Source organism: Nuphar pumila, chromosome 2 (genome assembly GCF_984573655.1).
Source record: "Nuphar pumila chromosome 2, dmNupPumi1.hap1.1, whole genome shotgun sequence".
Lineage (NCBI taxonomy): Eukaryota > Viridiplantae > Streptophyta > Magnoliopsida > Nymphaeales > Nymphaeaceae > Nuphar > Nuphar pumila.
In genome coordinates this window covers 109,427,994-109,572,172 of record NC_143250.1, presented here as the reverse complement: position 1 = coordinate 109,572,172, position 144,179 = coordinate 109,427,994, and the positions used below count along the sequence as shown (strand labels likewise).

At 38.4% G+C, this 144,179-nt stretch overlaps 6 protein-coding genes across 12 annotated transcripts; 4 read left to right on the top strand and 2 right to left on the bottom strand.

Moving 5' to 3' along the window:
* Positions 1-24,754: 24,754 nt before the first annotated feature.
* LOC149846682 (uncharacterized) lies at positions 24,755-30,831 on the top strand. Its single transcript, XM_089996497.1, has 4 exons — positions 24,755-25,858; positions 28,857-28,998; positions 29,101-30,222; positions 30,345-30,831. Exons 1-4 carry the CDS (start codon positions 24,993-24,995, stop codon positions 30,699-30,701), a joined length of 2,487 nt encoding a protein of 828 aa, XP_089852623.1. The 5' UTR covers positions 24,755-24,992; the 3' UTR covers positions 30,702-30,831.
* Positions 30,832-43,467: 12,636 nt separating this feature from the next.
* Positions 43,468-49,769, top strand: APRL4 (APR-like 4). 2 transcript variants are annotated; one of them, XM_089996495.1, is made up of 4 exons: positions 43,468-44,004; positions 47,842-48,029; positions 48,104-48,228; positions 48,893-49,769. In XM_089996495.1, the coding sequence occupies exons 1-4, from the start codon at positions 43,774-43,776 to the stop codon at positions 49,345-49,347; spliced, it is 999 nt and encodes a 332-aa protein (XP_089852621.1). In that variant the 5' UTR covers positions 43,468-43,773; the 3' UTR covers positions 49,348-49,769. The 2 variants fall into 2 exon arrangements, with proteins under 2 accessions (XP_089852621.1, XP_089852622.1); XM_089996496.1 differs by having other exon boundaries at positions 43,485-44,004; positions 48,116-48,228.
* Positions 49,770-51,252: 1,483 nt separating this feature from the next.
* Positions 51,253-54,170, bottom strand: LOC149846680 (uncharacterized). The gene is made up of 7 exons (XM_089992129.1): positions 54,123-54,170; positions 53,788-54,034; positions 53,546-53,698; positions 53,344-53,449; positions 53,130-53,244; positions 51,648-51,718; positions 51,253-51,555 (listed from the first exon to the last, which is right to left on the bottom strand). Exons 1-6 carry the CDS (start codon positions 54,168-54,170, stop codon positions 51,689-51,691), a joined length of 699 nt encoding a protein of 232 aa, XP_089848255.1. The 3' UTR covers positions 51,253-51,555; positions 51,648-51,688.
* Positions 54,171-55,919: 1,749 nt separating this feature from the next.
* LOC149846679 (metacaspase-1-like) lies at positions 55,920-62,478 on the top strand. Its single transcript, XM_089998119.1, has 5 exons — positions 55,920-56,406; positions 59,120-59,450; positions 60,263-60,377; positions 61,728-61,922; positions 62,109-62,478. The coding sequence occupies exons 1-5, from the start codon at positions 55,953-55,955 to the stop codon at positions 62,169-62,171; spliced, it is 1,158 nt and encodes a 385-aa protein (XP_089854245.1). The 5' UTR covers positions 55,920-55,952; the 3' UTR covers positions 62,172-62,478.
* A 16,355-nt stretch (positions 62,479-78,833) lies between these two features.
* Positions 78,834-103,570, top strand: LOC149846678 (LRR receptor kinase SERK2-like). 4 transcript variants are annotated; one of them, XM_089998118.1, is made up of 12 exons: positions 78,834-78,945; positions 80,125-80,263; positions 91,748-91,880; positions 92,089-92,160; positions 98,938-99,081; positions 99,182-99,253; positions 99,416-99,481; positions 99,681-99,751; positions 99,889-99,963; positions 100,667-101,008; positions 101,728-102,122; positions 103,086-103,570. In XM_089998118.1, the coding sequence occupies exons 2-12, from the start codon at positions 80,197-80,199 to the stop codon at positions 103,398-103,400; spliced, it is 1,752 nt and encodes a 583-aa protein (XP_089854244.1). In that variant the 5' UTR covers positions 78,834-78,945; positions 80,125-80,196; the 3' UTR covers positions 103,401-103,570. The 4 variants fall into 4 exon arrangements, with proteins under 4 accessions (XP_089854244.1, XP_089854243.1, XP_089854240.1 ...); XM_089998117.1 differs by having other exon boundaries at positions 99,889-100,032; positions 103,092-103,570; XM_089998114.1 differs by having other exon boundaries at positions 99,889-100,032.
* An 18,862-nt stretch (positions 103,571-122,432) lies between these two features.
* On the bottom strand, positions 122,433-137,042 carry LOC149846677 (putative protein phosphatase 2C 10). Of its 3 annotated transcripts, XM_089996491.1 has the most exons (6): positions 136,776-137,039; positions 135,914-136,159; positions 135,547-135,823; positions 122,988-123,142; positions 122,767-122,908; positions 122,433-122,655 (listed from the first exon to the last, which is right to left on the bottom strand). In XM_089996491.1, the coding sequence occupies exons 1-5, from the start codon at positions 136,818-136,820 to the stop codon at positions 122,768-122,770; spliced, it is 864 nt and encodes a 287-aa protein (XP_089852617.1). In that variant the 5' UTR covers positions 136,821-137,039; the 3' UTR covers positions 122,433-122,655; position 122,767. The 3 variants fall into 3 exon arrangements, with proteins under 3 accessions (XP_089852617.1, XP_089852620.1, XP_089852618.1); XM_089996494.1 differs by lacking the exon at positions 122,433-122,655 and having other exon boundaries at positions 122,807-122,908; positions 123,029-123,142; positions 136,776-137,042; XM_089996492.1 differs by lacking the exon at positions 122,433-122,655 and having other exon boundaries at positions 122,807-122,908; positions 122,999-123,142; positions 136,776-137,041.
* Between the last annotated feature and the right edge of the window lie 7,137 nt (positions 137,043-144,179).

The following is a 144,179-nucleotide window of genomic DNA, read 5'->3' as shown; positions in this document are numbered from 1 at the left end:
AAAAAGCCAAATGTGGATTGGAGTGTTAATTTGATATTGTTTTTTTAACTGAATTCAGCTAAGTTGGAGATCTGAGTCAAACACAAATTGTTGATGTGCCAACTTATGACCATGTCGGTAAGGGTTTACCAACGTGCTGAGTATGGATCTAACTATGGAAGAAAAAATATCCAGATGTTGATCCAATGATGAAAGTTGGATCCGGTTCTAAGTTTGGGTCCAAGATGAATTAAAAAAAAAATCATGCTGTGCAATCCTGTAGACATCCAAATATTTGTTCAACGTAGATTTTGGTGGTTCGGCAACGAGGAATTATAGGGTGTTTCAATTTTAAGCGTCAATTTTGTCTCCAAAACTTTCGATTAGATTTTTTACAAAAATGCATGCCACCGAGTTGAGTTGACGGGACGTCACCAGTGGCGGAGCCAGGGGTGGGCATGGGTGGGCGGTCGCCCACCCTAACATTTGAAACCGAGTCGACCCGTGACTCAGAAAACTGAGTTGACTCGGGACTCGAGAAATCGAGTCGACTAGAGACCCGGGTTCTCGATAAGTCCAGAGCCTGCGTTTTAAAGACGCAGGCTGAAAGGGCGAGGGGTAAAACCCTCGCCACTTTTCCTCTCCTGAGTCTCCTCTGTGCTCTGCCCCTGTGCTCCGCCACTGCTCCTCCCCTGTGCTCTGCAGGCTGCAGCCACCGGCGACTGTGCCGCCGGCCTCCCTTCGGTGAACCCACGGTGCCGGTGCCCCCTCCGAGCTTCTCCCTCTCTGCTGCAAGCTCAGGCAACGCGAGCCACCGGTGTCGCAGGCTCGCAGCCGAACCTTCCTCCTCCGTGACTCCGTCATATTCCTTTCGCGCCGGCGACCATCGCTAGCCGTCGGCCGTCGCACTGCCGCAGGTAACCTCCCTACCCCCATCGCTAGCTGTCGGCTTCGCTCCCCCTGCCTGTGTAGTCATACACTTCAATTTCTAGTTTCATTTCTTCCAGTTACGTTACCTAATTGGTTACTTCAGTCAATTTGTGGTTCAAACTGCCGCTCAAAGATGGGGCATTTCCTATTTGATATAGGAACTTCTGTGGGCGTACCCACAGAACATGGTTTTGAGCTCGATGAAATCCACATATTTGTGATTGCGTGGATGGAGTTTTGTCTAATCTGCCTCTGATCATTAGCAGCATTGAAGCTTGTTTGATGCAGATCTAATTGGTTTGTGAAATTGGCTAACTTTGTAAATAACCGGTGAAATGAGAAATTGGTTCTCAATGTGGTGCATGTGCCTTCAAAGGGATCATCTTGAACGATCTGTTTATGCAAAGAATCTTTTATTTTATATGTTTTTCGAGATCCTATATTTTGCAATTTCTGATTCCTTGACAAGTTGTATTGTGTCAAAGCTGAAATGATTTTAACTTGTTCAGAAGAATCAGAAGTTACCATTTCTCAATGACCAAGATTTTTTTTGTCTTTGATTTTATACAATTGAGAGGTTTCTGTATTGACCCAAGAAGTTGCAATTTCTGAACCCAAAAGCGCGACCATGTCACCATGATGGGTTGAATCTGTTTGAGGAGATGAAGCATAGGTTTCTAACCTTCAAAAACCAGCAATTTCTGTAAGTGGTAGTGAGAAAAAGTTTAGGAGAGTTTCAAGAGATCTTTGGTTTATCAGTCAACTTCCACCCAAATGTGCATATTTGGACAGGAAAAACTTGGACCATTTTGGAAACCTTGCCGAAGCCCAAGCTCCGAAGGTGATGATACATTCTAATTTTAAGCACTGGCCATGTTTTCCATCGCACTAATAATCAATCATTCTTGATGGGTGTTTTTATTCATTTTATCACCTGAACAATGTTGGGGATTTGTTTTGAGATGACAAGGTTGGATGCAGTTTATGGTAATTGCATGTGCGGACTCCAGAGTCTGTCCTTCCAAGATCTTAGGAATTTAGCCTGGTGAAGCATTTACCATCCGAAATGTTGCCAATTTGGTCCCCCCATTTGAGGTACTCTGTTTGCTTGGTGGTTATAGGATTCTGACAGATATTTATTCTTTTCTTCTAAATTGCAATACCTTATACCTAAGGCATCAGTTTATGAATAGATATTCTCATATATTGAATTTTTATTGAATATTCTGGTTTTCTGCAGAGCGGGCCATCTGAAACTAACGCAGCCCTTGAATTTGCTGTGAATACTCTCGAGGTAAGGACCTTTTGTTCTTCTCCCGCTATTAATTGCTTCTTCTTTTCATCATAGTGACTGCCCTTTTCTTCATGTTTGATGATTTCATTCTAAGTAGAGGTTGGAAACATATTTGTAATTGGTCATAGCCGATGTGGAGGAATTAGGGCCCTCAGCCTAATTCCTTTTAATTAAGTAAACAAGTATTGGCTAGCAAGCTTATGTACCTAATATTTCATTATTTTGTTTCTCTAGTTTTAGGCTCAACCTTATTTACTTTTATGAAAAAAAGTTATTAAAAGTTAAGATGTGTTATGAGTTGGCTAAATGAATTATCATTCATCAAGAACTTGATTTTTTGGACTGACACTCGACTTTGCTTCCACTGCCTCCTCTGATTGCCAACAGGGGGCTTTGCCCCCTGCCTTGTTCTTGTTGTCATTTCATTTTACTCGATCCTTTTTTGCAATGAGATTTGGCTTATATAACATTGTCATATTTTTTTTTCGTTGCGTAGGAATGGATAAGTTTATAACGAAAAGGTCAATCTTAGATAAATCTTCTGTAACTCGAGAAGGAGAACCAAGTCAGAAAATATGCAAAACAGAAAATGATGAATCAGAGTTACCTGCAGACCCTGCACTTCGTCCTTCTATTTCTAGTTATCATCCTAATATCCAAGATAATGTTCGTAGAGCATATATGATTCGAGGTCCTTGTCAACCTCGAGATTGTATGTTTCAACTAAACCACCAAAAACGAAGGTTCATTCCAGCTTGGTATGATGAGTATAAGGATTGGTTGGAGTATAGTACAAGTAAGCATAAAGCATATTGTTTGCAGTGTTATCTTTTCAGGCCAAAAAGCACAGAGAAGATTAGTGTAGAGGCATTCGTATCTGAAGGATTTGATAACTGGAAAGACAAGAAGAGGTTTGATAAACATGTTGGAAGCTCTGGCAGTTTTCACAATTCAGCACGAATGAAGTGTCAAAATTTGATGCAACAAAAACAACATATTGATTCTATACTTTATCAACAAAGTGTTCGACAGAAAGATGAATATAGACTTCGCCTTTGGGCAACTGTTAATGCAATCAGATACTTGTTAAGTCAAGGATTGGCATTTCGAGGGCATGATGAAGCTGAAGAATCTCTTAATAGAGGAAATTTTATTGAGTTGTTGAAGATATTTGCAAAGATCAATGATGACATAAATAAAGTTGTATTGAAAAGTGCTCCAGAAAATAACAAATTGATATCTCCTGATATACAAAAGGATATTGTCAAGGCTGCTTCTATACAAACCACAAATGCTATTATCATGGAACTTGGAGATACCTTTTTTTCTATTTTACTTGATGATTCTCGTGATGTATCAACTAAAGAACAAATGGCTATTGTTTTACGGTTTGTTAATGAAAAAGGTCGAGTGGTTGAGCGATTTCTTACTCTTGTGCATGTTCTTGAAACAAGTTCTCTGTCACTCAAACAAGCAGTTGAAGAAGCATTCTGTAAGAATAAATTAAGCATATCAAGTTTGCGTGGACAGGGTTATGATGGAGCAAGTAATATGAGAGGGGAGTTTAATGGATTGAAAAGTCTTATATTACATGAAAATGCATCTGCATATTATATTCATTGTTTTGCACATCAACTTCAATTGGCATTAGTTGGTGTTGCTAAAAAAAAATCATTGCTTGATGTATTTTTCAATATATTAGGCAGGTTGTCAACTTTTTTCTCCACTTCATGCAAGAGATCTGAGCTTATTCGAGAAGCAGAATTTATGCGAATTGCCGAAGCACTTGCATTGGGTGAACTTGAAACAGGACGAGGATTAAATCAAGAAATAAGTTCCAAACGACCTGGTTATACTCGGTGGGGTTCTCATTACGATGCTTTGGTTAATTTACTCAGTATGTATTCTTCTGTTATTCAAGTGTTAGATTTCATTGCAGAAGATACATATTCAGGAAAAAGTTCAGATGCAATTATTTTATATCATCAGTTGCAAGATTTTGAATTTGTGTTTTGCTTACATTTGATGTGTAAAGTTTTGGGAATAACTGATGATCTTTCACAAGCACTTCAGCGAAAAGATCAAGACATTGTGAATGCTATGAGTTTAGTCACTATATCAAAACAGTGCCTTCAAGGTCTGAGAGACAATGGATGGGACTCTCTCATAAACAAAGTGTTCATATTTTGTAAGAGATTTGATATTCTGATTCCTGATCTAGGGGACTCATATACACCTCAAGGACGACCAAGACGTAAGGTTGAAAAGATCACCACATTGCATCATTATCGTATTGATGTGTTTTATGTTATTATTGATTTGCAACTTCAAGAGTTGAATGATCGTTTCACTGAAGCAAATACAGAGCTCCTCCTTTCAATGGCATGCTTGAGTCCAAAGAATTCTTTTTCTGCTTTTGATAAAGATAAGTTGATTCGTCTTGCTGAGCTTTACCCTAAGGACTTTTCTAAAGTAAACATAATTAGACTGGAAAATCAATTGGATATATATATTGCAGACATGCGAAACAATGATCAGTTTTCAAGTTTAAAATCTTTAGCATAGCTTGCAGAGATGATGGTAGCAACTCAAAAGCACATTGTATTTTCTCATGTGTATCTATTGATTAAGTTGGCATTAACTTTGCCAGTTGCAACAGCAAGTGTTGAAAGAGCATTTTCAGCTATGAACAATATCAAAAGTCATCTACGTAATAGAATGGGAGATGAATGAATCAATGATGCTTTGGTTACTTACATAGAGAAGGAGACATTTGATACCATCAGTGATGATGCAATTATGAATTGTTTTCAAAATATGAAAAATAGAAGATGCCAATTGTAAAATTTTCATGAATTTAGTTGTTTGTATTTCTTAAGTGAACAATTTTTATTTTAGTTTAAAAGTACAATTTAAGGTTTTATCTTATTATGTTTAAATTTAGTTGTTTGTGTTTGTAACAATTGTTATTTTAATTCAAAGGCTTATTTAAGTTTTATCTCTCCACGAATGATTGTTCCTCTAGCGAATTTTTTTTGGCTCCGCCACTGGTCCGAATAAATGGATCGTCCTTCAAGACCGTAGCATTGTCCTCGAGACCCGAAGTCTGCCCACCCAAGGAAAAACTTTTGGCTCCGCCACTGGACGTCACAACTTCGAAACTCAAGGGTGGCATCCCTTGCCGCAAGGTCAAAGCTAGGTGTACTCGCGGTCAAAGGTGTAGCTAGGGGGGGACAGGACTGGGCCTCCCGAAACAGTTAAATTTTTTTTTTTTTAAAGCCCAGTCCTAGCCCAGACCTGACTGCAGCAAATAGTTTGATTCGTCCATATGAAATAGATTTTTATTAATAATTATAGCCATTTTTTATTTTATCTCAAAAAAAAATCGGGGGTGCTGCCCCAGAACCCCCGACTATCACACAAAAAGTTTTTTTTTTGCTACACCCCTGTTCCCCCCCCCCCCTCCCCCCTCACATGAATCCTAGCTACGCCACTGCTCCTGGTGAGCAGGGAGACCTTGAGTGTTTTACCAACAGAAGGCCAGACAAGGTGTGATTAGGGATGGCAGTGGACTGGGGGAAAGCGGGGGCCCACCCCGCCTCACCCCGTTTGGACCGGGGATGAAGGGTATGAAACGGTGATGAAGGCAGGGGCGAAGGTTAAAATCCATCCCCGTTCCGAGATGGACGTACATTTTTCCCCGCCTCATCCTTGCTCCGTCCCATCCCCGCCTCATCCCCATTTGAACCGGGGATGAAGGACATGAAACGGGGATGAAGGCGGGGGTGGAGGTTAAAATCCATCCCCGTGCGGGAATGGAGATTCTAATCTTGAGATGGGGGCGGGGGTGGAGACCTTGTCCCCCACCCCGCCCCACTGCCATCCCTAGGTGTGATCGGCCTTGAATTATCCAAAAAAAAAACAAAATTTTATTCAATGGCACCAAATCTATGACATACACAGCCTAGTCTAATCAACTGTTGTTTCAAAAAAAAAAAAGTTAATCTTTTTATTCTTTTTTGGCTAGCCAAGGTTAAAACCCCATCACCACCTCCAGTTGGCAAAATCTTAGAGGTCGCCCTTAATCACTGAGTAAACGCAGCTTCAATCGAGTATGACAAATCTTGCGAGATTTATGAAAATATTGTGAGAAATTACCTGAGTTAAAAACAACAAATTCTTGCAGTTTTTTGTGGGAAACATAAATATCATGTTTCAAATGTGATATTTATGTTTTTATCGGATATTTATTATAAAAAATGTTTGTATTTTATTTTTAAATATTTTTATTTATATTTCTTTTTAAAATTTACTTTTTTTATATTTTATTTATTTTTTATTGCCAATATTTTGCAAAAACTGTGAGATTTAAAAAAACTATTTTCACGAGTTTTTGGCTGCCGATACTTTGCTGTTTTTAGCTTTTGTTACTATGCTTCAGTCTTGCATCAAGGATGCTAACTTGGCATCAAATATCACTTAAAACTGACATTAGGAAGGCTATGGCGTGGCCTTGAGAATATCATCTCAATTCTTTTCTTGTCAAGAATACAGTCAAATGATCCAATGACAAACTAGAACATATAGTAAGCTAGTGTTGTTTGGTACCCTTTTTTCATGAAGGACGGGCCGGGAAACCACCCTCAGGATCAGAGAACTAGCCGTGCTGGCTAAGTCCGCTGTACTTATGGTCGCTTTTCCGACAGTGAAAACCCATAGCGCACCCAGGGAATGGCCCAGCTTCGACCATGTGGTTTCGAACTTGTGACATTCCACCATCTTGGTGACATTCACAAGTCGTTCCAACCAGATGAGCAAAGCGCTTGTGAGATGGGACGACCCCTAGTGGGCAAGGACTTGAAATTTCTTACACCAATTAGCTTTCAGTGAGGGAAAAGAAATCCAAAATCTCTTGGGTTTTTATACCAATGATCTCATGAGTGAGGTGGTTTTCCCGGGTTATCAAAAAAAAAATCCAGAATCTTAATATATGACTTAAGCTTTACTTGAATTATCCATCTCTAAATTCATGCTTGTAAGGTTGTGTGTCCTTGTAAACACAATTCATGCTTATAAGACATGATGTCCCTACAAACCCTAGACCTATTAAAAGCCTGTATGGTTGAGATAGGAGCCAAGGTCAAGTTAATATATGGGCAAAAATGAAACGAGCCTGATGTGGTTTGGATCAGATGGGATCAAAGGCCAACAGGATCCAATAGATCATGTACAAATCCAAGCCAAATATTCAAATGGCCCTCTCTTTTTTTTTCAAATGTACAGCTTGGTTTTGCTATCAAGCTTTTGACCTAATTTCACATGGATTCAAGTCCAAGTCTGAATCCAGAAAAGTCCAATCATATACGTCAGAACCAGATCCAATTTAACATATCCTATTTTAGAATCCATATTAAAAAATGATCTATTAGCTTTGGGTCAGAGGTCAAACCCAATCCATTTGAACCCCCAACTTTCACCCATAATGTGCTATATCACAGGATCCATATTTAAGGCCATCTGTAACAAGAATAGACAATCTTGTGCCATCCATTTTGAGATGGATGGCCAAGGCAACACGGCCAATTTTCCCCATTGAACGTTTATCTTGTTTCTTCTTTGGAGCAATCGCCGGTTAGTATATTACCAAATCAAAGAATATGTGTTCATGAAATGCATTTAGAATGTTGGAGGAAGATGGCTCATAATTTTGATCAATTTGTAGTTTTTGAAGTCTCTCTCTCTCTCTCTCTCTCTCTCTCTCTCTCTCTCTCTCTCTCTCTCATGCAAATCCATTTGACATGGGTGTTCATTCATCCAATTCATTTAATGGCTTTTTGGGCACCAATTAGGCCACAATTTTTTATGAACAACTTCAACAACTAGAGCCCATAATGGCTTCGCTTATCTGGTAGGGGCTACTTGTGAATGTCACCAAATTGATGGGATGTCATGGATTTGAAACCCCATCTAAAGTGGGTCTGATCCCCAGTGGACAGGACCTCAAGGGTTTTACCAACCCAAGGGTCTGCCATGTGCCAAAAAAAAAACTTCAACAAATAAAGGTAAGTCCAAGTTTCATCCATCCCATCATGATATTAGTGAGAAGGTGATGACAATTTCAACCAATTTTCAATACTTAATAAACCTCTCTTGACCTATGTCATGACAAGTCTGGGACACGAGGACGCATGATTCAGATTTAACTCGAAAGTTCAAAAAATGGGACACGAGGACACAAAAGTTTTAAAATTTTTAATCAATAATAAACTATTTTTCTGAATATTTTAAGATTAAAAATATCTTTTTATTGAAACACACTCAAAATATAATAAACTATTATTTTTAAAATAATAAAATAATGTCATGCTTTTACGTGTCCATGTGACATAGCTCTTGACAATAAGCATGTCTCATTGGCACTTCAACAAAACTTTGGCCACTTTCCCATAATGATTTGGACTGGTGTATGGAAGGCGCTATAATTGGGATTCATTCATCACGACTGACTCCATACCCTTCTTAATGACATTTGATGGAAGATTGATATTCAGATCACAGGCTGAAATGGGAGAAAGCCCGACAAGAACTGCAGTGTTGTTCTTCTCAGCATGGGCTCACATGCATGGATCAATGCAACTTCCAAGTTAGTCTTTATGCAATCCGAAGATGAATCAGAGAAAGATCAAATAAGTACGCACGCTGTAAAAAAACCATCTGAAGTTATCAGGAGCAGGAAGTGAAAAAGATAAATGATTACACATTCTAAAATTAATGTAAAGAAATCAGGACCGTGCAGACAGCACCACATAATCCAAAATGAGCAATCTTTTCATGTACCATAAAGATATTTCTGAAAATAACAAAAAGGTATAGGACACTTTTGTGGTTATTGTTGTTGTATGAATACAGATGCCATGTGGTTGGGGATTGAATTTTGAATTTTAAACATGAAGGAATATTATCTGCAAATCATGCAGATATGAAAAACCTTAGTAAGCTTGTTAGCTTTCTTTGTTTGGAGATGTGCACAGTGTGAGAGGAGAACTAGAGAGATAGAGAAGAGAGAAGAAGGAACTACAATAGATTTTCTGAGAGTGATATTTTGAGCATATCTGCTTAGATAAATAACCTCCTTTGGTGTAGCCATTTTCATTCCCAACCTTGAATGTAATTTAACTCATGCGTTTTGGGTATTCAGTGAGTTAAAACAAAATAAAATTTGTTTCTAAAACATTGTGAAAATATATATGTTAAGAAACATTCAGATATGCCCACGATACCGGCAATCCATGTGTTATTGAGAGAGGGACCTTCTCTCTCTTTAACGCATAAACCCAAGGCGACATGGCTACCTCTATTTTCATTTAAGACCAACATTTTCTTCTTGGCCATGAGAGTTGAATCATGATAAAGTGATTTTTCTTCAACCATTAGGGTCCTGCACTTGCATCAATAAATTTAACAATGATGTATTTTCTCTTTTGTATTCAAGATTTACCCATCAAGCTAGATATCTCAATTAAACATATCTTAAACTCATATAAGATGTATGTTTTAAAAATAATTCTTCAATTTTTTTTTTGTTAAAAGATCCACAATCATATCAATAGTAGACAAGTAACTTATTATAATCTCATTCTTCTTAATCATGTCATGAACATAATGATATTTTACCATGTTTGATTTTAGAATTATTTGTTTTACTTTTTATAAGAATGATAGTTGTATAATTATCACAGTAAATTTGCATTGGCCTATTGGTTATATCTAGCTTTAAATCTTTGATGAAACAACTTATTCAAACGACAAAGGTGGCAGCAACATTGCATATAACATACTTAGCTTCTTGGGTATGATGAGCTTCATAACCTTGTTTCTTGCATGACAAATAAATTGCATATCCTTCAAAGAAAAAAATATATTCAAAAATAGATTTACTATCATCTCTGCTGTTAGCAAAATCAACATCAGAATATCCAGTCAGTTCTAAGACATTTTCTTGAAAACACAATTGTAAATTTTTTATCTCTTTCAAATGCCTAAATATTTTCTTAAATGCTTTCCAATGAGGCCAACTAGAATACTCTGGTAGTGGTTACCGAGACCAACAACAAAGCTAATATTGAGCCTCGTACATTACATACATTAATCTTCCAACAACTTACGCATAAAGGACATTCAATTTATCTTGTCCTTCATTTGAACAATCATTTTTACTTACTTTGACATTTTTTGCTATGGGAGTACTAACTGACTTGTAGTTACTCATTCTAAAGTTCTTGAGTACATAATCGATATATCTTTCTTAACTCAAGCTCAAAAGTTTAGATTTTTTGTCTCGTATAATTTTTATTCAAAAAACATATGATGCATCTCTTATGTCTTTCATTTTGAATTGAGAATTTAACCATGACTTGATTTGACAATTATCTTATTGTCGTTTTTAATCAAAAGAATATCATCTACATATAAAGAAATATTAAAACATAAATGTAGTGGTCAATTCTATTTGCCACAAATCCAAGTATAGTAATTGCCTTATGAAACTTCAAATACCATTGGCGTGGAGATTATTTAAGTCCATATAAATATTTTTTTTAACCTATACAATTTATCCTTTTGGCCTTTAACAATATAGCCTTCAAGTTGTTCCATAAAAAATTGTTTCTTTTATATCATCATTTAAGAATGCGATTTTGACATCCATCAGATATAAATCTAAATCATAATATGATACAATAGCCAAGATTACTTTTATTGAGGCAAACATGTATCCAATGAATTTTGATTCATTAAAGCACATCATATTTATGCTTTTACACATTAAATCATATTATAATCACATAAATATAATTCATAACATGGATCTACATCCTAAATCACACACAATCCCATATAAAATATATTTTTCTCAAAAATAATTTTCTAAAAAAAAAAATAGTTTATCAAAAAACTCCATCCTCAAAATTTTATTAGTTCCTAGGTGAATCTAGGCTGATATGTATGTTGATACACATTTGAGAATCATCCACAACATGTTCATGTATCTAGCCCCATACACACACGCAAGGTTACAATATACTTACCTCAAAATCAAACAAATCAACCAAAAAATGTCTACACTAAATGACTTTCTCCTTCATATGCACCACCTTCAATAGAGCAGCCACACTAGCTCCAACACCAGTACCTCCTTCTTTTAAAGAGAGGGGCGTGAGAGAAAAGGGTGGTTTTGGCCTCCCTTTATAGTCTCTCTTTGAGTTTCCAATTACCATATGGAAACTCCCTCTATGCCTTAGCCATAGAAATTTTCATTTATATTTTTTTGTATTTCATCTAAATTAAATGTAGATTTAGGGATCCTATGCTAATTAGGACCCTATATATTATGAAAACTATTTATAAGTTGGTTAATTAGGTCCCTTAATGAAATTAGGAAAGTAGCTAATTAGTTTGACTTTAGCTTTTGTAGGAAAATTGAGAGAGTACCCTATGGGTCTAATTTTCTTAATTTAATAATTGAAATCCTAAATCCAATTCAATTCTAAATTAATTTCTTAAATTAAATTTAAATTAAAATTCAATCCAAATTAAATTCAAATTGAAATCCAACCTAAATTGAAACTCAAATTCAAATTGTAATTAAATCTCAAATTGAAATTCAACTCCAAATTAAAATTAAAATTAAATCTCAAAATAAAACTCAAATCAAATTGAGATTCAAGTTAACTTGTGATTCAAACTCAAATTAAATTATAATTCAAACCAATTTGGAGACATAAAATTTATATTTATTTATTTAATAACTATAAGAAATTTGGAAGTATTATATTTAACAATCAGCAGTGGACACTTTAGATGTCTTTCTTGTGCCAGACTCTATGAGGGATGATGAGGTTTTTCCTTTTTTCCAAATGGAGAGGATATATGTTATTTTGTCCAACTGCGGGAACATGAGTTATGCCAACCTAATGGTTGGATCATCGATAAAGATGATGATGATCTAATCTTTTCAAGAGATTTTCATGCACTGATGATATGTGGACAAGACTACCTTCAAGTCATGGATCCATGGTCATCCCAAGAGCAGTTGTAGGACGCACGTAATGTCAGTACATGGAATATCGTATGATGGGATATCAGATCGGTCTCCACATCCAATATTATTGTCCCTATGGTTTTAGTGGCATTCTCATCATAACTACTGATTTGAATGCAGTGGCCTTCAAAATTCTGAATGGGTAATATTGAGTTTTTGGGTAATTATATAGGGACAAATGTTCAAACCTCCACCACTATCTACCAAACAATTCAGAATGGAGAATCCCTTCATCTGGATGGTGATGTGCAATGCCTTGGTATGGGGGGTACAGGTTTTGATAAATCATCTTCTGAGCAGGAAATGGGCACTTGGGTCATGACTTGAGACACCAATGTTGCTAAACTCTTTGGTTTTGTAGCTAAAGGAACCTTAAGTTTATTTAGGATGTCTTCTAGTGATTTTCTATGTTTTGCTGACACCCTGATTAGTTTTAGTATGGTGATAGGCGTGATGATCTTGGTGAGATGTTCTTTGATGTCGTACTATCATTTTTTTAGAGGATCTACCTTGGTAGAAATAGTCTTGACTTCAGTTTTAGGTATTTATCATGTACGGGAACCCATTTGATAGGGAAGGAGACGAGCTCCCTTTCATGGGTGCTTTGGTTGGTATATCCATTTGGTTCAATGAGGTGGTTGACTTCTTTTGCTAAGACTTGAACCGAGAAGATAGTGAGAGAGGGTAATGTCCATGACTCCTTTTGCTAGGCACCACTTTGTGTGGTTGGTTCACAAATCTCCCATGTGCACTGATCCAAGTATACGATATTGACTTTCTTTTGTCTTTCTTATTCTTCTTGTGCGATCTGTCCTACTTTGACAACTTGAACGGTGATCTACCTTGAAAATGGCTAATATTGATTCTTATCATCTTCACTGGCAAAAAACCTAAGGGAGCACCATAATGTGTGATTGCCTATAATATGAGGATTGTTGTAACTATTCTCCTTGATTGGTAATCTCAACTACCTCGAGACTATTTGTCTGCTCATGGTTAAGGAATGGGCTAGTGTAAATTCTTAGGTCTATAATTCTTGTGACTTGTTCCTCTATTTTTTGAGTTTGAGGTCTCCTTTATCTAGGAGGTCCTAGATGATATGCTTTAAAGTGGCGCACTTCTATGTATCGTACTTAACAATCCAATGAAATTTCCCGAACTTGGTGGGATCTTTCCCCTTAACTTGTGGAGGGTTAAGAACTTCTGTCAACTTGATGATTCGAGCTTTTAGCAAGGATTTCATGACTTTTGTGAGAGATTGCTTAAATCAAATAAATTTACGATCCTTGGTCCAATTGAGATTTTAGTTAGAGATTGAGAGACCTTGTTTCTTTTTCCCATGTGGTTTGTATTGTCCTTGGGACTTTTGTTGGTTTTGGTTATGAGATGACCCAAATTACTCCTTGCTTTTACCCAGGTCGATAATGTTGACTTAGTTTTTGGGTTCTGACTTCTTAGTCCCAAAATATTTGTTATTTCTAGTCTTGATTAGTAGACCATCATACATCTCTCTTTTGTGATTTGATTTTATCCAATAGGCTGCAACTACAAGTTCTATGAAAATATCATATTTTTTGTGGTCAGAAGTCCCTTCAATGAATGGTTAAAGTTATTCATGATGAGAGTGATGGCATGAGACTCTATGATAGGGCCCTTCATGTGATGGTATACGGATCTCCATCAATTGATAAAATCCTGAGCATCCTCATATTTTTTCTGCCTAAGATTGTAGAGATGATTGATCATTGACATGGCATTTACTTTGAAGCTAAATCACTAAATAAATAAGTTCATAAAGGTCTGGAATTGATGAATCTAGTAGACATCAAAAATCAAAAACTAGGACAAAGCCCCTCCTTCAAGACTTCTTGATAACCATTTAATCAATGCCCAATCGTTATTCAGATAAACAGAATAGGCATCCAACAATAATGTAATATGAGTTTAGAGATTTTATGTCTCATTGAATTTTATGAACTTTCGGGATATGAGACCCAAGGGATCGATGTACTGGCTTAGAACAAAGTCTTGGATTTCATAGGGTCTTATTTCTCTTTTGGTTCATTTTATCTTACGGGTTATATTCCTTAATTCTTCTTATAGATTTTAGACTCGTTCTTTATATTCACTAGGACAAGACACTAGAATTCTGACTACTGAAACTGTTATCTCTAAAATTCTGATAAACTGGACCTTCATGATTGGTACATTCTAAACTTTTTGCTTGTATGCTTGTAACTTCTTAGTTTTGCCTTATTTTCTAAGAATTTCTTGTATCAAAGTTTTTTAAAGCATCATTTGAATTCTTGACTTCTTCCAAAATGGATCCCTTTGGGAACTCTGAAGTTATCCCCTTGCCTTTATTTGTTTTCATATATTGGACATTCTCCTCTTCTTCTTCTTCTTCTTCTTCTTCTTCTTCTTCTTCTTCTTCTTCTTCTTCTTCTTCTTCTTCTCATACTTGACCCAAATTCTCCATAAGGGGGCAATCGAAAGAGACCCCTCTAGATGGAAGGGTCATCCCCATTCTTTGAAATGAGTTTTCAGCCAATGGGGCTCACAAATCTCGAGTGTCTCTGGCTAATCTCCTAGTAGTTCTACCAGAATTTTAGGTCATAAACTCATGTTGCATAGGCAGGTTAGGGTTTTCAAAACCTTATCCTTGCTCAGACATTGATGGGTTCCCTTAAGGATTCATAGCATCTCTTGGTTGAACAATGGTATGTGATCTATTAACAAGCAAGAGTCCACACAAATCACATAGCACACAAATCAAAATTTTAAAAAATAAGTTTTCTATCTCCTCAAGCGCTCGACTGATATGTGAGGTTACTTCAAATAGGATCTAATAGAAAGGGGTTTTCTCCTTACAGAACTTTTCACTATATACATGAACTATGGTTTCTTGTATGTGCGAGTAGGTTACTAGTCTCCTTAGTCTACCACCGATATACTCAAACTGATGTCTTTTGGTACTAGTGGGGGATTCCGAATATCTAAAATATAAGACGAGATATGGGTTTTGAAAAATCAAGCAGGAAAACAATGGTTCTATAATCAAAATCCTAAGAAAATAGGATAAAAATGAAAAAAAATTGTGAAACAGACAATGTTTCATATAAAATAACAATCCTAACTTATTTGAGGTTGATAATTTTTCTAGAAAAACTAAGTGACATGCAATTTCTTCAACAAGGATTTTTAGGTTATTTTTTCTAAAACTAAAACAAATAAGTAAACAAGTCTACTAATGTTTTTTACCTATAAAGCAGGGAAATAAATATGCAAAAATGCTAAGTTTTTTTTAATAGAAAATTATTTTCTTGTAGAAAATTAGACTCTAAAATGAATCAGACATTGAATCCAAAGTGAGACATTTATCTAAAAGGCCTACCTAGATTCAAACACATCACACAAGCACTAAATAACAGAAAATAAACAGTGGGTAATGGGATCATGGATCCTGGGACCAAAAAACAAAGATCTGATCCAAACAAGGGTTTTTACTATATTTTCCTGAAATCTAAGATCTATGATAGAGTTTTCTACAGATTTTAGACCCCAAAAATGAATAATTACAGAAAAATACATAAAAGAACAGGTAAAAAAAACTTTCCAACGACATCTTATATGTTGAGAAACGATAAGCAAACACTAAGATACCTATGCAATTATACCTATTGTGGTGATTCTATGCTATTTTTTTACCATTTACGCAAAAAAATTGGATAAACGAAGAAACATATACATATTGGGATGTTAGCTTTCCAACACTACAAAGATCACCTTGATTTGACGACCGGTTAGGGAGAAACATTCTCTATAAGATAGATTATTCAGTTGTTACAGTCTGTAGAGTAATTTTCTGACCTAGTTTTGGAACTCAAAAATGGGAACCCTAGAGGGGGTTTCAGTTTTAACCTAAAACATAAAAGTTCTATATGTATGTCTCAACTTTTTAACAACTATAAAAACTCAAGTTTTCATTGTTGGATTATTGAGATACAAGCTTGAGAATAAGGACTGCTTTGTAGAAAACAGTCAGAAAACTGATTGTTTTCTCTATTCATGTGTGTTTTCAGAGACCTTGGATTTAGAATCCAAAATTGAGGTAAAGATGAGAATGAAATCGCTGAATGTCTATTTTTTAACATGTCCTATACTGTTGAAAATTGACCTATGAATAGGGATATGACTTTTTCCATTGGATAGTGTTAGCCAAGACAACTCATAAAACAAGATTGTGGATTCGAGGTGGATGCAATATCCAAAAAAAAAAGGAAACTACTAATCTCACAGATCTTATTTTCCAGGGTCCCACCATGATCACCATTTTGTGAATCCCCAAGTTTTTTAAAAAAAAAAGGTTTTCACAAAAAAAAGTTTTATAAATGTGTCTAAAAAAATAGATTCGAATTTTAGAAGTTGTGGGGTCTGTAATGCAAGGTTGCACATCTTTCTCTTCTGTTGAGCAGGGATCAGCTGAACCAAGAACCCTCGATCTTTATTTTTGAGGTGTTGACTTGTGAATAGACGTACCTCGTACACGAATTCTAAAAAAAAAGTGAGTTCGGTGGTGAGAGCCACCAAAACTAAAAAAAATGAAACAGACAAAATATACCAATGTTAGGGCTTTCAATACTTATAAAAAATAAAATAAAATGAATGAAATAATAAAAAGAAGAGAAACTAAATATCACATCGAGCTTAGATAACACTTTCTACGTCAATAAGCGTGGGAAAGCACAGTCGATACTTCGGCTAGTCTCGGGCTCCAAAAAGGGTGTGAGATAGGAGATCTGGGTCCTAGACTAGACTAGATAACGATGGACTAGGCTAAGCCATGTAGGGATTTCGGCATAGTAAGGCTAGATCCAAGAGTAAGAAGACCAGATACTCAAATAGGGAGTGGGCCCCTATTTATAGATTTTTTGGTGGATTCTAATTAGTTTTCTACATATTCGAGATCCACCACTTCGAACCTAGTCCAGATTATAATGGACAACTACTACTGGGTAGTTTTTGAATGAAGGGTTAAGATTCATCCAAAGCATGTTGACTAAGAAAAATGGTTTTATTTTTTGTAAAAGGGTTTTGGGCTTGGAATATTTCATTTCTAGTTTGGAAGGTTGGGTAGATAAGGGTGATGATGCGCTTTCTAAAATCGGCGAGAGTTGTTGACGATAATTGTTAGTGACAACAATTTCATTTGTTATCACCGACACATGCTGACAATAATTTATGGGGGTTAGCTCATTCCTAACGACAAATAAATGTGCCATTAGGGGATGCTGATGTGAACCCCCAAAAAAGGATTAGTTCTTGATGACAATTCAAGGATACTTATGATAATTAAAAGAAATGATCACACAATGTGTCGTTAGCAATAGGAGACTTATTTTTATTATAACTTTTGATCCTAATGTTGGACTAACATGATTTTTAGCTAGTTGGAAAGCTTAAAATCTCATCTTTAATTTTCCTTTTGGTAAAAAAAAAAACTTAAAAAGCTATTTTGAAGGTCAAAAATCATATTAAAGTTATCATTATGTTGAAAAGTGAAGATTTTGGTATGAAAATATCTCAGTAAAAAATGAGTTGTCCACACTAATTGAAAAAATCAAAGAAAACCCTAAAATCCTAATAGAAATTAAATGCAAAATTATGATTATTGCTAATTGAAATGCCAATTAACAAAATAAAAGAAATAATTAATCCTAATTCAATATTCATGTCATTTGAGACCATGCCAATCAAAAACTTAAATCCTAACAAAAATCATATCATCTATGCTAATGGATAAAAAAATAAACCCTTAATATTCTAACCAAAATCAATCACTCATTATTCATAGATTCATGCTTAATGCCAATTGAAAAATAAAAGCACATACAACTCCTAAAACCACAATTAAAATTTTATTTCATTAAAAAAAACAAATCAAAACCCTATTTCCTACAAACATCATAAATTATGCATTTATGCTAATCAATAAAAAAATCATAATATTTTAACCAAGATCAAATAACGTAATATTCATGGATTCTTGCTTGATGGTAATTAGGAAAATCCTAAAATCATAACTAAACATTTATGTCATTATAAGAGAACCAAAGAAAAACCTTAAATCCTAACAAATATCATTCATAGATATGATAATTGAAAAAAAAAACTACAAAACTGCTAATTAATTATTTATATCATTTGAAAAACCAAAATAAAAAATTTAAATATTAAAAAAATCAAAGATTTAGGGGTTTGATAACCAAAATCAAGCACCCATTAATGGAATTATACTTAATGATAATTGAAAAGAAAATTAGCACAAAAAAATCTTAAATCCCTAATTATGCATTCATGTCATTTGAAAAAATCCAAATCAATACCCTAAATCTAAAAGAAAATCATAGTTTTATTCTAATTAAAAAAACTTAATATTTAACCAAAATCAAATCACGCATTCACTATTCAAACTTCAAGCTAATTGAACCCTAAATCCTAATCAAGCACTCATGCTATTTCAATAAAAAAACTAAATCAAATACTTAACCCCTAACAAACATCGTACATATTATGCTAATTGAAGAAAAATGACCTAAAATTAAATCCCTATCAAGCATTCATTCATGATTCATGGAATATTGAAAAAGAAAATTGCAAAGAAGAAGAAGAAAAGGAAAGAAGAACCTACCACCATGTCTTGAACGGGAGAGCCCACCTGATGCCAGGTGGCTGGACACAGTCTGACGAGCAAAGAGAGAGAGAGACTCAACTAGGGGTATGCGGCGCTCAGTAAAGAAGCCACCCCTGGTGGCTGGATTGGCTATCGGAGTGCAGTAATGACCATCGAGTGAGTGAGAGAGAGTGAGGAGTTCGGGGTCAGAGGGGGAGGGGCAGGTGAGGGGTGGGAAGCCATCGGGCTTGGGTGGTGCCCACCCTGACCCGAGTTTCACTAGGTTAGGGTAGGCACTCCCACCCTTACCCAAATCCCCTTTTGGGGAAATTTTAAGGTCAAGGTGGGCACGTGCCAACCCTGGCCCTAATGTCGCTCCACCCTTGACAGACACTGCTAGTCCAGTGAGAGTTTCCCCCAAGTTTTAGCTAAAAAAACCCCTTGATCATTGACATCCCGTCATTGGTTTGCGTCTAATTGGTAAAACCCTTGAGGTGCCCCGGCCCATCGGGGGTGTTTGGTGATAAATAATAGATATGTTTTGCTTCCCATGTTTAGGGTTGAACATCATAGATTGAATATAGCTGATGAATCGGTTATATACAATATGATATGATCTACCCTTATTTAGGGTTTAATATGATAGCAAACAACATAAGTAATAAGTATCAAGGGTGGTTTAGAGGTGGTGGTTATTCACCACTTGGTGGTACATTTGGCAAGAAAGAAACTAGTTGATAAGTCAAAAAGAAGGGCACAAATATTAGATGGCTAACAAGAATACTTAAAAAAAAAAGGGCCTAACTAAGACACCAAGTGTTTTTTCACAGAGAAAGCTGGGGTTAGGCAGACCCCTATCAGTTCTACAACCATACAATTTGGGGTTCAAACTTGCAACTTCCCAACACAAGGTGACATGACTGTTCGTGCCACACAAGTAGAGGCCCCGTTGGTACCAAAGACACTAAGTTGATCAGACAATAAAATGCAAACAGCAACATTGCACCTGATCCTCTCGCTTTGTGAGAATCATTCTCTCATACAAATAAGAGAACGAGACTGATTCTTCATTACCCCCATTCTCTCACATCAAAACAAACATGTACGTGAGAGTGAGGAATTTTTGGTTCATAACCGGGCTGGGTCTGCTTTTATTGAAGGCCAGCCTGGTCTGGCTTGCTAGGTCAGATTTAAAGGGCCCAGCCCGACCCATAAAAACTTGAGTCTGGCTTAAACCCAACAAGAGTTGGGCCTGGGTCTGGGTTGGACATGTGGGCTCTGGGCCAGGCTGGCCCTAAATCCACTCCAACTCAAAAGTCTCATGTCATGGTGCATGAAGTTAATAACTTGGGATATTCTAAGCCACACATCTCAGTATTGGGATTTTCCTCTGAAGGGAAAGCCTTGCAACAAGCTAAAAATGTTGAAAACATTTTTTAGATTTATTAATTAAAATCTAAAAATGCATGAAAAGAAGAGAGAGACACTTAGAATCTCAATACATTGAGAAAGCAGGTGATGTTTTTAAGTATTTTTATCGTGATAAAACAGGATTTTGCAATAAAATAGAGACAAATTCTAAATCAAGGCAACAATTGTAACTGGTCTTTGTCTTGAATTAGGGGTGCAAGTGAGTCAGGTCCGGATCGGATATCCATCACAACCAAAGGTACAACAAAACAACAACAACAACTACGCCTTCATCCCAAAACAATTGGGGTCGGCGATATGAACCAACGAAGAAAATCATTCTGGGTCTTCCACATGAATCCTTCTCCTCCAATCATTTCTATCCAATGTCATGTCCTCGGTGAGGTTCAAAGCATTCATATCTTTTCCTATCATCTTCATCCAAGTCTTCCTAGGCCTACCCCGACCTCTTTTAACTAATATATTTTCCCATTTCTCCATCCTTCTAACTGGAGCACCATTAGGCCGTCGCCGAATATGTTCAAAACCACCGTAAACGATTCTCTTTCATCTTATTTTCAATAGGTGCAATGCCTACCTTCTTACGTATCTCCTTATTGTGAATCTTATCTTTTATTGTATTTCCACATATCCATCTAAGCATACGCATCTCAACTACACTCATTTTTTGAATATGATGTCTCTTGGCAGCCCAACATTCTGTACCATATAGTAAAGCGGGCCTAATAGTCGTCCTATAAAACTTTTCCTTCAACCGCAATGGCATTCTACGATCGCATAACACTCCAATTGCACTTTTCCATTTCATCCACCCAACCTTTATCCTATGATTTACATCTCCATCAATTTCTCCATACTTTTGAATGATAGATCCCAAATATTCGAAACAATCATCCACCGATATTTCTTACTCACCAAGCTTCACTACACTCCCATCACTATTTCGTTGCTTACTAAACCGACATTCCATATATTTTGTCTTACTCTTACTCAACTTAAAACCTCTTGCTTCCAATGTCTGTCTCCATAATTCTAACTTAGCATTAACCCCAGCTCTAGACTCATCAATCAAAACAATATCATCAGCAAACAACATACACCACGACACATTTTCTTGAATTGATCTCGTAAGCTCATCTATCACTATAGCAAATAGAAAAGGGCTTAAAGCAGATTCTTGATATAACCCAACCGTTATAGGAAAATTGGTTGTCACCCCTCCACAAGTGCGGACATTGGTTACTACTCCTTCATACATATCCTTAAATATATTAATGTACTTGAGAGAAACACCTTTCTTCAATATTGTCCACCAGAGAATGTCCCTATGTACTCTATCGTATGCCTTCTCCAAATCAATAAAAACCATATGCAAATCTTTGTTCCTTTCTCTATTTCTCTCAATAAGTTGTCTAAGAAGATGTATAACTTCCATAATTGATCTTTCAGGCATAAAACCAAATTGATTCTCCGATATCATGACAACCTTCCTCAACCTAGACTCAATCACCCTCTCCCAAAGTTTCATAGTATGACTCATGAGTTTTATACCACGATAGTTTGTGCAATCTTGTATATCACCCTTATTTTTATATAGAGGAACCAACATACTCTTCATCCACTCATTAGGCATCTTATTTGTCCGCTAAATCTTGTTAAAAAGATTTGTCAACCATTCTAAACCTTTCTCTCCCAAGCATTTCCAAGCCTCGATAGGTATACCATCTAGGCCAACGGCCCTTCGTGATTTCATTTTCTTCAAAGCCTCTGCAATTTCTTTCTTTTGAATCTTGCGCATGAAGTCATGATTCATCTCATGAAAAGGAATGGACAAGTCTCCAAGATCCTGAGCATGACTTCCATTAAATAGCTTATCAAAATAATCTTGTCATCTCTCTTTAATCTCCTTATCTTTGACTAAAACCCTTTGTGTTTCATCTTTGATACATCTAACCATACCCGGATCCTTCGATTTTCTATCTCTCATCTTTGTAAGTCTATAAATATCCTTCTCGCCCTCTTTGGTATCTAACTTGTCATAAACTTCCTTATATACCTTATCCCTCGCGTTTCGAACTACTTTTTTAGCTTCCTTCTTCGCTATCATGTACTTCTCCAAATTCTCATTATCATGACTCTTACTTAGATTTTTATAACACTCTCTTTTAACCTTAATAGCTAATTTTACACCCTCGTTCCACCATGATGTATCCTTACCTAGCGGTGCACCGCCTTTAGACTCACTCAATACCTCCTTAGCCACATTTCTCATGCCACCCGCTATCTTATTCCACATTGATTATGAATCCTCCTCGAGACACCAATCAACTTCCTTAACTACTTGCTCTATAAACATTTCTTGTTTAGCTCCTTTCAGTGCCCACCACTTAATTCTAGGATCTATCCTATGTCTATCCCTTTTGCGGCATTGTCTAATTCTAAGATCTAAAATTAAGACTCTATGTTGTGTAGCTACACTTTCTCTCGGTATAACCTTACAATCGATGCAACAACCCCTATCTCTCTTTCTAAGTAGGAAAAAATCTATCTGACTCGTATTAACCCCACTTTTAAATGTTACTAGGTGAGACTCCCTCTTCCTAAACCAAGTGTTTGCTAAGATCATATCATAGGACAAACCAAAATCTAAAATCCTTTCTCCACTTTCGTTTCTTTCTCCTATACCATAGCCTTCATGGATACTCTCAAATCCATCCTTACTAATGCCTACATGTCCATTAAGGTTACCGCCGATGAAAAGCTTTTCTCCATAAGATATCCCTTGTACTACTCCATCTAAATCTTTTCAAAATTGACGCTTAATGGAATCATCTAAACCTACTTGAGGTGCATAAACACTAATAATATTAATAATATCCGTACCTAATACTAATTTAATAAGTAAAATCCTATCACCCTTCCTACAGACCTCAAATACATTATCTATAAACTCACGACTCATAACAATTCTTATTCCATTCCTATTTATTCCTGTATACCAAATCTTATATCCCCAGGGTTCTATGACTTTTGCTTTCTCACCTACCCATTTGGTCTCCTGTAGACATAAAATATCAATCTTTCTCCTACACATAACATCTACTAACTCTACCAACTTACCAGTTAAAGACCCTATGTTCCAAGTGACTAACCTAATTTTATGGTCTTGGACTAACTTCTTTACCCCCACCCGTCCAACAAAGCGAGGGAACCCTTGCCTATTTGACACCACACTCGGGCGCCGGTGTGACGCGTCGCTTTCGGGCGACGACCTAGCAACCCTTGCCCGTTTATCACTACCTCCGGGCCTATAGAGTACAACGTGTCGCTTAGTGGGGAACGCCCCAACGAAATTCTCATATTGGTTGATATGACTAAGTTTTTATGTTGGCTGTCACTGGCCTACCACAACCCTCCTCCTTTATCTGGGCTTGGGATCGGCTAACAGTTATACACCGGCAGAGTTCATCGCGGGGAGATATGATCCATAAAACAATGCCCGATTTATAAACAAACATTAGGGTAACCCGAATATGTAAACCAACAAAATATGTAAACTAATATGCATCGAGAATTACATAAGTTTTTTTTTTAAATTTCTCGATATGAATGTGATTTAGATGCTTGTTTTTATAGAAACAAGCTCTTAGATCTTCCAATTGCAATATATAAGAAAATCTTTTAAGGCTTGAAAATCAACGGCTAAGAACTTTTGTAAATATTCAATCATACAAAATCAGATTTCTTGATTCAATAGTCAATTCCAAGCAGATGGACTACACCAAATGCATTTGCAGGTTAGATTTGCAAAAAACCTATGAAAATCTTGGTTCATAATATTGGGTTATGTCAGATATGTATTAGAATGGAATAATAAACAGGTTCAAAACTTATGTGAGAACCGAGTTTGACCCAATCCATTTTATCTATTTCACATGAAAGCCAATGTGCTTGTTCTATTTTCTGCAGACCCAGCTGGTCGGATTATATGTGGATCCAGAATTCTACCTTGTGCTCTGAGTCGGGTCCAGATCCGGAATCAGACAGACATTCTGATTGGAAATCGAATCCAGTATCAGGTAAACCCTGATCCGACCTGTTCGCGCAGCATCGACCTCCGCAAAAGGAATTGAGGGCAATTTTGCCATTTCACCGTACAAAAAAATTGAAATCTAACCGGAACGAACACTAGGCCTTCCCGTCTATAAAAATACAACGAAGAAAACAGCTTAATCAAAACATTGTCACTCTTGAGAAAAGCTCTGAGAGGATTTCGCAGCCACATCAGCACAATACGAAAGCAGAGACACGAGGTAAAAAAGAATACAATTGGGCTTGTTTTTTAGATAAATGATATCAACAAACTACCCCTACTCTAGAGGAAGAGAAAGACGCGCTCTCGCTCAACAGAAAAGTATGCGGACTGCCCGCACGCCCGGAGTTTGCACGTGCGGAAAGGAGAGCGAAGCCCTAGGGGTGCGAAAAACCGCCTCCCTCTGTATTTCTTCTTCTTCCTCCTCGAAGACAAACCCTAAAAACCAGAGAAGGAGACTTCACCGCTGCGTTCACCTTTTCGAGATTCATCAATGGCGTCCGGCGCCGAGTCGGAGGAGGCCATCCTCCGAGTCTCCGTAATTCCGGCCATTGACCTCCGATTCATGTCCCAAGACGACCTCAACTGCCTGGCCGCCCTCTCCGACGAGTTCCGACACCTCCGGCGAGACGACATCATCGTCCCGAAGATCGACCGGTCCGTCTTCAACGAGAGTGCCGGAAGCCGGAAGCAGACCTACTCCCGCCTCCGCCTCGCCCAGAGGAAGGAAGACGCCTCCGCCGTTGGCCGTCGCCGGACGGGACTCCTCGCCGTCTCCCGGCACCAGGGCAACTCCATCGACGACTCGGAGCAGAAGGACAACGATCGGATCGTCCGTCTCTTGAGGGAGTTGTTCGCGAAGGACGGATCGGCGGTTCTTTATCCGCCGGAGAATGGGTTCCCGGCCAGGGTTTCCGATGTTGCCGAAAGGTCGGAGGCGAGATCTGCTGCCGGCGTGGTGGGGAAGGTGGACGCTCCGCGTCCGAGGAAGAGGAGGAAGAAAGACGACGCGAGGAAGGCGCAGTTCTCGTCGTCTCAGGCTGTTCCCGGCGGACGATTGGAGAGTGGCGGGAGGTCGTATTCTGATGGTGCGCGGGATGGAGTCGTCGACATCTTCCCGTTGGCGAGCGAGGACGTTTTCGTCGCGGACTTGAGGAGGAGGACGGCGGGTTTGGCGAGCGAGGCGGACATGGTCGCGTTCCTGAGTGCTTTGTCCGGGCGGTGGGCGTCGACGAGGAAGAGGAGGAAGGTTGTGGACGCAAGCGATTTCGGACAAGGATTGCCGCTAGGATGGAAGATGTTGTTGGGCATTCGCCGGAAACACGGCCGGCGGTATATCGATTGCCGCAAGTACATAAGGTTTTGCTTCTCCGTTGCCTCTATCTCTATCTATCTATCTGGTTCCATTTTTAGATATCTGGTCCTATCTACCCTTTGCAATGATCAAGACGAAAGAAACTCATTTTCCTCTGAAACATAATGCAAATGCCTGGCCTTTCACCTTTCTATTTCTTCGTTATAAGACGTTTTCTCATGGTGGTTTCTAGTTGTATACGGCATTTGTTTGAGAATGCATATAAAAAGATTGGTGTACGGGTTTATGATCCGTTATGGGTTGAGAGCTTTCGCGGTGCCTTTATGATGTTTTTTGTTGGGTACATATTAAAATTTTCATTTGGTCGAAAACGTCTAGTAGAGTGGGAGAAGGCATGAGAACTCTTGTATTTTTATCGTCGGCTTAGATGAGTGCGTCAGCCTTTGATTAGATGATTACCCCTTTTCCTATGCGTGCTTGATCAAGATGTTTCTGAGGAAACCTTCGTGGTGCTCTTGTTTCCTTTGATGCCAAAAAATAGCTTATTTAGGAGCAAAAGAAATAGTAGTACTGTTCAAAGAATCTCTCTCTCTCATATACACGCACACACATACGCACAGGACTACTTTTGCTGTACAGGGGAGGAGGGGGTATATCGGGGATAATGGAGTAAGGGTATCAGTTGATTGGAAATTACATATGAAGGATATGGTGCTTATCTTTACGAATCTCCCTCAATTTTTTTTCCTCATGAAAATGGTGCTTGAAAGCCCAATTTTCTGTCAGACCAGCTCCTTTATTTGTTTTTTGATACTCAAAACAAAACCCTGGTGCCTTTAGTATAGCTAAGTGAAACTTTGTTTGGAAGACGATGTTCATTAATTTTTTGCAAGACAAATGTTCCAATAACAATCAGGTTTCTGGAAACCCAGTTTGCAACCATTTTTTTTCCTTGTCCTGAATGACTGGTGATCAAATTTGCATAATCAAAGAAGGGTTGTCAATTTCATGGCTAAAGCTACTGATGAAAAAAAACGACTGGAAAATGAGCAGCAATGTTGCTTCCTTTTTATTTTACTTTTATTGATTTCATCTCTCTAATACTACTATTTTTTTTTTCCTGAAGTAGGAAAGCACTATAAGTGAAAGCATGTTGGTAAGCAGCATGCGCAAGTTTTCTTGCTGTCTGTCTGACTCCTGCAAGAGACTGGTTCGATGTCTGTTCAAGCATTAAGCCTAGGAAACTGAGAAGACCTCACATGCTATGGGAAGATAAGACAATATGCAATTGCCTCATGAATATGCTCAAGATCATGGTGTAGGCCCATAAGGAACTGCAAACCATATTCGTGAGGCTTGGGGGAGAGGGAACATGATACTCTGGTGCATTGCAGTGACTGATCCCATGGGTTCGAAAGAGAAAATAGACTTACAGACTTAGTTGTCATAGGTGCTAGGCAGTGAGCCCCTAAAAAATTCTAGGCGGTACCCCAAATAAAAAAAAGTTAAAAAAATATAATAAGAAACATGTATACAATATAAAATCAATCAACAATAAGCAATAGACAAATAATATATCTTTGAACACTGTAAAGCAATTATATTACATAACCTTAACTTGCTCAAACAAATTAAGAATAAATTAACAATTTGAATAAACAAACCATACAACTAACAATGTGAATTAACAATACACAAAAAATAAAATCATTCATAAAAAAATTAACAACAACAATAGACATAATACAAGCAATAGACAAATTATGTCTTCTTCTTCTTCTTCTCAACAATAGACAAATAGTATGTCTTCTTCTTCTTCTTCTTCTTCTTCTTCTTCTCCTTGTCAATAGACATAATACAAGCAATAGACAAATAACACGTCTTCTCCTCTTTCTTATTCTCTTCCTCCTCGAAGAAGAAAACAAATGATGTCTTCAAAAAAAAGCCTAGGCGGCATTATAGGGCTCCACCGCCCAAACCTGGTCACCCAGGCAGTGGGGCTGTAACTTTGAAAGCTAAGCTTAGGGAATGTTTGGTTTGCTGGGCCACGAGTCACATGAATCAGAATCGCAAGAGGTCCTTTGCAATTTTGATTCTCACGTAAGAAAAATGACACTCATTGGAAAAGGAAAATACGAGTCAGTTTTTCACCACTCATTTTCTGATGTTTGCTTAGCTGTGCCACTGAGATTCATTATCTCATTTGCATGAGTCCGAATCCCATGAGATGTTACCGAACATGCCATTAGACATATATCCTTTTTTTAAGTGATTGAAAATGCTTTACAAATGATATGTCAATGTTATGTTGGTCTATGATATCCTCATATTCCTCCAGTTCTGTGCTTTTGTGCTAGTTTAAAAACCTAACATCTTATGAATTCACCATTCATTGCATCGTTTTCCAAATTTGATTCCTAAGTTTTGTGCCTTTTGAAAAATCCTATTCTGAAGGGTTCCTCATGTAGAGGACCAACACGTTTAATTAGATGGATACAGCTTTTTTTGTCTTAGGATATGCTGTGCTAAATACAGCTGCTAGGAATTTTAACAGCTTCTTCTTTCTTGCATATTTTTAAGTAAAAAGAGAAGCTTGGGAATAAGCCCTGCTAAATAAAGGCAAACTGGGAGTGGAGAAGATAAGGTCGACTTATGACAAGTAGGGTGGATAGAAGTGGATCTGGTTAGAGACAACATTGACAGATCGGCTGAAAATGGGTAAAGAAGAAGAAAAATAAATAAATATCGCTAAAATGTGTTTATAATGATCTGTTCATGTTCTTTTCTATCTTTCCCCATGCAATGTGACCAGTGAACCTTGATTATTTTTTCTTTCTGTTTAGCTGATTCTATTACACGTCCCAGACAGTTGAAATGAGCTTCAGCTCAACTTTTCTTTTCTATTCATTTTTTGTTGAGACTATTCTTCTACCACATTTTGTTATTCTATTATTTAAACTAGTGTCTATAGTTGTTGATGTTCTCCATGTATTCTTTTCATGGTAATTTGACATCTTGTTATTGATGTCTTAACTTTTGAAGCCCGAGCGGACAGCAGTTTATTAACTACAAGGAGGTCTTTTCGCATTTGATGCCTTCAGTTAGGTCCCATTATGCGAGCCAGAAAGCTTCAGTTAATTTGGACCCTAGCACTTCTGTAGTGAATAAATTAGCCATAGCAAAAGTAAGTGAAACCTTCCTAGATGGAGAAACTTTCTTCAGAGAAATTATCATAATTCTTTTAGATTTATCATTCTCATGACATCAATTGATTGCTGGTGTTAAGGATAAGGAGGACAAGAGGAGCAAAGACTACCATCAGCAAATGATGGTGGTGGCGCTGCCAGCCAATGCCTCTGGCTCTTCTGGTAAAGATAAACAGCTTAAGGTAATGAATCCAGTGAAAGATCAGTTCAAGAGTTTGCTTGAATGCCGTAAATGCAAGGCGAGTTTCTGCAAGAAGGATGAATTTCTGCAGCACTTGCTGACGTTCCATCAAAGGAATGCAAAGCAATGTCGACCTTGTAAAACAATTGGTAATGGTGTTATCATTAAAGATGGAAAATATGAGTGCCAGATATGCCATAAGGTTTTTGATGAAAGACATCGCTACAATGGACATGTTGGTGTTCATGCGAGACATTATGTTAGAAGTCTTGAAGCATTGCCAGATGAGGTAATTGCAGGGAAAAACTTTTCTCAGTCATCCTCTGCTGGCATCACTTTGATGGTCTGTGGAATGAATTCTTGTACTGACAATTGCAATAGTTCAATAGCTGAAAGTTCTGTCAAAGCAGATGATCAACAAATTCTTACCGGTGGAATCAATCTCAGCAACTCAGCAAGGGCTGTAGATTGTAAAATTGCTGATTCTATTCCAGGGAATGCTTCCAGCGAAATTGTTTCTGTAGTTACTGCAACTAACGGTGTAGACGAGCAGAATAACGGCTTTGCAGTTTCTGATTCCAAAACGGAAAAGGTTGACACCATTCATAATTCAAGTGAATTTAGTAATGAGAAAAATGGTATTGCATGTCCATGTGCTGCACCTTCTAGCGAAAATGGTATTTCCATGAACATGAATCCTAGTTTGCTCAATGAAAAGGATAGGGGCAGCAATAGGTTAGGAAGTGGTTTTGGTGGCTTCCATGAGGATAATGGAAAGAAGTTTGGAACAGATGCACGGGACTGTGTAGTCATTGATGAAACAAGCAAATGCAGCAATCCTTTGGAAAGTGGTTGTGATGGCTGTCATGGTAATATCGAAAAGGATCCCAAAGGAAGTCTGATAGAGTCAACAGTTGTTCATGATGAAGAAAACAAAATGAACCATGAGTTGGCTGATTCATCATCTGTTTTCATGCAGCCATCAATTTGTTTGACCTCACTTGAAATTAATGCAGAGAAGGTACCTTCTGCTTGTAACTGTGTTCCAGTTCTGTTTAGACTTTAGTGTTCTAAGCTCATGTTTGTTTTAGTGACTACCTATGGAAAAAAGAAAAACTTTTCTGACAAACATTGGTTTACCAGGGTGAGGACACGCTGTCTGGTGTTGGACAGACACTTGAGAGAATATCATGTTCTGAGGAGTCACCACTAAATGGCAGTAGACCACCCATATTTGTGTCACCAGACTTGGACTACGGTGCTGATCTGGTTGAAGGAATTGGAATTTCTGTTCAAACCGACTGGGACACGGTGTTGCCTAAGATGATTAACAACCATCAGCTTACAACTGTGTGTGTGTGGTGCAGAAAGGAATTCAACCATGAAGGAATCAACCCTGAGACCCAGTCAGACTCGGTTGGTTTCATGTGTCCAACATGCAAGGCTAAAATTTCAGGGCAACTTAATGTACTGGACAATGGCTTGGTGAAGAATTTCTAATTTGGGAACTAGGAAGCTTATTCTTGCTGAGAGGTTCAACCTCACAGACATGGGGTTATCTCTTCATTTCTGGGTAATTCTTTGTCCTAAATGCTAGTTCTAGTTCTATAGCAGGATTTCTTTTCTTTTCCTTGATTTTCCTTTTTCCAGCAGCAAAGGTCAAAATTTATTTGAAACCTAACAAAACCAGTGTAATTAGTCAAAAATTGAGCTAGATGAAAGGGGTTGCAGATATAGCAAATGACTGGCAAGAAAAACCATAGAGCATTATGAAGCCCCCCTTAATGCTGTCGGCCACAATGCTGGTTCACTCTTGAAAGTCAAGGTACTATATAACTTAAGGTGTTTGCCTTTAAAAATTTCCTGCTCCACCAGATGCCAATTCTACCTATTGAGAGATAGCGCTTGTTGGATCTGGGTCTTGGACCCGGATCCAATATGCAAACTGTTCAGGCACGATTGTTTTTGTTTCCTTGTTTTATTTTATTCTTTTCCATATTGCCCTTTGTATCTATTTTGCTGTATTGTGTTAGATTTGGGCAAATCTGTAAATCTGTAAATGTGTATGTGTTATTGTTTTGATATATATATAACAAGGTCTCTTCCACAATCTCCCTGTGGACACTTAAATCTAATATGGTACTAGAGCATGAGATCGATTGATCGGATCTATTGAGGTATGCTCTAAGAGATCTTGGGTATTTTCTTGTTTGCTTTTTCTCCAAGTTTCCTCTTCTTTTTTTTCTTCTTCCTTCTTCTTTAACCTTAGTTGTTAAAGGCAGCGCCTAGGCGACCTTGTCGCAGCCCCAGGTTTGGGTGGTGGGGCTCTATATTACTGCCTAGGAACCACCTAGGCTGGGACTGCTTAGGTTTTTTTTTTAAGACATCATTTGTTTTCTTCTTCTTCTTCTTCTTCGAGAAGAAGAAGAAGAAGAAGACATGTTATTTGTCTATTGCTTTTATTATGTTTATTGTTGAGAAGAAGAAAAAGAAGAATAAGACATATTAATTGTCTATTGCTTGTATTATGTTTATTGTTGAGAAGAAGAAGGAGACATTATTTGTCTATTGCTTGTATTATGTCTGTTGTTAATTTTTTTGTATACATGATTTTATTTTTTGTGTATTGTTTATTCACGTTGTTAGTTGTATGGTTTGTTTATTCAATTATTAATTTATTCTTAATTTGTTTGAGCAGGTTAAGGTTATGTAATATAATTGCTTTATAGTGTTCAACGACATATTATTTGTTTATTGCTTATTGTTGATTGAATTTATCTTGTATACATGTTTCTTATTATGTTTTTTTTATTTGGAGTACCGCCTAGGCCTTTTTAGGGCTCACTGCTTAGGGTCCGCCTAGCGCCTATGACAACTAAGTCTTTAACTCTTCTTATTAGTCTAAATCTAGTTATTCTCAATCGATCTTATTTATCTTATGTTGTTTTTATCTTTTTGGTTGCATAATCTTCTTCTATCTTAACGTTATTTTCAAACCTACCATATTTGGTTTGTTTCTTGGAAGTGTCATACCTTTTTTTATACGTCAATCTCTCCTAAATATGATATCCTCTTCTTTATTTTAGGAATTCAGATTTGCAACAGATCTAGTTTTATTGTTGCTTACTACACCATCACGTCATATCCTCTTTATTAATACATCAACATATTGTTTCAAATCAGCAACTCATAGTTTTCTGATCAGATTTTTTTAGTCTATGCTTGATTGCAGTGATATACCATTAAAAAAAGGTTGATCAAGCTTTGGGTTGTCTGGTTTTGATATTGACATGATTGGTCGAGTATTTTGTTTTATATTCTTTGTTATACTTTGTTCATCTTACTCTTCTTTTTTCATGGATTTCAATCCTCAACCGTCTTTGTCTCCTACCTTTTTGCCTCAATTGGTTTCTGAAAAATTGAACAACTCAATTTTTCTAACTTGAAAGAAGCAGATAACTCATATCATTATGAGTATCATCCCACTACCAAAGCATTTTATTAGAAAAAAAAGGATGACAAAGGGGGGGTTATGGTTTCATTTGTTCATGTCAGAAATCCAAAGTTCGTTTCATAGATGAAAAGAGATCAAGCTTTTGTTGCGTACATCATTTCCACCTTATTGCAGGAGGTCCTTATTGGAGTGCCTACAGTTCTACAACTTTGGACTAAATTAATTCAGACATATTCTCAAATTTTATAATCCAGGGTCATGTCTTTGAAAAAAGAAATTTTAAAATATGAAGAAAAGTTTCATGTTCATCATGAAATATCTCAATAAGATGAAAAATATCATATAAGGATATGGTCCACCAAGCTCTCAACACTCTTGGCTTTGATTATCAAGTTCTCTCTACTACCTTACAATATTCAGAGTTGTTTCTTACATTTGAGAATTTAAGGGTCATATTGTTACATTGTGAGATGACTTTTATTGTTGATAGTGATGCCTCTAATGATATTCAGAAAGTTTTAGTCACTAATGTGTCACGGGGTCGTGGATGATTTGAATATTTTAGAGGAGGCAAGGGACATGGTCGTTGAGGTAATCAGGGAGGTTGAGGTATACTTCCCACACCGAATATTCCTCCTAACATTGTTGCACAAGGACATCGCCATATCCCTACTTGTTTTATATGCAAGAAATCATAACATGTTAAAGCAAATTGTTGGTTAAGGACGATCCAATGTATAATCCGGGGCAACACAATGCAAGGGCCAATTTGGAGGTCAGACTAGTGGACAGAGTAGTGGTGAAGGACAACTGCCTATAGATAAACAATTATTATTTGTTGCCCTTGCAAGACACAATTTGAAGCAGAATGAGCAATGAGTATGTTATGTTGATTCTTGGGCGGTTAATCGCATCACGGGTAATGATGGTAAGTTTTTGACGTTGATTCCTTATCATGGTAAACATAGTATTATAACTGGAGATTTTACTCATCATCCCATCGCACACTGAAAATGTGTCAATTCCTTTGTTCAAGTCTAGTTCTCTGAATCTTTTTGATGTCTTCTTATTCCTAACATCAAGAAGAATCTTATTTTTGTTTCTAATTGTTTGTGTCAAGGATCTTCGTACGAAGATGATGTTTGATGAAGGCATAAGATCGGAAAATATGTACGTTTTCAAAAAAGACCCTGATTCCAAGTTTGTTGGTTATGTTTCGAAGCTTAGTATTAACTTTGGGTTTGAATAAAGCTGACATTTGGCTTAGTCATCTTGCTCATTGTAGTCGAGGTTTTATTGAAGGATTGGTTTTTTGTAAACTTATTCTTGAGTCCGGTTCAAAATGTGAGTTTGCTTGCATTATCTATCCAAGTTGTCAAATTCCAAAGAGTCATGTCCTTTCGTTCAATTCTTGGAATGAAAGAACTTCGAAACCTTTTGAAATTGTGCATTAAGATGAATGGAGTCCATTACTCCTCTTCTTCTGTTTGTCGTTACTACGTTATTTTTATTCATATTTTTGTTCTCTATACATGGATATATTTCATGAAGTGTTAATCACAAAGTTCCATATGTTGGTTAAAAAAATAAGTTCTCTATGTCTATGCTGAAATTTTAGTGTGATGGTGGATGCAAATACTCTTCGAAAGAATCTGTTACTTATGTTGAAAATAATGTGATCAATAGAAGAGTATCTTGCCCCTACACCTCTCAACAAAATGGGCTGGCTGAAAGAAAGCATCACCTTACATGCTGGTGGAGTTCATTTATATCTTTGGACAAAAGCTTTTCATTCGGTTGTTCACGTTATAAATATGTTGTCAAGGAAGATTTTAAATTATAAGCCTTCCTATTATGTTTTGTTTAAGCTTATATGTGCATTTGTTATGTTCACTTAGATAAGTCCTTGAGAAAAAAAATTGAACCTAGAACTCATGTTTGTAATTTTGTTGGTTTTGCTGATAATTATAAAGGATTTGGGTGCTGTGATGTTAACAATAAATGTATTCAAATTTTCATAAGTGTGGTGTTTCATGAGAATTCCTGAGAGCGATTTTAGTGCAAAGCATGTTTAGAAAGGAAAAGAGAATAACGTCGAATATTATGAGTCATGGTTAAGTGAAGAGTTGTTTTAGTGTCTAATAATGCTTCCACATCACAAGAAGAAGCTCCAGAAAATCATGGGCAGCAAAGGGGAGACCATTTTCGTTGAAGAATGTGCAGTTATAGATTGAAAATATAAATAAGGCCATGTCTATGCCAGAAGAATAAAAGGTCAACTAATATTAAAGTGAGACAACAATCCAAAAACACGAGTAGTGATAAAAATACAAGTCAATATGATAAAATCGTGACACAAGCGAATTTTCAAAGATCAAACATGGTTAAACATCTTATTGTAAGATGGGTAAGTTATGAAAATTTCAGCACAAATTATAAAGATTTTTTTATGCAGATAGATAAACAAAAAGGTACTAGTCCTGACTAGTTGCAAAAGGTTTTACTCAAGAGTATGATATAGATTATGATGAGACATTTAGCTCTATGATAAAGATGAAAACAATACAAATTATTTTGTCTCTAGCGGTGGATAATGATTGGGCCTTGAGTCAGCTTGATATCAAGAATGCATTTTTACACGGACATTTGAAAGAAGTTTACATGGAAAAAGCACAAGGATACAGTGTGAATGATCCAGTTGAATATTTTTGTAGGCTTAAGAGGGCAATATGTGGGCTAAAGAAAGCTTGTTGTTCGTGGTTCGAGAGTTGTTCCTTGAAAATGCAAAAACTGGTTTTTACAAATCTTCACTTGACTATTCCTTGTTATTCATAAAGGTAAGATGTACATAACTGTTTTACTTATTTACGTGGATGACATCATTGTTACATAAAACTCAAATAGACATAATGAAGAGATGAAGTGCTAAGTAGGTACTTTAAGATCAACGATTTGGGTCAGTTAAAGTACTTCTTGGGAGTTGAAGTTGATAAAAGGATGATTTGACTTTAACTCAGTAGTTTGTGTGATTTCGAGTCTTTATTGAATTTTGTTTCTATACATCAGTGGTTAAGTGTTGATGATAGAGAATTGTATAGTGATCCAATTGAGTACAGGAGTACTGTGAGAATGTTATAATTATCTTACCTTCACAAGACCAAATGTTGTCCCAATTTATGCACCAACCTAAAACTAGACATATGGAAACTCTGAAGCTAATTTTGAGATATTTAAAGGGCACCCTGGGTGATTGACTATTTTATAAGAAAAGAAGTCACAAGGAAGAATTTTTTACAGTTATGGCTTATTCAGATGCTCATTAGGTACAAGATCCAGATGAAAGAAGATCAATTTTATGGTATTGTATATTTATTTGAGGCAATCTAGTTTCTTGGTTAAGTCCAAAGCAAAAGGCCATAGCCCGATCAAGTACTGAATTTGAATATCAGGTTATGGCAATAACTTTTCGGAGTTGACATAGATAAGAAATTTATTTTATGAATTGGATGAGACTGCTCCTACATCAATTTTATTGTGTGACTATTAGAGTGCCATAAAATCCTGTGCATCATAAAATAACCAAGCATACAGAGATTGATCAACATTTCATTGTAAACAAAATTGAAGGCAGGAAACTTAAAGTAAGATTCATTGGTTCTGAAAATCAAATGCTAGATCTTTTTACAGAGGATTTGACAAAACAAAGGTTTTGGTATTTTATATCTAAGTTGTCCATGGTGATTACCATGTACAACTTGAGGGAGGCTATTGAGAGATAACGCTTATTGGATCTGGGTAAGTAACTGATCAGACATGATTGTTTTTGTTTCCTTGTTTTATTTTATTCTTGCCCATACTGCCCTTTGTATCTATTTTACCGTATTTTGTTAGATGTGGGCAAATCTGTAAATGTGTATGTGTTATTGTTTCAATATATATAACAAGGTCTCTCCCACGATCTCCCTATTGGGGGAAATAGTGGTTCAGCGGCAACCCAGCGTTGTCTTCCTCTTCTTGTTTGAGACTGCTCTGGACATCGGTAGACACCTAAATCTAATACTACCTTCCTAGGGGGGCCCTGATTCCTTCCTGGGGAAGAAAGCTCTTTCGTGGGAAGAGCCATTCCTCTGCTACATCTCCCTAGTGGGATACTTCTGGCTAGCAATTAAGGCATGGTCTTGGCCTTGAGACAATTGAAGTGGCTTAGATGAGGCTAAGGATAGAAGCAAGCTTCTTGTGGGTGAATGCTACATAGTCAAAAGCCTTAAGTTCCGCTAGGCGCTAAGCCCCAAAGGCCTAAAATCAAAAACAAAAAAAATAGAGGGCATTTCTTATGCAGCGCCGCTGATGACACTGACAGCCACCCATCTCAACTTTTCTCGAGATGGAGATCAAACCATCTCGAGAAATTCCAAGATGGGTGGCTGTGTGGGCGAATGCAGCGTTGCTCCATATTATGTGAACACAAGAGAGAGAGAGAGAGAGAGAGAGAGAGAGAGAGAGAGAGAGAGAGAGAGAGAGATGTCTGAGTAGGAGGTGAGCCCAGGGCGTGCGCTACACATATACTTTCAACAATTAAGAATGCAGGTAATTTTCTTTGGACCCATATTTATTAGTACACATTATACTCTTTCATAAAATACTTGGCGTCTTGAATTTTTCTTTTTTAAATCTTTCTGAGTGTGTAATAAAATAGTTCTCGTTGACTTAGGTATTAATGATACCATTTGTTCCTTATTGCTTCTTACGTCTGTGTTCATGTTTCAGTTTTCAAGTAATTTATCTTTATTTTAAAATTTATTATTCTATGTGATGTTCCTTAATAATTTGGAGTATTGATTTTAATTTGTATATTTGTACATTAACAATTTGACTTTTCCTTAATATGTTTCATGTAAATTTAATATTTAAAAATGCATTCTTGTGTCCTAAATTTTACAGGAAACTAACCATCCGTACTGTCTCCATGTCCACATCCTTGTCCTGCACTTAACCCATTAAGCCTTGAGCTCGTCAGGACCTAAAATAGGTTGGTCCACACCAGGCATGGTCCTGTATATTAAATGTGGCTAAACTCTTAGGCCTGGTCAAAACATGCTAGGTCTGCTTGGAACTCCAGGCTGGCAAGGTCCATTTGCAACCCTACTCCACCCCAGGATCCATTCTTCCTCGGGTGGGGAAAGACTTTTTTATATTTACACGGAGAAACCACCCCTAGGATAAGAGATCTAGTTGCGCTGGCTTTGCCTGTCATACTTAAGGTCGCTGTCCTAACAGTGTAAAACTCTGGGTGTAAACCCCTTGCCTCCAGTGAGTCGCCACGGTTCGGCTTGCACAAGGGGGGATGCCCTTGGGTTTTGAACCTAGACCACCTGCGTAGTGGACTTGGTCCCATCCCACTACTTCAAACCCCTTTGGGGCAAGTGGAGAAAGACTTTGAGAAGTGTCTTTGGATAAGGGTTTTTTACTAGAGAATTTAAGTGATAAATATGAGTTTTCTATTTTATTAGTATCTCTTGAAAATAAAAATAAGTGAACCCACTTGATATGTTGGCCCTGTAATTTTCTGTCAAACTCTAATTCACCACCTAGGAAGCTTCGAAGGAGAATTTCTTAACAAAATGCTAGTTTTGTATTTGGTTTTTTGGAAAAAAAGAAAAATAGAGTGTGTGACTTGATTTTTTCTAATTATAATTTCTTTTTACCCAAACCGCATAACTGGGGGCCCATTGAGAATTCTCATCTTGCATATCCAAAAATTTGAGCTGGCCTTTTCTTCTTTTTCTTCCTAGTAACATCTTCCTCTTATCATATTGAATGATGTCTCCATTGCTGTTGATGTTTTAAATGGTAGTACCCTAATGTGGTTCAGAGATGTTTTCTCGACCTGCTCACAGTCTGTAACTGAAGGACCGTGTGTCTGCTTCCTAGGGTGATGAATGGGCTGTAGTGGCGTACAGTATTTCAGTGGAGACTGCTCATTGGGTGCATCCCTGGTAGTTTCAATTCTCGTCTGCAAGTATGAGATATGGGAATTGGTGCAAAGATGAAGAAGAATGAGATTTGTGCATTTTCGGATTTGGGTATAAGGTGGAATTAGCTCTACAACGCTTGATATTTTTGTTTGCAGTCTAGAGAAATTGACAAGTCATTGGGTTGGTAGTCACACCACTTCGTTTTCATTTCACAAGAGTGTGATTGATGAAACTGTGTTAGATCTGACCTGTTTGATAGATCTACCAACCCCTTGCACTTGAAACCCAAGATCAACAAGGCCGACCATAATGGCAATACCAAGGTAGAATGCACGTGATGCACACCTTGGTAGATCTATCAAAGAGGTTAGATCTAACCCTGTTCGAACTTGGCTTGCTTCACAATGTCTGTCCAAGCTCGGAGCCAAGCTTGAACAGTATTGTCCAGGCTTGGCTTGGTTCCGCACCGAGCTTGGCCATTGTTCCAAAGTGTAATTTACGGGAGGTGGCATTCGATCTCCAGCCCCTCAAAAAACTGCACATATGACCCACCGATGAGCTAGAACATGTATTTAGTTTATTGTGACCAAGAAATAACTTACATGTAAAAATTTAGTAGATTATCGTACAGCAAAACAATAATGTGCGGGATTCGAACTGGCTTTAAGCAGTAGGGAAACAATTATGTTATTTATTTATTTAGCAAACATGCTATATATACAGAGTAACTAGAATATGAGAACTAGAAGTATGGGCATTTTCAACACTATTTTGGCAAAGCCAACCATGTCGCTGTGCTTGTCATGGTGAATTTGCTAGGAATCAACCATTGGATCATGTATTTTTGATGAAAAAATCTGATTTTTGAATGCTTGAATATTTATGAAGATTATGAGCCATTGATTTTAAAACATTAAAAAACACATTTATGCATCAAAACCGGCGGGTTCTTATAAAACCAAACATGTAGATCACATGGTATGGTTAGATTCTAAAGAAAAGAACAAAAAATCTATGAAAATAACAGTTCATACATTAGTTCTCATGTTTTCAGTTCTCATTTTCTAGTGATTCTCTCTCTCTCTCTCTCTCTCTCTCTCTCTCTATATATATATATATATATATATATATATATATATATATATATATATATATCATACGAGCTTATTCTGACCCAAATGCCCTTAAAAATTTATGAAAGCTTTGGACTGGTTTACCTAGTTAATGACCAGGTCCTGATTGGGTTCGTTCTGCTTGCTGACTTGGGCTGCACAGAGCTTGAGCATGGGCTTGGCAAGCTCGGCTCATTTAAAATGTGAAAACCCTGAGCTTGGTTTGAACGAGTCTCTCTCGGTGGATTCAGAGATGAGAATGCTGAGACCATGCTGGTTTCACCTTTTGTTTAACGACTCGTTGACCAATGGAAAGTACTACAGTTGACTTGAACGTGGGACCATGGTTTAAGACTTGGACTCGACCTAAGATAGAGAACTCATGAGCTGCTGGCATGATTCATATAGTTATCTCGAGGTGGGCAATGGGCCGGGCTTGCTTGCGACTCACCAATGTGTGTGTGTATATAATATAATATCCCTGGCTGGCCCGATTAAGCCCATGGACCTAACGGTCTGGCCGTGAGCCTAGCTTTGACCAGGCCAGCCCGGTCCATTAGTGGGCCGGCAATGCCCGTTGGTTAAGTTAACCATAAGATGCATACACTGCCGGAAAGGTGATCATAGGTGCGGCAGGCTAAGACCAGTATCTCGAGTGTGGTTTCTTCGTTTAATAAATTTTAAAGAAAAGTGCTTAAAAAAAATGATGATTGCTATAACGGCTACAGTTTATCCTATTATTTTAGTTTTTTAGAGGTAAGCTTGGTTAGTTACTATGGCACGTCACAAAGATACTGGGTACCCATCTCAGTTGCAACACGAATTCTGCATGTGAATTTAAGGCATGAGTTCATGGAATTTAAAAAAAAATATTAACTATTTTTTTAACATAAAAAAATGCATTTTTATAAATTGTTATTAACCATTTATTAGATAATATTATAATAATATCCATACATGTCCATCTCTTGGTCAATGTTCTTGTCTTACGGGCACTCAGACAAATTGTGGCGTGTCGCTGAGACTGGTCAGGATGTAAACAGTTTGGATTCAGGTCAAATATTCAATTGAATTTGAGTTTGTTTAGCCAAATTCGGTAAGCCAAACCGGATCCTAATCATAACATCCTTGCATCCAAATCAGAATCTGGCTTAAAATCCAGCAAGATCCAACCGATTATAGTATTATTTGGATCTATTAGGTACATCTAATGGGATCCAAGTTTGATATATGCATTTTTGCATCCGACAATTGATCTTACCCAGTCTGGCTCTTTTTATCCTAGCTTGGGTAGCTCCTTGATCTTACCCACTCTGCCTCGTCGACCCCCATAATTTCAAAAAAAAAAAACACTTATTCGGCTATGAATTTCTCATAGGATTTAAAAATCTTTTTGTTGAACTTTTATTAAAAAATCTTGGCAAATAATTAGAAAAAACTACAATAAAATAAATTATGATAAAACCATGTGTAGAAATTTGATAATAATTCGTACAAAGAAAAAACTAACAAAGGTGTCATATTTATATTTAAAAATAATACAGTTCTGTTGTGTTATGAAAATGATAATATTATGTAATATTGAATGTTTAAATGTTTCCTGATATAGTGATTCATTTTTATTGTTGTTTAAAAAATGACGCAATATTTGTCACTATGGTGGTTGCATGAGAAAGCCATATTCTATGCAATGCTTGACTATTTTAACCTATGTCACAAAGACACGGCTAAACGGACACTAAACTGACAAAAGCCACGCCATTATTCTTGACGTGTTTCTAGAGCTGTCAATGGGTCGGGTTTGTATCAGGTACCCAACTCGACCTGAACCCGAATTCCTGGATACGAGCATGAAAAGTGTAATATTCCTGTTGACTCTAAGTCAGGTTTGGGTCATGATTTTTGCCGGGTACCCGACCCAACCCGATTATTTTAAATGTATTTTAATAAGCATAAATTTTTGCAATTATGCAGCTTCGGGTTTGGGATTCCATTTTCATGACCCGATAAAATCCGAAGGGGTTCAATTTGTTATTTGGGCAGGTTTAGGTATACTCTAATGGGTCGGGGTACCCGACCTGTTGACAGCCCTACGTGTTTCCTTCTTTTTGAGACTGATTTCTCTCCTGAACCTGTTGTTCATGATCTTACTCTTAATATATTCCACTTCTTTTCAACAAAAAAAATATTAAAAATAGAATGCAATGGGATCTTAACAAGGTCAATTATTTGAGATAAACACAATTTAATGGTTTGTTCAGCATGGACCGAGCAGCAAGCTGACCTTTATATACACCATCTAGTTCAAACAACCACCGTAACCCGATCCAATTGTCCACCTCAGATTAGATCCAGATATTCTCACTCTTTCTTTTTTTTAAGGTTTCGAAATTGAAAATCTATACAAGTTGCCACTATTTCATCATACTGGTTCGCTCAAGGGCTAACAAAAATCCGACTAAATCGATCCAGACCCGTACCGTGCACATCCAAACCCATAACGTTCGTAGAAATTATTCGGAAAAAAGAAATAGGCGACCCACTTTTCTTGACAGTAAGATCATGATGAGATATTTTGACCTAGTTAAATGGTTTTGTTTGCAACAATGCATGATATTCTTTTAGCATGTCTAATATCAAGTCCTGCGGTAGGAGGTCTATGAGTGGCATTATTAATTAATTCAATTTATTCGACCTTTTCCTCGAAATTGATTCTTTCTGGCATATCTTTGTGGGAGTCGTGAATGTCTTAATCACATTGGTCATAAGATGTTATCTGATTATGAATGGTTAAAAACATTGCAATTATTCTCATTTTTGGATCGTAGAACCTGATTGCACTTGGTAGTTTGTGCAAATATTTTTTTTAACCAATTACTAGCATTTCAAACATGTTATTGGTATCCAAGATCAAAGCAATGATCAAACAAGACTTGACAAATAATATTCAATGGATTCATGTGTCAAGATGAAGGCCCAAGATCAAACCACGTTGCCGCATGAGGGCTGTCGTTGCTTTATCATGGCTGGGGCACATAAGGTTAGGTGATGTGTCTTCAACTCTCTAAGTTTTTTTCTTTTTTAAAGGCAAGCTTGGGTTAGGCGACCACACCAGTTTTTATGCAACGTACTATTGGGTTTTGAACCTGCAACGTCCTACCACAAGGTGAGGTGCACATGCAGCTCCTACCAACCACGCCAAGCCCCTCCTTGGTAACCCGAAGTTTTACCTTGCAGGGAGGTGAGCCTATTAAGTGACCTTGTTCTTGCTTCTTTGTCACACACAAAAAAAATTCAACAAGCTTTTATCTTTTATATGAAACTCTACCATCTTTTTAGTTTCTTTAGCGTGTGCAATTGCTATGGCACCAACAATAGATGCTTGGAAATAGAAATGATAAATAAAATAAAATAAAGCAAATAAGGTCTTGTTCAATCTGATGGTGCACTTGAAATTGAGAATGTTGTTCATGAGTTGGCTAAGTAGGGCAAAACGGTGGGTCCAAATCCGCTCACAACTCACCACGGATCTAGTCAACCGTGAGCCCAACGAGTTCGAACCACGACCCAGGTCCACTAAAGAAACCAAACCAAGCATCGCTTCCCGTAATTCTTCGATTCCGGTAGGGGTAATACAGTCATTCCCTGGTAAAAAGCTACCCGCCTCGTCCCCTGCCCCCGAGCCAAACGAAGAATGGTACGAATCACCGAAGCTTTTTTACTTTATGAAAATGCCCTCGACTCCCCCAAAACGACTGGTCCAGAGAATCTCTCTCTCTCTCTCTCTCTCTCTCTCTCTCTCTGTTCGCCATGAACGGGGTGAACGATGAACTCCCCTTCTCCAGAAAGACGCAGAGGAATCTGCTTTCCGGATCTTCCCTCTTCCCAAACACGAGCGTTCCAACGACCCTCTGACATCCATCATCTCCCCTCCTCCTCCTCTTCCAATAGAAGGAAACCCTAGGTGTGGGCTTGCCCTAAGAAGCTAGGGTTCTCTCTCTCTCTCTCTGGTGGGTACATTCTGGGGAGTAATGGTGAGGGAGAGGGCGTCGTGGGAGATCGGAGCTGTCTTTGGATTGATGCTGGGCTCCTTCGTCCTCGTGGGGGCTCTTGGGGTTTCGCCGACGCAGCCTGCTTCTCCTCCCGTGTGCCCGGCGGTCTCTGCCGTCGATTTGGTGGTGTTGGAGCTCTCGGAGTCGTGCTCGCCGTTGGATTTGGGGTCCCGGCAGGTGTTCGGTGGCGATCGTCTTGGCGTCTTGGAGGTATCTCGTTCCTTCCTCGCCTCCTCCTCCTCCTTTTATTTTTGGCTGTTTTTGATTGATGGTTTTTGGGTTTGGAATCGTGGCCGAGTTCTTGATTCTTGATTTTTCTCTTTTGGGGGATTTTGGGTTTTTCCTCCGGAGTCCCTATATGCGTGGGATGCATTTCGTTTGGTAATTTTTGAGATTTTGATGTAAATATGCATATATGAGCCGAAAAAGGAGTCACGATCTCACCACCACCCCCACCGCCGCCGCAGCCGTCAACCATAATTGTCCCATCAATTTGGCTTGCCTTTGCGCCACCACCACCAATAATCGTTGTCACATCCATTTGGTTCGCTTTGGCCACCACCATCACCAATAATGAGTCACATCTATTTGGCTTGCCTTTGCACCACCACCACCATCGTCCCATCTACTTGGGTTAGGCTTCGCGAGTCTCGTCGCTCTACTCGTTTCTGTCAACCAGTAAACTCTGCATTGCACCACGCTCTTTCATCTAGCATCTTATTTGCATTTGCGTCCGTCCAAGTCTTTATCAGTCTTGCCCTTCTCCTAGTTCAAGTGCTGGTCCTGAGTTTGGATTCAGCGAGAGGAGGGTTGCTGTCTGGTTGGTAGCTGTGAAGATGTGAAAGCCTTTTCTAACACATGAAGATGAGTCTTCCTAGAAGTTGAATCCTTGGAAAGTAATTACACGGCAGAGAGTTGTTTTCCATCATTTTTCGCTGTTGTTAGACACAAGGATGACATAATGCCAGGTTCTGGTCTTCCCAGTGGAGGTTGGGATATTGGTATGAGGAGGAATTCTATATGATCTGAATTGGAGGAATGGGAACTGTTGATGGGACTATTATTTCTCCAAATCATTTCTTCAGAGGAGGAGGAGGATGTATGCTAGACATATGAGAAGAAGGGTGTTTTATGGCCAAATCTTGTTATCTATAGTTGATCAAATCTAGGGTGGTCCCTTTCCCTAGTTATGTATTGGGGGAAAAGCCCCATAACAGTGAACTATTATCTTTTCCTGGTTCGTTTCTCTAGATAGAGCAGCCACAGGTTAATCTCAAAAAGCGGATTTTGATCTTGAAACTCAATGCCTGATGTGCTACAAGGGGAAGGCATACTCTTTCTGTCTTTTATGGCAAAATCTTGTATTCTATATTTGATCAAATCTAGGGTGGTCCCTTTCCCTAGGTATGTATTGGGGGTAAAGCCCCATAACAGTGAACTGTTATCTTTTCCTGGTTTGTTTCTCTAGATAGAGCAGCCACAAGTTAATCTCAAAAAGCGGATTTTGCTCTTGAAACTCAACACCTGATGTGCTATAAGGGGAGGGTGTACTCTTTCTGTCTTCTCTCTTCATTAGTTAGTTTAATAAGTTTCTTTGACAAGGAAGTACAGGGATGGGCATGAATTTTGAATTGCGAATTACGCATTGTGGAATTTGAAGCTTCCTGCTGTTTGTTCTGTTCCCACCATGTGAAGAGGTATGCGTGATATCATGGAAAAATCGTCTGACCCTAAGTATGATGAATAACTTGGTGATTAATATTGATGTCCTCTTTTCAGGAAGAAGACAATGAAGAAGATGAAGAGTATGCTTTCTTGATGTATGTATGGGTGAGCATGGAGCTATTCAAGGAGATGTCCTGCTCACTAGATAAAAGCTAAGATACCATAACACACCACTTTTGGGTGGCGTACCCGTGACGACACGGGTATGGGTACTGGACACACCATTTCGCATATTATATATTATATTTTCAATATGTAATATATATATATATATAGTATAGATATATAATATATATTTTACATATGTAATATATATTTTTCAGTATATATTTAGCCGTGTCCCCGTACCTGCACCCGCCCCCGCCCCTGTACCCAGGTGACATTGGATAAAAGCAACAAGACAAAGGAAAGGATTGAGAGGTTCATAGTTTATGTACAAAGTTGAAACATGTTAATAAGTTGATTATCATGGAAAAGGTGCAAGGTTTGAGCAAGTTCCAAACTGATGAACAACACAGTTTCACATTTTCAAACTTCTGGGAGAGAAACAAAAGAAAAATAAAATGGATTTCATCAACCAATATATGCAAGGACAAGTTTTTGAAACCAAGGTTTATCTAGCAAAATGGGTTGATGCATTAGAAATACAGCTGGAAGAAAAAAAATAACAAGGGATGACGTTGACATCGAGTCATTGCTTTATATGTGAGCCTTTTAAATCATGGGTGTTTGCTGGTGTTTCAAGATCCAACAAAATGGAGCAATTCCTTCTGGATTACTTTGAAGCTTCAGTATCCCATGTGCTTTATGGATTATCTGGTGATAATGTCTCTTGATTAAACTCTATCTTCTTTCTAGAGTAATATATGAGATTTGTCTTTCATAATTTCATTCTAATGGCTATATTCAATACCAAGATTACCAGTCTAGGGAGCAGAAGCAAAAAACTATACGGGAAGCAGAAGCGAGAAGTGATGCATTTTAAAATGTATAGGAGGCGGGAAGCGAGGAATAAAAAAACAATATAAGAATTGAATGGGAATCAAAATGGAACACAAATAAAAACTAAAATAAAAGTGATTATTCTTAAATTTTATGAATTTTTAGTTTAAGAATTAAATTTTTAACAAAATCTAAAAATGATGATTGCCAATTTAGAGAAAGCACATGTGAGTGAGAAGCGTGAGAGGAAACACATAAAAAAACATGAAAAGTAGAGAGAAAATATATAAGAAGAATAAATGAAGTGTGTGGAAATCATAGGAGAAGCATGGGAGAATTGAGATTCCCATAAAGTTTCGAAAGCGAAGAGTATCGTGCTTCTGAAGCGGTCTTCCCACCTATCTAAGAAGCTTCTGGTAGCTGTTCAATACTATACGGGTGAGATTTTGAGAACAGGGAAAACAAGTGAAAAGACACAAAGGGTTCTTACTGTTCATTACTGAAACTTTGAAGAACATTGGTAATCTTTTAGTTAAGTTTTGTCTTTTCTTATTAGTTCTTTTGTGTGCATCATCATGCCAAATTGATTTTCTTAGGACTTAGGTGATGATCTTTTTTATTGATGATTCTGTTCTACATAATTCGTTGGGAGATTGAGGTGCTCTTTTTCCAGGCATCCATTTTAAATGGGCCCAAGCTATGCCACATGGGTGCAGGTGCGGCACTTTCAAAAAACTTGGGTGCGGGGGTGTGGCACTTTCAAAAAACTTGGGTGCGGGGGTGCGGCAATATATATATATATATATATATATATATATATATATATATATATATATATATATATATATATATATATATATATATATATATATATATAGTCCAAAAGTTGGACATAAATGACCCTGGGTGCGGTCAACACACCCAGGGTCAGGTTGACCGCACCGGGTGCCTCACCCGCGTCGCGTCGACGCGGGTGCGGCACCCAGTTTGCCGAGTCCCTGTGACATAGGGCCCAAGACATTTCTTTAACTGCATGTGTAGAAAGTGAGGCAAACTTTGGGTTCAATTTCAAATTTCAAGCTAATATGTTAGCCATGTCTGTTTATCATCTTCAGTTTGGTGGCTGCTAAATTTATGTTGCTGTGATATTCTTATGAGGTATTTCTATTTCATTGGTTTTTGAGATCTGTTTTTCTCATGAGATCATTCGACTTTGCAGCATAAGGTTGATAGGTAGATCAGATTGCATTTTTGTGGATGTCCTTTTTGAAGTCCTTGTTCTGCTTTGATTGCTGTTGTTTGGTTTGTTCATAGTTCTTGTTGAGCAACTTAACTCTCCTGCAAAACTGATGTGTCCTATCTGCATCATGTCCTATGAAGGTGGATGAGGTTTTTCTGCAGAGGGCATTGAATCTAATTCATAGAGATAGTGACAGTTATGTTGCCTTGCTCTTTCATGCATCCTGGTGTCCTTTCTCCAAAATGTGCAGGCCTGTGTTTGTGCTTCTCTCTTCCTTGTTTCCCGCCATCCACCATATTGCAATCGAAGAATCTGCTGTTAGGCCAAGGTATATGCATCTATTTCAGCTATTGACATTTTATACTTTCTGTGCCTTTTGAATGACATGAAGTGTGACTACAGTGTGCTCTCAAGGTATGGGGTTCATGGTTTCCCAACTATTTTCCTACAAAATTCCACAACCCGGGTGCGGTATCATGGGTCAAGGACGCTCAGTTCTCTGGTATCTTTTTATATGGATGTTACAGGTATGGTCCAGTAAAAAATATACTTGTAGATTGTGTTTTAACTGTTTTGGCCTGGGTGTTCATGTGGTGTTTTGTGGGGCAGTACTTGGTATTCGTGACTTCCTGGTTGAGATGTGTGTATGTTTTGACCTGCATATCCCGAACAGAAATGGGTTTCAATATATGTTTTAAAACCTTTATAAGTGTCTGGAATGCTGGGGCAGCTTTGTTCGATTTAAAAGAGGCCCAGCTATTGGGTCAACCTGATTTGAATCCTGACATGGAAAATACCAAAGGATCTACTATTTTTCTAAATTCTTTGAACCATGCACAAGCAAACAAGAGCTGCATTTGTGGTTAGACCTGTTCTTGTTCTGGTTCACAGTTGAACAAGTTCAGTTGTCGGTTTGTTTTGGTTGGGGCTTGATGTTCTGAAAATTTATGACATTCAACTCTGCTCGTTGCTGATATGGGTCTTTAATTAGTCAAATATTAAATGACTGATGGTAGCTTGGATAGTGTAGTCGTCATGTCTGAAGTTAGTGTACAAATGAAAACTGAAAATCGATGGAACTAAGGTATAGAACATTCGGTCATGTGAAACAGGCAGGTTCATGGCTTGCTTATTTGTGCATCCTGGGATCAACTCCCTGGCTGACTTGTGGTGGATGCTGCTATTTTGCAGGCATCAAGCCATCATCTCCAGATCTATCACTGGAGAAGATGATGGACTTGCTCAACGTAACGAAGATGGTTAAAGATGCTGAAATTGAATACTGCCCATTTTCATGGGCAAAATCTCCTGAAAAGTTGCTTCAGCAGGAGACTTACCTAGCATTGGCTATTTCATTTCTGGTTCTGAGGCTCCTCTATTTTCTTTTCCCAAAGCTGCTTTCTGTGACAAAATGGTTTTTGAGGAGGCACGCACAAGGCATGGGAATAGTGATACTCTATGAACGTGTTCGGGTTTACTGTGAACAAGCAGTGTATATCTTTAGTCGTATGTGCTGCATGCTGAAGCTCTGCAAAGGGGGCAACTTGCAGGGAGGGGCGATGAATGCAAGGGCATGGGCTTCAAAGTCACTGGCTTCTGTATCCATAAGCGAAGGTACATCTAGTAGGACTTCCGTGGTGAATTAGATGTAGTGAGGAGCTTTTTACTAGCTTTCACCAAACAAGCCATGTACAGACTTTTTTTTACCCCCGAACATTGGGATCTAAGCAAAGACAGGTAAGTGGATTTTGCTCATGGCCTCTTTGTAGAAAGTTGGCAGCTGGGCTTTGCAGGAACAATGATCAGCCTGTTGTAATGTTTTGATCCAGCACTTGGTTTTTCAGATGTGACCGTTTGTTCTATCACAAATAACTGTTGCATTATTACTTGTAACATTGTTTAGTTTCACGTATATTTCTCTCATGTATAACTCTTACACAGTTTCTTAAGCACCGCAGTCCTTCGCTGCATTATTTCTCATGTTTCTTGCTAAAGAAATTCATGGTAAGATATTTTAATGCCAATTGCTTCAAGAATTGCTTTATTTGATTCCTAGATTTCTTTGCAACCATTTGCTTCATAATTTCCTCTCGGATTTGCGTCATCTATAAACTAGTAAGGAAGATGCTATATGTAGTTCTTTTTAGCAGCAGTATAATGAATCATTTATCTCGAGTATGCATGAACACAGGCATGAATGAATGAGCAGACCATCTTACACATGTAATTGTTCGCTGTATCTTTTGCCAAACGAGTGCATGACATTGTTTGCAGGAGCACGATCATTATGGTCTTTGGGGATATGCAGATATCTGTTCTAGTTTCGTTTGGTAGGTTCTACCAGACTCTGGTCATCTGATCAATCTGGCCTTCTATTTATTTATCTGCATAAATCTGCATCCACATCCAAGTGTATGCAACAAAGGCATGACCATCTATCCAATGTTAAAATATGACAAATGGTACTGATCCGGTTGAGACAGAACCATATGACAAGTGGCGCATCCACGTGACAAAACTCTCCAACTTATACACTCATAGGTTTGGTGTGAATTCTTAATCTGTGATACTTAAAAGTGTCGCTAACCATTTTACTTATTGGTTTATTAAAGATTTATTTTCATGTTTTAAAGAGGATTAATGGCAGTAAAACAAAATGGGAGAAGGAACTGAAGGAATATGGGAAGGAAAAAATGATCTTCACCGTGAACAAATGACATGCTGAGAATTGAGGAATGTAACTCGCTATGTCCTGACACGACACAGCGCTGACATGTGAACTTAATTCTCAATCAGGTGTTGAAAAGACGCATCTGCAAGGAGACTTGGGACCAAACCAAGCATGAGACTTTTGACTCTTGGCTGGTGCCTGGTGGACGAGGCACGGTTTAGGACCTGTTTGGGAGCAGTAGTTTTTTTTTTTTTTGGTATTTTACTCTGAGAAATACCCCAGGCACAGAAACCTAGTCACACTGGCTCAACCTGCCGTACATACGGTTGCTGTCCTGTCAGTGTAAAACTCCAAGGGCTTTTACCCCTCAATCACAGGGAGTTGCCATCGGCTTACGCAGGGAGTGACGTCCATGGGATTGGAACCTAGGCTGCCCGTCAAACAGTCTGGCCCCATCCCACTACGCCATCCTCCTTGGATAGAGCAGCAGTAGTTAGGGTAGGGAAGACATTGGCATGTTCGAGTTATAAGCTGGTTTTGAGCTTCTTTTGCAGGTCAGTAAAGACTCGACCTGACCAAATTGTGCTCAGCTAACCTTTCATCAGGTTATACATACGCACCTTAGCAGTGTTGGATGGAAGAAACACTGTTGTGTGTAGTGAAATTAAATGGTTTGATTTCACTGAATCTTCGTCTCATTAGCAGCGATTTTAGAATGATGGTGGAAAGGGGTAGTGAACTTTGTTCGTTGCAAATGAACGAACCAGAAACAAGCCCATTGTGAGGTAACTCACCAGAATAAAAAATTTGCCTTATCCTAAAACACAATATCAAGATCATAAATTGTAAGCGCTCTGATTGACCCATTTTGGCCCTCTAAAAACAGAGTCTGGATCATAATTCGTAACAAGGCAAGTATTATGTAGGCTAATAATCCAACCAAGGTGAAAATATACAGTCAGCAAAGAGTGAACAACAGCAGCTACGAGAAATTTTTACTTCTGAGAGAATGTCAAGAATGCCAATTCAGAAGATTCACAAGTGAATGAATATGAAGATGCTAGTCAAAATAGGACTGGTTCTACATCTCACGATCTGCACTTCAAAAACTAAGCAATGCTTCCAAGGATAATTGACTGTAAAAAAGGGCAGTTTACCCAAAGCCAAATGATGCAAAAAGTTGCTGTCAGGAAAAAGAAACAGACATCAATATATTTATTTTTTTGAGAGAAGTAATAGATTTATATCGTTGGAAAATTTTTGAACTAGCCTAACCTGTGGCAAAAGATCTTTCACTGCTGCAGAAAATGGTTGTATTAAGTGGAACTTGAATCCTTCTTCACAATCTGATGAAACGAAAGCAATCAGAACCAAGAATATGAGAAATGAAACAAGATCATCCTCGAAAAAAAGAAATATTGTCAATAAACAGCATCCAAGTAAAGGTTCATATCACATCTTTCGTCCAAAGAAATATTGTCCTAAAGGAATTTAAAGCAACAATTGAATGCATGTAACATGTCATTGACAATCAAGAATGCTTTTTAACATATATGCACTTTTCTCCAAGTATTGTTTTTCGTTTTTTGATAGTCAAACTGTGAAACAGGCCCAATGGCATTCAGACTTGAGACACCTCGTCCTGGATTGATTTTTATCAGCCAACCATCATATCCGATAATCAAACATATGCATGCTAAGAAAATACACTATATCTGCTGACAGCAGGTGTGCAAAACCTCCACATGATTTCTCTAGACTACTTGCAAATGTCTACTCCATCTTATGGATCTTGATGCAGGGAAGATACAAATATGGAACAGTGAGGTAAGCTGAGATACTTAAAACGCAAATGCTTCTATAATTAGTATCCATGCAGATAACCAAAAAAATAAAAGTACACTGGACTATATGAGGAGTGAATTATTGGAAAGAACAAGAGCAAAGAAAAAGCACCTCAACCATGCCAAGTAACATAGTCAGAAATAAAAATAAAAAATAAAATAAAATAAAATAAAATAAAAATTTTAAAATATTTTTTCTGACCTTTTATATAACAAAGCTTTTACTTTCACTTTTTCAATTTTCCTTTTTACTGACCCCTTTAACTTGCCAAGGTTTTTTGGGGAAAATTTAAAATTCCAATAAAATTAATCAAGCCACCAGTGATTTTTTTGGAAAACAGAAGATTGTTCAACAAATAGGCAAAAATAAATAAAAAACTGATTAAATATGACAGAACAAAGATTCAAAGATAATAAAAAAGAAGTACAAAAGTAATAAAAATGGAGAAAAGAAAGACAATATCAATTTTGAAAAAAAAAAATCTAATTCATCCAGTTTCAAAAAAATTTTTGCTAGTTACCGATCTTTTTTTTTTTTGAGGCTTTCCAAATCATACCTTACAAAATTTGAATTTTTTTCCTTTGACCTTTTCTCTTTCATTTCCTTCCACAAGCTTCTCACATGCATGGCATACTAAATGATTTGGGTCTCAAGCCAACACAATAAAATCTATCCAGACATTCTAACACAAAATTTAGCTTACCATACATCACAACAAATTATATTCCATCTCCCAGCATGCTTGTCAAAAAACAAAAACAAATTATATTCCTAAGCAATATGAACTGAATGTAAATTGCAATTACGATCATGATATGAACCATTGTGAAAACAAATTCAGCATATTTGATGGAAACAACAAAACAATTTTTAACAACAGAAAAATAATTATCATAGTAATAAGGAAAGGACCTGTCCAATGCAATCCTTCAGACCCTGTAAAATTGTTTCATCTAGTGCTCTCTCAGCAAGCTCATACATGAAGCCATTACCTTCTGGACCACTAATCTTGGTCTTCTGCAGATACCTATATGGTAATGAACAGGGTAAGAACTGCAACCAAATATTTCAATGGGATGTAGAAAGCCTAAAGTTTAAATGAAAATTTCATCAAATTCATTTTAACCTTTGTTGCAGAAGCATTTCCATTGCTTGTTTGATGCTTCCAAATAGTGGATTGTTTTCATCATTTTCATTTACTCCCAATCGCCTTAAGTGGTGCCATAGATTATCTGTAACACTTGCACCGCATCAGATTATCACATTAAGGAAGTATATTTGTCTTCAAGAGTAATTGATACAAGAAAAAGATGGAGTAGAAAACACACCTTCTGAGATTTTACCTCCAGCAAGATGAACAATGCTAATCACGACAAAAGAAAACCCAGTCATGTGTGAAGTTTCCTTATCCTCAACGTATCTGCTATAAATATCAGATGGTAACTTACTGCTAATGACATAAGACTTCATCTCTGCCCCACCTGGATGCATTGAGGGGAAAAATTGTGAGGCTGAGAAATCTCAGTACTAAATAACACCTTCAATTTTGAACTGTCAATAACCCACTTACTTGGTTGAGAAGAGCGCACATTGCTATCAGAGGAAGGACGAGAGCGCTGAAGCTCTCTCAGTTCATATCCAAAGATACTGGAGAGTTTATCCCGTGCCTCGTTGATAACAAGTGAAGGAAGGGAACGCTGGTGATAGTTTTTAGTTACTAAACATGTAAGCTCCTCCCTCTTAATAGGAGCCCCGAAATTCTGGTGGTTCTTGAAAAGAATATACCGGATTACTTCTGAAACAAGCTTATCTTTCTCCTGCAAAGAGAATATTTAACTACTTATTGCACAAATATCTTGATGATAGGATGAGTTGGTTAATTTCATGAGAGAGTGAAAGATAGACCTCAGACGAGATATCACATTCCACGTTCTTGCCATAAAATTGTGCCATCCTGTAGCAAGAACCGCACATTAGTCATTGAAATTCAATGATAATATATTTCAAGGTAGATCATTGAGCAAAATGTAATCATCATAGTAAGTTTTGATTTCATGACAGACAAAATTGGATAGAGAAACGAAAACATTGGATTTGACACAATCTCTTTCAGGAATTTTATCAAACAATCGATCTCCAACTTCACACTCCCCAAAAGACCCATAAAAAATAATCACAACCGTCAAAGAAAAAACTATTCACAACAACTACTTGGCTCAAATAAAAAGTGCATATAGTATCCAATTTTGATAGAGAAACGAAAACATGGGATTTTGTGGACACAATCTCTATCAGGTATTTCAACAAACAGTTGAGCTGCAACTTCTCACTCCCCAAAAAACCCATAAAGAGCAATTACAAGGGTCAAAGCAAAAACTGTCATCTGCTAAAGTTTAGCCTATCCATCAACAACGGAAGCGGATAACAAAAAACTACGTTGAATCACTTTGCCAAGTGCTCTGGATGGCAGAGTGGCGCTTGATTGGAGATCCAAATGGGCCTGCTGCTTAGAGGAGCGAAGAGAAGAAGGAGGTTTGAGGCAGAAAACAGAGAGAGAGAGAGAGAGAGAGAGAGAGAGAGATGGTATTTGGTGGGAATGGAATTTGAAAGGAAAGGGAACCGCGGGAAAAATGCTACCAATAGGGGCTCTTCGTCTCTCGGGAATTGGGGATATCTTCGTCATTTCTGGAAATGTGCCACATCATCTCTTTCCTGTTGAGGGTTATGGGTTGGATCCACGCGACCCGAAATCCATATTCTTGGACATAAGCTGATCATATTCAAAAGTTGACCTGCGGATGCATACGGATCTGAAAATTCGGATCCAACTCGGGTCGGAACAGCCAAAAATCAGAATTTTGTATACCTGGATCCGGGCCGAGTGCCAACTGACCCATGTCACCATGTGCCTTATGAGCGGGTTATGGACTGCAAAATTTTTTGCCTGTATTGGTCTTTTGCCCAATCTGGCCAGGGGTGTCAACGAGTAGAGTATGCCCTAATCCTAACTCATACTGAATCCAATAAGATATAGGTTTAGTACTAAAGGTGGAGGCCCGATTAAGAATTGGCATCGGACTCATAGGATCCGATTAGTACATGGAGCTAATCATGGTTTACGAAAATTCATATGAGACCCAAATCTTACTTGACTTCGGATTAAGATCCCTAATTTTTAAAATGTGACAAGCATAAAATATTTAATTTTTTACAAGGTATGGACCCGGTATTAATTGTTTATATAAACTTTATAGGACATAGAGATGGCTTTTCCTATCCTAGCTCCATTTTGGCCCCAGTCCAGATCTGGTTTAGCGAGTTTAGCTCGGACCCATTTCAATATATATACATTAAAGTTTGCTACAATCATTTGTAAGTGAAAACAAATGACTCTTGAATGTCCTAAACCAATCTGTACAGGTTTTTTCACCCTTGTAAAAATGCATGGATTTTTTTGCTGACTCAAAAATGTACTTTATTGGTATCCCATGAACGTGTGGTATATGGACTCAACATCAAAGCACCATGTTACTAACTTCACCATGCACCATGCATCCACAGAAATGAGAATCGGATTCACCTTTGTAGCTAAGTAAGAATAAAGGGTACTGCCTTCTTTTATTATTCCTTCTTCTTCTTCTTCTTCTTCTTCTTCTTCTTCTTCTTCTTCATGCTCTACGTTGTATCTCTCTCAAGCCTTCTTTGGGCACTTAAAAATTCCCCTCGTTTTCATCCATGGGAGAAGAGAAAATGCATGCAGGCAAGGTTACGGCAACATGTTCTAACTGTGATGATTCACAACTACTTATTCGAGCTGGTGATGATCATAGAAGTCCACGTTGCAAATCATGTGGTGCTACCTGCAGTTTCCAAATCTGCCACCGAGCCGGGCGAGCCATAATTACTTGGCTCAAAGGAACTGTGAACTCCAGGCCGGCGAGTCCTGGCAGCAATACAAATGTGGGTGCTACTCCACAGCCAACCTTCCAAAGCTCGATTGGTTCGTATCACATAAGGGGTCCGATTCCTTACCCTCCTGCTCACGGGAACAAGAGAGCTGTCCTCTGCGGAGTCAGTTACAGGAAGAAGAGTTATGAGCTGCAGGGCCCCATCAACGACGTTACGAGCATGAAGCTCTTGCTGTGCCACAAGTTTGGTTTTGATGAGAGTTGCATCCTCATGCTCACTGGTGAACATCTCTCCTTCTCTTTGTCCTTTCACTCTGAGTTCTTGGCAGCCATGTCACAAAGATTCGCTGACACGTGATGGGAGCTCGAGTTTGAAAAATTTTCAGAAAATAGGACACAGATTTTTTTAATTTTTTTTAATATATAATAATATTTTTTGACAATTTAATAGTAAAAACGTGCATTTTTATTCAAAAATGTTAAAGTATTATTAAAAATGTATCAAAATAATGTCATACGTATCAGTGTCCATGCCAGCATGTCCGAACACTCCCCCAAAATGGCGTACCTCTGTGACATAGCTTGGCAAGAATTTCAATGCGTGAGGTCCACGCATGAGTGAAAGCCAGTGTCAGGCAATTGGTTGGTTGGTTGGTGGTCAAAATTAACCCATCAATCTCTTACAGCTTGGCATTTTGGGATCAATCACACTTTATATGGAGAGCAAATCGGGTGATCTGTCAAATCAATTTAAGAAAGTAATTGGACATCTTCACCGTCCAATTCATCTCACAAGGACCTCATGGTCTTTGTGCAGATTGTAGACGGTGAGGATGCCAAATCACTTTCAGATGAGCACCTGATCTGCTCACCGTTATATTAGTGCTGTCAACGGTTCGGGTTTGGTTCAGACCAAGGTAAAATCAGACTCTGACCAGATTTTTGGGTATGATATCGGGTTTGGACAAGTGTCTAATTGGGTAGATAAACTATACTTGGACCTGATAAAACCTACATTAACCAGATCCGGATCATACCCCATAAAATAATATTTTTATCATATTTACATTAAAAAATTATGGGTTTTAATGGGAACTCAGATCGGGCCCGGGTCTGGTATAAAATTTCACAAACTATACCTGGGTCCAAGTATTAATCAGACCTTTGGGTCTAACCTGGGTATTCTTATTTGTCATCATACCCGAACCCTATAGAGTTTGGTCCATGTAAATCTGACCCGTTGACAAACCCCCCCCTACTTTATATGTGTACACATGTCTCATCAAGTCTGTTTGTCAGAGTATAAGGGGGCCATTTTGTTGGTTTTATTTGAATGGTAATTTCCTTTTTTTCTCAGGGTATAAGGAGCCATTTTGTTAGTAAACCTTTTGTACTGTTGCTACCTTTACCCTTGTCATAAAATATGTATAATTGAATGAATCTCATCAAGAATGTGGGCAAAGATACGATCAGAGGCTGCTCATCTACATTATTTATGTTCATGGAGGGCTCAAACTCGATTGGTCTTGTTCGGAATCCGGGCCATTATCTAATTTAGATGAACGATGTGTTCCACAATGAGAGCGCGTTTGGCTTCAAGGAATTCAGTAGAATCGGAATCCTGTTCCACCAAATTCCTCTTGGTGGCGGGAAATTGACAAAAGGATTTAGTGGAATTTGAATTCGAAATTCACTAAATCCTCTGAATCCCAACACAACTTTAACTAAGGTGCTGATTCTATATAGCTTATAGAACAGCAACAAACTTCTGAGTTTCGTGTAGTATTTTTCGTTAAGGTGTCGTGAGATTCATTCATCTTCGTTTCGGTGTCTTGCTGGAAAGAAATTGTGATTCTGGTATATCTGCTGTCCAATGCGTAGAGATCTTTTTCATGGAAGATTTTACATGGTTGCTAATAAACATTTGACTGAAGCATAAGTTGGTTGAATTCCCAATTCCAGGTGAGTGTGCTTTGACAAAATACAAGCACAAACATATGCATGGAGCAGGACAAACAGAACAACCATAGAATATTTCTTCAACAATTTGTGATGAAACACACTGCGCCAGCTTGTTTTTAATTGAAATAACAAGTGTTGAAAAAAGTAAAAAGAAAAGGCAGCTACCCAAGTGCTGGATCTTATGATGCTTATAAGCATGGAGAATGTAGCTTCCCAATTGTTTGAAAAGGAACAACCACACTGCTATAAAGCACTCTAATTTTTGCTTTTTGTTTTCATGCTATTGCAAGTTCGGATTATGTCAAGGACACAAACTAAAACTGGTTCATAAGAATTGATTACTTTTCATTACATACATGTGAACTATTCCAAATATAGCAGATTACTAATTGCACATATAAGTATGAGTGATGCATTCTAGGTGCATTATATGCAAGATTATATGCTGCACATAGGTATAAGTAATGCATTCATCCCGTGCAAATATGCAAGATTATATGCAGAACATTCAAGACATAGTACAACACTTCGACTAGATTATGGAAAGACAAACCCTCACATTGGCTTCCTGATGTAACATACTTGAAATCCGAATTTTGAAGTGTTTACACTCACAGGTGTCTGCCTAGCTTCAGCTTAACTACATCCATAACACTGAAATTGCGTGACTTTGCCATAAGATATATCTTATCTGGGCAACCAGCAGGAGCTTGAATGCTTCTGAGAAATGTTCCAAATGTCATAATTATAAGGAAATGTAAGAAAGCTGTAAAGAACATCGGATATACAAGTATAGATGTCATTGGTATTCTTGTCAGTATTTCAATAGTGTGATAGTATTGTCACTATTCACAAACAAAAGAGATACATTAACTTCCCATGGTGCTAATTGAAACTTAGCCCTTCTTGCATGCCATTATCTATTACCAACTTAGACAAATATTGTTAGATCTTAATTGCTCATGTTAACGTGATAATAAATGGCTGCTCAGTCGATCTGATAGTCTATATTCTCTTATATCCTTTTTGCAGAAGATGAAACAGATCCATATTTGCAGCCGACCAAACAAAACATGCGAATGGCGATGCGATGGCTTGTGCATGAATGTCAACCAGGAGACTCGTTGGTTTTTCATTTCTCTGGTCATGGATCACAGCAACCAGACTATACTGGAGATGAAGTTGATGCCTATGATGAAACACTTTGTCCAATGGACTATGAAACTCTAGGATGCATTGTTGACGATGAGATCAATGAAACCATTGTCAGACCTCTGCCATCTGGAGTAAAACTCCATGCAGTTATAGATGCTTGTCACAGTGGCACTTCTTTGGATCTACCATATGTGTGGAGATTGACTCGGTTACTTAACATATCTTGCTTCGTGCGATTATTTTAGTTTCAGTATATGAATTCAGTTGGTACTGTGGAGCATTTTTATTCTTGACTCTACTCAGGACTTTGTTTTGGAAAACTTATCCGTCTTCTGGTTCTTAAAGTCCATAGCCTTCTCTTTTAGGGCTTACCTTTCTCAGCAGATAGGCTCGTCTTAGACTTGAAATCTTTTTCTTCTAAGCCTATTCAGTTGTGTGTTTTGAGTCTATCCCAACTCTGATTCTGTTTCATGGATGTACTATGGCAGACTGGGCCTGGATTCAGTTAGGTTCTCTGAGTGCTGAATCGATCTTTGAACTCTGAGGATTGTGTCTAGTCCACACAATGCATTACTGGTTTCCAGTATCATGATATTTGACAAAGAATACAAGTAAATCGTTTTTTAATAAAATGTGAACTGATCTATGTAAGTCATTTCTCTTCCAAAATTTTTGTGTTTGTAGATCTATACAACTAGTTAGGTTTTTTCACCAGGATTGGTCCAAGAGAAACATTACAAAACAGTTTTCTGTTTCAATTTATAACAAGTTGTCATTATCAGTTATTCTATATTGCAGCATGTATATGAGCATATGTGTTGTTTCTTGTGGGATTTTTTTCCTTCTTTTCATATCTGTATTCATATCAATCACACACTCTCTTCCACGTCCAAATTTACTGCTGAAAGCTTGGCGTGAGCTCGACCTACCCCATTGGAGGCCTTGCAGAGTCAAGTGAAGTCCATGGTCCTTGAAACTTTTCTTGTATCAGTGGTCTAATTTCTGTCTTAATGTAATCAGGAGTGGAGTGTACAAGTTGCAGAGCAATCCACCAAGAAAATATAAAGGTACAAGTGGTGGAGAGGTCCTATCAATTAGCAGTTGTGAGGACAACCAAATTTCAGCAGATACCGAAGTAAGGAGCACCATCCATGCATTTCTTTTCCTCCCATGTATAGAGGAATTCTTTCATATGCCATCAATATGGATAAATATCTCCGTGTTGTTACAACTGTTTTCGTGGGATTCAATTTGGTATGCAGTGTCAGGTTTCTGATTCCAGGATGGGGGATTCAATATAATGTTGCAGTAGTTTATTTTAAGTGCAGTTTTATATTACATGTCTGCAACCCAACTTTTTCACCCCATCCCAAACAAATAAATAAATGATTAAATAAAGTGATGAATAAGACAGGATACTTTGTGAGACCATATAGATGACGTACCAGTGATTGTAAATCAAGTCCTATAAATAGTTTGAACAGAAGAATGGGATTGAATAAAATTTAAAAGTGCTTCTATGCTAAAGTTTTACAGCACAAACAGGAGTCATCATTCGAATTGAAGTCGATACCGGGGAACAATAAGAATAAAATTTTATCCAAAATACCCTTGGTAGGGGTGAGTTGTGAATGTCACCAAGTTAACAGGATGTCACAATTTCGAAGCCCACAGGGAAGCATCCCTTGCCACAAGGTCGAAGCTGGGTGTACCGGTGTTGTATGCATCATATGATACACTACAATTAGTATTGTATCTATGGGGTGTCCTGATACGATACACACCCGTATTTCGATAAGGGTGTGTTTCTTACGATATGCACCTCTATCTTACCATACAGTCTGATACGCAATGTCACACAGATACTCCATTTTGACTCCCATTCCATATCTCTTTGTATATTAATTACATTGAAAACTTGATAAAAATGGCTGTATATCCTCGTATATTCAGCCGTTTTCATGTGACATAGCTGATAAGGGGCATATCTTATGATACGTTGTTTGCACTCATTTCAATTTTTTTTAAACACATATAAAGCCCCTTTGTGCCCTAGTTCATATTCATCCTTAAAGAGCTTAAGAGTGATTTAGGGAGATTTTTGCAAAAAAAAGAAGAAGATGATGATGATATTCACGATTGACGTTACCTAATTCATTTTTGTTTGAATTGATATATATATATATATATATATATATATATATATATATATATATATATATATATATATATATATTACAACGATTTAGTAGTTATATTAACTCCTTGGACAAGGTTCAGCTAACGTTCCCTCTTTCTGTTTTTCTATTTATATTTGTTAATGAAGCAGCTCCTCTCTAGTGTTTGCCTGCGCTTTGTGTATTGTTTTGCTAAAAAAACTAGTCATAAACATCACAAGCGCTCTCAAGCTGCTTTTAGTTACTAACTTCTAGTGTGAAAAGTGGGTAAAAATGACTGAAGGCTAGATATATTGTCATGGGTGTAGGCTCTGTCCGGAGGTAAGATGGGAGGTGCCCTGACCTCATCCTTCATCCTAGCTATTGAAAGCGGAAAGGCAGCAACATATGGGGAAATAATGCATGCCATTCACTCAGCTATCCAGAACGCCAATATGGAAATCCAAGGAAGAGGTCCAATATCCTCTCTCGTAAACAGTGTGTTCCACAAAGGGTTGACACAGGTGATGTGTGCTTTTGTACATCAAGATTATGTTCTTTTCTTCTCTATACTTACATGATTTATGCATCTAGGTAGACTGAAGAAGACCTTTTTTCTGTTCATTTACTTGTAAATTTCCTTGAATGGTACTTCAAATATTCTTGAGATTGTAATTTTTTTATTTAAAACTTGCAATTTGTCTTGGCAGGAGGCTAGGCTGTCATCAACAAAGTGGTTTGATGTATATAAGGAGCCATTTTGTTTGTGGTGATTTTTTCTGTTGGCAGTTGTGCGAGTTATGATTCAGCTGGTGAGTCTGGGCTGGACAATCAAAACTGGCACTGCCGTCCTTTTCTGATGATCATTGAGGAGCCATACTCTTTTGCTGGAAGATATAGCATGATTCCAAGTATATATTTCCTGGTTGCATATTATAACATGTTTGCACCACTATTGGTGACAACCATGCTGTTGTTGTTATTGTTATAGTTCAGTTTTGTCCTGTGAAACCATGAAATGCTGCTTAAGTTTTAAAAAAGAAAAACAATAAAGTATTCAATGCTTCCTGTTGCATGTAAGTAAGATTCAAGCTGGTTGCAGAATGAGGAGTAAAGCTCTTTTTTTCTCTGTTTCTCTGTTTCCCCCCTCCTTATCACTTGCTTTTTATTGCAAGCAGGTTATATGTTCTCCCCCGAAGAGGGCAGTTAGCTACATCTTGTGTTCGGGGGTCCCAATGAGCACCACGTATTTAAGCATGTGCGTCTCGTATCCCCATGTTTGCCAGCATTAATTAGCGTTAGAGTTTAATGCGGTTGCAAAGACTTAAGTACCCTCTCCTCCATTGGTGCCAAAAAAATGACGATTCTAGCAAAGGAGTGGTTGTAAAGACTTAAGTGCCCCGAAGATGATTATTTAAGACTCAGTCTCTGCACTGCAGGATTATCCGAGAAAGAAATTTCCCCTAGAGGAGGCCATGAACATCAACCCTCTGACTCTCTCTCTCCATTCTCTTTCTGTTTCTGTGCACATCCAGCAGAAGATCCTACATTGCTCCATCAAGCACCGACTGACCTGCACATTAACTATTGTGGAGCCTGATTCAGAGTTTTTACCCTTACAGGAAGAGGGTTTGGGGGCTCCTCCCAGCATGAGTAGCATCATTCAACTAAATGAGTTGTGGATCTTGATTCAGAGTATTTACCCTTACAGGAGAGGGGTCTGGGGGCTCCTCCCATCGTGGGTAGCATAATTCAACTTGATGAGTTGTGGAGCTTGATTGAGAGTTTTTGCCCTTACAAGAGGAGGGTTTGGGGGCTTCTCCCAGCGTGGATAGCATCATTCAACTTGATGAGTTGTGGAGCCTGATTTAGAGTTTTTGCCCTTACAGGAAGGGGGTTTGCAGGCTCCTCCTAGCGTGGGTAGCATCGTTCAACTTGATGAGTTGTGGAGCCTGATTCATAGTTTTTGCCCTTACATGAGGGGGTTTAGGGCTCCTCCCAGCGTGGGTAGCATCATTCAACTTGATGAGTTGTGGAGCCTGATTCATAGTTTTTGCCCTTACAGGAGGGGGTTTGGGAGCTCCTCCCAACGTGGGTAGCATCATTCAACTTGATGAGTTGTGGAGCCTGTTTTAGAATTTTTTCCCTTACAGAAAGGGGGTTTGGGGGCTCTCCCCCGACGCGGGTTCCGCTGCGCGGTCAGCGGGCGGGGGTCCAGGGAGGGGCGCGCCCCCAGACCAAATTATTTTAGGGTCTTGTATTATTTTTTTATTTTCTTTCTCTCTTTTAACTATCAAAAAAGTGCAATAAAGCATTTTGTTTAATCGTGAGGCTCATGTTTCCTTCGTTGTTTCTTGCTCGAGGTTTTCGTAACACCCCTTGCCACGATTTTTCTATTTTTATTTTTTTGTTTCTTTTCCACAATTTTTTCAATGACTCCCCTACAACGATTTTTAGTGTTGTCAGGTCTCCAACGAGCTGCACAATGATTTATAGTGTTGCTCGGTCTTCCAACAACGATTTGTAGTATTGTCAGACCTTTCTACAATGATTTGCAGTGTTTTCGGATCTCTAACGAGCTTCATAATAATTTATTGTGTTATCCGGCCTTCCAACAACAATTTGTAGCATTGGCGCGCTTTCCTACAATGATTTTTAGTATTTTCGGGTCTTCAACAAGCCCCACAATGATTTATAGTGTTATTCGGTCTTCACTATAGCGATTTATAGTGTTTTTGGGTCTCCAACAAGCCTCACAGTGATTTATATTGTTGTTCAGTCTTTTAACAGTGATTTGTAGTATTATCGGGCCTTTCTACAATAATTTGTAGTGTTTTCGAGTCTCCAACGAGCCTCACAGCGATTTATAGTGTTATTTAGTCTTTCAACAGTGATTTGTAGTGTCTTCCGCAAATCAGTATAACGATTTGTAGTATTTTTGGGTCTCCATCAAGCCCGACAATGATTTATAGTGTTGTTGGATCTCACTATTGCAATTTGTAATGTCTTCCGCAAATCACTATAGCGATTTGTAGTGTTATTCAGTAAGCAAATCGCTACCCGAATTAGGACCAACTTGTCAGGGTCATAGCTTCCTAACTGAAGATCATATTCCAAATCCGTAAAAAGTGGTGTCTTCATTATTGAGTGTAGTTTATTCTTGTCAAATTCTAGCAATTTCTATGATCATTACGTTCTCTATTTTAACTAAAAACCAGACCCCTACTATTCTGTGTTATTTGAGTTGCACAACACTATAAAAGTGTAGGCACTGAGAATATACATGGAAGTACACTTGACTATGTTCCGGTAGAAGGAATGCAGTTTAATAATGAGGTAGCTGCATATAAATTTTACAATGATTATGCCTTAAAAGTTGGTTTCACTGTGAGAAGGTTTTCTTGGTTAAAAAATGACAGGGTGTCATGGTAAGAAAGACATATGTTTGTTCCAAGCAAGGTTGAAAGAAATCAATGGGAAATCCAACAATAAGCATGCCAGAATCAAGATGTAGATGTCAAGCGAGAATGGTTTTGAGAAGACATCCAAATGGGAAATTTCCAGTTCGTACTTTAATCTGTGTTATTTGAGTTGCATAACACAGAATAATAGGAGTCTAGTTTTTAGTTAAAATGGGGAATGAAATGACAACAAAAATCATTAAAAATATACAGAAATAAACTAGACTTAATAACGAAGACACCACTTTTTACGGATTTGGATTATGACCTCCGGTTAGGGAGATATGACCCTAACAAGTTGGTCCTAATTTGGGTAGTGATTTACAACGATTTGCTTACTGAATAACACTACAAATCGCTATAGTGATTTATGGAAGACACTACAAATCGACACAGTGAGATCCAACAACACTATAAATCGTTATTGGGCTTGATGGAGACCCCAAAACACTACAAATTGCTATAGTGATTTGCGAAAGACACTATAAATCGCTGTTGGAAGACCGGATAACACTAGAAATCGTTGTGGGGTTTGTTGGAGACCCAAAAACACTATAAATCACTGTATAAAGGCCCGACAATACTACAAATCGTTGTTGGAAGGTCGGATAACACTATAAATCGTTGTGAGGCTCGTTGAAGACCCGAAAACACTACAAATCGATGTAGAAAGACCCGACAATACTACAAATCATTGTTAGAAGACCAAACAACACTATAAATCTCTTTGGGGCTCGTTGGAGACCCGACAACACTAAAAAACGTTGTAGGGGAGTCATTGAAAAAATTGTGGGAAAGAAACAGAAAAACAAAAAATAGAAAAATCGTGGGAAGGGGTGTTACGAAAACCTCGAGCAATAAACAACTGAAGGAAACATGAGCCTCACGATTAAACAAAATGCTTTATTGTTCTTTTTCGATAGTTAAAAGAGGAAAAGAAAATAAAAAAATTATATAAGGCCCCAAAATAATTTGGTCCGGGGAAGCGCGACCCCCCCTGACCCCCGTCCGCTGACCGCGCAGTAGAACCCGCACCGGGGGGGAGCCCCCGGACCCCCCTCCTGTAAGGGCAAAAACTCTAAATCAGGTTCCACAACTCATTAAGTTGAATAATGCTACCCATGCTGGGAGGAGCCCCCAAACCCCCTCCTGTAAGGGCAAAAACTATGAATCAGGTTCCATAACTCGTCAAGTTGAACGATGCTACAGTCAGTGTGCAGGTCAGTCGGTGTTTGATGGAGCAGTGTAGGATCGTCTGCTGGATGTGCACAGAAGTAGAAAGAGAAGGGAGAGAGAGTGAGAGGGTTGATGTTCATGACCTTTTCCAGGGGAAACTCTTTGTCTCCCTTGATTTCTTCTCTAAAGAGAGAGAGGGTTTTACAATGTTTTACGGAGAAGGAAGAAGAAGAAGATGACGATGAAAAGTTCAAACAGACATTTTTGATGGCTTAGGTTTATTTCGCCGGATGACCATCGGATCGTCGGCTCACCATCGGATCGTCGACTCATCATCATTTCGCTGGATCACCATCGGATCATCGGTTAAGGTTCGTTTTGCTGTGTAGACTTTGAAGAGTCAACATTATCCTCGACTTTCTGGATGAAAGACATGTTTGTCCTTTTTTTGAACCGTTTCTTTTTCTTTTTTGAATGAAGGATATTTTTGTCATATTCTCAAACCATCGTTTTATAACAAGAATAGCAAGAAAGGGTACTTAAGTCTTTGCAACCGCACCAGACTCCAATGTTGAGTGATGTCAATATACACGGGAATACGAGTCCCATGTGCCTATATACGTGGTGCTTTTTGGGACCCCCGAACACAGACGTGGGATTCAGTGAATCATCAGGGGCGAACATACACCACCCTCCCCTTTTTATTACTCTAGGTCAAGGTGTAGAGATCCCATCATCTGAATAGGATGGTTACTGCCCTACATTCAATCCTAGGGTTGTTTAATCAATGCCTAGGATTTATCCACATTTTCACCTGATTGTGGACTGATCCTAGAACTGATCAACATAGGTTGGAACCCATCCTATGCCAAAGGATACGATCCTTTTTGCACTACGAGAGGCATGTTCTATTATGTGTGTGTGTTTGTTTGTGCATGCACGTGCTAAAGCTTTGTAATGTAGGCTGAAATATCCAAGGACAGCTCAGGTGCAATCACATGCACAAAAAAACATGCCACTACACGACACCGCAATAATATCGTGATAAAATTGCAATGTATCTGCAATTGGTGAGATTTTGAATTGCAATTTCTTGCAATAAAATCACAAAAAAATCAAAATATCGGTGATTTTACATTTTTAATGGGTGTCAGATCAGTCTTAACCTTTTTTTATTTTGTGAAGCCGTGGTTAGGTGATCGAGGCGAACACTTTTATAAGTGTTTGCACCTTTTAATATAAGGGGGAGCCTGGGACCCCTTTTTAAAAAGGGGGCAGTCACTGACGTGGCAGCCAGTGGTTGGGGCCCAACACTTTTATAAGTGTTCGGCCTCAATCACTGGATCTGCTCACTTATTTTGAGCTTTACTCTTGCACCAGGCGATGTCCCTGTATTCATTTGTATTGTGAATTTGTGATCCAAATAAGTGCTGCATTCATAAATGCGGTCGTACAACCAGCAATTTTCAAATTGAAAATTGAAAATTAAAAAATAAAAATTCAGAAAAAAATAACATTTTTTTTTATCATTTTATGGTTTTCCTGTTTTTCTCTGCTTGTTTTTTTCTTTGTTAAGTTATTTTTCCTTTGTTTTCGATCGGTTTCAAGGCGGCGAACCAAGCACAGACCCTTTATCAGACGGCCTCAAGCAATCCATGATTCGGTTTGAGACAAAAAAAAAATGAGATTTGAATGCAGACTTCAATTTTTTATTGTAGAAAGATCAATTTACAATTTTACATGTAAATCGAGGACATGAAATTCCATAGACCCAGCATAGCAAGATCAAGCAAACTATGTGAGCACCACCCTTACTTCTTTATGAACCGAACCCAATAAGTACAGGCTTTCAGGAGATGTCTGATGTACACTATTCGCTGGCTACTATGCGTGACTTGACTTAGTGAGCCTCCCCATGAAAACTCTGAGTCTGACTTGTTCTTGTCATGCAGTGGGTCAATCAAGAATCTCTTCAAATGCTTCACAAAATCCCTGGGCTTCTCTATATTCACAGCATGACCAGCTTTCTTTATCACAACTAGTTCAGCATTCTCTCCTATATGTCTGTAACTTAAATCTTCATCAATGTGAGAAATTAAGAGGGAAAGCATGATTATAACATCATAAAGAGAAGAAACAATAGAAAGGCAAAGCACTTAATTAGGCTCTGTTTCGGAACCAGAGATGAGAGCAGAGACCTGGCATCAGTAAATATCCCTCCTGTTTGGGATTCTGACTTTGGGAGACGGAGATGAACTCATGTCTCGGTCTTTCAAACTACATCGGAAAAAGATTGTAGTTGACAAATCCACTCTCATCTCCCATTTCCACCTTCACTTCCTTCTTCATTGTCGATGGATCAGATTTTATCCAATATCCGACTGAATAGGATTCTGTTTAGTCAGATTTCATATCCCAATATAATCAGATGCACAAATGGTTTACGGTGGTTTGGACATATTTGACGAAGGCCTAATGATGCTCCAGTTAGAAGGATGGAGAAATGGGAAAATATATTAGTTAAAAGAGGTCGGGGTAGGCCTAGGAAGACATGGATGGAGGTGATAGGAAAGGATATGAATGCTTTGAACCTCACCGAGGACATGGCATTGGATAGAAATGAATGGAGGAGAAGGATTCATGTGAAAGACCCAGAATGATTTTCTTTGTTGGTTCATATCGCCGACCCCAATTGTTTTGGGATGAAGGCGTAGTTGTTGTTGTTGTACAAATGGTTCTGGTTTTTTACTACCAAATCTGATTACATATAAAAAATGCAGATTTAGGGTACGTTTGGTTGCTTGTGAGGTGCTGTGCAAACGAGATTCATTTTCTGAATCTCATGAGAACTCGAATAGGTCTTATAAGATTCAAGTTCTCACCCAAATGAGATTCATTTTTTAAAACGACTCATTTGCAAAGGCAAATGAGATTCACTGTCTCATTCCTTTTTAGGTTTTGTTGCTTTTGCAAAAAAAGCAAATCAGATTTACTTTCTAAAGTATATGAGAAAGTTAATCTCATATGATCGAACCAAACAAACGCACCCTGGGTATAAGCTTTTTACCATCCAAATTCGAATCTGGAATTGGCTACATCCGACCCAAACACGAACCATTTACATCCCTACTTAACTGACCTCTTGAGCCGGTGGCCTAGCTCCAAGGGAAAAATTTTGTCATGTTCACCCCAAATTATTAGCGTCGGCTGTAACAAGAGTCAAATAATCGATGTCATCCTCATAAGACCAAGATTGACTTATTTATGAGAATTATCATAAGCAAAATAAAAAACATAGGTAATTTACACAGCCACCTGACATATGGTGAATTTACGTTTGCTCGACTCAAGCTTCTTTATATTTAAAGAAAATGCCTCACTTTTTTCAAAAAATATTTAGTTAGCCACCAATGATTAATTTTCTCTTTGAAATTACTTATTTGCCTTTAGCTGCAAATGCAAACATGAGAAAGTTACAAAAGTGAGAGGAAAAGGCTAACAGTCATTTTTAAGAGTTAGCTAGAGTTGAGGTAAATAAAAAGTTAATTCATGAACCCATGTTAGCCAATTTGTTAAAAATTAGGTATTTATCTTAAATATGTGAAACTTGAAACAGCTAAACATAAATTTTCCATGCATTAGGCACCTATAGGTAAATTACACAATTTTAGGTAAACCCAATGCCATTGAAAGTAGGGGTGGACCGGCCCGGCCTAGTCAAAGCCTGGATGGGCTGAGTTGGATCACCGGCTAAAGGCCAGCGCCCACCTTTAATTGAAAGCATATAAAAATATGTTTTAATATAAAAAATGATCATACTATACAACTAAATTTGATGTGTTTTTTTAAGTCATACAATTTTTTATATTCTCCTTATGTTCAAAATAAAAAATATGTGGATTTAAAAAGACCTTTTTACTCTTTGCATATGTCAACTTCATCCTATGTATATGAACTTCTACTCAAACATGTGACTTTTTTTTTTGTAGAACACTCTATTTTCATATTTGTATCTCTTCGATCTAGCGTTTAAAACTTAAGTTTTTATAATCATTGAAAAGTTAAACCACAACCCTATAATTTTCATGTTTTGAGTCAGAATCAAAAACTCATCTAAGGTTTTTGTTTTTGAGTTCCAAAACTGGAATATAAACATGTTATGCAAATTGAAACAACTGAATAATGAGTAGTTTTAGATGATATTTTGACCCAAAAAATAAAGAATTCCAAAAAAGTTAGAAAAGAATAAAGAAACAAGACAAAAATATATTTTCAACGATACCAGATTTATAAAAAATAATGAAGGGGCACTCAGATACAACTCTGACAACACTTCTAAAACTTGAGAAAGTTTGCATAAAATATATGTAAAGTTAAGGAAGTCTTGCATAAAATATGTGTGAATTTCCTCAATCGTAAAATATATGCAGACTTAAGGAAGTTTGCATAAAAATATATGTAGAATTAAGGAACTCTATGTTAAAATATATGTAGACTTTCTCAAGTCCACAAAAAATATATGTAAACTTAAGAAAGTTCGCATATATTTTATGCAGACTTGCTCAAGTCTGCATATATTATATAGATACTTGAAGAAGTTCATGTATATTTTATGAAAACTTTCTTACGTTTTAGGAATATTGTCGGGGTTGTATCTTAGTGCTCTTTCATCATTTTTTAGCAAATTAAGTGTCGTTGGAAATATATTTTTGTCTAGTTTCTTTGCTTTTTGTATTTTTTTATAATCTTTCATTTTTATGTCAAAATCTCCTCTAAAACTATCTATTAATTTATTATTCTAGTCTGCAGTGCATGTTTCTATTTCAGTTTTGAAACTCAAAAATAAGAACCCGAAAAAGAGTTTTCGGTTTTGATTCAAAACATGAAAGTTATAAGGATGTCTCTCAACTTTTCAACGATTATAAAAACACAAGTTTTCAATGTTAGATCGAAGAGATATAGATCTGAGAAAAAAAACTATTCTGTAAAAAATAGTCACATATTTGAGAAGAAGTTCACATATATAGGAAGAAGTCTGCATGTGTGAAGGGTAAAAAAGTTTTTAAAAATCCAGATATTTACGATTTTGTACATGAAGAGAATATAAAAAATTGTATGGTTTTTAAGAAAACACATCATATTAACCGCAACGTATGGTCATTTTTAGTTTTAAATACTTTTCTAACTACTAACTCCTTTCCGAAGCACAACCGACAACTCACCTGACCTAGAAATACACATCTTACAACAACAACAAGTGTTCAATGAAATAGTAGGTTGATTCAGTCACATTATCATAACCTAGGCATCTAGGGTTTGAATACCATGAAGGTTATCCTAACATGCCTATAAAAAATGAAGGGTTACAAGCAATCAACTAGGGATGCACACGAATCTGGCTCGAGCCAAGCTTGGCGTGTACAAGCTCGGCTCACCCAAGTAACTATGTGAACGGTTACAACAAATCAACTAGGGATGCACACGATCCCCGCTAGAGCCAAGCTTGACATGTACAAGCTCGGCTCACCCAAGTAACTACGTGTACAGACTTGACTTGAGCTCGGCCTGAACATGAACCATTGGTGTTCAGGCTCAGCTTGTGCCGAGTATCGAACCAAGCCAAGCTAAATGGACCGAGCTGGCTTGTGCTCGGTGCGTGGCTCAGTCTGTCAAAAATCAAAGCCTAACTCTAACCAACCTAAAAAAACTATCAAACCCTAACCGAGCTTAGTTGGGCTCAACAAGCAGAGAGAGAGAGAGAGAGAGAGAGAGAGAGAGAGAGAGAGAGAAATGACTGATGAAGGGGAACAAGAAGAGCGTGAGGCTGGCTGGCATGGTGACAAAGAAGGTGGTGATCAGGTAGAAGACGACAATGATGGCAATGATGATGACGATGAGGAGGAGCTGGAGGAGAGGATGGTGTAGACCTTTCGGATGAACGCCCAACACAACTGTGGGCTCATAAAATGCATCGTCTAGTAGAGCCTTATCGAGCCTAATGAGCCTTATTGAGCTTGACAGGTCGATCAAGCTCATCTCATTTGCTCGTTCGAGCCTCAGGCCAAGGTACAAACTAGGCTCATCTACCGCACGGACGAGCCCGAGCTGACTCGATTCTTAATTTATGCATCCCTACAACCAACAATAGCAATAAATTTGGATTATAATTTCATGAGCCCACAAGGTCTCCGCTCATTTGGGTGCGGTGGCTTGTGAATGTCATCAAGTTGATGAGACGTAACAAGTTCAAAACTCAAGAGTGGCGTCTCCTGCAACAAGGTCAAACCTGGGTGTACTCCCTAGTGGGCAAGAGGGACCTCAAGGGCAATTAAAGGTCAGCCAATGTGCGAAATGTGATGGGTTTTTTTTTTTATTATTGGTAGGTGGGTTCTCAACACAATTGGGCTCCTTTTATTTTCTACGTCCTTTTCTGGTTCTACCCCTTAAACCAATGACCTAGATAGATCAACCCAACAATGCCCATGCATCTACAGCTAAATTCTAAGGTAATTTACATATAGGTGCCAATGTATGTTAAATGTAATATACTGCCAATGTACATCTAGCTGATTTAGTTTTCAAATACTTAAGATAAATTGCCAAGCTTTTCAAAAAAAAAATGCCAGGATAACTGCCTTTGTTAACTCTACCTTTAGAATTACTTAGTTCTTTCTTACTGTAGCTAAAAATGAGTGGGGAGCTCTAATTAATTAAAAGTGACATTCAACAATTTAGAGAAAGAAAAAAGTTAATATGCCATTTTAAAGAGTTGACTAGAGATAGGCAATATAAAAAACAATAGGCGTTTATCTTTGAAAACTAAGGCGGGCAAAATAAATTTGCAATACGTGAGCCCCTATATATAAATTCCCCTGAATTCTAATATAGGTCACATAAAAAGAATTGCACGTTCATCGTACCTGGGTAATTGGAGGTAAATCTGAACATTTTCTGTTACTGACTAAGGACATGACCAGCTCCTTTTTCTCCTTTACACACTCAGTGCACATGACCTGCAACAATATGTCACTCGGTATGTATAAATTAATAGGAATAAAGAAAACCACCAACAGGGAGTAAAAGACATAATAACACGTATTTCTAGCCCCACCTACCAGGCTGTGCCAAGGAATTTGTGAAGTATTTAATTTTAGATAATAACCAAGGAAAACCATCTGTCACTCCCGAGTGTATTGGTGCAAACAAAAAACTTGGATTCTCAAAAAAAAGGATATAAAATTGGTGATTGAATTGATTGGATTTGGCATAAGCTCCAGTACCCTTAGATCTGAAATTCAAGAGATTCAAACACCTCATTTAAGGGTGCATATATATGGTTTGAATGCCACCCAATCTTAGATCCAAGATGATCTGAGATCCTATAATTTAGATGAGTCTCAAATCCACTGCTGGACCAAGGCCATGGATTTAACTTAGGCCTTATCTTTTTTTATGATGAAGGAGGAAACCCTCACCAAGAACCAGGTCACTTAATGAGTTGAGATCAAAGGAGCAGCTAAGTGTCTCAGCATTGCATGGGGGCTTACAACTGCATAGTATGGCTCTCCTCTACATGAAATGCTGTCATGTGATTGGCTGCCCTCAAATAGCCATGGCACTTATGCTCATCTACTGCAAGGTAATTAAAACTCTGGGCTGAGGACACGACCACCTACGGTAGCACTCTAATCTATCACCCCAAATAGCCTAGAGCTGATTCAACGATCGATCGGGGCGAGTAATTAATGAAGTTACCAGTGCAAAAAAAATCATCACACGTCATGATTTTTTGCAGTTTCATGCAGTGATTTTCTGTGTTTTGTGTGGACCGGGTATACTTGGCTCAATCATTGGATCTATTCTCCACATAACTCATGCAAGATGAAAAGGAGGCCAATGTTTTGATAAGGGATGCCGATTAACAAGAAACCGAAGACGGAAAAAAGAAAACAAGCGGCCACTCACATGAATGAAATCCTCCAAGAAACAAGAAGGTGGCGTCCGTGGTGGCCGGTAGTAAGCGAACCTAATGAGCTCCTTAAGCTTCTCGGGCGTCTGCGGGATCAGGATGCTGATGGCCATCCCCAAGTCGGACACCCTGAACAATCCCTGCTCAAGGTCCCTGAGCTCCATGCACACCCCGGCGCAGCAGAGGATGACGCGATCAACCTTCTCCGGGAACAACTGGGCGATCCGGTATGCAACGAACCCGCCGTAACTGATCCCGGCGACGCTCATCCTCGTAACGCCGAGCTCCGATACGAGCCTGACGACACAGCGAGCCTGAAACGATTCGGAGCGTTCAGGCAGGACCGTTAGGGACTCGCCGAAGAAGAGGAGGTCGGGGACGTAGACGTTGAAGTCGGCGACGAGGTCGGTGAGGTGGCCGCTCCACTGCCACTTCGCGTTGGCGCCGAAGCCGTGGATGCAGAGGAGGTTGGGGCGGCCCGATCTGGGTCGCTTCGGAGCCCAGCAGTGCATCGTCGTCCCGTCTCGGAAATCAACCGTGACGGGCGTCAGCCCCGCCCGGAGGAAGGCGAAGCGGTAGCATTGGTCCGTCGATGCCGTGAAGCTGAACCACCGAGCTCGGCCCATTCTCCGGATGCCGAACCGGCCGGAAATCGAAGGTGGTTGTTGCGGGTTTCGATCTCGGGGTGGTTTCTTCAGAGTAGGAGAGATTTCTGAAGTTTTTGATGTGTTGGGGGTGAGAGATCGATCATACGGAGCGGAGGGTGGTGATTGCTGAGGAGGGGGAAGGGAGGATCTGATGCTTGGGGAGGGCTCAAATGATGAGCACCCCAACTTTGGTTTGGTGGGGAAATGGCCTTTTAGTCGTCAGACGAGATCCGGTCATTATAATCTGCCAATGGCTTGAACCAGCGTCATCTGGTTTGAGTGGGACAACAGATGAGCGGAGTTTTTAGTTCGGGTATGACCTGAATCCGTTTAGTCAGATTTGATGTACTACTTCGGATCCAAACAGATTCATACGTAGCAAATGAGACGAGCCGCTCGTGGCCCGGCTTGCGTTCGGCAGATCAGGTGCAATCACATTGCACACTTTAGTGTGCCGCTGCACCCGATCTGCCCTCCATCTTCCGGTGAGCCCCTACAGCAGACAAACTGTATCCCAGAGATGAAGGGCAATCAGGTGCAGCGGCACATTCAAAGTGTGCAATGTGATTGCACCTGATACGCCCTCTCATCATATGCAAAATTAATTAGAGCTATGTCATAATTCGCAAATAATGCTGATATTTTTTTAAAATGACACGATAAAATTCAAACTATGCTACAATGCAAAAAAAGAAATTTTCTAAATATCATTTATTTTGAAAACATGATGTCTTTATCATGATACTAATGTGATAAGAATGATTTTTTGTAATATTTGTATATTGTTCGATTTTAATGTATACCTTGCATACGTTTCATATATGTATTTTATAATTAACGTGTAACAACGTTTCCCAAGATTTTCTCGAGAACTAGATGTGCGAAAACACTGAAAAGGATTTAGATGCGATTGGGTTAATTTGGATCTTGCAAAGGGTTTTTTTTGGGTTTGAACCAAATTATGATAGATCCGGTCAGAGCGGATTCGGTTACATCTTGCATTGGACTGGATCCAAAGTGCTTTTATTGCGGAGGCACGTGGAGACCCGTTACATGATTGAGAGAAGGGTTGTTTTGCCACCTGTAAAGCTGTTTAATGAGTCAAAAAGAGTTTCAATTAAATGACCTGTCCTCTTAGCTCCAATGATCTGTCGCCACGTAATACTACATCCATAGACAACAGCAACTTATAAACGAGAAGAGACCAAAGTGGGAGAGGTGCCTTTAATTGAGGCAGGATCAGGTGCAACTACCCTGCACAAATGGGTTGCGTCGATCCATCTCCTCTTGTGCAACTTGTCGGAGTGGGGCCCAACAACAAATGGACGGTGATCAAGTGCAGTTGTGCATTTCATTTGTGAGATGTGATTGCAACTTAACATTTGGCTTTTGGGCTTCTTTTATGGGGGGCAGCAACGTTATTACTTGGGCATTAAATTTGCTAGTGGTCGACCACCCATGAGACGAAACTAGGGTGTCAACGGGCCTGGTTTATAGGTCCGGGTATGGTGATGAATAAGAAGACCTGATTAAGACTCGGGTTCGGACCTTAACATCCGATTAATACATGTACCCGTATATAGTTTGTGAAATTTTATACCAGACTCAGATCCGACCGGAGTTTCGATTAAATGTAAAAATGATAAAAAATATGGTTTTATCAGGTATGGTTCATGTAGTTCTTATCGGGTCAGGGTATGGTTTTTCTTATAGTGAACCCGATTAGACTCGGGTTCGGATCTGATACCATACCCAGAAATCTGTTCCAAGTCTGGTTCCAACTGGGTCTGAACCAAACCCGACCCATTGACACACCTAAGAAGGATCGATAAGTTGGTGGATGTCATTATTAGGGTGGACATTGGGCCTGGGTGGCCAGATTAGGCATGAACTGTATTGAGGCCCAAGCTCAGCCCGAGTCAGTTTTAATCGACTTCAGGTCAGACTTGAGCTCGAGTCAGGCCGGGCCCTTTAAGCCCGACCTAGTTAATGGATCGAGTTTGTCGGGCTTTGTGCATTTTTCACATGAGCCCGTCTCTATTATCTGATTGGGTGGGGCTAAACCCGACTTTATTCGGGCCTGAGCTGCAAAGTGCAGCTGGAGCCCGACCCAATTTGGGCTGGATACCCGAAGCCCGACAGGCAGCCTAGCCCGATGGCCACCCTTGGTCGTTATTAGAGGGTGTTAATGCGTACCGGCAATCAAAATCAATAAGAGACCAATGAGGGCTCCGCGTGATTGGTAGAAGCTGTCAGTGCACATCTCCTTGTGGTGGGACATTGCAGGTTCAAAACCCAGTGATACGTTGAATAATAAATGGTGGGGTCTACCTAACCCCGGCTTGCCTTGAAAAAAAAAAAAATTAGAAATCAAGACATAAGACTCTCTCTCATCAAAGTACAATTATCGACTTAGAAATTATAGGTTCAAGTTATATTCACTCAATTTGACCACGTAGATGCTCAATAGTTTGCTAAGAATAAAACTTTGGATTGCTTTTTTCTCACGACAGATATTTTGAGGCATAAAAACTTCAAACGTTCACGGGCTATTGATTGTTGAAGTCTTTAAAAAACTTGCTTAGATATCACAAAGGAAATATTCAAAACCCAGTTTCCACTAAACAAGAGATGTAGATCACATCTAATTAAAGGGACAGATTTACAAAAAAAAAAAAAAAAGAAAAAATATGAAAATTAAATGGCTTGTACTCAATAGTTCCATGCCTTGTATATATGTGTGTTCATTTATAGATACAATGTTTTTTTTTTTTGCATTTTTTTTGGTCGGTTTCGAGAACATAGAAAAGTTGGGAAATTTGTCGATTAAGATAGAAGAAGTAAGAAATTTTATTTTGGGAAGGCAAAAAATTATGAGGTTTCGATTGGGAGGGCCAAAAGTGGTAAGGTGTTGTATATGATGAGGGACTATTTTTTCCCTTCTTTCCTTGGGAGCTTTAGAGAGGAGACACCCATGTGTTGTGGGGTTTTTCATCCATCAAATGTTTCATGCCTTTTTTCCTTTGTGAATGGTTGCTTAGCTTTAAATGAAATTAAACTGTTCATTGTTATTCACAATGTGTTGTATGAGGTGCCTCCTGACATTGTGTTTTGTTGTCATTGAGAAGTTTGGCATTTTAAGCTTGATTAAAGTAGATGTTATAATTGCTCTATTTGTATTTTTTAAATATTGATTTCATAGATTTAATTTTGTCTAAATTTTATTGGTGTTTTCTTTTAACTTATGGAATAATGTTGTCAACATGTCATGATTAATAAGTTAGCCAATCTTATAAGTAATTTTGAGAGGGGGAGAGAAAGCACGTATACGTAACCCGTTTGGACTGTGCCACAATTCATGTAACCCTCTCAACTCCTTCCATGCCCTTCTCCCAAACTGAGCCTTAACTTTTAGAATATTGCACATGCATGTTTAGACAAAGATGTTGCTACGGATGGAGCTATAGGGGATAGTGTGAATTGATTGATAAAAGCTGTCTGTTCTTATGTTACTTCATTCATATATAAGTAAGAGTGAAAGACATCTTTGACAATCAATCATATAGTGGATAGATGCATATCCACATTTAAGTGGAGTGAGGCATAAATTATTGGCTAGTGCTTGCTGATCAGTTTGGACCCAAAACCCCCATGGGATCCATCCTCACATGTCTCGTACATACAATACCACGACGGAAACGGGATTCAAACTAGAAAGATCCGTCTTTTATAGGGAGTTTTTATCGGATTCCAGCGTCCACACCAGGAACCGAGTCCAGAGTCCAGAGTCGCGACGGAGACCAAGAAATGGACGTCCGGATCCGCACGGGTTGCGGGGCGAGTCAAGTGTCGTGGACTGGTGAGAGTAAAAGAGTCCGAACTCCAAATTCCAACCCAAAACTACTTAATGGTTACGAATAGAAGAAGCGGTCCATTTTAAATCTTGCCACGTACAGACCCAGCTCATTTTCTACCTAAACATTTAAAAACATTTTCTTAAATGACAAAAGTGAGAAACTCTTGCAAACACGTGGACAATATAAAACGTCTCCTTAATCTTTAGATTGATTAATCTGTTGCCAATTAATTTCTCCACCAACAGATTCGTCCTTTTCCCGCTTTTTTAATTATTTATCGAGCGAGATGCCGCCGGGTTCCCCGCTTCCTCCTCCTCCGCCGCCGCTTCCGAGGAAGCGAGAGAGACGGAGAGTGTTGGGTTTCTGCTCTCGAGAGCTTCCCCTTGTATCGAATCTTTGCCGCGTTTTTCTCGATCTAGGGTTTCCTTCCACACTCAGTGAGTGCTTGTTCCCTGGAATCGCTTCCTCTTCTCTTTTTTACCTTCCTTTTTCCTTTCGTTTCTTGTGGAGTGGAGAGTGTTTTCTTTTTCGATTCCCGCTCCTTTTGATGCATTTTTCTCTCGTCTAGGGATTTTTGTTTGTTGGCGAGTTGTGCTCTGCTCTCTTTGAATTGTTGGTGTTGTTGTCGGTTCTTTTCTCTCGGTGTTTCGGTGGGTTTCTTCCTTGTTGGGAGTTTTCCTTGTGTAGGATGTTCATGCTGAAGTGATGATTTTCCTTTTCTTTTCTTTTTTCTCTTGGTTGTCCAGTGGATTTTTTTATAAATGCTTTTTTGTGAACTTGGGAGTTTTTTGGGTGCGTTTGTTTGCACTTTGCAGTAATTCTTTGGGTGTGAATGCTTATTCCTTAGAGGAGATGCTTATTCTCTTTTTTTCTTCTTATTTTTCCCTTTCCTTAAAGTAAGTTCTTGTCTTGTGGAAATATGAAGCTGAATTCCTTCGGATGTAATTGGTGTGGAAATTTGTATCTATTTTTGTTTTTTGTTTTTTGGAATTATTGTGATGGTTCACTCGTGAAAAGATCTATGACGCCGAATTGCTTTTTGGGGTTTTTAATTTTTTGTGGTGAATGTTCCTTATATATATAAACTTTTTTTGATGAATGGAATTGTTTAGGTGATATTAGATTTGTACTGATTCAGACCATGGATGGTTTTCTGTTTTTCTAGAAAAAGTCGTAGCAATTAAAGTGTCATTTACTGCTTGAAAATTAGTAGACGTGATGGGATGGTAGAATGATAGATAGTGGAAGCGGCTTGTGGTGCAACACAAACAACACTACTTTGCAGAACTGGCCATGCAAATACTGTTGACCATCTCGTTTTGCTCTTTTGGGTCAAATGAATAGTTTGAGAAAATCTCTCTGCGGATTTAGGGTGGCTTCTTTGATGTTCCAAATCTATTAAGGTCATTGCTCATATTCATTCATTTTGTTTTTGTTGATTTTGTGTTGTGTCCTCTGTGACTGTGATGAATTAACACGTACATAGTGCATGTTGGACATAAGCTTCTCTTCTTACATCCACCGGTAATCTTGTAACTGAATGCCACCTGCTTCTGTAGATTGTTTTCTGTTTTTGATTTTATTATCCTCGCTGATTAGAAAACATTTATTTGTAGAAGATGGTATACGATCAATGACGTATCCCATTGCAAGGGATTCATTGTTCTCATCATATACTCTCCACAAAAATGGGGTGGGTTTATGTATTCTTCGGTTTGATGTTTTTGTGGTCGCAAGCAAGATCTAATTCTGAAGGTATATGCTTTCATCTGCTCTTGTGCTTATCAATATTTGAACATACTTTTGCTTTCATGATTTATTAGGTTTCCTGCGTACTGTGCTTCTTATAGTTCTAAGATTAGAGACACCAAAAAACTTTATCTATAGGTACCTTTTGATACAAAAAGAAAATAAATTATTTTTTCAAAATTTTTCCTCTTCCAAATCATGTACACTGTAATAAAGTAAATTTTTGTAGTGCAAGCCCCTTTCCTGCTGCATCGTCTATGTGATAGGCAATTGTAATGTCAACCTCATCCATTTCAAGCCACAGCTCCTTATCTCGATGATTGAATCTACTCTCTGTGATCCATTCGTCATGTTCATCTTTTGTATTTTTACTCCAACAAGATTGATGTGACATTGTGTTCCTCCTAATCTGCTTATGCCTAAAGTTTAAATTAGTTTTATAAACACCATAAATTACTCATGATAAGCACCAAAACCACTTTTTAATCTGCATTTGATTCTTATTGTATATACCAGTTAATGGCTTCCTTTGAGTGAACTATGTGTTTTCTTCCATACTGTACTGTCACTGTCTCACTGATATGTCATTCACACAACTTGTAAATTTATGTTCACAATTCAGAATAAAATATCAACCAAGTATTTCTCATAAAATCTGATTAAATAATCTCTATTTTTGCTCAAATCGTTGGGAAACTATATATCAGCATATAATGTTGCTTTTCCTTTCTGAGCTATCATTATTAGTATTTGCTTTTTAGTGTTAGGTAGCTTATGTAATGAAATATGCGGAAGAATCCAAGAATGCTAAAGCATTCACTATGTCCCACACGGACAAATGCAACAAGCATAAGAGAGGAAATCCACTAAGGGATATACGAAAGGCCTTATAAAAAGGCTACACACATGAAAAATAATATCACTATTATTGAAGAGGAGCTCTCAAGAGCAATGCAACATACAAGGGGGGTTCCCCCTATTTATAAGAAAAGGAGACCAAAGGGGCTCCCAATAGAGTCGTTGGGAGCCCCCAACGGTCACAATTGTGACAGTTGGGGGCCCCAACGATTCCATTGTGGGGCCCCTTTTCGGTATCCAAAAAAGCATTTAAAAAATAAAAAACAAAAATTAAAAAACAGTGAAATAAAAGAAACAAAACAAGTACCCCTATTGGGTACTTGTGAAAAGACCATAATACCCCTATCGGGTATTATGGTGAATATACATCTATATATATATATAGATGTATTATTACATATGTTTTAACACCCCCCTCAAACTTTACGGGGGAATGACCGAAAGTTTGCCAAGAAGGAACAAGAAGCGAGGAGCAGGCAGGGCTTTGGTGAAGAAACTGCAAGTTGATATTCTGAAGTGACATATGGCAGTGTAACTGTCCCACGAAGATATTCATCACGTACATAATGACAGTCCATTTCAATATGTTTAGTCCTCTCATGGAAAGTGTGGTTGCTGGCAATGTAGATGGCACTTTTGTTGTCGCAACAAAGCTTCGAAGCACCGGTAATTTCGACTCCCATATCTTGAAGAAGACTTCGAAGCCACACCAGCTCCATTGTAGTAGTTGCCATAGCCCTGTATTCTGCTTCAGTAGAAGACAATGAGACTTTCTGCTGTTTCTTGCACCTCCAAGCAATTAGCGAATCTCTTAGGAAAACACAAAAGCCAGTAGTTGAGATTCGATCATTTGGGTTTCTTCCCCAGTCAGCATCAGTATAAGCTAGTAAATCTAAGGAAGAGATTGAGGATAGGAATAGCCCTTTAGTCAAAGTATTTTTAATATATCGAATGATCCGGAGCACAGCACTCATATGCACAGATGTAGGAGCATGCTGAAATTGGCTTGCAGAGTGCACAGCATGAGCAATATCCGGCCTGGTGATAGTCAGATAGGTGAGGGAGCCTATGAGTTGCCTGTAGGGCGTAGGATCTGTAATGAAATATGCGGAAAAGCAAAGAGTGCACTAAGCACTTACAACATTTACTAATGAACAAACAAAGAGGGGCTAATACCCAACCCACAAGAGACAACACAACATAAAAATATAAATGCCTCTTATTGAAAGAGAGAGAGCTCTCAAGAGTAAGAAATACAAGAGGGGAGCACCCCTATTTATACACAAGAGAAGGAGAGGGAGAGGGCCAAGAGGCCTTAAAAGGAGAGCCACCTAGGGGGCTCCCCATGTAGTCGTTGGGAGCCCCCAACGGTCACTAATGTGACCGTTGGAGGCCCCATCGACTACATGGTGGGGCCCCTTTTGAGTGAGCAAAAAACAAAAAATAAAAAATACATTTTACAAAAAAAATAAAGAGAAAAATAAACTAAGAAAAACAAGTACCCCTATCGGGTACTTGTGAAATGACAGAAATACCCCTATCGGGTATTATATATATATAAATATATATATATATATATATATATATATATATATATATATATGAATTACATATATTTTAACACCCTCCCTCAAGCTTTACGGGGATATAACCGAAAGCTTGTTAAGGAGAAACAAAAACCGAGGAGCCGCAAGAGCCTTAGTGAAGAAGTCCGCCAACTGGTACTCTGATGTGACGTAAGGTAGTGCTATAGTTCCTCTTAGGAATTCATCCCGAACGTAATGGCAGTCCATCTCAATATGTTTAGTACGCTCATGGAAGGTGTGATTGCTTGCAATATAGATTGCGCTTTTGTTGTCACAACACATCTTCGAAGGAGTAGAGATGACAATGCCCATATCACTGAGGAGGCTTCTTAGCCACACAAGTTCCATGGTTGTAGTGGCCATAGCACGATATTCTGCTTCCGTCGAGGTCAATGATACTTTGTGTTGCTTCTTGCATCTCCACGAAATCATAGTCACCTAAGAAAACACAAAAACCGGTAGTTGAGACACGGTCATTGAGATTTCCTCCCCAATCTGCATCAGTATAAGCAATTAAATCAAGTGATGAGGCAGAAGAAAGAAAAACTCCCTTAGTTATGGTATTTTTGATATATCTGACAATCCTTAAGACTGCACTCATGTGCACGGTTGTAGGTGCATGTTGAAACTGACTGACAGAGTGGACAGCATGAGCAATGTCTGGCCGTGTGATGGATAGGTAGGTTAGAGACCCAACAAGTTGCCGGTAGGGAGTAGGATCCTCGAGAGGTGTTCCATCTTCCAACCTTAATTTTGCATTGATGACTTCTGGGGTTTCTGTCTTCTTGTCATCGGAGATACCCGATTTGGAACAGATGTCAGCAGCAAGTTTCATCTGAGAGAGAATGTACCCTCGAGGAGAGTACGCCACTTCAATTCCTAAAAAATATCTTAAGAAACCAAGGTCAGACATATCAAAATTTTCTTTCAAAACCTTTTTAATATCATTAATGCCTTGCTCATCACTTCCTGTGATGATCATATCATCAACATAAAGTAGTAAAATAACTACAGAAGACCCTGCACTTTTCACAAACAAAGCAGTGTCAGTATAACATGAACGAAAATTTAAACTTGTCATTACATTACTAAATCTATCATGCCAAGCCTTTGGAGCTTGTTTTAAACCATATAATGCCTTTTTAAGTTTAAGAATTTTATTTTTACCAATACATACTCCTGGTGGGGGATCCATGTAAACTTCTTCATTTAATTCGCCATTTAGGAATGCATTCTTAACATCAAGTTGATAGATAGGCCATTTCTTTACAGACGCAATAGCAATAAGAGTCCTAACACTAGTCATTCTAGCAACAGGTGCGAAGGTTTCTTCATAATCTATACCATATTCCTGAGCATATCCTTTAGCTACTAATCGTGCTTTATAGCGTTCTAATGAACCATCACTCTTGGTTTTAATTTTGAAGACCCATCTACATCCTATTGATTTCTTTCCAGTGGGTAACGAAGTTATTTCCCAAGTTTTTGCTTTTTCAACGGCACTAAGCTCTAAGTTCATGGCTTCAACCCATTGGGGAATATTTTTGGCCTCATTATAGTGTGAAGGTTCATGAAATGAATGTAATGCAATTAGACATGCTCTATATCTAGGAGTTAGGGACTCATAGGAAACAAACCTATTTGGAGGATTGGAGATCCGACTGGATCTCCTTAAAGATGTTTCTTCAATGTCGGATCCTTGAGAGTATTATTCTAAGGCACTTATCTGAGTTTGTTGACCACGCCTAACATATGTTTGGATTGGTCTATTATTCTCATCTACAACATTATCAAGAGGGATTTCCTCTAGGTCATTCAAAGACTCATTAGAGATTTCCTCTTCTTGAGGAGTCTCATCTTCTTGAGATAGAAGATCAAATAAAAAAGTATATCCACTTTCATCAATATCTTTAGTTTTCACAAAACCATTTTCATTTTCCAAAAATGTTACATCTTTGGATACATAGAGTTTGTTATTTTTCAAGTCAAAACATCTAAAACCCTTTTGATTTTCTCCATAACCCAAGAAAACGCATTCAATAGCTTTAGGAGATAATTTGTCCCGTTTATGAGTAAGGACAAAACATTTACATCCAAAAACTCTTAATCTATTGAAGTCAGGTGTTCTTTCAAATAGTTTTTCGTATGGAGATGTATTTTGTAAGGATGAAGATATCATTCTATTTATTAAATAAGTTGAGGTTAAGGCCGCTTCGGCCCAAAAATTCTTTGGAATTTCTTTGGAAATAAGGAGTGTCCTAGTGGTTTCCATGATATGTCTATGCTTTCTTTCGGCCAAGCCGTTTTGTTGAGGAGTCCTAGGACACGATCTTTGATGACAAATCCCATTTATTTCTAAATAGTTTTGAAATTCATTTGATAAATATTCTCCACCCGAATCGGATCTAAGAGTAGAGATATTACTTGAAAATTGATTTTTAACTATCATATGAAATTTTTTAAAAAACTCAAAGACTTCGGATTTTAAATTGAGAAAGTAGATCCATACATACCTAGTATAGTCATCGATGAAAGTGACATAATAGGAGTACCCTCCTTTAGACATGACAGGGGAAGGACCCCAAACGTCCGAATGGACTAACTCAAAAGGTCTTTTGGATACAAAAGTCCGGTTTGGAAAAGGAGTAGATTTCATTTTGCCAAAAATACAATTCTTGCACACAAAATGTTTCTCATTACAAAATTTCTTTCCAAATGGAAAGGAGTACATTTTTGAGAAACTTGGATGTCCAAGTCTTTGATGCCAAATATCAATATTTTTATCTTGGACATGGTTACAAAAAGAGTTAATGGGGAGTTTCAAGTTGCTCATGTAATAGAGATCTCCCCTTCTATGGCCTTGCCCAATCAGCTTCCCGGACTGGAGATCCTGTATAGAGCAATCCTTAGTTGAGAAGGAGATTTTACATCCATGATCGCATATTTGAGCAACAGAGAGGAGATTTAAATTAAGTTGAGGTACAACTCTCACGTTTGGCACAAAGAAGTCTTTTGAAAAGTTTAAGGTTCCAAGACTTTTAACTTGTAAAGATGTACCATCGGCAGTTGAAACATAGGAGTTTTTAAAGTTATTACATAAATCGGAAAGCTCATTTTCAAGGGGGGTCATATGAAAGGAAGCTCCAGAGTCAAGGATCCAAGACGACATACCTGGAGGAGAGGAGGAAGCTACGGCGGCACCCGAAGTTGATGGAATCTTGAGTAGAGTTTGTAGTGCCTCCGATAGTTGAGCAAGAGAAAAAGAGTCCGTTCCTTTGATTGCTTCCTCTTTCTTTTGAGTAGCTTCTTCAACGGAAGCAACTTTATTTTTTGGTGCTTCATTCAACTTAGGGCAATTAGGTCTTATATGACCCGGTTCTTGACAATGATGGCAAATGGCTTTTCTGTAGTTGCCATTATAGTTATTTTGTCTTCCAAAATGTGGAGGTTTGTAGGTTTTCATATGGTTGCCGGGTTTGGATACGGCCAAGACATCATTTCCTCCTTTAATCATGCCAAGACGGGTTTCTTCTTGGCATATTTCGGCTATGGCATCTTCCAAGGGAAGAGGTTTTGATCTATGTAGGAGGGAGGATCTCACTTGTTCATATTCGGGCCTAAGCCCATGTAAAAATTGGGAAAAGTGTTCTTTTTCCATTTGTTCTCTCCTTAATTCCACATCTATACTAGAAACCCATTTTGGTTCTAGTAAGGATAGCTCATCCCATAGAGGGCCAAGAGTGCTAAAGTAATCCCTAACACTCATTTCTCCTTGCTTGATAGTCCGGATTTTTTCTTGAAGAAAGAATTGACGAGCAAGGTCTTTTTGTAAAAACATACCTTTCATGAAGAACCATGCTTCATTTGCCATCCTAAATTTGGCAATGTTGGCGCAAATCTTGAGCTCCACATTATTCATGAACCAAGCAAGAATCTTGGCATGCTTACTCTCCCAATCTTCTATTTTAGATTGGTGATCTTCAATGGCCTTTATGCGGGCATCTCCTTCAAGAGCTTTTTCTTGATCGCCTTCCATCTTAGTTAGTTGGAGTTGTGGTTCCGGAATGGTGCCCATAACGTATCCCCAAAGCTTTTTCCCTTTGAGGTTGTTTTCCATGGCGGCGGCCCACATCATGTAGTTGGAACCATTGAGCTTGAAGGAGAGATCAATCTTTTGTTCTCCTTCCATAACAACCACTTACAAGAGAATATCAAGGAGAGAGAAACAAAGAAAACAAATATAGCTACACCACTAGCTATATTAAAAGGAAGAGCATACACAAGGCTCTGATACCATGTAATGAAATATGCGGAAAAGCAAAGAGTGCACTAAGCACTTACAACATTTACTAATGAACAAACAAAGAGGGGCTAATACCCAACCCACAAGAGACAACACAACATAAAAATATAAATGCCTCTTATTGAAAGAGAGAGAGCTCTCAAGAGTAAGAAATACAAGAGGGGAGCACCCCTATTTATACACAAGAGAAGGAGAGGGAGAGGGCCAAGAGGCCTTAAAAGGAGAGCCACCTAGGGGGCTCCCCATGTAGTCGTTGGGAGCCCCCAACGGTCACTAATGTGACCGTTGGAGGCCCCATCGACTACATGGTGGGGCCCCTTTTGAGTGAGCAAAAAACAAAAAATAAAAAATACATTTTACAAAAAAAATAAAGAGAAAAATAAACTAAGAAAAACAAGTACCCCTATCGGGTACTTGTGAAATGACAGAGATACCCCTATCGGGTATTATATATATATATATATATATATATATATATATATATATATATGAATTACATATATTTTAACAGGATCATCCAACAGAACTCCATCCTCCAGTCATAGTTTAGCATTGATAACCTCGAGAGTCTCCACCTTTTTATCATCTGAAATCCCAGATTTGGAACATATGTCTGCAGCAAGCTTCATCTGTGACAATATATACCCTCGAGGAGAGTATGCAACTTCTATACCAAGAAAGTACCTGAGAAAACCCAGATCAGACATATCAAAATTATGTTTTAACATATTTTTAACTTTAAGAATACCACTTTCATCATTGCCAGTGATGATCATATCATAAACATAAAGCAGAAGGATGATGATACTATTACCTGCACGTTTAACAAAAAGAGCTGTGTCAGTATAACATGAGCGAAATCCCAATTGTAACATGATAGCACTAAATCTATCATACCAAGCCTTAGGGGCTTGTTTAAGACCATATAAAGCTTTTAATAACCGAAGGGTTTGACCTTGGTTAACACTGATTCCCGGCGGAGGGTCCATATATACTTCTTCATTCAACTGACCATTAAGAAATGTATTTTTAACATCTAATTGGAATATAGGCCATTTCTTAGATGATGATACCGCAATTAAAGTTCTAACGCTTGTCATGCGAGCCACGGGAGCAAAAGTCTCCTCATAATCGATGCCATACTCTTGTGAGTATCCCTTATCAACTAATCTAGCTTTATAACGTTCTAGGGAACCATCACTTTTTGTTTTGACTTTGTAGACCCATCGACATCCTATAGCTTTCTTATTTGGAGGAAGGTGAACTATTTCCCAAGTTTTAGCTTTATTTAAAGCATCTAGTTCAACTTTCATTGCTTCAACCCAATGAGGTATACTTTTTGCTTGATTATAATGGGAAGGTTCATAGTAAGAATGCAAGGCTATTAGACAAGCTCTATAGTTAGGTGAGAGAGTTTCATATGAGACAAACCTATTAGGTCGAATTGATTCTCTAGAAGAACGCCTAAGGGAGGTCTCTTCTAGGGGTTCATTAAGCCGCAAGAATTTTTCTAAAGCACTAATAGGTTGGGCTTCCTCACGCCGAGTGTATACTTGGAGATTGTCACCATTAGTTGGTGATACATCATTATCATGAGAATCATGAGTATTTTCTAAAACTTCCGGATGACTCAAAGAGTCATCATTTGAATCTTCTAAAAGATCATTAATAAACATATAATCAATTTCATTTGGTTTTTCTAATATTTCAAATCCATTTTCATCTTCTAAAAAGGTCACATCTTTGGAGACAAATAATTTATTGTTTTTATGGTCAAAGCATCTATAGCCCTTTTGATTTTCACCATATCCTAAAAATACACATTCTATTGCTTTAGGTGGCAATTTATCTCTTTTATGTAAAAGAACAAAGCATTTACACCCAAAAATTCGAAGACGATTGTAGTCGGGTGTCATATTAAAAAGTTTTTCATAAGGAGAGATATTGTTCAATTTTGAAGATGACATCCTATTGATTAAATAGGTGGAGGTTAACACGGCTTCGGCCCAAAAATTTTTAGGAATATTTTTAGAAATGAGTAAGGATCTAGTGGTTTCCAAAATATGCCTATGTTTTCTTTCCGCTAGACCGTTTTGTTGAGGAGTTTTTGGGCAAGATTTTTGATGACAAATGCCATGTTGTTTTAGATATGATTGAAAATCATTTGATAAGTACTCTCCACCCGAATCGGATCTAAGAATGGATATTTGACTTTGAAATTGATTTTGAACTTTTGCATGGAATTCTTTAAAGAAGTTAAAAACTTCCGATTTAAAGTTAAGAAAATAAATCCATACATATCTAGTATAATCATCAATAAAAGTAACATAATACGAATAACCACCTTTAGATAGAACCGGAGATGGCCCCCAAACATCGGAATGCACCAATTCAAAAGGTCTTGTTGTCACAAAGGTTCTAATAGGAAAAGGAGTAGACTTCATTTTGCCAAAAATGCAATCTTTGCAATTGATATCTTTTTCTTTACAAAACTTGTGTCCAACAGGAAAAAGATACATTTTAGAGTAACTTGGATGTCCAAGCCTTTTATGCCAAGTTTCAATATTTTTGTCTTGGACATAAGTACAAAATGAGGTATTTGGAAGCATTAAGTTATCCATAAAATAAAGGTCTCCCTTCCTATGGCCTTGCCCAATCCGCTTCCCGGACCGGAGATCCTGCACAAAGCACCCTTGGGATGAGAAAGATATTTCACATCCATGGTCGGCTATTTGAGAAACGGAAAAGAGGTTAAGATTTAATTTTGAAACTATTCTAACTTTTGGAACAAGGAAATTTTGAACATTTTTAGAATCAAGAGTTCCAACACCATTTATTTTGAGAAAAGTTCCATCGGCCGTAGAGACACAAGACATTTTTGAATTGGTGTGCACATTGGTTAATGCATTTTCATGAGCGGTCATGTGAAAAGAAGCTCCGGAATCTAAAATCCAAGAGTACGTACCGGGAGGTGATGATGAGGCAATGGCGGCACCGGAGGTAGAAGAAGTAGCCTTTAGAATTTGTTGGAGAGCCAAGGAAATTTGTCCAAGAGTATCTTTGAGATCCCCGTTCTTGCCGTCATCTTCTTTGGTGGATGATTCTTCAACGGAAGCCACCTTTGGCTTGAATGCTCCATTTAGCTTTGAGCAAACAGGTTTAATATGCCCCGACTCATAACAATGATGACATATAATCATTTTTCTTCCACCACTCCCTTGCTTACCAAAATGAGGTGGTTTGTATGTTTTGACATGCTTGTCGGGTTTAGATACGACAAGAACTTCATCAATGCTTTTACCCATATTATGCCTAGTCTCTTCTTGAGTAATCTCGGCAATAGCCTCTTCTAAGGGAGGAAACGTAGATCTATGGAGAAGTGAGGATCTAACTTGTTCAAATTCAGGACGAAGCCCAAATAAAAATTGAAACAATCTATCTTGTTCCATTTGTTTTTGTCTTAGTACCACATCCTCCATAGACACCCATTTAGGCTCTAAAAGAGCCAATTCACACAAAGGATTTAAAGCACTATAATAGTCTTGTATGCTCATGTCACCTTGTTTTGTGGTTCTCACTTTTTCTTGCAAAAAATAAGCTCTTGCAAGATCCTTTTGGGTAAACATACCCTTCATAAAAAACCAAGCTTCATTTGCCCGGCGGAGTTTTGCAATATTTGCACATACCTTAAGTTCAACATTATTCATAAACCATGCTAGGATTTTTGCATGGTTACTCTCCCAATCTTCCATTTGATGATGATAATCTTCAATAGCCTTGAGACGAGCATCGCCTTCAAGTGCTTTCTCTTGATCTTCTTCCATCTTTGTGAGCTTAAGTTGGGGTTCCGGAATGGTCCCCATTACATAACCCCAAAGCTTCTTGCCTTTCAGATTATTCTCCATTGCGGATGCCCACATCATGTAATTTTTCCCATTGAGCTTGAATGATAGATCGATCTTGACTTCCATTGCTACAAAATGGAGGTGTGAGAAGAAAAGGAAGTAGAGAGATACACGATTTTACCTTAGAAGATCGTATGGCTCTGATACCGTGTAATGAAATATGCGGAAGAATCCAAGAATGCTAAAGCATTCACTATGTCCCACACGGACAAATGCAACAAGCATAAGAGAGGAAATCCACTAAGGGATATACGAAAGGCCTTATAAAAAGGCTACACACATGAAAAATAATATCACTATTATTGAAGAGGAGCTCTCAAGAGCAATGCAACATACAAGGGGGGTTCCCCCTATTTATAAGAAAAGGAGACCAAAGGGGCTCCCAATAGAGTCGTTGGGAGCCCCCAACGGTCACAATTGTGACCGTTGGGGGCCCCAACGATTCCATTGTGGGGCCCCTTTTCGGTATCCAAAAAAGCATTTAAAAAACAAAAAACAAAAATTAAAAAACAGTGAAATAAAAGAAACAAAACAAGTACCCCTATTGGGTACTTGTGAAAAGACCATAATACCCCTATCGGGTATTATGGTGAATATACATCTATATTTGTATATATAGATGTATTATTACATATGTTTTAACAGCTTACTTGCCATTTAGGGGATAAGCTATCTTGTTACTTTGCCTTCTTGCTATTTTTTTTTTATAATGACAAAACTCCTTGGCCATGACTACTTGAAACAAGATGTGTTATATGATTGGTTTTCACCTGCATTCTTGAAGGTTTTGTTGCACTTTTTCTAGCATTTCAATACTTGATCTTCCTTGTGTTTGCAGGAGATGCATTATTTGCATTGAAGAATTCTCTGAATGCCACTTCTGGTCAGCTAAAAGATTGGAATCCATTTCTAGTTAACCCGTGTACTTGGTCCTTCATTTCTTGTGATGTGAACAATAGTGTAACTTCAGTGTAATTTCCTTCGACTTGTGATGCTTCCTTTTTTATTTCTAAATAAGGGTGAAGTCTATTCTTACATTGAGTTTGTTCAGTAATGTCAATTTTGTTGTTGAGTGTCAGGTAGAAACTTTCCAGCTTGTTTTGCTCATGATATTCAAAGTTTTGACCCTTCTGTTTCTTTTTCCCCTGTTTTTTGCTTTTTTAACATTCTTGTCAACAGAATTTTGCCCTCCATAGGGTTTTCAGGAACTTTGTCACCCGGAGTTGGAGCTTTGCAGTCCCTTACTGCTTTGTAAGTCTCATTCATTTGATAGTCACTTAGTTGGAAATTAACCTTATGAGTTACAAGATTGCTGTATAAAGTTTCTTTGTTGTTGAGTTCCTTTTAGTTAGCAAGAACCGGAGATGATCTTGAACCAAATATCGCTCTAGATTGCTATTGCTGTTATTTTATGTTATATGCATTTTAGCAGAAGAGGAAATTGGGAACTGCCATTACAGATATGTCCTTTGGTCTAGAGCCAAGGATGCTTTTAAGCACTTCCTTAAGTTCTTTGCATGTAACATTCGTTGAATTGCCATGGCTGTATTTAGATATGTTAAATATAGGAAGTACACATCACATTTTTGAAAAGATTTCCATAAAATTAAATAAAAATCTATCTTCATAATCCTCTACAAAAATGAATTTGAAATATTCCTATAGTGTCAGCTAATAAAAACATGTTGAAATTTGGTAAAAACATCAAATGTGGATTGGTTGACTGTGTGAAAATCTCTACAAAAAGAGATTGTGTGTAACACCTCAATACAAGAAATACAAAGAGTGCACAAAGGCACAAAGGATAACACTCACAAGTGCACGAAGGCACGGATACACATGCACAACAGCATGAAACAAAATGAACTTCAATTCATAAGTTCCCAAGAGGGGCTTTACAATATTGCATATGCACTCACAAAAAAGAATATGTTTACAAGGGCCACTAAGGCCTATTTATAATGCAAAAAGAAGCCACAGGTGCAGCTCAATATGACTGTTGGAGCTGCACCCAACGGGGCAGCTCCAACAGCTATATGGAGCTGTCCCTTTCACAACAGTCAAAAAGAAAAAAAAGTATAAAAAGCAAAAGTAAATAAAAAAAGAAAAAGTAAAAATGTTAGCTCATTAGGGTGGCTGACACCTATTGAGTAAAAGGACTGAAATACCCCTGATGGGTATTTCAGTTTACAGTTAAAAAAGACATAATATTTTAACACTCCCCCTCAAACTTAGGGTGTCACGACCGAAAGTTTGCCAAGAAGGAAGTTAAATCTTGGAGAACACAACGCCTTAGTGAAGAAGTCTGCCAGTTGATATTCTGATGTAACATAAGGAAGGTCAATGGTTTTTCTTAAATATTCTTCACGAACATAGTGGCAGTCCATCTCGATATGCTTCGTGCGCTCATGAAATGCGTGATTTTTGGCAATGTAGATTGCACTTGTATTATCACAACATAATTTTGTGGGCCCTTGAACTTGAATATTTATATCTTCCAACAAGTTGCGAATCCAAACAATCTCCATGGTAGTAGATGCCATGGCTCTATACTCAGCTTCGGTGGATGAAAGCGATACTTTTTGCTGCTTCTTGCATCTCCAAGAGATTAATGATTCACCTAAAAAAATACAGAAACCAGTGGTGGAGTGACGATTATTTGTGTCACCTCCCTAATCAGAGTCAGTATAAGCAATTAAACTTAATTCAGACGTAGAAGATAGAAATACTCCCTTGTTTACTGTACCCTTTATGTATCTGATGATGCGAAGGATGGCGCTCATATGGACTGTAGTAGGTGCATGTTGAAATTGACTAGCAACATGTACTGCATGAGAAATATCAGGCCTGGTAATGCTGAGATACGTTAGGGATCCAACCAGTTGCCGGTAAGGTGTGGGATCTTTTAAGAGAATCCCATCATCAATCTTCATCTTCGAACCTACTATTTCAGGAGTTTCGCAGACCTTGTCATCTGTGATTCCTGATCTATCAAGAATCTCACAAGCAAGTTTAGTTTGAGACAAAAAATAGCCTCTCTGAGAATAGGCAACCTCAATTCCCAAAAAATATGTCAGAAATCCTAAGTCTGACATTTCAAATTTTGAAGTCAAAATAGATTTAATGCTCTTGATTCCTTTGATATCATCACCTGTTATTAACATATCATCAACATATAACAATAATATAACAATCCCTGCATTAAATTTCTTAACAAACAATGCAGTGTCAGTATAACATGAAGTGAAACCATTTTCAGTCATTACATTGTTAAACCTATCGTGCCAAGCCTTGGGTGCTTGTTTCAGTCCATAAAGAGCTTTACGAAGACGAAGAACTTTATTTTTAGGGATTTCCATACCAGGTGGAGCATCCATGTAAACTTCTTCATTAAGATCTCCATTTAAAAAGGCATTTTTGACATCCATTTGGTAAATATTCCATTTTCGAATTGAAGCAATGGTGATAAGACATCTGACAGTAACCATACGAGCTACTGGAGCAAATGTCTCTTCATAGTCAATCCCATATTCTTGGCTGTACCCTTTAGCTACAAGACGAGCCTTATACCTTTCAAGAGAACCATCACTCTTAGTCTTGACCTTGAACACCCATCGACATCCTATAGTTTTCTTGCCATTGGGAAGAGATTGAAATTCCCAAGTGTTAGCTTTTTTAAGAGCTTTGAGTTCACTATCCATGGCTTCTCTCCATTCAGTACATTGTTTGGCTTCTTCAAAATTTTTTGGTTCAAAATAAGAGTGAATGACACTTAAACAAGCTCGATATTTAGGAGAGAAAGAATCAAAAGATACGAATCTAGAGGGAGTCCTTCTAGTTCTTTCAGTTCTCCTAGGATGAGAATCATGAGTGAAAATAGTCTCACTAGGTTCACTATATAGTTCAATAGCACTCCTAAAGGTGCCTCTATTTATATGCGAATAAGTGATGGGTTCTCTAGATACATTTTCTTCTTGAGGGGTAGAAGGGTTAGAGTTATTGTTGATCACAACCATTTCATTTTCACTATTATATATTGATTCATCATCACTAGAGATATCATCATCCTTAGATAAAAGGTCAAAAAGAAAGGAGTAATCGGCATTTTCTAAACGAGATTCATTTTTTTCAAAACCACTATCATTTTCCAAAAAAGTTACATTCCTTGAAACATATAATTTATCATTCTTAGAGTCATAACATCGAAATCCTTTTTGAGTTTCTGAATAGCCAAGGAAAGCACAAGGAATGGCTTTTGGTGAGAGTTTATCATTTTTATCGGTAAGAACAAAGTACTTACAACAAAAAACTCTCAACCTATTATAATCAAGTTCTTTTTCATATAGAATCTCAAAGGGAGAAATTTTATCTAAATTTTTGGATGGAAGTCGGTTGATAAGATAGATGGAAGCAAGAGCCGCTTCGGCCCAAAAATTTTTAGGAATATTTTGGGAAATGAGAAGGGTTCTAGTGGTTTCAATGATATGCCTATGCTTTCTTTCGGCCAAACCATTTTGTTGTGGGGTCTTAGGACACGATCTTTGATGAACAATGCCACAATCCTCAAGATATTTCTTAAACTCATTAGAGAGATATTCACCTCCGGAATCGGTCTTAAATATCTTTAAATTACTATTAAATTGATTTTTAATCATCATATGATATGTTTTAAAACATGAAAAAACTTCATGCTTATGTTTGAGAAAATGTATCCAACAATATCGTGAGAAATCATCTACAAAAATCACATAGCAAGCAAAACCACCTTTGGATATGACAGGTACCGGTCCCCAAACATCCGAGTGAATAATTTCAAAAGGTTTAGTACTAAGTATAGTTCTTGGTTCAAAAGGTATACTTCTCATTTTTCCAAGAATACAATCATTACAAGATAAAGTATTTTTACAAAGATCTTTAACAAAATGTAGATATGATAACTTGGTAATGTTGGGATGACCAAGTCTCTTGTGCCAAACATTTATGTCTTTATGTTGGGCCACATTACAAAAGGTGTTTTTAGGAATTTGAAGAAAGTCCACATAGTACAAGTCTCCTTTCCTAGAGCCTTCCCCAATCAATCTCCCGGACCGGTGATCCTGTATTAAACATTTATTAGATGAGAATTGAATGTTACACCCAAGGTCCGTGAGTTGAGAAACGGAAAGCAAGTTTAAATTTAATTTTGGTATAAGTCTAATTTTTGGAATAAAGAAGTTTTGGGTTTTAAAATTTCCAATTCCCTTAATTTCTAGAGAAGTACCATCCGCGGTCGAAACAAAAGAAGGTGGCACATTTTTAGAATACTCGGAAAGAGATGAAATGTTTGGGGTCATATGAAAGGATGCACTCGAATCTAAGAGCCAAGAAGTTTTACCTAGAGGAGAAGAGGTGGATACGGCGGCACCGGAAATAGCTCCCTTTAGAAGAGGTTGAAGAGCCTCCACAATTTGATTGAGAGATAGAGCTTCTTTTGAAGATTCCTCTTTAAATGGTTGAGATGTAGTTGCCATTGCTAGAAGTTTCTTCAATTTTGGGCAAACCGGTTTGATATGACCCGGTTCTTTGCAAAAGTGACACGAGATTTTGCTATAATCTCTTCTTCCTCCTTGATTTTGATTCTTAAAATGAGGAGGTCTATATGTTCTTAAATTGTTACCGGGTCTAGAAACGGCATTAACACCATCACATTCTTCTTGATTTGTGGACATTGCAAGCACACTAGGATTTTGCTTGCTAATGCCCATACGGGTTTCCTCTCCACTTAATTTAGTTAAGACATCTTCAAGAGAATGAGAGGTAAAAGAGGATAGGAGAGAAGATCTTATTTGCTCAAACTCGGGCCTTAGCCCATTCAAAAAATTGAAGAATCGGTCTTCTTCTAATTGCTTATGACGAAGCTCTATGGCTTCTCCACTCCACTTGGGTTCAAGCATGGCAAGCTCATCCCAAATTGAAGAGAATTCCGCAAAATACTCTCTTATAGACATATCACCTTGAACAAGAGTTAACGCTCTCTTTTGAAGATAATACTTATGGGATAAGTCCCTAGAAGTATACATCTTTTCAAGATACTCCCACGCTTGAGAAGCCTTTTTAAACTTTATAATGTTGGCATTAATCCTTGTCTCAACGGAAGAGAAAATCCAAGACAAGATCTTAAAATTCTTCATTTCCCATTGCTCATGTTTCTTACTATATTCCTCAAGAGCATTAGTTCTTTCATCTCCCTCAAGGATTTTGATTTCTCCTTCTTTAACCAAAGTAATTTTAGGCTCGGGTTCCGGAATCGAGCCTTGAATGTAACCCCAAAGCCCTTTCCCTTTGATGTGAGCTTCCATATTTCCGGCCCACACATGATAATTTGAGCCATTTAGCTTGAAACCAAGAGAAAAATGGGAGTCTTTCTCACCCATTAGAGAGGAAAGAAGAAAGAAAAGAATACGTACCACAATAAGATTTTAAATCTTTCTTGTTGTAGTAATCTTCTAAAATATTGAATGAAGAAGAGCCTCCACTCCAATCACCAAAAAGTTGAAGGCACGTTTTTCGAGGCACTTGATATTGAGAACAATCACACCAATTTCTTTCTCCAAACAACCTTGCTCTGATACCATGTGAAAATCTCTACAAAAAGAGATTGTGTGTAACACCTCAATACAAGAAATACAAAGAGTGCACAAAGGCACAAAGGAGAACACTCACAAGTGCACGAAGGCACGGATACACATGCACAACAGCATGAAACAAAATGAACTTCAATTCATAAGTTCCCAAGAGGGGCTTTACAATATTGCATATGCACTCACAAAAAAGAATATGTTTACAAGGGCCACTAAGGCCTATTTATAATGCAAAAAGAAGCCACAGGTGCAGCTCAATATGACTGTTGGAGCTGCACCCAACGGTCACATTTGTGACTGTTGGGGCAGCTCCAACAGCTATATGGAGCTGTCCCTTTCACAACAGTCAAAAAGAAAAAAAAGTATAAAAAGCAAAAGTAAATAAAAAAAAGAAAAAGTAAATAAAAAAAAGAAAAAGTAAAAATGTTAGCTCATTAGGGTGGCTGACACCTATTGAGTAAAAGGACTGAAATACCCCTGATGGGTATTTCAGTTTACAGTTAAAAAAGACATAATATTTTAACAGACTGCATATAGGGCTGCACAAGTCAAGCCGAAACTGAGCCCTGATGTTTTAGCTTGTATTGGTACACTGGAGAAGAGGTGGTCATGGGATTTGAACCTGTAACCTCGCATTTGAAAGGAATTCAGTAATTGTTAAGGATTTTTTTCTATTAAATGCTTATAAGTTATAATATATGATATATGTCCTAAACGTAACATCTTAAATGAACTCATAAACAAGGTTACTAAACTTTTGATGAGCCTATGTTTGTTATTGAGCTCAGATCATGTGGCTGTTATTATGAATCTAAAATCACTTTTCTGTTTCTTTAGCACATGATTGTGGCACTGAACCATGAATACCTCATTGTGGTATACTCTTGATTTACTTAGATCTAATCTCCAAAAGTGAAAATTAGTGTTTGAGTCACGTTTGACTCGTTCTATTTATTATTCCCATGCATTCAAATTGGCTCCAACATGATGTTTTTAAACCATGCTTAGAGTTGATTCTCCCATGAGCTATATATGTGCTCATTCTCCGTTTCTGTGGCTAGAAGGTGGGTGGGAGAATGGGAGCTTGCTTTGCAGATATAAGTCAAGATTGGTGATGTTATTTGTTGCTTACATGGTTGAACGTTCAGGAATGCGTAGGAAACATTATCAGTATTTGCAATTGGTTTTCCTCTATAATTCCCAAAAGTGATGTAGCATAACATTACATAGCTACTTTTCTTGCAATATTGTTTTCCATTACTGAATCCACTTAACGAACTAACATCCTCATGGGTAATTGTCTTCTGCTTTTTCTGCATTCATTTTTTCACTTTCATATGTATGCAGTTTTCTGCATGATTATGCCTTCAGGAAACATTGATAGTTTTGTTCTGGTTTTATCATGCAGTTCAGTGCAAGGTAACAACATTACGGGTGAGATATCAAATGAGTTTGGGAAATTATTGAATTTGACACGTTTAGATTTGTCAAATAACCAGTTGTCTGGCCAAATACCAAGATTGCTTGGGAACCTTACAAAGCTTCAATATTTGTATGTTACTGTATTTCTTCCCACTTCTGACATTTTGGATGTCCGACATTGAATGAGTCTGAATGGTCTTCTGATATTATTTTATGATTATCATGGGCAGGATTTTGAGTGGAAACAACCTTGTAGGAAGCATTCCTGAGTCTCTTTCATATATTCCAAATCTGGTAGAGATGTAAGTAGTTATTATTCTTGTTAGAAATAAAGAATGGCTGGTGCATAAATTTAGAAATCTACATGCTGCTTATTTTTTGATATAGTATCTGAGAAAACAATCTTTTAGTGATGCTCTTCCTCAATAAGCATTTGACAGCATGCAATTTAATTATCTTTGCAGCCAGCTTGCTTTCAATAACCTCAGTGGTCGCATACCTGATGGATTATTTCGAGTTTCCACATACAAGTACGTCTCACTTATTCTTCTTCTCATCATTTTAATTCTGCTGTCTGACACATGGGGGCCTGTGTTGCACGATTGCCTAGGAATCCTTCAATAATAGGCACTTGTTATAATCTGTTGTGAATGGTTTTGGTTGTTATGGATCCATGAAGCATTAAACTTGCCTGACAGCTTACATCCTGGTTTGTGTTCCTTGTTTCAGTTTTACAGGAAACAGGTTAAATTGCGGTTCTGGTTATCCAAACCTTTGTGCATCCTCTATTCCTGATTCTGGTAACTAGAGACATATGTCCACTGCTAGATTTCAAGAAGCTGTCACTTTGCACACACAAATTTCTAATATCGCTTAAAGTATTAAAATCATTTTCCTTTCTTGAAAATAAGGAAACATATTCTTTTTTACTTAATAGGAAATTCAAAGAAATCGAAAGCTGGAATTGAAATTGGCAGTATTGGAAGTGTTTTGGCCATTGCTTCATGTGGAGGTGTGTTTTTCCTTTGGTGGAAAGGTCGCCGTAAAGTCTATAAACGTGAAGTTTTCATTGATGTGTCAGGTTTGCATATTATAATTATATCTCATTTCTTCATATGCAACCTATATCCATGGATGCTTAAGTTTTACTCTAATAAACTTTTCTCACAATACTTGATTTCTTGGAATCTCTCTAATTTTTTTTTTTTTTGAGATTTTGTTCCAGCAGTTTACTTTATATGTTCAATGAATTCCTCCCAAAAAAAGTTCATTGAATTCCTGGCATGATTGCAGTATGTGGATATTTTATTCATAGCAAGATTTGTTTGTGCACTTCTGCTGTTGATGATAAAAAGTCATTGTAAGAATCATGAAGTTTAACCTTATTGAGAATCTGGGAAATCCCATGTGGAGCATATTTTATGGTAAAGGAGTTGAAGATTGTGCCCTGCAGCACATTGGCATGTTGTGAGTGTATTGCTCACAATCTGTCTTGTTTGCAGAAGATGTATAGTGGATCCATTGGGTTTCCATCTTCTTTGAGCTGTTGGTAAAGGAGTTTCTCTTATTTCTGGGGGAGGATGATACAAAACTGTGATTATTCAATATCTACCAGCTGTATGCCGTCTCTTGTTTGAATGCTCAGATTTTGTTCTCGTATTTGCATTTACCACATGGGTGTGTGTGTCTTCCATTTAACTGTTTGCAATTCTCAGGTGAAGATGATCGTAGGATTGCATTTGGGCAGCTGAAGAGGTTTTCTTGGCGTGAACTGCAACTGGCTACAGATAACTTCAGTGAGAAGAATGTACTTGGGCAGGGAGGGTTCGGAAAGGTTTATAAAGGTGTCCTTGGTGATGGGACAAAGATAGCTGTGAAGCGCCTGACCGATCATCAAAGTCCTGGTGGAGAGATTGCATTCTTGCGAGAAGTTGAAATGATCAGTGTAGCAGTCCACCGTCACCTTTTGAGGTTAATTGGATTCTGTACAACACCATCAGAGCGACTTCTAGTCTATCCTTTCATGGCAAACCTTAGTGTGGCATATTGCTTACGAGGTATTGTCCCTTACAAACAACTAGAGAAAAGGAGATTAATATTTTTTGTTTGACACACTATTAAATACTATTAGAGTTTGATTTACAATTTCACTTTCACTATGCAAGTGTTACTGTTTATAATTTATATGCTTGCATTAGCATTTATACACTATCCTAAAAGTCTCTGTTGAAATAGGAAGGCTATCATGCCAATGCAAGTGCTTTCATGAAAGATATGCATCAGGCTGAATGAAATCATTGTGGGGACTCAAGTCTCCTCCCTCTAGCTTTTGTCTTTGATATCAGATCTAACAGGTTGGCTTCACCTTCATAACTATGTAATACACACCCTCAACCATTTTGCTTTTCTGTTCACCAAACTTTCCATAATGTGCTCTTTATCCTATAGAATCTTATTTGCTTCTAAATTTTTTTATTAATGAAGACCATTTTGTGAACTAAATGTAAGAAGAATAGCTCCTTCATATGCAATCTGTGCTGAGTTTACAACATGATCACATGTTGGAAGCATTCAGCAACAAGGACTTAATCTGTAACTGATAGGGGGACTAGCTGAAATTACTTATGAGTTGCTTGAGAGTCAGCATAAGTTGAATTCATATTGAGCTCCATATCGCCATGTTCAATGTGATGTGTCTTTCTGAATTTATGAAAGCAGAATATCTGTCCAGTTCTTTTTCTTTAAAGAGGTTTGTGTATTGTTTATTCCAATTCAGAGGTTAAGCCTGGTGATAAGGTTTTGGACTGGCCAACTCGAAAACGAATTGCTTTAGGCACTGCTCGTGGACTGGAGTATCTTCATGATCACTGCAATCCTAAGATTATCCATCGTGATGTTAAAGCTGCTAATGTTCTACTCGATGAAGATTTTGAGGCTGTTGTTGGGGACTTTGGCCTTGCAAAGTTGGTTGATGTAAGAAAGACTGATGTGACAACTCAAGTTCGTGGGACCATGGGCCACATAGCTCCTGAATACCTTTCCACTGGAAAATCATCTGAAAGAACTGATGTTTTTGGTTATGGGATTATGCTACTAGAACTTGTTACAGGACAACGTGCAATAGATTTTTCACGCCTTGAAGAAGAAGATGATGTCTTATTGCTTGATCATGTAAGTCCTTTGAATCGTCAACTTCCCATTCATGCATAGGCAAACACATGTTTGCACGTGTAAATCATCTAGGCATATGCTAAGTTAGTGAACGCCTAGTGGTGTTTGGACATGGTTTGCTTTTCTCCGTCATCTGAAATGTTGAGCATGTCACTATTTATCTTCATGATATGAATGGTTCGCGACCAAAACCTGAAATAATAATTTGCAAAAAAAGCTTTCCTGATGGTTAAATGACCACTAACTCGTTGAGAATTTCAGACCCATCATTTGTCTTTGGTGAGACTTTACTGAGATCTAAAATTGATCTTTCTATATAGCTTACAGGGAAAACCAAAAACTAACCTATCCCTTATTGAGGTATCATTCACCTTTTCTATTCGTCTTAGCTGATGTTTAAGCATTTACGGTGATAAGTTTTTATAGTGGTGTGACTGTTGGAAATTCATAGAATAGAAGATGAAAAAACTAAATTTGATCAAATTTCATAAAAGGAAAAGCAGAGATTTATTCAATTGATCTCTAGGACATTAACGTATTCATTTCTCTAAATAAAGTCAATAAATCTTGTGGAGAAGAGTAGAACTGTTTAAATTTAGTAAATCTAGAAATCAGATCTTCTGATTCTGTGCAGACACTAGTTTTGCAGCAATAAAAGAAATTTCATTACAGTGGTTTGCTGAATAGCTCTGGCTGCAGCTAACTATTACTTTTCTTTAGGATCAAGTTGAAAGCATCTAATAGTGTTTGGACTATACTTTCAAAATATGGGTGTGTGGGCATTTTGCTTGGCAGTCTGTGAGAGATGGCCGCAGAACCATGAAATTATGAGGCCAATGCATATTTTTGGACTCTTGCATATTTCTTTTTCAAGTTACATGATCTACACTCTAGTTTTTTGGGGGCAAGGAGTTTATTTGTAAAGGTTAAGGTTACTAATTGATGGACATTCTGCTTGAAAAGGTGAAGAAGTTAGAAAGGGAGAAAAGATTGGATGCAATTGTTGATCAGAATTTGAAGCAGAACTATGGCAACCAAGAAGTGGAGATGATGATACAGGTTGCATTGCTTTGTACTCAAGCATCACCAGAGGATCGTCCCAAGATGGCAGAAGTGGTTCGCATGTTGGAAGGAGAAGGCTTGGCGGAAAGGTGGGAGGAGTGGCAGCACGTTGAAGATACTCGTCGGCAGGAGTACGAGCGATTACAGAGAAGATTTGACTGGGGCGAAGATTCAGTGTATAACCAGGATGCTATTGAATTGTCTGGTGGAAGGTAACCGGCTGAACTAAATGCTAATAGCTTGTCAGCCAATTCTTTAAATCTAATGTTTGTAGATGCGTGCTGTTCTTTTAGCTTACCCGGCTTTGTACATTTCTGTGAGTGTACTATGTTATCTATTCTTGCCAATATATCAGGTGGGCTGTCTTGACAGTTCCATCTTGATTTCCATGCATGGCTGCTCATATTCTACATGAAAATGGAATTTCTGATGTTTCATTTTCTGCATTTGGTGTCATCATCTTGAACGTGTGTGTGCGCTCATGCAAGGTTGGGTGGGGTGGGGGGGGGGGGGGGGTGCCTGTGTGTGGTGAATGAAAGGTCATATCAGATCTATATGTAGATCGGTAGCTCGTGTAGGTCTAGTTCAATATGGGGTAGGCTAGGATATATGGATGTTTGATGTAGTAAGCTGGATGTGGCTATTGATCTGGTTCTTGTAAATATTAAAGAAGAAGAAGAATGGAACATGTAACTGTATTTGACTCGTACTTCTATTGTAAATGCAAGATGTAAGAAGGTGAAATAGGGGCTGATGTAGATGTACCTGACCTACAACCAAATGGTATCACTATCCACATGAAATCCGTTCCTCATCCCCCTATGTCATCCCTATCATACCCCTCCTTGAGATTTAATTGGTGCAAGTTGTTTTGATCAAATCAGACTCCACAGATGTGATATACATAGTTCATTTAGTAAAGATCAAAATTTAAATCACTAAAATCTAACTTGTGTGTTGGATTTTTTGGCAATTAAAAAATCAACGGTTGACAAAACACAATTTTTTTATTTAATGTCATTTTTTTTCGCTGAAAAAATACAATCCAAGGGCCAATTCTTATTAAATCGACCATTTTTAATCCATCTATAGGGTCAGATTTGATCTAAATAACATGCAATGTTGGGAAAACCATACATTGCATGTCTCCAATTCGTACCATGGTTTTGAAAAACAATCTGCAACATGATTTAACTTTTCTCAGATTTTTGTACACTCAAAAAAAAAAATCTGCCACGATGGCCTTCTGCCGACTCTGGCCATTATTTTTCCCCTTCCATAATCCTTTTTTTACCTGGAGTGTGAATTTGGTTCTGGTCCGATTGGATCTTGCAGTGAAGTTCTGGATCTGGTTGATTTGTGAACCTCTGTGGTATGGGACCCGCTTTAAATTGGTAAAACTGCTGATTTTCATGTGGAAAAGATAAAATGGGTTGGGTTCAACTAGATTCCAGCTAGGATACAACCATGTTTGCTGATCTGGATCTGAATAGACCCAAACATGTTTATTTCAGTTCCGACCCATATTCAGATTTGTACTACCCAGATCTGATAGTTTGGGTTGGTTTGCACGTGAGTTGGAACTCCGAACCCTTGCCACCCCTACAGCACAACTAGGCTAACCATCACTTTCCTACTGCAAATAAATCCATGATTAGATGAGCCCAAAAAACTCATTTGCTAGATAGTAGATGCCAGGTCTCAGCCTTCAATATGAGCCATCTGGCGTTCCTAATTGGATGGCCTAAGTTGCAAGATTTTGTGGTTTATTTGCTAAAGGCTTTCAGATCCAATGGTATGTTTGGGACTGTACGAAAGCTGCATGAGCAGTTGCAAATGGGCGATGGTGGTTGGTTCAGGGTTGTCCCAGTGGATCTGATTTTCAAAGATTGGGCCTGGTTTAAAATCCAGATCCAACTCAGAACACATGGCAGAATTCTCGATCCTAATATGATCTGATGCTCTCTGATACTGAATCCACAGAAAAGGGGACAAGTATGTTGGTTTAAAATTTCCATGTAAAAAAAATATGGAAAATGATGGCACGGTAGGGGTAATTTGACCCAATTCCCTAAAAACCTTACAATTTTTTATATTCTTTCAATGTTCAAAATTGTAAATATCCGACATCATTAGAACACTTTTATCCTTCGCAACTGCAAATTTAGGCATTTTTGCGATAAAATTGTACTGCCCGTTGAATATGTCTAACACCTACTTAAATCCAGAATCACAAGTTTTTTACGCGAATTTAGACCTCACGAACTTAGATAAATTTATTTATGAAATCTCAGTGAAACTGAAACCACCAAAATCATAAATATCTGATTCTTTCGCATATATTTTATATTTCACATAAATATATTTGTGACTCTTACCACTAATTTTGCAAATAGCTTACTTTTTCACATATATTGAACGCTTTCACATGAAGTTATTTGTGAATCTCCAGATATCATAAATATCGCAGGTACATATTTGCAAAATTATGATAAATATTCAATTTTTTCTCGAATCATATATAAACCCGCTCTAGATTTTTGCATATAACAAGCCAAATAACAATGAATGAAAGCAAATAGACATTCAAATAATTTGAAAATATATAAATATATAAACAATGACGTTAAATACAGATCATTCAACAATGCTTTCAGTTTGGACATTCAAGTTATTTAAACATTCAACAGTGGTTTCAGTTTAAACATTCAATAATGGTTTCAATTTTACATTCAAATCATTTAAACATTCAACAGTGATTTCAATTTTACATTCAGTCAATGATATTATATACAAATTAATCACAAAACACGACTTTATATAAAAATTTATTTATAGAAGCATTCAAATGACATTATATACAAATGAATGACAAATGACTTTATATAAAAATACATTCATAGAAACATTCAAATGACATTATATACAAATCAATGGGTAAGTTAATGAGTCGCAATGTTGATATTTGAATATATACAAAAAATAATAATCAAATGAACTTCTACGGTTAATGTGATTTTCGTTTATTTGCATTCTTCAGAAGGCTAGCTTGAGTATATATCATATTCTCTTGAATATGTACTATCATGTAGATTTCTTCAAGTGCAAGAGCTAACTCTCTCTCTCTTCGATCCACTTATGGTTTCTCTACTTCTCTTCAACTTTCTTCACCCCCTGAAAGACCCTCTTTATTGTTAAGAACATACAACCTATTAGGTGGCTACAAAATAATCATTTGTAGCACGTTTCATCGATGACAAGCTGATGTCTTCATCGTCCTCGCGGCAGTCTTGAAGTTCAGAGAAAAATACCATGGGGTAATTCTTTGTCCGACCCTTCGTGACATGTGATAGAAATTTGTTAACTGTGCGATGGTGACTAGTTGGTTGATGAACAAACTCAAATTGTCAAATGACTCGGCTGGCTATTTGACGATCAACTTTATTTGTGTTGCACATCCAAATGTCCTTCCTAGCAATGTCCTTCACCCCCACAACCATATCAGCATTCTCTTCCTCCTCCAACACGCCTTCATACGGGCACCGGTTTTACCTACATTTCCTTTATTGTTAGGCTTACAAACATGCATTTATTAAAAAAATATATGAAATATCAACAATAATACTTACGTTTGCTCTAATAAGCCTGTAAAATGATGAAATGCAGTTGGCACGTGACATGAAGGACCCATTAATCTTTGATCATGACCCTCTTCGTTGCATGACCAACTCTACAAAAAATTTATAGGCAATGTCATACATCTGAAGCCTTTCAATGGATATGTACTCTCATATTCAAACCTTCATAACAATGATTAACAAAGATTAATACATAATATGTATCAAAACACAATACATATGTATATAAATAACTATAAATCAAAAGTTTAGGTACAATGAAGGAATAAATACCTCCAACAACATCATCTCGACAAAGTTTTTTCTTTAGCTCCTCATGCTACTTAAACTTGCATACAGGTGTGTAAGTGCAACTGCTCCCTATGCATATTGATCGATGTGATCCAAGTCTTTCAATAGTTTGATGTACGATGCATGGATCAATTTTTTTACCAATATCGATGAATAAGAATGAACCAAAAAAGTATAGCAAGAATGCTCTCATCGTCTTATCCACCATACTACCACCCTTCTCTCTAACACGCGGTAGTTTGCCTTCATTCTTCTCACTTTACTGGGGTCATAATTGTTTCTAAGCTATGAAAACTTGATCATATCTGCTTCTAATGCATCATCATTTGCTTGCAAATAAATATCATATTACTGCTTGAAATTTTTTTATTGTCCACTAACTGGCTTCTCATGGTACTTCAATCTGGTTATTAGTGTCACGACCTCTAACATGACGGTAATCTCAAGATCTCTTAACTAGAATGTGTTGGTTGCCAGATTTCAAAATTGCACAATGATAATCTTTAAGAGGGGGCGACTGATGTTCTATGGAGTAATCTTTAGGAATTTATGAAAATGCATTCAATCCAACAACTCCTTCACTTTCTCTGTTAGTGTTAAAAACCATTGGTGTACTTAGTTCTAGTAGAATCGGTGCATGAAAGATGTTGTCTCTTTTGAATCAATTGGCTGAGAATCGTGCAATCCAAATTAATTTTACTCAAATAAGTCAATTTCAATGTATTCATGTATAATAGAATATATATATATATATATATATATATATATATATATATATATATTACTATACATTAATGCAATTGATTAGTTTGTCATGTATGTGTGCAAAATATAAAAAATTATTGTAACTGACTAATTTTATTGATTAAATCGATCATATATATATATATATATAATCAGTCAATTGCAATGAATTTTCATATTTTGTACACATACATGACAAACTAATCAATTACATTCATGTATATTATATATATATATATATTATTAATTTAATCAATAAAATCAATTAATTATAATGAATTTTTAAATTTTGCACACATGCATGTCAAACTAATCAATTGCACTCATCTATAGTAGCAATATATATATATATGTATACATATATATATATATATATTTATATTTATATATCAATTTAACCAATAAAATCAGTCAATTACAATAAATTTTTACCTATCCACGAGTATTAGACCTTCTTTCTCGTTGTGACCGCTGCACTTTCTCCTACGCATGGAGAGCAACATCAAACTCCTGAATGGTGTTCGTATCCAACCCAACCACATGATCCACACTTACATCTCCCTGAGGAAGGTCCACAATCCCTTGGTTAGGTACTTTCTCCGCCCTCTCACCACTGTCACTACAACCACCATGGTTGCCGGTGTCGTCTCTCTCCCTCTTTTAGATAAAAAGTAAAACATAAAAGGAGAGAAGAGCTTATCTCTTGACGACTTGTCCTTGGTTGAATTGCGCCTGAACTTTCGTGATCTCCCTCTCTCCTTCTCTTTCCCACTGATCTCTCTCTCTCTCCTTACCTCTCTCACTTTCACTGCAAATGGAGAATGAGAGAGGGGACCCATGGGTAATGGGGGTTTCGCCCCCATAACCCCCTTTCTTAATGAGGGATCCATCCCCCCCCCCCCCCCCCCCCCCCCTACTACATGCGTGGGAGAGAGGAAGGGTCTCCTCATTAAAGGCAATAATGTGGGGGCCCCTTCCCACTCTCCACTATTCATTAAACGTGGGGGAGGGGAAGGGAGTCCCTTCCTTGACCCAGCTGAGTTAGGTGGGCTCGAGGAAGGGAGCCCACTTGGTCAGCTAGGTTAGGCATTATACTCTTTCTCCATAGCCGGCTCGAGTCGAGCTCCAGCTAAGCTCGGCTGAACAACTCCCTTTTAATTTTTGTTTTGAAAAGGCTAAGAAATGGGTGGGATTCTAACTCACCACCTACCAAATAAAGGCCAACACCTTAACCATTTGGGTAACAATACTTTTGTTCTATTAATTACACATATATGAAAATCGATGCCGCATATAACTGAATATACTCAGCTTAATCGAGCTAAACAAGCTTAACCAAGCTTTCTTGCTTGTTCAAGCTTGGCCCATTTATATGAACCGAGCTTCAACCAAGCTGAAGGTGAACTAATTTGTTTTCTCTAACGAGTTTGAGCTGAGCTTAAATGGCTCGAGCCTGGTCCCGGTCGGCTTGTTCTGCAGCCCTAATTAGGAAGGGGATGCATTGTAATCAGACCTTGTACAATTTGAGTAGTTTTAGAACAGCAACATAATTTTTTGTTGTCACAAAAAATTTAAAAAGGTTCCAAGACAAAGAGAGATTGGTTGGTGGTGAGATTCTGAAGGTTTTCAACCCTTGAAAAGCAAATTGGAGTGGATTTTCAGCACTTAGCATGGTTACAATATCTCTCAAGTTTTCCAAACTTGCTTTTACTAATCAAATTCCAATACAACTATAACTCATCTCTTTGTACAAGAAGTGCATACTCTTCGCCTCTTTACGACAATAGGTGGAATCTAGATCCAACAAATTATGGCAATTTTGGTAATTAATCGGTAAAAACTTATAATTCTACTGTCAGTCATACCTTATCTGCAATTGGGTTAGTATTCCTACTTACATGAGGTTTCTAGTTTTGACTTGACTGAACTCTTCATTCACACACATACACGTGAACTATCAAAGGCAAATTGCACCCTATATATACATGAGAGTAACAGAAACTAATTAAAAACACTGTTTGAACATACAGAAGGAATACAGTTGGCTCATGCAACAGAGAGAAGAAAGGTCCGAAAGCATGTCGATGGAGGCGTTACCGATGGCCGGTGCCGGTTGGGAGGATTATGCCGCAGAGTTCTCACAGGAAGGTGAGGAAGAGGTACCTTCACATCTGTTGCTGGATAGCTTGGAGGAGCTTGGTGATGAGTCCAGAGAGGATGGTGAGGATGAGATGCCGCCACATCTGTTGGTGGATAGCTGTGAGGAGCATGGTGCTGAGTTATGGGAGGAAGGTGAGGAAGAGACACCGCCATATAGCTTGGACGTAGAGGAGGTCACTTTCAGGATCAAGGGTTTGAAGCTTGAGGATGAGAAGCAGATGAAGCAGAAGCTGAACCAATGGGCAAAAGCTGTTGCTTCCTCCGTGAGAAAAATCATGTATGAATCCTAAGAAAAAGATGTTGGTCATGAAGATCCTGCTTGGAAACAACGTGATGGAGCTTAGCTAGCTGGATAGGCTGAATGTGTTTTAACATTAATACAACTAATCCGAGAGAGAGAGAGAGAGAGAGAGAAAGAGAGAGAGAGAGAGAGAGATTTTCAGTTTGATTTTTGTTTACTTTTATTTTTTTTGTATAGTGGGATATACACGGAGCCATATCTTGTGATAAATGGGTTGGGTTCGGAATAATGTTTGTCAGGTTTAGTTAGATCTGGATTAATAAATATGTTCGGATTTGGGTCAAAAACTAGGCTGATAAGGTATTTATTATGATTAGCTGGGCCCGAAAGCCAACAGCAGATATCAGCTCTTAAGCCTTCATATAAACCATCTGACCCTCTTAATTGGATGGCCTAGATTTCAAGATTTTTGTGGTTCATTTACAAGAGGCCTTCACGTAGGGCTGGTAGATGGACGGAGAAGCTCGTGACTCCGCTCGATTTTGGCTCATCACAAACTCATTCGTGAGCTGGCGAGCCAAGACACGAGCAGCTTGTTTTACTTAAATGAGTACAGCCCAAACATAAGGTGTGCCCAGGAGAACTCATATCGATAAAATACGTATACTTTTTGTATAATATATAAAAAGAATATTAAGTGTAATATATATATCATACAAAAAATAACTGTAACACACCTAAGAATAATGCTATTTCACAAAATAGTTGCAAGATATCACAATATTCACTGCTCAATTTTTGCAATATGATTTTTTAAGCTTTAAATATTTATGAAAATCTTAGGCCACCAATTTTTAAACGTCCTTACAAAAACCTATCTACGTGTTAGAATTGGACAATCCAAGAGTCGATTCCTATAAAATCAAGCATGTAGAACACATCTATAATATCAGATTTAAGAAAAATATGAAAAAAAAATCAAAAGCCTGGTAGGCTGCCTGTAGGCTAAAAAAGTGATATGTAACTACCACACACACACATATATATATATATATATATATATATGAGTAATGCGTTCCATAAGACCCTTTTTTTGTTAGGTCCCAATATTAGGCTCATTCACAAATTGTAGTTTTAGATAATTTTTCCTCATGTCTAACACCGTAGATGTGATCTATAGGTTTTGTTTAGTAGGAACCGGCTTTTGGATTGCCGGAATCTGATCTGTATACAGGTCTTTTCGGTGATCCAAAATCAATGGCTACAAAGGTACCCATTTTTTCTGGCTCATAAAATCATGTTTTTTCGCCGAAAAAACATGATCCAAGAGTAGATTCCCACTAAATAGATCAGGCTGAACACATCTACCTGTTCAGATCTATCATAAAACACTTAAAACTTATGGGGCAGAACGAGAAATGGGGCTTAATATGTTCAGTTCTCTCTCTCTCTCTCTCTCTCTCTCTCTCTCTCTATATATATATATATATATATATATATATATATATATATATATATAGAGAGAGAGAGAGAGAGAGAGAGAATTGGATCTTATGAATGTGAAACTTCGGATCTGAATCTACGTACACATGATTTCACAATCGATAATTATAGTGATATAATAATAATAATCGCGACAGTGGAGGGATAAGGTCGTCGATGAATAAAGTAATCCCATTGCACGGAGATATTGAATTAGCCTTTTTGCTTCTCTCAATGAAAAACTGACTGATCTCAGCCGTTGCTTCTGGAGATCGATGGCCGAGAGAAGGTATCTCATGGTGTTTGTGAAGTTAAACGTAGTGGAAAGGATAACGGTATAGGTATCTCATGGTGTTTGTGAAGTCAAACGTGGTGGAAAGGATAACGGTATCAACATGTGATGCCAATCGCCAAACATCATAAGTGGGTCCAAGCCCCACCACACATGCATTGATTTGAACCCCGTGGGCTTCTGTGTTCAAAAAGTAAACTCTTCCACATAAATGAAAGCCCCACAAACGACAAAAAATTGAGAGATTGTAACCTCACAAGGACACTAATAAAGACACGAGACACGTTACCTTTTTTGACAAGTTTTGTGTGTGTGTGTGTGCGCACACAATCAAGTTAAAAAATCATCTGCAACTTGTATCCACTCCATTTGACTTCATAAATGTGTTCAATACGATAGGATCACACTTTGGAATATCTTTTTTGGATGTAAAAAAAACATGATCGTTTGTGTCACGGGCCTATTTCCTTCAATGGGCCAGCGCGGCACGACAGTCCTTCCTCACCGCCGCAAGCCTACTCGTCAGCTCGCTTGCCGGTCGCGGAAGCTTGTAATCAGAGTGCAAGAGAGCAAGAGAGAATAGAGGGAGAGAAATTGCAATCACAAGAAGCAATCACAACGAGGGTGAACAAAAGAAAGCTCAACGCATTTACTTCATTCACAATTTTGCCCGCAGGCTATTACAGTTCAAGTATACGGGCTGCCCCTTCGGGGTATTGATTCACTTGAACCGGACAGCTTACATCAGACTCAACAAAAGCAAAACAGACTCTAAGCGCGACTGTACACTGTAAGTCGCAAGGGAACATGCTCCTCCCTTCAAATCATGCGCCGTCCTCGGCGCTATCTGTTTTGTGGTAAGCCCTGACTTCAGCAGGGTAGCGGCTGTTCATTCGAAATGCAGGCTCCCACGTTGGTTCCGCTGTTTCCTCCCACTGCACCAAGTATTTCTTTGCTTGTCCCAAGTAGTTGACCTTGTGGCGAAGGATCTGACTGAGGTGCTTCTCGGCCCGTTGTGCTGCCGGGGCCCTCTGCATGATGGGAGCGCATTGTGGCACACTGCGTTCCGGGTCTCCATCATCTGGATGGAACTGCTTGAGGTTGCACACGTGGAACACCAGGTGCACCTTGAAGTCTGGGGGCAACTCCAGCTTGTATGCCAGCTTGCCCACCTTCTTTGTGATGGTGAAGGGTCCCTCATACTTTCTGAGTAGTCCGCGGTGCCGCCCACGGAAGATGCCTGTGCGACCAGGGTATAACTTCACCAACACTTGGTCCCCAACTTGGAACCCTGCGGGCCGACGGTGTTTGTCCGCCCACTTCTTCATTCTCTTTGCCGCTTTGTGTAAGAATGCCTTCGCCAACTCATTTTGCTCGTGTCAATCGCGAACAAACTGATAGACGAATGATGGCTTTCCTTTTCTTGTGTGGCAAGAGTGTGCGGGGTCAGTGGCTGCTGCCCCGTGGCTATCTCGAACGGACTGTAGCCTGAAGACTCGCTCTTCTGCAGATTATAACAAAATTGTGCCACATCAAGGAGCTTCACCCAATTTTTTTGATTGGCACTAACAAAGTGCCTAAGGTACTGCTCCAATATCTCGTTGATACGCTCTATCTGCCCATCTGTCTGCGGATGAGAGCTTGTTGAAAACAGCAACTCAGAGCCAAGTAGCCAAAATACTACACGCCAGAACATGCCCGTGAAGCGAGTATCGCGATCACTCACAATGCTCTTTGGTATGCCCCAGTGCTTCACCACATGCTTTACAAACAACTCTGCAGTCTTCTCTGCAGGGCACTCCTTAGAAGCTGGGATGAAGGTGGCATACTTTGAGAAACGATCCACCACAACCAAAATAGAACTGAGGCCCTCTACCTTCGGCAGACTAACAATAAAGTCCATGGAGATGCTATCCCAAGGACGTTCTGGAATTGGTAGAGGCTCAAGGAGACCGGCAACCTTCTGGTTTGTCCCCTTATCTTGCTGGCAGATGAGGCATGTCAGCACATACCCCTCAATGTCGTCTCTCATCTGCGGCCAATAGTAGCTGCGCTCAAGGAGTGCTAAGGTCCGCTCCTGACCAGGATGGCCGACCCATAGTGTATCATGACACTCCTTGAGTAGCTCTCGGCGAAGACTTCTCTACCGTGGTACAAAGGTGCGTCCCCCTTTTGTTACGAGGAAGTCATCCTGTAACCAAAATCGTCGAGTCTTCCCTACCTGCGCCAGAGAAACAAGGTGTTGTGCGGTCGGATCCTGCTGCGTACCCTCGCGGATGTGGCTCAACAATGCACCCTCCAAATACACTTCAGAAGGTTCCGCACGCGCAACTGCCAGTTCAGCCCTTCGGCTCAGAGCATTCGCCACAACATTGGTCTTCTCAACCTTGTACTTCAAGGCAAAGTCGAACTCAACCAAAAACATCTGCCATCGAGCTTGTTTAGGCGTCAACTTCTTTTGTGTCTGAAAATAGCTCGTGGCCACATTGTCCGTCTTGACGACGAACTTGGCACCCAAAAGATAGTGCTGCCAGGTCCTGAGGCAATACACAATGGCGGTCATCTCACGTTCATGCATTGTGTAACGCTTCTCTGCATCCTTCAGCTTGCGACTCTCATATGCAATCAGATGACCATCTTGCATAATAACTCCACCAATGGCAAAGTCTGAGGTATCAGTGTGAACTTCAAAGGGTCTCGAATGATCAGGCAGTTGCAGCACTGGCTCCCTCACTAAGGCTTTCTTCAAGCCATCGAAGGCATCTTGGTACGCTCCTGTCCAGAGCCATACCCGATTCTTCTTTAACAAATCTGTGAGGGGCGCAACAATGAGGGAATAACCTTCGATGAAACGCCGATAATAGTTTGCCAAACCGAGGAATGACCGCAATTCTGGCACTTTGCTTGGCGGAACTCATTCCTGGATGGCTCTTATCTTCTGCCCATCCATACGCAGCACATCACGCCCCACAACGTGGCCAAGGAAGCTAATCTCCTCCTGCCCGAAGAGACACTTCTCTCGTTTGACACAGAGGTCATTCTCCTTCAGCACCCAAAACACTGTTCGCAAGTGCTCAACATGTTCCTCCATGTTGCTGCTGTAGATCATGATATCATCCAGGTAAACTACCACAAACTTGTCTAAGTAAGGATAGAAGATCTGGTTCATTAAAGTCGTGAACGTGGCTGGAGCATTTGTCAACCCGAATGGCATTACTAGAAATTCGTAAGCACCATAGCGGGTGACGCAAGTTGTTTTAGGCTCATCACCTTCGGCAATCCTCACCTGCCAGTAACCCGATCGCAGATCTAGCTTAGAAAAGATACAGGCACTGCCTAGCTGATCGAACAAGTCCGCTATCAATGGCAATGGGTACTTGTTCTTCACCGTGACCTTGTTCAAGGTACGGTAATCCACACATAACCGTTTAGAGTCATCATGTTTAATCTGGAAAAGGACTGGGGCACCAAATGGGGCTTTTGATGGACGAACAATGCCTGCGTCCAACATCTCGTCTAGCTGCCTGCGCAGCTCCTTCAACTCAGCTGGCCCCATACGGTATGGAACCATTGCAAGAGGCTTCGCTTCCGGGGTCAACTCAATCTTGTGGTCGACCTCGCATCTTGGCGGAAGACGCTTTGGCAATTTCGGGGGCATCACCCCCCGAAACTCCTCCAATAGTGGGGCTAGGGTCGGCGGCACTGCTGCTTCTACCTTCCCTTCATCTGCACGCACTGCAACTAAAAATGTCTGCTCCCCATGCTTGACACCCTTCTTCAGTTGCATTGCTGATAACACTGAAGACTTGCCTTTCTGCGTAATGCACTGCACTATGTGTGACAAGTCTGACCCCATGATCATCAACGTGTTAAACTTTGGCAGCATCATAACATTTTGGCTTCGCAGAAACTCCATACCCAGAATCACCTTGAAATCGTCCAGGGGCACCACAGAGAAGTTGGCTTTGCCGACCCAACTCCCCACTTGAGTAGCCACATCTCTTGTTTCACCAAGGATGGGCTTGGCCTCAGAGTTTACTGTTTTGATAGTCCTATGCTTTGGCCCAGTTTTCAAGCCCAACCGCTCTGCCTCTTCCCGCGAGACAAAGTTGTGTGTGGCCCCCTTGTCTACCATTGCTGAAGTAGACTTTCCATTCATAATGACTTCTATGTACATAAGTTCCTTACTGACCTGCATGTTCTTAGCTGCGCAACTTCTAACTGCGTTAATCGATCGCATGACCCCCATCCTTGGTTGCATGGTCTCAGTGTCACTGCATTCTTCCCGTGCAACATTGGCTTGCCCGTTGTCCTTTACAAGGCACTTTGGGCACTGTCTGGCGATATGTCTATCGCCGCAGAACCAACATGTCACAACCGCACCCTTGTTGCTGTTGTTATGTTTTGTGAAGTTCTGTTTCTTTTCGGATTGATGGCGTGTCGACGCCTCACCTTTATCATTGCGCTGCTCATCCTTCTTGCCTCCGTGGTCAGGCTTCTTCCCAACTTTGGTTGATGGGGTGAAAGGCTTGCGCTGAGTGTCAACTAAGCGCTCAGCCGCCACATATGCATCTTCCAAAATACGGGGGTTGCTCCTTTCCACTTCAGACTGTGCCCATGGTTGAAGTCCCACAATGAACCAGTTGAGCATGTCGTCTTCTGGCATGTTAGGTATCTCCAACATAAGCTTCTGGAACGTTCTGACATAGTCTTGCAACGAACCAGTATGTTTGAGCTCACGAACCATCCGGTAAGCCTGTCTCTGCGCATTTCTTGGCATGAAGTAGTTGCGCAACTCTACTTTGAAGTCATCAAAGGTGTCTATCACACATTGACCCCTCTCCATGTCATTGCGCTTCCGCCTCCACCAAGCGATAGCATCACCATCAAGTAAGGCCGCTGCAGCTTTGATCCTCATATCTTCGAGGGTCACATTCTGGATATCCAAGTAGTCTTCTACTTGGAATAAGAAGTTCTCAATGGCCTTGCTGTCATGAGAACCATTGAATTTTGCGGGTCTAGGTACATCAATCCTTGATGGTCTCTCACCATTTCCGCCATTTAGGGTCACCGTCCGCTACAACGTACGGTTCCTCAACTCAAGATCAGTCATTGTAGTCGTCAATGAAGTGACCTGCCCCATTAGTAAGTTCACCTGCTCTTGCAGGTTCGCCACCACATCATTCAATCCATTGAATGATTCACATGCGCGTGAAATCGCTTTATCATGCGAAGTCACATCTTCCACTAGCTTGTTAACAGTTGCAGCCAACTCTTCTTGGCCCCGAGGTGAACCCATCTCCTCAGCTTCGACAACTACCTTGCCTTTGGTGTTGTGCAAGTGTTGATAAGGCGCCACGATGTCTTGCTCACTCGCAGCCTGTCGGCGTGTCTGTCGACACCGACTCCGGAGTCCCTTCCCCAGCACGAGAACAGGCTCTGGTACCACTTGTCACGGGCCTATTTCCTTCAATGGGCCAGCGCGGCGCGACAATCCTTCCTCACCACCGCAAGCCTACTCGTCAGCTCGCTTGCCGGTCGCAGAAGCTTGTAATCAGAGTGCAAGAGAGCAAGAGAGACTAGAGGGAGAGAAATTGCAATCACAAGAAGCAATCACAACGAGGCTGAACAAAAGAAAGCTCAACGCATTTACTTCATTCACAATTTTGCCCGCAGGCTATTACAGTTCAAGTATACGGGCTGCCCCTTCGGGGTATTGATTCACCTGAACCGGGCAGCTTACATCAGACTCAACAAAAGCAAAACAGACTCTAAGCGCAACTGTACACTGTAAGTCGCAAGGGAACAATTTGAGTCATGAAATTTTGGTACATTGTGGGTTGTTCAATTTTAAAGCTCTTGGAAAACCAACTTACATAACACAAAAAACATGATCCAAAATCTGTTCATAGTTATGTAGATCATGTCTATAAGGTTAGATCTACAAAAAAGGTAAAAAAGAGAGTAAAAAGACAGTATTTTCTACCGGATTGCATTTACAAACAACTGCGACAAATTTAAATCCATATATATTATAGTAACAATAAGGTGCACCTTCACCCGTTTGGCAGGAGACCATACTTTTATAAAATTTGAGCTATTTTGGACCCTACAAATATAAACTATAGGCACTGTTTAATAAAAACCAAGTTGAATCGTATGATTGTAATATGCATATAGGTTTTCAAAAGCTTAACAAATCTACAGCTTACACTGTACTAAAATTTTGTGACTCAAAAAAATTTTAGGCCCACAAAACGTAGTTTAAGGTTCCATTAAATATTATATACCAATTATATCATGATACTATCAGTTACTTTTATTTTTTTTTACTTCTTTACTATATCTTAAACATGCTTTTCGTTTCTTTTATTTTTTATATATGTATTTTATTATCTAACCATGTTTTAAATTATTTCTGCTAATTTTTTTTGAAGTGTCGAGTTTTTCACAAGAAATTGCCTGGCCTAGACCGATAATTGTGACTAGTAAAAAACAGTTCATAAATCTTGGTGTTTTGGGGCATTCATTAATCCGAAGTCTAGCTCTAATGTGGTGTGACCGGGTTATTGAACCCTGCAACATGAAAGACGTAGAGGTAGCTCTATCCGTCCTTATATATTATCTTTGGATATTACAGATTTTTTGCTCTCTCTCTCTCTCATCCAGCAAGTTCACCATAGGGCACCCTGGCATGGAGGAAGAGCAGCCATACGATCTGCAAGATCAGCGGTGACGGCGAGGCCATGCCAACGAACTTGCCACTGCACAAAGACTGTGATAGCCATCAGGTTGGGGAAGTCGGCCAGGATACTGTCAAGCAGCGCTCAGAGGCTGATGACAAACAAATTACAGCAGTTCAAGCTCAAGAGTTTTGATCTCAGGGTGGTTGATGCTCGCGTCGACGTTTTACAATAACATTGTACACCACTGTTTTACTTGATCCACTGCTCTTATTATCACGCAGGACCGTACACAGCAGAAATAAGAAAGCCCATATCCATTTATCATTCACTCTTGCAGCATGAGCTTCAAATTATCCTCATTTTCCACCACTATCAGCACAAAAGTTTGACAAATTCTGTTACAAAATTAACGAACACCTTATTGCATGCATTATGCACTAGCTTCACAAGCACATCCTACTTCAAGAAGTAACTATTTAACTATAAAATCACAAAACGTTAGATAGAAAGGTTAGTAAAACCCAATCTTTTTTGCCCACAAGGACTCCACTCATCTGAGAAGGGCAACTTGTGAACATCACCTATAGTTCATGGAAGTCAGAGTTTGAAGCCCATGAGGGGTGTCCCTTGCCACAAGGTCGAAACTAGGTGTATTCCCTGGTAGGCAAAGGCAACCTCAAGGGTTTTACTGACCGGAAGCTCGCCAACCTGCAGTCAATAATGGGAGGCTTTTCCCTTGCAGTAGCCCCCAAAAAAATATCCTTTTGTGACATCTTGCAAAATTATGGATCGCTAAAGAATCTTGTTCCAAGACACAAACTATATATATATATATATATATATATATATATATATATATATATGAGAACTGAACATATTAGGCTCTCTTTGATCGTTCTACCCCGTTAGGCCCCATAGTTTGAAGTGTTTTATGATAAATCTGAACTGTTAGATGTGTTTAGCATGATCTATTTAGTAGGAATCAACTCTTGAATCAAGTTTTTTCGATGAAAAAATGTATTTTTATGAGCCAAAAAAATTGATGCCTTCGTAGCCACTGATTTCATCAGAAAAAACTGTAGTCAGGTCAGATTCTGGTGATCCAAAAAACGGGTTCCCACTGAACAAAACTGGTAGATCACATCTATGATGTTAAATGTGAGAAAAAATACAAAAAACTATGATTTTTAAAGGGGCAGGAGTGCATTATATATATATATAGGGAAAAGGGTAGGTGCTTGACCCTTTTGTGCCTACTGAACTTGGATAGGCGTTTTCAGGTTGTTTTAAAAATCCGACTCTACAAATGTGTTCTTTATGATCGTTTTACTAGAAAATCACACATGGATCTATAGTGACACATTTTTTCGGCAAAATTTTGTTTTTCAAAAGCTCACAAAAATTTGAAATTTTTTCATGAATGTTGCATTTTTTGGCAAAATTTTGGCAATAAAAAATTAATTAAAAAATATAAAAATAAATTTTTTATAAAAAAAGTAATAAAAATTATTTAAAAATAAAAATACACAGTCTTTTCATGATAAATAGCCATTTAAAACATAAATATCACGTTTAAATCGTGGTATTTGTGTTTTTTTTCATAAATCCCACGTTATTTTAAAAACCTCACGAGAAATTCCCGTTTTAAACTTTCATGCAATTTCTCACGATATTATCACGAGATTTTCATAAATCTCACGATATTTGTCACTATGCTTGGATCATTTTTTTGAAAGAAAAAATGATATTTTAAGCATTGATTATTTTTTGAAATTGTAGACCATTGATTTTTTAATCTTATAAAAACCTAACTTGGTGTTGAAATCAGATGATCCAAAAAACCATTCTCACAAAATCAAGCAAGTAGAACACATCTGTATGGTCAGATTTTAGAAAAAATAAAAGCAATCTTTTCAAAGCTCGGCATCAAGCACCTACCCCTCTCTCTCTCTCTCATATATATATATATATATATATATATATATATAGAGAGAGAGAGAGAGAGAGAGACCCATCCCTGTCCGGCCCATACCCAACAGTTTTTTTTTTCAAAAAATCCAACCTTACGGATGTGTTTTGCATGATAGATTCATTAAAAATTGACTCTTGGATCATGCATTTTGGATGAAAAAATGGTATTTGGAGCTTCAAAAGTTTTAAAAAATTGTAGACTGTTGATTTTGGAACCTTATAAAAACCTATTCACACATCAAAATCAAATGACCCAAGACCCGATTCCTATGAAAACAAACAAGTAGAACACATCCGTAAGGTTAGAATTTCAGAAAAACACCAAATTTTTTGAAAAAAAAACTATTTGGTATGGTTTGAGCATGGATGCATTCGGGTAGATTCCCACTTTATATATATATATATATATATATATATATATAAGAACTAAACATATTAAGCCCCATTTCTCATTATGCTCAGTTCTACCCCCATATGTTTTAAGTGTTTTATGATAGATCCGAACCTTTAAATGTGTTTAGAATGATCAATTTAGTGGGAGCCTAAAAAAACTGGTACCTTCGTAGCCTTTGATTTTGGATCACCAAAAAAAACCTGTAAAATGGTGATCCAAAAGCTGGTTATTACTAAACAAGACCTATAAACCACATTTATCTTAGAGGTGAGAAAAAAATACTTAAAACTGTGATTTTTTAAGGGACTTCACGAAAAAGAGAGCCTAAGAAACACACACACACACACATATATATATATATATATACACACCATTAAACCAGATAGATTTAGACTTAGCATTAGATGAATTTAACCTTATAAAAAGTGACTAAAACACACTAAAAAATTAGCATTTAAAAAAAAAACGAAGGTTGCTTTTTGAGGTCAAAAAGGTAACTTTGATAGTTTCCTAAAGTTACATTTTTGAAAAGGTATTTGACTTTTCAATTGCCTCAGGTTCAAAAAAACCTACGCTACCCAAAAAAAAGTAACCTTACATCTTAAAAAATGCAATTATTTCAAGGTGTTTTTAGTCAGATTGACTTCTAATGTTAAATCTAACTGATTTAATAGTAGATTAACCTTATATATATATATATATATATATATATATATATATATATATATATATATATATATATATATATATATATATATATATATATATAGAGAGAGAGAGAGAGAGAGAGAGAGAGAGAGAGAGCTTCAAAAATTTAATGGTCATGCAGCTTACTCGCATAGGTAATGTGTATTATTTTGTACATCTGCCCGGTTACCATCAGTAGGACACGATCATACTGCAATAACCTTTACGGTTAAATGCCAACTTAGAAGAGAGCAGATCAGGTCCACGGGACCTTGGACAGAAAACTGTCAAAAGTACCTTGGATGCCGTCCATAGTAAAAAAGGACAGCATCCAGAAACCATCCAAGCTTCTTGTGTTGGACAAATTTCAGCTGTTCATTTTCAAGCATTGATGAGGTCCATCTAGGATGCTAACGGCATCCAAAATTTCTGTGGGACCCATCTAGATGGGGACCATCCATTTTGACAGATTTTAGGGGCCTTTCATCTTGATGATGGACTACATCCAAGAGATCTTGGAGAGTTTTCTGTCCAAGGTCCTTTGGTCTCCGCTATCAATTTAGAAGCCACTGACTTGACACCATGGATACCATGTCCCAATTAGCGTGCACACACACACACACACACCTTGAATCAGGTAACTGATGATTTAGGCTTCTAAAGTCAAATGGATTTCTTATGAAAAAGATCTCCAAAATTTTCAATCACAATGACAGTTATCACAACCAACAATTCTGTAATCCTATATATTATTTTAACAAAGCAATCAGCAAAAAGTCGAATAGTATACAATGCAACTTCAATATCTTAACGAAATCATAAAATTTTCAAACGGAAAAAACTGGGAAAGCTGAAACTTTACAAGAGAAGGACGTGGGATGTTATCTGCAGATGAGAGATCCCCATGATAAAGGAATCAGTGGCAAGAATGGTGATTTCCATTTTTAGATGGCCTCTAATCAAATTTCAGTGACCAAGGTTCTTGGAGAGGATTACCTTACAATCTGAATCTAACCACAACACAAGATATATCATCTTTACTTTCTCTATTGACAGCTTCTGCTGTTAATTGTTTTGCTGCCACCATGGGATCCTTGATCTTTCTGGCAAAATCAATCACCTCCTGATTATTCATCACCTAATTCACATTGAAAAATAAGATAAGATTAGTTGCAATATTGAAAAGATCATTCATGCACATGGAGAAGGTAAACAACCTTCCACAAACCATCACTTGCAAGAATGAGAAACTCAATACTGCTGTTGATATCCACATGCTGTATGTCAGGATCCGATCTTAAATGTGATTTGAGACTCTTATCTCCAAAAGCACGAGAAACAGCAAGTTGACCATTAACTCTGGGCACATCACCTGTCACCAGAAGGTGGAACACATGTTTAAAACAAAGTTGAATAAAAACTTTTGTAAGTTGACATCCTAATTGTAACCAAACCATGATTGAGAATTGAGAATTGGATATGGCTGATACCAAACAACCAGAGGTCATACTTGTGCTTTATCCATATTGGCTGAGATTCTCAATCGATCCATTTCAGTGAGTGCATTTCAAAGCAATTCATATGCTAGAGTTCTGAAGCATTGCAACTTCAAACAGTAAATGTCACTGCAGAGGAATCAAGTCATGCACTACTAACACGCAAAAACAGATTCATATGTTTCATCAGCCTGTCTCAAGATTTCAATCACAACTAACACTCCAACAAGAATTGTGCATTTTGTAACTTTAAGAATGAAAAGAACCTTTAATTAGAGGCTTGATCAACCGAAATTAGGTTTGAGGGTGAAAAAGGAAAGTAAAATGTCCTCATAATTTCACACTACCAAAAACTCCCTAGTAGCTCAAAGACACATTGGAACATACTCAGTGGAAGGTGGAGTTCATTTCAATCATTAGAAAATGGTCTCCAACTAGTAGGAGTCACTGATGAATATCAACAATAGCCAAGCAAGTAGTAAAGTGGTTAGTTTTACATTGAAAGAATAGTTTTAGATGCATTCCATAGCAAACAGACCATGCTGAACACATTCATGAAGTCGGATTGAGCCAATATGACTCACACCCATGATTTCCAGCTAGAATGGATGGTCATGGTGCCTCTATCTAATGTTAAACTACCTGGAAATCGTCAGTGCAAGTTTAATGTTTTGTTTGAAGCTAGGTGACTGACGTTTATTAACATATCAAGACAATGCCTAACTCCTAAGGGTGTTTCAATCAGTAGAAGATCCATTTAAAGTTAATCCGATTATTTCAAGCCACTCAATCAATTGTTTTATACAGAGTTACTGGAAGCTTCTTAGATAGGTGGGAAGCCCACTCCCCGGAAACTCGCTTTGGAAGAGCAATACTCCTCGCTTTCAAAACTTTATGAGAATCTCGATTCTTCCGCGATTCTCCTATGTTTTCCACATGCTTCATCTATTCTTATTATATGTTCTCTCACTCTACTTTTCGTGTTTTTCATGTGTTTCCTCCAGAGTTGCCAGTCGAGAAAGCGGGAGCGGGAAGCGAAGCACTTTCAAAATTTTAGAAAGCGGGAAGCGTGGGACGACTTAGAAGCGAACCAAGAATTGTCTCGGAAGCAAGGGAGAAGTGAAAAAAGAGAAAATAAAATAAAAATAAAAATAAAGGAAGAAGCGAGGGGGAAGCGAGCTTCCCATTTAGGGGGAGTTTTTCATAAATGGGAAGTGCACTTCCCGTAAATGGGAAGCATGCTTCCCATTTATTTTTTGTACGCTTCCAGCACGTTTCGTGATGCAGAGCAGACGGTACCAGAGCAGATTGTACCGCGTGACCCTAGCTCAGCCAGGGAACCCGACCCACCACAAGGAAGGGATGATTGGGTCCAGCAGCAGGATCCGACCACAGGTGAGGTGACCCGATGCAGGGATATACTGCGCACCTATTCCAGAAGAGGGAAGGCCAGATTCCAAACTGAAGCTATCTCGAGTCCGGATCCGGACCCGAGACCCAGATCTAGTGGTCAGCTTTAAAAAACACTTGTCTAGGGTTGCGTGAAGCACTTTTGGAGAATACGATAGTCTTTCTTTAGCTTTCTTTTAGCATTTGTCCCTTTATTTTTCCCAGTCGTTCTTTCATTTGCTTAATATTGTTCAGAGTTTTGTTTTCAGTCTTCTTTAATATTCAGCATATTGTTCAGTTGACATTTGATTGAAATAAAATCAAGCTTCGTGGGCAACTGCCATTTCATTTGTTCTATGCACGACTGTGTGGGTCGCGCCTTTCACAACAACCATCAAAACTCGTGAAGGCTGCATCAACAAGTCATGCCTTCATCGCCATCAGCAAGGAACGTGACAGCTGCATCAAAGTGGTATCAGAGCGGGCGTCCACCTTCATCAGCGAGATGACTCTTGAAGCGGGCACCGATCCGGCACGAGGCGAGGAGCGTGGGGAGATTGGCAGCGAAGATCCAATGTTGCGCATGATGGACGTGTTGACGAAAATCCAGGAGAATATATTGCGCATGAATAGAAACATCGTCGGCCTGTCGAAGCGACTGGATGGGTTTGATGAGCGTCTAACAACCCTTGAATCACCCAGGGAACAACACGCAACAACAAGCGTAGATCTGGTGGACAGCGCAACTGCAAGCTTGAGCCCCAATTTTTCTGAATCCTGTCAATCGACACAACCCCAACATGGTCGTGTTGCTGCGTTCTCGTCGACTCTGATGCCCACCACCGATCTGGGTACTCTCTAGTTGCACCAGGGAGTCTCGATAAGCGACACTCCCCCTGTGAGGGTACCACAACTTTGGCAGCGAACCCCTGCAGCTGCGTCGCAGGTCGGACCGGTCCTGCAGGGGCCCAACGTCATGCTGGATCCACCTGCAGGTTCGGGCCCGAGGTATCAAAACCCTGCGATCACGTCGCAGGTCGACCCGAGTCAGTGGGACCCTAGCATTACGCTGGGTCCACCTGTAGGCCCGGGCTCGTGGCATCCGGCTATACCTCAGGCCGGGTCGGGACGACAGGGCCCCAGTGTCACACTAGGTCTCCCGTCGGGCCCAGTTCTGTCAGCCCGACCCGAGAAGGAAACCTTATACCCCCTGACCCAGTGCGTGGAGGCCCAGTGACAGTGTACCCGCGCACTGGAGCAGGAGGGCCCCTTTTGAGTGGGTTGAACCCAAGAGGGTCTGGTCCAACATTCACTTCTGTAGTACACAGTCCCGGTTCGCTGGGACCATCCGTTGGGTCTGGGTCTAGAACCCCTTCACCTGGCCTACCCAGTTGAGTCTGGTTCGCGGGCTGCCCCAAACCAGATCCAACCCATTATTTTTTATCCCCAAAATGGATCCAGTGCCGACCCAAACCCATATCGGACCCAGACAGAGCTCCAGTTTGGATTTGAGCCGGGTCACAACCAGGCCCATAATCATATGGATCGCGAATCGAGTTCAAACCAAGCCTCTTATCCCCACAACTTGATCCTCGATCCAACCTATCCAAATCTGGGTCCGACGAGTAATTCAGGACTTGACCCGATTCAGATCCAATCGGGTCATTCATCCCAGTATTACACTACCCAAAACCCACACCCTTACCAGGCCCAAGCCTTTAACCCAACCCAGATCCAGAATCCCGTAACAAACCCAATCCACTACCCCTACCCTAATCCAACCCATAACCCAGACCTATAATATCCCATTTCTACCCACCTAGAGCCTGAGACCCGGCAGCCCCATCCCCCTTACCTTGGACCTCCTGTCATACCAGTGCCACAACGTCGGCCACAGGTGGCTCCCGCCCATGGGCCAGCCAGACCGAGGCAGATTTAGCAGGGACCAGCGCAACCAGAGCGCCGACAACAGGTCGTCGGAATTCGCCAACCCCAGCAGCCAGGCGAACAGTACCACGAAGATGGAGCAGTGTAAGATAATGACACCTTCTGGAACGAGCATCCTGCAGGAATGGTGGGGGCCCGACAACAGAGAGCACCAGAGCGCCCCTCCACGTATGGGGTGAAGTTGGAGCTTCCAGAATTCGCAGGTCGGTTCGATGCAAAGCAGTTCTTTGATTGGTCATATGTCGTCCAATTCTTCTTCGACTACCACGATGTCGCCGAGCACTGTCGTGTCTCCCTAGCCTCTACTTGGTTGAGAGGCCTAGCACAAACATGGTGGGTTGAGATGCAGAGGTAGAGGGAGCGACAAGGATTAGAGAGCGTACAAACTTGGGAAGAGATGCAGCGGTTGATGCAGTCTAAGTTCGTGCCGTCAGATCACGCCGAGAGAGCCTACAAGGAGTACCTGACCCTGTGTCAAGGCTCCAGTACTGTGGCTGATTACACTGTTGAGTTTCATCGTCTTTCCCTACGAGTGCAGATCGAGGAGACCGCCCGCCAGCAGGTCGCGAGGTATATTTCTGATCTTCGTCCTGCTATTTCTAACGACTTCAGTTGTATCACAGTCGAGTCATTGGATCAAGCCAGTAGTTATGCCATGAATGTGGAGGAGAAACTGAAAAGGAGGCAAGAACATAGGACTTCCCGTAGTGACCAGTCCAGTCAACTCAAGTCGAGTTTCCCAACCAGGAGAGCAAGCTCTCCTAGGAAAGAAGACTCAAAGTCCACCCCAGGAGTCGACCCTAGCAAAACCGATCTGTCTGGACCCACATACCACACCAGATCCAAAGGTAAGTCTAATGAGTCTACCATTCGTTGTTTTAGGTGCAAGAGTTAGGTCATGTTGCGTTCAAGTGTCCCACCGCGAGTAAGAACACGCCTTGTTGAGTCTGCATCCGATAGTGAGAGCGAGGGTGAGTCACCTATTGAGGGAAATGACAGGATAAAAGTCGTAGAGTTCGATGGCAGCCTCGAAAACTTGTTAACCATCCGCCGTGTTTTGACCACATCCCGAGAGTCGACCCCGACAAAATGGTTGCGGAATAATATTTTTAGGACCCGGTGCAACTGTGAGGGGTGCGCATGTAATGTTATCATTGATACTGGGGTGTGCGAGAATATGGTGTCCGAGAGTCTTGTGTCCGCCTTGAGTTTAAAAACAGAAAAACTGTCCTAACCCTATAAAATGACATGGTGCTCGTCATCTTCAAATGGAGCTCTCTCATTGCAACAAATCATCATTCTTCTTCTTTAGAGTCGTCATGACAACCTCTTCTCCTCCCAGTAAGACCTCTTGGATTTTAGATTCGGGTGCTTCTTTTCACATGACCCCAAGTTTTAGTTCTTTTTCTGAATATTCAAAAAATCCCCCTCCTTTTGTTTCAACCGCGAATGAAACATCTTTTGAAGTAAAAGGAATAAGAAATTTTGAAAAACAAAGATTCTTTATTCCAAAAATTAGATTTATACCCAAATTAAACTTAAATTTGATTTCCGTCTCTCAACTCTCGGATCATGGGTGTGATATAAAGTTTTCATCTAACAAATGTTGGATACAAGATCGTCGGTCCGGGAGATTGATTGGGGAAGGCTCTAGGAAGGGCGATCTATACTATGTTGATTCTCTTCAAATTCCAAAGAACCCGTTTTGCAATGTTGTCCAACAAAAGGATATTAATGTGTGGCACAAGAGACTTGGACACCCAAATATTGTAAAAATGTCTCATTTACCTTTTGTTAAAAGTCTATGTAAAAGTGATTTCACTTGTAACAACTGTATACTTGGGAAAATAAAAAAATTGGCTTTTTGTCAAAGATCTATGTTTACAACAAGACCTTTTGAAATTGTTCATTCGGATGTATGAGGACCGACACCCGTTTTATCAAAAGGAGGCTTCACATATTATGTCATTTTTGTTGACGACTACACGAGATATTGTTGGATTTATTTTCTTAAACACAAATATGAAGCTTTCTCGATTTTTAAAACCTATCATATGATGATTAAAAATCAATTTAATGAGAATCTAAAAATTTTTAGAACTCACTCTGGTGGAGAATACCTTTCAAGTGAACTCAAAAATTATCTTGAAAGTCATGATATTCTTCACCAAAGATCTTGTCCGAAAACCCCTCAACAAAATGGATTAGCTGAAAGGAAGCATAGACATATAATAGAGACAACTCGAACATTACTTGTTTCTCAAAACATCCCAAAAGGTTTTTGGGTTAAAGCAGCTTTAGCATCTGTCTATTTGATAAATCGGCTACCTTATAAAAACTTGAACAATATCTCGCCTTTTGAAAAATTGTATACCAAAGAACCCGACTATAGTCGGTTGAGAATTTTCGGTTGTAAATGCTTTGTTCTTACTGACAAGAACAACAAGCTTTCACCAAAAGTCATTGCCTGTACCTTTCTTAGACATTCTAAAACCCAAAGAGGGTTTCGTTGTTATGATATTAAGAATGATAAGCTATATGTTTCCAGAAATGTGAGTTTTCTTGAAAATGTTAATGGTTTTGAAAGGAGTGAACCCTTTGAAGATAACATGGATTACTCCTTTTTTATTTGAAATGTTAGCACATGATGATGACAGTGATGACGATTTCATTCATAATGACATCAATGATAAAGAAAATGGTTCTTCCCATCCTCCTATCTCCCAACATAGTAATGAAGGAGCATTGAGAGATCCTATAACATATACCCATAGAGATAGAAACAGTTTTAGGAGTGCAATTGAAAAATACAGTGAACCTACGAAGGACTGAGAAAAGTAGAAAGATGACTTCTAGGTTTATTTCATATGATTCCTTTACTCCTAAACATAGAGCATGCCTCAGTGCCATTCATTCCTATATAGAACCCAAAAACTTTAAAAAAGCCAAAAAGAATGATAAATGACTGAAAGCAATAGAATGTGAGCTTTCAGGGCAAAGACTTGAGAATTCCAAGATCTCCCTAAGGGTAAGAAAGCAATAGGATGTAGATGAATATTCAAGGTAAAAACTAAGAGCGATGGATCTCTTGATAGATATAAGGCTCGATTAATAGCAAAGGGATAGAGTCAAGAATACGGGATTGACTATGAAGAAACTTTTGCCCCTGTGGCCCGAATGGTCACTCTCCGATGTCTCATCACCGTCGCCTCAATCAACAAATGGAACATCTATCAAATGGATGTTAAAAATGCTTTCTTAAATGGCGATCTGAATGAAGAGATATATATGGATACTCCACCAGGAATGAAGACTCTCAAAGAGAAAGTGTTTCGCCTTCGAAAAACACTTTATGGTTTAAAACAAACCCCCAAGGCTTGGTATGATAGGTTTAACTCCATAATGTTAGAAAATGAATTTTCATCCTGTTTCACTGACACTGTCATATTTGTTAGAAAAACCAATGCAGAGATTGTCATTCTGCTTTTATATGTGGATGATATGCTTATAACATGAAGTGATTCTAAGGGGGTTAAAAGCATAAAAATAATTTTGAAGAATAGATTTGAAATGTCTGATTTGGGATTTCTAACTTATTTTTGGGGTATGGAAGTAGCATACTCTCATAGAGGATATTTTTTATCTCAAACTAAGTTTGCCTCTGAGATTATTGACAGGTCAGGTATTACAGATGATAATGTTTGTGAAACTCCTGCTATAGTAGGAGCCAAAATGAAGATTGATGATGGTATTCCTCTCTTCGATCCCACACCCTACAGACAACTTGTGAGATCATTAATGTATCTGAGTATTACTAGACCAGATATCTCTCAAACAGTTCATACTGCAAGTCAGTTTCAACATGCACCAACATCAGTCCACATGAGTACCATCTTACGGGTCGTAAGATACATAAATGGCACACTGAATAAGGGAGTATTCTTGTCATCTTCTTCTGAATTAAAGTTAATTGCTTATACTGAATCTGACTAGGGAGGTGACCCAAATAACCGTCACTCTACCACTGGTTTTGCGTGTTTTTAGGAGACTCGATGATCTCATAGAGATGTAAGAAGCAACAAAAAGTGTCTCTATCCTTAACTAAAGCTGAATATCGTGTCATGGCAACTACTACCATGAAAATTGTATGAATTCATCAGTTATTAGAAGACATGGGGATCACAATAGAAGGGCCCACCAAGCTATGCTGTGATAATAAGAGTGCAATATATATTACCAAAAATCATATGTTTCATGAGCGGACTAAACACATTGAGATGAACTGTCACTATATTCGGGAAGCCTATCTAAAAGGAATCATAGAACTTTCGTATGTCACTTCAAAATATCAGTTGGCAAATTTCTTCACCAAAGCACTGTGTTCTCCGCGGTTCAACTTCCTTCTTGGCAAACTTTCGGTCATTATGCCCTCAGTTTGAGGAGGGTGCTAAATTATAATATCAAATCAATGTAATTATATATATATATATTTATTTCTTGTAATAGTCATAGGGATAGTTTAGTCATTTTGCACATATTCTTTTTTTGAATATGTTGTAATTATTTTTCTTTTTATTCTTTATTTTTTTATTTTGCAAAATATAGTGTACACCTTGGAGAGGCCCACCATCTAGTTGTTGGGCCCCTTTCAACGGTCACATTTGTGACCGTTAGAGGGGCTCCAACGACTAGAAGTGGAGCCCCTCTGAGGTTTCCACCTTCTCTATAAAAAAGGGTATTCCCCCTATTATATGTATATGGCTTTGGGTCAAAGCCCAAGTGATTTATAAAGTTTGTTATTCATTTTTATGCCTTTGTGCATTTGTGATAATTATTTTGTGAGTTGTGCTTTTGTGCACAAGTGCTCTAAGTGTTCTTATTGTGCATGTGTGCACGTGTTTGTTATCAAGAATATTGAGGTCTTGATCATAGTAGCTTATAAAAGATACTTTCACAACTTTCACAAAATATATTAATATACATAACCAGAATATACATACATACATATATAACATATTCAATATAATCAACAAAATATGCTTTCAGCCTTTCACAAAAGCACAATAACACATACATATATAAATAACATATATACATCATAAACAAAGTAACACACACATATATAAAAAACATAATCAATTAAAATTAACTATGTATGCATTCAATGTTTTACAGAAAAAATCTCAAAAGCAAAGTAACACACACACACACACATATCTATCTATCTATCTATCTATCTATATATATATATATATATATATATATATATATATATATATATATATATATATAATAACTAAGCATGTTTTCATCATTTCACAGAACAAATCACACACACATATATATAATTATATATACATACAAAAAACAACAGAATATATAAGAATAATAAATAACTAAAATGCTCTTGTGCCTAGGAGGGCGCAGCTTAGTCGTCGACTAGGCGCCTTAGTCGGAAAAATTGGTATCTTTTAAAGTGCCCACCTAGGAATTGCAAAGCCTAAGCATTTTACTTACGCCTAGACCGACTAGGCGGTGCCTAGTCAGGGGTTTTGACCACATGGTACACAAGTGCCACTCTTTATTCATGGAGAGGATTATATATTGTAAGGAAACTTAACTTTTGTATGACTTACTGGTCACAGGTAACTTGCTATAGACCAAGCATTGCTTGTACATCTATGTCACATGGGTGCGGGTGCGGGTGCGGGTGCGGGGATTCGGCACTTCCAAAAAACCCGGGTGCGGGGGTGCGGCAAGGGCAAAAATGTATATATATATAAGGGGGTCGGGGGTTCCCCCGGCGCGGGTTGGGGTCCAGTTTTTTTTGCTGGTGTGTTTGTTTGAAGACTTGTTACCCACTTGTTGTGTACTTTGGCTCAACGGGACAAAATTGATGAACCGAAAGGATTGGCAATCTGATCGACCCAGCCCGCTGCGTTCTGCTGACTGTCATGATTCAATCACGTCTGAAACTCCCTGGTCTTCACGAAAAAAATATAAGCGAAAGGTTTGACGTGGTTTGTTGGAGAGAGAGTCTTCACGAGGCCTACGACGCCACTGCCTAGGGTTCTTCAAATTTCATTTTATATACAGTTGCACACAAATGACAGCTAAAAGAAATTTATTGGATTTGACATGTGGAAAAGAGAGGTCTACACAAGGCTACGACTAGAGCACCCATCTCGTCAGGAGAAAAGTGAATACTAATAGCCACCAAGGCTCTACCACCACCATTATCATTTATTATGGAGAGAGAAAATCCTTGACGAAAAAGGATCTGGATGGTTGATGCATAAAGACTTCAAAAGGCTCTTGAATTTTGGTTTTAATTTTTGAGGAAGATGGATCATCATTTCCAAGTTAACAGTATGTTTTCCAACGCTGTGAATTAATTGTTTGGAGGCAGGAATAGCATGGGATGCCAACAAAGCTCGTCAGATGTTGTGGACACAAGTGCCCCTTTATAAAAGAAGAGCAGCAGCAGCAGCAAGCAGCTGTCAGCAGATTTTTTTTTTTTAAAATCCGCAGCCCATTTCGCAGGGCAAATTTTTTTTTTTTAAATCCAAACAAAAATGGACCGAAATGACCCTGGGTGCGGTCAACGCACCCAGGATCGGATTGACCGCACCCGCACCCCCGTCGAGTCGCATCAACGCGGGTGCGGCACCCTGCTAGCCGAATCCCGGTGACATAGCAGTACATTGAGCTTGGTTGATTGTTTTAACGTGTGCAATGTTTGCAACATAAAAACATGTTCAACAACTGCTGGCAAATACAATAAGCTGCACACAAATAACACAGAATACACGTAACTGGAATGCAAAGTCACACTATCATAAATTTATAACCAAGGGGAAGCTTTTGAATCCCATAGGGACTATTTCCCCAGCTTCATTTTCCAAAAAAATTAAAAAGAAAAAAAATGGATAAGGGACCAGTAAATCACATCATTTGCGCTATTCATTTGGCTCTGAAACAATGCAGAAAAGTTCTAAATAAAATATGTGGCTGCAAATTACAATTTGAGTTACACATGCATCAAATGAGGGCTGTGAAAATGAACTTCAGACAGGGGCGGATCCACATAGTGGGTAGGGTGGGCATGTGCCCACACTGACCCAGAAAAATCCCCCAATGGGGTAATGGGTCAGGCAGGCAGTGCCACCCTGACCCAAAGCGCAGGTGGGCAGTATCCACCCTGACCTGGAGTGCAGGTGGGCAGTGCCCTGGGTCAGGGTGGGAACCAGTTGTGCCCAACCCAAAGGGGAAATTGGTGAAATTTTATGCCTTTTTCCGGTTTTCTGGTTTTTGTATTTCATTTTCCGATGCGATTAGTGAAATTTTACGTTTTCGGTTTTCTACTTGATTATGCTGTATTTAACTTGTTGATTCTCTGTCTTTGTGGTTCATTTTGCGATGCGATGGGTGAAAAATTACGTATTTCTGGTTTTTTACTCGATTATGCTGAATTTACTTGCTGATTCTTTGTTTTTGTGGTTTGTTTTATGATGCGATTGGTAAAAGTTTTACGTTTTTCCTGTTTTTACTTGATTATGCTGCACTTGCTTCTCTGTTTCTGTAGTTCATTTTACATGATTTGTATAATTTAACTTTTTTTTTTGTTTTCTAGTTGATTATACTGTGTTTATGCGCTTCTTCTCTATTTTTTGGTTCATTTTACGATTCTATTTACAAAATTTTATATTTTCTGGCTTTCTACTTGATTATGTTGTTTTTCTGTTTCCGTGGTCGTTTTGTGATGCAATCAGTGAAATTTTATGTGTTTCCAGTTTTCTGTTTGAATAAGTTGCATCTTCTTTTTGTATGATTTCGTTTTGGACCTATAAGTATCTGTAAGTTGAGAGGGAGTTCTCTTTTTACCTTTTGATTTTTCTTTTTTTGCAAATTTTTACAAAATCCTGTTTGGATTTTTGTTAGGATTTATGTCTTTTATTTTGGTTTTTCAGATGACGTAAATATTTAATTAAGGGTTTTGTGTTTTTTTCAATTATCATATCTATAATGTGATGTTTGTTAGGATTTAAGGGTTTTATTTGGTTTTTTAGAATGACGTAAATATTTATATTTATGGTTTTAATGTGTGTGTGTTTAATTACCATTAGGCATAAATCCATGAATTTTGTGTGATTTGATTTTGGCTAGAATATTAAAGTTTTTTATTAATTAATCATAAATGCATAATTTATAATGTTTGGAAGGATTAGGGTTTTGGTTTTTTAAATGTAATAAATGTTTAGTTATGGTTTAAGGGGTATTATGTGCTTTTTTTTTCAATAGTCATCACACATGAATATATGAATATTTCGAGATGTGATTCTGGTTAGAATATTAGTGCCTTTTTAAAAAGATATAAATGTTTGGTTTGTAGTTTTAGGGTTTTTGGTGTTCTTTTCTTCTAATTACCATTAGACATGAATCCATAAATATTACGTAATTTGATTTTGGTTAGAATATTTGGTTTTTTATCAACTAAATGACTAATTTATGATGTTTGTAGAAAATAGAGTTTTGATGTGGTTTTTTTAAACATATTTTTAGTAATTTTTTTTTACTTTGTATTTGTGCCCACCCTAGTTTACAATCTTGGCTCCACCCCTGACTTCAGATGTAAAATGTATCTACACAACATTGTCATCTAGCGTTGCAAATCCAATCTATACCCATAGAGAAAAACATTGCACTAAACATACTTCAAGAACACCAGGTGAAGTTCCATGGTGATGCATCGATGTTGTGACTCCTAGTCAAACGGTGATTCTTACATAAGGAACACAATTATATTTCAGCAACTACTACTTTGAAGGAAACATATTTTGTCCTCAATGAACAAACTAAATCATGGACCGAGATTTTCTGATATGGGACCCTGACAGCCAGACACTTTGGGATCAAAATTCATATAACCTGTCTAGCTGGTTACCTGGCATATTCGAGACAAATCCACCCTTTGTCTCGATGCTTCTGCGATCCATATTAGGCTCATGGTCAGTTGTCAGCTGCACCGCAGTTCCACTTCTAGAAAGAACCGCTCTCGAATCACCAACATTGGCCATCCAAAACTTCTGCCCATCTACAATAATGGCAGTAACAGCCGTCGATCCACCTCTTCCCAAATCAGGAGTATGAGTCAGAATCGCCTGGTCTGTCTTCTCATAGGCTCTCAAGATGGATTCATCAGGATGAGACCAAAATTCTTCCTGCAAACCAAACACCAAGCAACAAACAGGTCACCCAATATAACGAGGCATCTATCTCACCACCACCACACACAGAAATCATGAGCCCACCTCCTTCAATATATTGTTAAACAGATGTTTCTGCAGATACGCAGGAACACTGTTGCCCAAATGCCCATCGTAGATAGCAAATAATCCAAGCTCATGCCCGTTGACTCGAATGAACTTCGCAACATGATAATCTTCCATAGGATGACTAGCTTTGCCTTTCACCAAGCTGAACCCATAGGTAATCTTGATAGGACCCTGCTGATTTTTTCCTTTACCTGAATTACCCGAAGACCCAACTCCTACCAACTGAAACACGGCAAAACCAACTTCAAATGAACTGAAATGCTCACTTCAATCGCTGCCAACACTCAAATCCACACTCTCAACAAAGAAACACTACAAAAAATAATATTTCCAGCAACTGATGAAGAAAAGGTACACTAAAACCCACATCCACCCCAACCCGAATTACCCAAAGAACGAACTCCAACCAACTGAAACACAAGCAAAACCAACTTCAAAGCCGCAGTAAAAAACCTTAAATTCCAACACTAAAAGAAGTCATATTCCCACAACTAATGCAGAAAACGTACACTAAAGTCGAATTCACCCCAAATCACAAATTTCCCAACTCAGAAAACCCCATCCAAAAACACTCAATTCTCCATAACTTAATGATCAAAACCCATCGAAGAAGACCGCCAAAATTCCTCAAATTAGTGAAGAAAGCCCCTACCAACACTCAAATCCACTACAAAACCCAAAAAACTCGCAATAAACACCAAAACCCATCAAAATAAACAAAATTCAAAGAAAAAAAAAACATCCTAACTACTTCAACTCACATACCCACTAATCAAACAACACAGAATCAGAAAGAGAACAACGTCAACGGATGTAAGAACGGAGTGAATGAGCGTACCTGCGAGTAATTAGAGTTGAAGCAACATAGCCAATCGATAAACATCTGATACGGAGTGTTTTTCCGGTTCAAAATCCGATCAATTCCTCCTCCTCCTCTTCCTTCACTTCCACCACTCAACCGATCCGCTCCATCAGCCCCACAATTGGTGAATCAGAAAACCCCTAATTCTGTACCAAAAGCAAACCCTAGACGCTCGGAAAACCCCAGAATACGGCTACCGAGACCCCTCCTTTCCCCTCTTCAGCTATATTTCCCGAATTCGTCTCACCGTGAAGAGAACGGGGATCGGTCTCTCTTATTCTTGTTCCGCTTTTTTTTTATTTTTCTGAAAAAAAACAAAAGGAAGAAATTTACATATAGCGTCTAACTTATAGAGAATTTACTTTTAACCCCCTATGGAACGAAGAACCTCATATAGGCCCCTGAAGCTTCCACAAATTCCTCGAATGAACGGTTATTTGCTCATATAAGTCAACTATGGTTATTAGTTAATTATCTTTCCTTAAATGGCTAATAACTTACAGTTTTACCCTCATGAGTGCCGAGCTTGAAGTGTTCAAGCTTGGCACATTCTTGTGGTGGGACAATCTGAGTTCGAGTTCATAATGAGTCAGTGTTAAATGAGCTGAGTTCGAGTTGGCTTGTTTATAAAAAAGAATAGGTTTCTTTAGAGCTGGAAGCAATAGGATTACCAAAAACTGTTTTATTTTGATGCTAAAAGCAATACAATTTTACACTAAACCTATATCTTTGCAAACCAAATAGTTCAATCATGTGTTTTAGTTATATTCTATGATGTAAAATATATCTAAATATATTTTTTACTACTTAACAAGCTCATAAGAGTCAAGCCCAGCTGACTAGCTATTGTTCATGTTCAGCATTGTTGAGCCTGTTTTATGAGTTTGAAGGAGCTCTTTACTAGGCGAACCTGAGTCATGAACGGTCACCAGACCTAGCATCAGTTTAATAAATGAAAGAAAATATATCTAATAATAAGTAAATCATAATTTCACAGCCATTTTAACTTTTTTTTTTCTTTTGAAAACCACTCAAAACTAAAGCACCTATTTGATAAATTTTCAGATAATTAAGGCTTCTACTCGAGATCTTCAAAAAAGATAAGGAGTTAAACCGTAAAACAGCCATGACTTTGGTGGTTGAATGCACTTTTTTTCAGGCAAAAAACAATAGAAATAAATAATCGTCTGTCCAACGTGTAGAATTGATAATAGTGAGGTGACGCAGTGTTGAACTCTAAAGTCAAGCTGTCAGTGTCATGGTGCTAGCTGTACAGAACTTTAAGAGGACAAATGAGGCAAAGTTGAACATTTTAGTAAGAGCGAACGCTTTTAGGGACCCCAACCTCACCCTGTTTGGACTGGGGATTAAGGACATTAAACTGGTATTATGGCGAGAATGAAGGTTAAAATCAAAACCCGCGTAGGGATGGACTTATGCTTTCTCCTGCCTCACCCTGTTTTCGTCTTCAATCCCCGCCTTGCCTTGCTCCACCCGTCCTCAATCTTTCTTTAGAGATGGTAATGGATTGAGGGAAAATAGATCCTTGCTCCATCTCGCTTCCATTGAAGCGAGGATGGAGGACATGAAATGGGTCTAGAGACCGAGACGAAAGTTAAAATCAAAACCTGTGCAGCAATGAAGGCGGGGATGGAGGGTAGAATTTTAAGATTGAGCTGAGGTAGAGACCTTGTCCCCGCCCTGGCTTCGATCCACTGCCATCCCTAAACGCTTTTGGTGAGCTTTTTTTTAAAACTCTACGACTTGGTCATGGGCACGTTTCCGGTCTGAGATGCCGTCTGAGAGGCGCTGAGAGTACTTTGTCCGCTGTTGACTTTCTCAGATTTGAACTCCCAATCCTGTCCTTTTCATTCATCGATTTCTCTATAATGCACTTACTCTTTTTCCTTTATGACCGAACTTTCCCTCACTGCCTTTTCTGGAGATATTTGACGGGCGGTTTAATTTCCATGTGACCAGTAAGTGATGAGTAATTTACAAAAGCCACCAAATGATGAACTATTTACAAAGAAACTCCAAATGTTTAGGTTATTACTACAACAGTCTGAATGCATACAATGCACTTCGGATCCTTATCTGGGGTATAAAATGACGTTTTTGTCTATTTTTTACAAGCAACTGTTCTTATGTCTTATAATCTTATTAGGGGTATCCATCGGTCTGGGTCGAGTTGACCCGAATAGAGCCCAACAGGTTGGCCGGGTAATTATCGGGTTTGGGCCAGGCTCAAGTTTGGTTCAGTTCTTGTCAGGCATGGTCATGTGAGGCCCATTCAACTTTTATTTGGAGCGAGCCAGGTTAGAGGCCCAATTCGTGGCCGGGTCGGGTCTGAAATCAATAATCAGGCCATTGCAGCCTTCCTTTTTATAACTAAACAGAGGTCTAACCCCAAATGATTTTAATGACAAGCATGCTTTTGAAACATAGATTATACTAGCTAAAAGTCAGACTTCATAATAGAGGGCTTAAATAAGAAAAATCTAGAAATCACTTTTCAGTAAAGAGAAAAAATAGAAATTTCACTAATTTTACATGTGGTGAATTTAGATAAAAAGTTATAAAAAAAATATTTTGGATAGAAACCTTAGACATTCTTCTCTCTCTAGTACCAAAGAAAGTACATATCCATTAACACTGAGCAAAACTCTTGCCAAGAAATCATGACAACACTTCCAAAATGAATCTCCTTGATGGTCAACCAAACTATAAAACCCGAACAAGGTCTTCTTCTCCTTGAGCACACCAAGAACTTCAAACACGCTCTGGATCTCCTGAATTTAGAACTCAACTTACTCACAATCAAAATGATCTGTAAACCAAAGATGATTCATGTTCATGAATCTCTTGTACGTCATCATTTGTGATGACTGAGACAGAGATTGTGTTTGTAGAGACTCCATAACATAATTTCTCTGACTCATCCAATCACCCGAATATCTCAGCATCTAAAAATGCATAAATAAATATAATCATTGTAGAAACTAATCAGCCAAAGTACACATCAATCATAGAAATAAGCAGTCTTATCATGCATCTATCAAACAAACAACAATCAAATCCGTATCTTACAATAAATACTACCCACACTAATAGAGCTATCGACAGGATGCACATCTCGAGCTCTTAAATTAGATTTTGGATCATTTTATGCTATGATACCAACAAATCAATAATCAAGTCATTGTCGCCCTTCTTTTTATAAAAAACCGTGGCCAACCAAATGGTTTTAGTGACAAGCATGCTTTTGAAATATAGATTATACTATACAAAAAGTTAGCCTTCCTAATAGAGGGCTTAAATAAGAAAAACTAGAAATCACTTTTCAATAAATAAATAAATATATATATATACATAATGAAATTTCACTAATTTTACATGTGAATTTAGATAAAAAGCTGTAAAAAAGAAATATTTTTTATCATGTTTTTCCAATGAAAAGACATGATTTTATGACCCAGAAAAGTACGGAACATTGTAGGCCATTGATTTTTGAAACATTATAAAAACCTACCTACATGTCATGATCTGACTAATGATTTTTTTTTTATTTCCTCTAAGAAAAGTATGTAGATCACATCTGTAAGGTTAGTTTCATGACAAACAACAAAAAAGTATTTGTACCTCCCGCCCTTACCAAATGTTATATCTACGTAACATGCATACAATTTTGTTCTGCATTGTCAATCGTAGATGTTTACCTAGTAGTAACTAGTAAGGGGAGCCACATTAGGACCAAGGTGGGCACCCAAAAGTTATCCCATAGAAATAATCAATCATAGGAATCTCTCTCTCTCTCTCTATCTATCGATCTATATATATATATATATATATATATATATATATATATATATATATATATATATATATATATATATATATATATATATATATATACACACACACACGAAAATGTGTAGGTGCATGATCACTTTTGAACATGACCACGAATTGGCACAAGTATAGGACGCGTTGGACACTCAACGCAAATTCATTTTGGTCATGTTCGAAAGTGATCATGCACCTATGCACTACTCTATATATATATACACCTAAGATCCGAAGCTCTTGACTCCCCTCTTAAATGTTAAAAAAAATAAAATTAAAAAGGATAGGAAACATATAGCTTTTAACATATTTTTTAATAAAACCAACTGGGGCTTGGCTTGTTTGGTAGGTGCAGCTAGTGCATGTCACCTTGCATAGGGATGTTGCAGGTTCAAAACCCAATGGTATAACTGTATAACTGGTAGGGGTCTGCCTAACCCCAGCTTGGCTTTCAATTTTTTTTAATGAAAACATAAATAGAAATTAATTTTTTAAAATCAAATAAATAAAAAAGTATACTTAAAATATATAAAATGAAATTTTTTAATATCATGATATTATTGGTATATTTTATGTTATAACCCTATTTGAAAATATCATGATATTTTCTATTTAATATCAATTGTTAGTTTTTTCCTTTTTTACTGTTCATTTGTGCTCACCCTTATTTAGAGTCTTGGCTCCACCCTGCCTAGTAGTATGGATATAGGAAAGTAAGAAGCTAAATATAGCAGCCAAAATGTTAAGCAGTTTTTTATAAATAACTGATGGTTTATGTGGGGTTCTGCAAATTGCACTAAAAACATGCCAAACATTTATTCCTATTTTTTTTTAATGACGAAGGAAAACCTTCACGGAGAACTGAGTCACTTAATGGGCCTGCCTCCCTGAAAGCTAAAACTCTGGATCCTTTATCATTTTTAGGACTCCGTTTAGTTGGATTGCGTAAACTAAAACCATATTAATTACATGTTAATTTAGTTTTCACTTTTTGATACCGATCATCCGATAAATACATGTAAAAAGGTGAATTTGGTATGAGCTTTTCACGGTATGTTTCCAAATCTGAATTTGAATTCATTTATCCAATATCCAATTAGTCATTCGACCCAAATCTGAATTGTTTACATCCCAATCCATAACATAGGGAGAAAATCAAATTATCACTTATGTTTTAATTAATTACTATATGGTTGCGTTTTTAAATATTTTTATTTTTCATATTGTACATGTTATATTTCTCAATGTTAAATAATTATAAATGCATCAATATTTTTTATTTTTAAATTTAATTTATCACAAAATTTCCCCTTGTGGGGAAAAATCACAAGAATGTGGTTTGTGGCTACTGTTAATAATTTTAATCAACGAAAATAAAGCAAAATAGCTAACAAATTCAAGGGCTCAATGATATGCTTATGAAAGCAACGTGTAATTTTTTAAACAGATCCGTACCCGAATCTGGTAACAAAACTCCAATCATCACCAGTTGAGCATCAAATGACAATGACGTGTTATTGTTCCTGTTGTATATTTATTCCATTAGTGGAACAGCTAGGAGAGCATTAGCCGGAGACTACCTTGACCAAAAATGCATATGCCTCAGTTTTTTTATTTTAATTTACCACTATGTGTCAAGCCCACCCCGCCCACCATGTGCCGGGTTTGGGTTAAGGTTTTAGGTTCGGGCCTATTAGCTATTGGGCCAAAACTCGGCCCATTATATATCTAAGCTAGGTTTGGGTTGGCCCATGCGAGCTATAGAGATGGGCTTGAGCTATTTATTAATTTTTAATAATATAAAATTATTTAATTGCATAGTAACTTGGTAACTATTATTATTTACCTAATTAGTTGCATTAATTTTATGAAAACTAGAAAGATAATTATTTGTATATATAAGAACTTGTTAATTATTTATTATTTACCTAACTAATTGCACTAATTAGTTGAGTTTGGGCCTGGTCGATCGTCTTCGCATTAGTCCATTGGGCCAGGTCATGGGATGCTCTTCAAACCCAAGCCAGTTAAGAATCGGGTCAAAGCCCGGTCCATTAATAAATGGGCCGGGCCATCTCCGGGCTTGGGCCGGGCTGATGCCCAGATGAGAAAATCATTTTTTTTTTTGAGAAATTAAGAATCCATGGTTTCTGCCCTTTTATTGAGATCTTTTGGTGTAAAGCCCTCGGGGTATCCCCTGCCTACTAGGTAGGTCTTCTCTTGAGCCTCAGCACTAAGGCCATGGTTGCTCGCCACCATGAGGTTCGAATGCAGGATGTTCAGGAAGCATCAAACAATGATGTCCCCCTCTAGCTAGCCATATGAATGGGCCCATGCCGAGCTGCCTGTGACTTAGTTACTGGTTGCAAGAATATGTCGAAGATAATGAGGTGGCACAGACTAAAGTGAGTGGGACGTGTTCTAGAGAAGAAAGGAGAAGCTGGTACTGATCGGGAAAGGGAAGCTACTAACGAGGAACACAGATCCCGTCATTTGAACTAGCAATCCTAGCCATCCAATCATTGATTAGATGGTTAGGATTGAATATATCATCCTATTTCAAATGATGGGATCCGTGTTCACAATTGAGGTCAAAAAAGTTGGTTCTCTTTACATCTAATGAAGAAAGAATAGTTAATGACTTAATCATAGCTAATTATTCAAACTTGTTATGTTCTTGGAGTTACACAACATGCCATTAGGTTTTGAACTTACAACGTCTCAACAGATGGTGACGTGCACTAACATCACCTACCAAACAAGCGGAGCCCCTCGTCTGAAAATGAAACCTGACCCCTCCTATCTAACGTGAAAAACAAAATAAAAAAAAAATTAATGGGCTTGGCCGGACCGGACCGGACCGGCTCAGGCTAAGCCGGGCCAAAAGCCCAGTTCAGGCTGACCTGGGACCTATTGCTCACCTCTACCGATAGATCAATGATCTGTGAACTAATTTTTTTTCGTTTCTTTTTAAGGCTTGCCGTCACAACCAGAACTCTTTTGTCATTTGTTAAATCTGTAAGCGCATCACTTGGGATGTCAATGGGTCGGGTTTGGTTCTGATCTAAGTGAAATCAGACTTAGACCAGATTTTCGGGTATTATATTGGGTCTGAATTCAGGTCTAATAGGGACCACTATAGAAAAAATGTACACCGACACTATAAGAATTGCATAAGCCAAACCCGGTAAAACCATATTTTTTATCATTTTTACATTTAAAAATTGTAGGTCTTAAACAAAACTCAGGTCGGGTCCAGTCCGGTTCTGGTATAAAATTTTACAAACTATACCCGGGTCCATGTATTAATCTCCTAGTCTTAATCGGGTCTTCTTATTTATAATCATACCCGGATCCCATAGGGTTTGGTTCGGGTCAGGTTCAGCCCCGTTGACACCCCTAGGCATCATCACCAACGTCATGGTTTTTGTATGTTTGACCAAGAATTGGTTCCATAAATTATGGGTTTTTTTTTTTGGCTGAGCCTTAGTTTTCAACAACTCCCAAACTTTGCCCCCTGTTTTTTTCCCTGAT

Excerpts from the sequence above, each read along its gene's own strand:
- LOC149846682 (XM_089996497.1), top strand. The coding sequence starts at position 24,993 with ATGGCGTCCGGCGCCGAGTCGGAGGAGGCCATCCTCCGAGTCTCCGTA. Across the intron at positions 28,999-29,100 it reads ATAAATTAGCCATAGCAAAA|GATAAGGAGGACAAGAGGAG; the intron begins GTAAGTGAAACC and ends GCTGGTGTTAAG. Across the intron at positions 30,223-30,344 it reads TTGAAATTAATGCAGAGAAG|GGTGAGGACACGCTGTCTGG; the intron begins GTACCTTCTGCT and ends TTGGTTTACCAG.
- APRL4 (XM_089996495.1), top strand. The coding sequence starts at position 43,774 with ATGGTGAGGGAGAGGGCGTCGTGGGAGATCGGAGCTGTCTTTGGATTG. Across the intron at positions 48,030-48,103 it reads GAATCTGCTGTTAGGCCAAG|TGTGCTCTCAAGGTATGGGG; the intron begins GTATATGCATCT and ends GTGTGACTACAG. Across the intron at positions 48,229-48,892 it reads TTTTTATATGGATGTTACAG|GCATCAAGCCATCATCTCCA; the intron begins GTATGGTCCAGT and ends GCTATTTTGCAG.
- LOC149846680 (XM_089992129.1), bottom strand. The coding sequence starts at position 54,170 with ATGGCACAATTTTATGGCAAGAACGTGGAATGTGATATCTCGTCTGAG. Across the intron at positions 53,245-53,343 it reads GAAATGCTTCTGCAACAAAG|GTATCTGCAGAAGACCAAGA; the intron begins GTTAAAATGAAT and ends ATTACCATATAG. Across the intron at positions 51,719-53,129 it reads TGAAGGATTGCATTGGACAG|ATTGTGAAGAAGGATTCAAG; the intron begins GTCCTTTCCTTA and ends TCGTTTCATCAG.
- LOC149846679 (XM_089998119.1), top strand. The coding sequence starts at position 55,953 with ATGGGAGAAGAGAAAATGCATGCAGGCAAGGTTACGGCAACATGTTCT. Across the intron at positions 56,407-59,119 it reads TTGCATCCTCATGCTCACTG|AAGATGAAACAGATCCATAT; the intron begins GTGAACATCTCT and ends TCCTTTTTGCAG. Across the intron at positions 60,378-61,727 it reads AAATTTCAGCAGATACCGAA|GCTCTGTCCGGAGGTAAGAT; the intron begins GTAAGGAGCACC and ends TCATGGGTGTAG.
- LOC149846678 (XM_089998114.1), top strand. The coding sequence starts at position 80,197 with ATGGGGTGGGTTTATGTATTCTTCGGTTTGATGTTTTTGTGGTCGCAA. Across the intron at positions 99,082-99,181 it reads CTTACAAAGCTTCAATATTT|GATTTTGAGTGGAAACAACC; the intron begins GTATGTTACTGT and ends TATCATGGGCAG. Across the intron at positions 99,752-99,888 it reads ATCCTCTATTCCTGATTCTG|GAAATTCAAAGAAATCGAAA; the intron begins GTAACTAGAGAC and ends TTTACTTAATAG.
- LOC149846677 (XM_089996491.1), bottom strand. The coding sequence starts at position 136,820 with ATGTTTATCGATTGGCTATGTTGCTTCAACTCTAATTACTCGCAG. Across the intron at positions 135,824-135,913 it reads TTAACAATATATTGAAGGAG|GAAGAATTTTGGTCTCATCC; the intron begins GTGGGCTCATGA and ends TTTGGTTTGCAG. Across the intron at positions 123,143-135,546 it reads ATTTGTCTCGAATATGCCAG|GTGATGTGCCCAGAGTTAAT; the intron begins GTAACCAGCTAG and ends TTCTGGTGACAG.